Consider the following 143,847-nt stretch of genomic DNA (forward strand, 5'->3'; position numbering starts at 1 on the left):
TGAAAAACGAAGGAGTGTGAATCTCTAATAGACCTTTGCTTTGCTCCAGAAACTGCCTGGCAGTTCCTAACCTGTTACCACACCCATCCTCCGGACAAGCAAGCCAGCTTTTAGGGCTTCAGCCACAGTGCAGCCCTGCCTGCAGCAGAGAGAGGGCAGCCGAACCTGCAGCAAGAAGCTGCTGCCAGCAGCAGTAACAGCAACCACCTCAGCAGTATAAGCCACTGAACAGGCTTATCATAAGGGAGTATTTCATGCCAAAGAAGCTCAAAAGCCACAGCTCACAATATCTGCATGTTGATGTCAGACCTGTTTAATGCTTATCTATCTGTTGTCTTTGCCCACTTCCTTTTATTCCCACCCCCCCTTCCTTGCATTACCTCTTGTCCACTCAACAGCTTACCTAGTCTATTCAACATTTCTCTATTTGCTGAGGGTGTTTTTTAAAGAGATCCTGGTTGAAAGCAGCAGGGAGCAATAATGCAGGAAATAGTATGTAAAGCTTGAATGACGTTACATTTTACAGGTCTGGAAGAATAAGCCAAGGTTACAATTAAGTTCTTCACCATAGTAGCCAGTGCCTACCTCAGACTTCGAAAGTCATGCCCCTGTATTGCTTGCAGAGGCTGGAGCCCCACTTGTTATCTGTTAGACCTGCTAAGGCAAGAAGGGTGCAGGTAAGCACCACAACATTTTCAGGCCATCCCTTCAGAGGCAATGCCTGCAGTTCTGCTAGACTTCTGATGAATAAGCTTCACCTTAACTTTAGACTAATAGCCTTTAGAAAAAGGCTGTCTGATACCTGAATCTTCCTTATTTATAGGAACCCTAGAGGCATTTAACGTACGTACAAAGGTAAACCATCTTCTCTGCTCTAAAATGACTTTCAAACTGCAATAGGAAAGTCAACACTCAGACAGGGAATAGCCTGGAGTTATGACAGCTCACTAGAGTACAAAATACATTTCTGGCAAGCGAATGCCCTTCTTGCAAGCCTGGCATCAGTATACACCGGTACCTCAGTATTTAGTCACACCTTTGAATAACAAAGAAATTAGAAGAATTAAAAAAACAAACCCAGAAAAAAAAAAAAAAAACCAATAACAGAAAAAAAAACAATAACAAAAAGAACCAGTCACCTAAAACAAAACTAACCACATGGAAAGACTTTTCTCCCCCTTTTCAAAGAGCTTATTATTGTGCATAAGAATACAATGTAGTAATTACGCAGACTTGGCAGAGACAGCAGCCAGTGTTTGCATAGGAAAATAGCACTAAGTGTAAAGTCATGGTTCATCGTGTAGAGACACAATCCTTCACTCTTTTTTGATCCCTAAGAATGTCTGCTGTGGCCTTGCCGTGTTTAAGGGGTATGTTGTTTCTGTGTAGTGAACTGCTCTATTGAAATTTCATTTTATTATTAGAACAAACTGTCTGCTGGAGGTTTCAGCCCCCATTCCTGGCAGCAACAGCTGCTTTGCTGTCTGATTTGATGGCTTTCCTTAGTCTTACTGTAGCAGTATTCCCACCCCCTCCCCCAGCTTTTAATCATGATAAATCTCTTCTAAATGCAGACAAGTTTTTAATCTCACCCAGTGTCTCCTGGATCCTCTATCCAAGCTAGCCTTTGTGCCAGCTTCATCCTACCAGCTACGATGAGCAGCAGCTCAAAGCACTCCCTGGTGCTGTAGGTGGGCTCTGAGACATGCAGCGCCAGAGCTGAACTCAGTACTAGGAAGTGGCAGGCACAGGGAGTGCAGAGACATCTGATTTATTCTCCAATGTATTTTGCTAAGTCAGGCCTAGGAACAAGGATCAGAGCATCATTTGTACTGTGCCAGTGATAGTGATGATAAAGCGGATGTTCTGTTTTCTCCCATGGCTGTGAAGTCCATTTCTGAAGCGTTCTGCACTTGGCTCAAATCTGATTTATTTTTAAGGATTGTTACATAGAGCAGAATAGTTCCAGAAAAAGAAAAATACAAACCAAAATGCAGCAGAATATTAAGAAATATCTCCCTGAATATCCTTAAAAGCAACATTATGTTTGTGAGCTTTTCAGGCAACAACTGAAAAGCAGCATCCAATACCCCATATGTTACTGTGTCAAGACTTCTGTGTGGGACCAGAAGTGTTACCTGGAATTTCTGACCCTCCCTGCCCTAACCAACAAGCACAGGGAACAGGGGGAATCAGAACCAGCAGCGGCACCAGCAAGTGCCAAATCAGATACTTAGGACATCAGCATCATCTGCAAAAGGAGTTTCTTTCTATCCTTTGACAACTGTGTTTCAAAGAGAGGTTGAACAGATAAGGAGAGGTTCTGCCTCAGACTAATACCTGCATTTCCAGCCCTCCTCCCCACCAGAGGTAAATGCAATCCTGGACTGAAGCCTGAGGTGCAAATACACTACAGACACAGGCTGATCAGCTGAAATAGAGCAGCAAATCTCAGCTTTTCAAGCTGCACTGCCTAATTAATTTCTTATTAGATCTCATCAGACAGCCACCTGCAATTAGATTATTCCATTCCAAAATAAAGTACCTGTCAAGTTAAATAGATGATTTTCTAATAGGTGGCATCTCAGTTTATCTGCACTCTTCATTTTTACAGCCTACAGTGACCCATTCAGATCCAGCTTCTTTTGCAGTAACCCACTGAATGGTAAACTGGGGAGCAGCATTATGGCCTGTAGCCACTTATTACACAAGATGCCAGGTTTCAAAAGCCAGACTTAACCCCAGTGTTCTGTCAGCTTTGGTGGTTTGTGCTGGGTCTGTTTGGGTGTGAACCTGAGCGTACAAAAGAAAAGCTGTAATTTCCAGCCTCTGGAAAACAGTAAATGATGTGGACTGTACATTAAGGTACATAACAAATGTTTGGGGTTTGGTCAATAGGTAGTATTTTAAAAGCGAAGCGGTCAAATTGTTAATGTAGATGGAGGAAGAGGTGGGGTGCTATGAGAGGTGGGAGGGTTTGTAGATGGCTATTGGAAATGAACATTGCAAAAATGCTATTTCTCATCCAGATCACTTATTTTATAAACACCCGCTTTCACATACAAATGATTTTGCTAATCAGAGATGGTGATGGATAACTTGAAATTACAAATACTGGTATTTTACAAGGGTCTGTAGTGACAGGACAAGGGGGAATCAATGGCTTTAAACTGACAGAGAGGAGACTGAGATCAGACATTAGGAAGAAATTGTTCCCTATGAGGGTGCTGAGGCGCTGGCACAGGGTGCTCAGAGAAGCTGTGGCTGTCCCATCCCTGGCAGTGCTCAAGGCCAGATTGGACATAGGGGCTTGGAGCAACCTGCTCTAGTGGAAGGCGTCCCTGCCCGTGGCAGGGGTTGGAACTGGATGAGCTTTAAGGTCCCTTCAAACCCAAACCAGCCTGTGATCCTATGATAACTAAGCAGTGCTACCCAGCTAGAGCAGAGCAGCGTTCCCTGCCTGTGCCTGAACGCGCTGCGGAGCTCCCCGGGAGCAGAGCGGGCTCCTAGCGCACCGAAGGCAAAACCCGACTCGGAGGCGCACGGGGAGAGGGAGCCGGCGCCTTCGGAAGCCACCGCAGGCAGCAGCCGGGGCCGCACCGGGGCTGCCCCCCGGGAGCCGCCCGCCGCCGAGTCCGGTCTCGGCGGCTGCTCCCGCACCGCCGGCAGCCCGGGTGACGTGCGCGGTCCGTAATCCCGGCGAGGGGGTGTCGTTACCGGGAAGGGGGGCGGCGGGAGGAGGGGCTGCCGCCCATGAGGGCTGAAGCCGGGTGCGCGGCCGGCTGCGGGCGCCGCTGCGGCCATGGCCTGGCCCTGCATCAGCCGCGTGTGCTGCCTGGCCCGCTTCTGGAGCCAGCTGGACAAGTCCGACCTCTCCGTGCCGCTCACCATCCACAACTACTCGGACATCGAGGAGCAGGAGGACGGGCCCCACCACCAGCGCGGCGGAGCCCCTCCGCGGGGCAGCGCTCGCCCGCCCGCCCCGGCCCCGCGCCCGCGGGACCCCGCTGCCGCCACCGGGAAGCCGGGCGGGCGCAGGAAGAGCCGTGCGTCCGCCGGCGGAGAGCCCTTCGCAGCGGAGACCCAGTACCGGCGGGACTTCCGAGCGTGGCCGCTGCCGCGGCGGGGGGACGCCTTCCCCTGGGTCAGCGCCAGCAGCGGCGGGAGGAACGGGGCCGCCCCCCAGCCCGCCCCGGGCCGCGCCGTTTGCGCCCTGCCCGGCAGCGGCGGCCCCGAGCAGCTCCGGCCACGGTCGCAGGCGGACGGCGGACACACCACCTCCTACAGGTAAGCGGGGCCCGCTCCGCGCCCCGAACCAGGGATGCTCCTCCGCAGCGCAGAGAAGGGGGGCTGTGAGCAAGGGAACGGGGGAGGACAGGGACTGCCGCCTCAGCCTGTGCCGAAGCCGCGTTTGCTTTCGGAGGTGCGGTCCCGCAAAGCGTCGCCTGGTCCCCGGGTGCCTTTGCAGCAGAGGCGGCTCGGCTGTGCCGCCCTGCGCTCCCTCCCCCCTGCCGCGGATAAGGAGTAAAAACCGGGTAGGATCCATGATGCCATCCCCAGCCAGCAGCTCTGCACCTAACCGCTACTGGGAGACACGGGGCTGGGGATGGCTGGAGCTGCACAGGACACGGCTGCACTCAACAGTCGCACTCCCCGAACCTGCCAGGGCTATCATCTTCTTCCCTATAGAACTTGTGTAACACCACGTTCAAGGCAAGCCAAATGATTGCCTCAAAGATTAGTCAGATGCAGACACCAGGAATATATCCCCCCAGACATGCCATCTAATGGGTGATGGGAAAAACCATCACAAACCACCTTTCCCAAAGAGCATGTAAAATTATTACGTGACTTAAATTACCAATGCCTTCCTTTCTCAGTGATCAGGACAACTGATTACAAACACCTATTTTCTGGAACAAGTAGGCAGGTGGAATGCACATAAATCCAGACCTTGTTCTCACTGACATCCACCATGGGAGGAGAGGGGATTTCAGCCCCTACAAAGGCTGCTGTTGAATATGGTACCAGTTTCACATTGTTACCACACACTTCTTCACAATGATACTTGGCAGGCTTTAATATACCTATGAGATACACAGAGAGTAACTATTTTTACTCCAGTAGAATCCCAAGCATTTAGATACTTGTTATCTATTATGCACCTAGGAGACATTTCTCTTTGTAAGTGCAATTCATTACGTTATTTGTCACAGCACTGAAAAGATTACAGGCCAGCAGAGGAGAGTGCATTGCTTATCCCACTCCTCCTCACAGACAGCTGGCCCTGGTACTAGCACAGTTACCATATGGATTCTGCAGTGCTTGAATTTATGCACTGTTCCATCTTTTTCCACTTCTCACAGGACAGTCACAGGGTGATGATTAGTTTTGAGGAAAAGCATTTTCAAATTTCAAAGCAACACAAGAATTACTTTAGAGAAACCTCCCTAGAACAAGACCAGCAAGGGCCATCTTTCAGAAACACATCCATCTCCACGCTGTTGTTGAAGCCTCCTCTGGTTCTGCAGCCTGATCCCAAAGTAAGGGTGCATTAGCCTACATTAGAACTTTCCTACAGCCATTCTAATGCTCAAAGAGTCACTTCTCACACCTTTCTTCCATCTGACTTATCTGCTCTTACACAGGGCTCTCAACTACTTTCACGGAGGAGCAAGAAGTTTACAGATGACACAACAAAGTACTGGCTAGGGTAACATACTAACATGCAAATCAAACCAAACTTTACAACATGCAATACTTCAAGGTAGCTTCAGGAGGAGCAAGGCAGTGTGAGGATGGAGGCACAAGGGTGGGCAAAGTTCTCAGATAAAACTTTTAAGCTGTTTGGAGGCTATGCAGTACAACTAATACAGGTAGGAATACACAGGTCAAACCACTTTTATCTTATTCCAGTAATTCCCACTGTTTCTTTGAACGATCACTCAGTACAACATTGCAACTATAAGAAATCCCCAGACCACTGAGCACACAGGAGTCACAACAAGCAGCAGAAAAAAAGCCCACAATAGCTTCACAATCTGCAAAAGTCTATTTTGATTTAGATTTGTTGCCGCCTTCTGCAAGCTGAGCACTTAATCACATTTCCACTAATGTCACTATAGTTCAGTTCTCTTTTCCTCTTACCTTATTACTTCCAAAGGTATCGTTGCAGTCCACAGACATTAACCTTTCCTTAAGGGCTGTTGCTCTCCAGCTTCCTCTGTGGCACAGGCCTGTGGACTAGGCTGTCCCTTGGTAACCACACACAACTCCACTATCCTCTAGTAGCCGGGATCTGCCCCACCTCTTCCTGTAGGCTGCATCCACCCAGAGGCAAGGAGGCAATTGGGGAAGGAAAAAATACAGGTCACCTTTGGGAGAAGCAGATCAGGGGGTTCTGTTACAGTCGGCAGCTGGAGGGTGCTGAGCCCTGAGCAGAACACTGGTGAACCATGTAATGCCTCTAGAGTGTGCCCTGAGGAAGCAAAGATGTTCTTCATTTTGAAAGACAAATTCTGTATAAATGGTGGAAGAACAGCTTAGCTGCCTGACCTCCAAACTATTGTCCCATGTCCCCAGATCTATGGGGCAGCTTCTGCTTCCAGTCCCTGGATTTGGGCTGGAATTCTGCAGGGTTTGAGTGAAGTCAAACCCCAATTGGGCTACAGGAGGGGAGGTCAGGCACACAGGCTGAGGCAGATCTATATAAGCTGCACTCGAAAGGCTAGAATGGGATGTGCTCCAACTGTGAAAAGACCCTGGGGACTGCAGAGTTGAGGTGGATTATTGCTTACTGATGATGGAGGAGGTGGAAGGAAGTGCTGAGCACCCACTGCTGCACCTTCCCAAAGGTTTGTCCTTTGGGGTCATGGAAGTGCCTTCTCCCTTTCAGCAGTAAGTTGCAGGTGCTGTGTACTTCTGGCTTTGCATACAATTAGTCATAGCATTAGGTCTTGACTGCATTTACAGACATGCTGGAAACAGATGAGTGCTTCACTTACCTCCCTTCTGCAGTGGATGTGAGAAGCCAGTGCTTTTGGCAGGTATCTCCAGCTGGCTCTGTTCTCTGGATAGCATCATCTCACCTTGCTAGAAGGCAATGTGGATCCAGGCACAAACTCTCTGACAGGGCTGGTATTGCTGGGAGGAGAACCCTGTGCAAGGCTCAGCTGTACTTTAAGTCACTTCAGACTTCAGTTTCCCCTTCAGTAACATACCAGCTTTAGGAAAGCACTTCGGATGTGTTTTCACATCTACACAGAGCTGTGAGCAATTGTTTTGCTTCTTATTCCACCACCCATCACCTTTACTTGTATTTGCACTTGGGGAATGGGGGAATGGCTATTTCTGTACACATGCACAGCTCCAGCCCCAAGCAGAGCTTCATCTCTGCAGCTGGTGTTTCCACACCATAGGTATTTTGAGCAGGAGTGAGAGTCGTAACACCCGACTTGTTTGCAGGTGGGAGGCACAGCTGTAAAGCAGAACAAACTTGAGATCAGCAGGGTTTCCTGCACACCCAGGGGGAGCAGTTTTGTTCTGATGAAAAGGTTTGTAAAGCTGAGGTCATTATGGAGATGTAGCATTGATGATGATTTTGGGAACAGCAGGGTGAAAGATCCCTCAGCAAACTGAATTTCCACCTTCTTGTGTGAGTATTCAGCACGTGATGTCCATTGCACTTGTGCCCATGGAGCAGACATAGAATCATAGAATAGTTAGGGTTGGAAAGGACCTTAAGATCATCAAGTTCCAACCCCCCTGCCATGGGCAGGGACACCTCACACTAAACCACATCATCCAAGGCTCTGTCCAACCTGGCCTTGTAATTCCCTGTTAGAGATGGAGCATCCTCCACACCAAGGCTGATACCACAGAATGGAGGGCAAAACACTTTTCCCATAACTATGGATGCAATCACAAAGCATGTTACCTGGCTGTCCATACTATCCACCCCCCTTCAGACAATGTGCAGAAAGGCAACATGAACTGTGGTGACTGCTTCATGTTAAAAAGCACCTTATTTCAGCTGTGCAGAAGAAAACAGAGAAAATACCTGCACTTGTGTTCAGCAATGTGTGGGATCATTGCACAGGCCTGAGCTGGCAGGGTTAACAGTACTGTGTATGAGGAGCTCCATCCTTGATCCAGCAAGATATTTAAATGCATACTTATCCTTAATAATAGGAGTAAAGCTTTTATAATCAAGGCTTACAGTTATCTTTACATTTTTAAGTATCTTGCTGCTTGGGGAAATTAATATTGAAGCCCCTGATTTTTATACTATTTAAGAAGTAAGCTTGCTTGGTGCAGGCATTGGGATGGATCCAAAGGGACCCACTGTGCACTCCATAGCCTGGCTGGGGGAAGGGAGGGCTTGAAGGGGGACAGAGCCATGGGAGGAGAGAGGGGAGAGGGATGGAAATAGTGGCTCAAGAGAGGATGTCTGATACGCAAAGTACACTGCAGAACTGAAATGGGAAAGATTCAAAGCTGCTGCATAAAGGTTGGAAAAATTCCTTCTGCTCAAAGTACACCCAAACTTACGTTAGAGAAAAACTGGGAAGAATGGGAAGTGGGCTAATGACAAAAGACAAGCTCCTAAGACCTGCCCACAACCCCTCATTCACACAGCTGCCTGTCCTATCACACCACTGTAAGTACTCCTTCTTCAGGGATCTCTGTGAGGAGAGCAAGACCCTAAAAGTCACCCTAGGACAACATTTTGAGGCTTACAGATTTTTCCTGGCCTTTCAGTCCTATCTTTTGGTGTTGTTTCCTTCCTGTGAGTTATGAGCAGCTCAAAGTACTGCATTACCTTGATGCTGGCAAGAACTGAGACAAGAAGCAGCTAAGTGTCTTCTGCTTTCCTCCGCTCTAATTCCTGTGTGCTGGTCTCTCTACCCTTATAAGTTTTTCCTACCATCAGCTTTTCCTTTCCCCCATTTCTGTCCTTGTGCTGTGCTCTTTGACCAGACAGGAGAATGGGCACAACCTACTCTTGTGTCCAAGACCTGGAAGGGGCTCCAGCACGTGTCAGATCTACCTCAGAGGAAAAGCAGTTCAATGGGTCCATTATCCAGGAGGGCTCACGCCAGAGGAGATCAGTCATCTCTGTTTTGCCCAGCCCTTCCCTGCAGCTCAGAGTCCTGGATTAACCCAGGGAAAATGGTGACTGCAAGAAAGAAATGCTGCTGTTGTGGGTCTAAGTCATGGCTGTATCTGCCCTCACACTTCCCTTTCTATAGGTGGAGGCAGAACCTTTCCTCTGTTGTTTGTAGGTGCCTTGAAAATAGTCTTGGCTATCCTGGCTGAGAGGGGAACGATTTGACTTCCAGCCAAAATGAGGGTCCTGTGATCCAAAAGGGCTGCATTTGGGGGCCTGCCAAATCAGCAAATGATCTGTACAAAGCAGCCAGACAAAGCTGGCTGCAGAGACAGGCAGCACAGTCATTCATGGAAAGCTGGGTACGCTCTCCATTGCAGCGGAATGCAGCAAGGAGATCAGCCAGCACAAGGATGAATGGTTAGGAATCAATGGCACCAGCATACTTGAGGCTATCCGGCTTTATGTGGAGCAGCAGGTTCCAGTTCCTGGAAACTGCTGGGATGTAATTGATGGCTTTGTGCCATTTTGCTGGTATTTGGCCCAGTAGCTGTGTGTTCTACCTCTGGCTGCACAGCACTGCAAAGCTCAGATTGTAACTCTGCATTCACATGTGGCTGGGATTCCCTGCTGAAAGGTTGCCTTCTTGGGGCACTGCTTGGCCTAAACTGCCTTTCTGCAAAGGTGCTTCCTTATCCTCAGGTGCTAAAGCAGCAGGAAAGTCATCACCAGCACCCCAAGAGCTGCACAGGCTAACAGCAAGATGCAGAGAAGGCAGGAAGTGAAGGCTCAGAATAGCAAGAGCAAACTACTCAGAGACAAGATCTGCAGTGCACATAGACAGGCCTGACAGGGGCCTGGGTTTGCTTTCTGACAGCAGGAAGCTCTTCTAAACAGCAATATTTGTTACTAACTGAGTGGATTTAAGAACTCACTTCCACCTTCACTCAAGCTGACAAACTGCTGTCAGACCCAGCTGCGGGCTCCTGCCCATTTCCTTGTGCCTGCACACGAACTCATCCATCCTGATAGGAGGCCAGTGCCAGCAGCTTACTCAGTCAAGAAACAGTTACTTAACTGTTTGGAATTAATTTTGCTAGCATTCTGGTTTCTCATTGGCTTAAATACAGCCCAGAGTTGTACCCTGTGCCTAGAAATCAACCAAGAAAAGGGGCAGCACTTTAAGGCTGAATTATGTTTAGAAATCAAGCATAAACCAGGCAGTAGGTATTTTGGTAATATACTAAAAGGATTCATAGAATTGATTCAAAGAATCATAGACTGAGACCAAGCTACACATTCTCAAGTAATACTTCACATCTAAACACTTTAAATAAGATTTTAAAAAGAAGAACTTGCAGCTACTATCAAAATAGTAAATAGCATGCTTGGGAAAGTCATAATCTTAGTATTATAGAATGGTTTGGGTTGGAAGGCACCATAAAGCTCATCCAGTTCCAACCTGCTGCCACAGGCAGGGACACCTTCCACTAGACCAGGTTGCTCCAACCTGTCCTTGTGCACTGTCAGGGAATGCGGCAGCCACAGCTTCCTTGGGCAACCTGTGCCAGGGCATCACCACCCTCACAGGGAAGATTTTCTTCCTAGTATCTTATCTAAATCTACCCTTTTTAGCTTAAAGCCATTCCCTCTTGTCCTGTCACTACATATCCTTATCAAAAGTCCCTCTCCAGATTTCTTATCGGCCCCTTTAGGTATTGGAAGGCTGTTACAAGGTCTCCCCGGCGTCTTCTGTTCTCCAGGCTGAACAACATGAAAATCAGAAAGGCTATGATCAAAGCTAAGCTTGGCACATTAAAACACTGCCTATTTCCCTAGCCTGGACATGGCTCAGGACTCAGTCTTGCTCCCTGATCCTGTGTATAAGCAGCTAGTAAAGGCTAGCTACTTTGCAGCTACTTGCAGCTACTCCGAGCAGACGTACCTTGTGAATATGTTGTGTTTTATTGGTTCTTGTCTTAATCTCATTTCAGGCAAGAGTATCGCCCATGGACTGGAGCAAAACCATCCAAGCCTATAAAGACAAAGCAAGGCTTCATTATGCCAGAAGACCACTTTGTTAAAGAGACCAGCTACAAGGCAGACTTCAAGGTAATTGACATTTGTTAAAATCCCACAGTTGATATGAGTAAAGCCCAAAGTGCACATTAGGAACTCCTCATTTTTTACCAGTGTGGTGCATGTAGAATAAAACCATGCCTTCATTGACCACTCTTTCGTCACAGCCCCTTAGGTAATGTGGCCATCCTTTCCTTGGGATTTTCCTGTGAGTTTCTCCAACTCTCTATATACCAGCTTATTTTCTTGGTGAAATACATCTAAGCACTACTAAAAATCTTACAAGGAAACGTTTCTTTGTACTCAATATTTTCTTTGGCAGGGCTCCCCACACTCCCCACCCCCATGAAGGAGAAAAATGTGCCCCAGCAAGGCTCTTGTTTAGCTGCTTATTGCAGCAGATCACCAAAGAGAATGGCACTTCACAACCAACCCTAAAAGCCATTCACTGGCAACACTGAGAGGCTGGTAAAGCAGAAAGAGGCTGGGGCTGAATTCCCTGGCCACAGCCTGCCATGGTGTTAGAGGTAATAGCAGCTGCTCCAGGGCCACATGTAAAAAAGTAAATCTTAGAATTGGAAAAGAGGAGGAGGAAGTGTTTAATCAGCAGACAGTCAAGAGTCCCCTCCACAGAGGATTGCTGGCACACTGCTGTGACATGGCACACAAGGTACAGGATGGGTAAGCTGCACTAAAAGCGGGACAGTAACCTCAGGCAAAACGGAATCTGCAAACCTCACCAAAACTACTTCCTTCTCTGAATAGTCTGGGCTGATTACTGAGGTGCAGCAATGAGAACAGAGGTTATTTAACCCTTAACCTTTATATTTTGACCCTGAAAGGGTCTTCCTATTTGGCAGACAGGATACAAAGGAGTGGGTCTAGATGAACCCCTCAGAGTCACTATCCCAGTTCTCAAGGAAGGGAAATCCCAGACACAAACACATGCCACTGAGGACACTGCACTCCAGACTGTCCAAACAGAGGTCCCATCTCCTGGAGCCCCAGGGCACCACCACAGCCTCTCCTGCAGACAGTATGGGAAAGGTGTAGTGTGGACTAAAGACAGTGCCGAGGAGCCATCAGTTCAAAGAGAAGTTGGACTCTCCCTGGTTCACACCTGGCCATTTAGACTTTCCCTCTTGCCTGAAGGCCATGGTTTTGCTCCCATGGGGGAATCAGGGTTATGTTGTGTTCCTACGGCCTGCTTTGCTACTGAGCTCTGCACAGACTGTTTGCGACACTCCTCCTGTTTCTTAGTGTGTCAGATGCATCCCCAGAGGAACGGAAAAATCAGAACAATGAAACAACCATCAGATCGATAGCTTTCCCTGTACTCTCTTTGCCTGTGGTCTTGCTCTGTTTTCTCTGCTTGGATGGTGCCATCAGAACGCTCAGCACTCAGCAAAGCTTTCCATCCTTTCATGTTTTACAACAAGATCCACCCAGAATCCTGGGCTGGAATCACAACTACGGCCAGTCCTGTTTCAAATCCTTTAAGCATTAGGAAAGACACAAGCATCCAGGTGTCGCTCATGCCTCAGAACAACCACAACAGCCACATATTGCATGAAATTCTGACTCCACAGACATCAGAAAGAGCAACCTCTGTTATCTCTACCTTTTCTCCAGGCCTGAGGAGTTAACATCTTTATCAAAGCCCTTGCAGTTGCACAGCCTGGCTCGGCTAGTAACTGCTTTTTCTCCTTCAGGTACTCCAGGTCTATCTGGCAGATGCTGGCTCAAGGCCTGCCCAGCCATGGTTGTCCCCCATCAAACCACATGCCTCAAGGTGCAAGTGCTGGGTTACAACAAAGCCCCATGCCTTGTACACTGAGGCCAGTCCCACTGAGTGTACAAAGGCTGCAGAAAGGCTCAGTGCACTCAGTGTACCACGGAAAAGCTGAGCGAGGTGGGGTTGTTCAGCCTGGAGAAGAGAAGACTCTGGGGAGACCTCATTCCAGCCTTTCAGTACTTAAAAGAAGTCTGTAAGAAAGATGAGGAGAGACTTTTTAGCACGGCCTGTTGCGACAGGACAAGCGGTGATGGTTTTAAACTAAAAGAGGGGGGATTCAGGCTGGATGTGAGGAAGAAACACTTCTACAATGAGGGTGGTAAAATCCTGGCACAGGTTGCCCAGAGAGGTGGTGGATGCACCATCCCTGGAGACATTGAAGTCTGGGCTGGATCTGGTTCTGGGCAACCTGATCTAGTTGAATATGTCCCTGCTCATTGCAGGGGATTGGAATTGGATGCGCTTTGAAGGTCCCTTCCAACCCAAACTCCTCTATGATTCTATGATTGATGCCCAGACAAGAGCTAGTTCTTGCATGTTACAGAGGAGAGCAGATTGTCACAACACCCCAGACCCCTCAGACTCTCTAGGCAGTTCAGTAGCACCCTGTGTTGCACTAACGTTTCTCTCCTCACTCACCCCACTAGATCCCAGAGGTGAAGACCAGGTTCTCCCCCAACCCTTCTGCTGTTTTCCAGGCGCCGTCACGGATCCTCAACGTGTGAACTTGGACCCTCCTCACACCCAGGCAGCTCAGACACGGAGTTAGATGTATCTATGCAATTTTCATGAGGAGCGTTAAGATCAAAGAGCCGGTGTTATCAACAGCAGCCCCAGTGATTAATGACATGCACACAAACTTTCTGTTAACACAACAAACCACAAAGCGCTTGGTTCAGAGCTGGCAAACCATGCTGTGAGGAGTGACCTAGTTTTACACAGGAGCAGGTTCATTACTCTGCCAGCTGGCCTCACATTAGGAGATTGACTTCAGCCAGCAAAGGCAGCAAGTATAGCAGGCAACATCCCTGTGCTCAAATACACAGGGTGGGAGGGGAAAAGTCACACATGGGATGGATAATTAAAACCAAAAAGTGTTTCATTTAGCAGCATCCTCTAAGTAAACAGGTGAAAGACAGGGAGCATCTGACTGACTGTGGAGCTTCTTGAGGGGTTTTGGAAACAGGACCTGAAATGGCTGCACCAGAACACATAGCACCAAAAGGGCTGGTGTGAACTTCCAGGGTTGTTTCAGAAGCTGGAGGAAGCCAGCATCATTGAACTCCAAAATGCATCTGGCATATGCAGTGTCTTGGGGCTTCAAGGCTGGAAAGCTGGATGTTTCCAGGACTGGTGGGCTCATGCAGGAGCAAGAGGAGACCGAACTTCTGGAGACAGCCCTGAGAGCAATGCACCAGCCTGGTTTGGAGAGGATTACATGGACAGACACAGTAAGGCACCTGCCAGGCTCCAGAGGAGCTGAGATACGTATGTAATTTGTATAGCTGTTAGGGGGAGTGTAAATACTGTATATGGATTTTACTTAAACCAATTTGTGATCCTTTAATGAAAAGGACACGCTTATACTTTTAATAAATGTTAAGTCTTTGCATATGCAAGGTGGGAAATATTGCCTTGAAATTCCTAAATTATTGCCTGTGTATTGGTAATTCTAATGCTAGGAACAACCAGAAGTGAATGTTACTTAGAAACTCTTCTTAACAAAGAATGTCAGACATCCTTGATTTTGAAGATAGGCCATTTTAAGTGTCATTGTTCTAAAGGTGATTTTTTTTAGACTGGTCTGCATTTAACTTTTACTGAGGTCCATGTGTTTTTAAGAAACCATTTTTTAGCCTTTGTTCATCAGGACTGTGGTGGGTTTACAGTTTGTGTCTCAATGACTTGTGCAACCGGAATAGTCTACTGCGCATTTCATGGTTTTCCTCATTTATTTTGGGGGAAAAAAATTGAGAAACTTATAGCTCATCTCTCTATATATAGTTTGCAACACACAAATGTATTGACTAGAATCAAAGGAAACTATCCTCAGACTTGAACAGTGATCAGATATTCATTCATCTGTAGTGAATATTAACAAAATCATCATTATAGAATCACAGAATGGTTTGGGTTGGAAGGGACCCTAAAGCTCATCCAGTTCCAACCTCCTACCATGGGCAGGGACACCTTCCAATAACCCAGGTTGCTCCAAGCCCCGTCCAACCTGGCCTTGGGATGGAACTTCCCACACTCATCCCCAAACCCAGAGGAACCTACAGTAATACCAGTGCTTGCCAAAATAATTTTTCAGGAGACTCATTTTTTCAGGAAATCCACTGGAAACGTTCAAACTGTACAAAGGTTTTGCATGTTAGATGTTTCTAAGAATTCAATCTGCTTGTTTAGTCTCTTTATAACATTTGTTACAGCTTTGTTCAAACAGTTTAAGTTTGTTTCAATTCTGGACTTTAGTAACAGCAAAAAGAAAAGAGGATAAATTGTCTATTCAGTCTTACTTCTTAATTCATTGTATTTCTTAAAAGAAAAAGAAATCAATGCAGTTGTAAACAAATTGGTAATACAATAAGCTTGTATTTTATCAAAATGACTGGATTTAATTTAATAAAATAAAATGTATTTTGGCTATTGGTTCTTTCCCCAAACATTTTTTTTGTTGTAAAATATAACCCTTGGGTATTGAACCTTGCAGATTCCAGCATTTCTCTTACCTAGCAGCATGCACAGGACAGCAGGGAACACGAGACACCAATTAAGGTGTGAGGAGATGCCTGACTGCAGTCACAGCCATCAGCAATCAATTCCTTATTCCTCAAGCTTATCTGCAGGCACAGACTTCCCAGGAAGAAAGCTCCCAAGGCACATTTCAAGCTGTGGTCCAACTGCTGATTTGAAAGCACAAGTGTCTTCCAAAGGAAAGCTGTTGCTCTGCAGAATTCATAATCACTTGTGGGATTTTCCCCAAACATTTTCAAAGGGAAAGCAAACTCTTAAGCAAGCAGTCCATCAACATGAAGGGGAAAAGAGGATGAACCAATGAGACCAATTTCCTGCATTCACTACTGAACACACAGGGGCTACATCTGCTCTGATGCAGGTGCCATGCTCTCAAGATCCCCTTTCAGCGGTGCCCACAGTGTGCCCTGTCAACACAAAGGGACAAGCAACTTGCATTTCGTAGAATCCCAGACTGGTTTGGGCTGGAAGAGACCTTAAAGCTCATCCAGTTCCAACCCCCTGCCACAGGCAGGGACACCTTCCACTAGAGCAGGTTGCTCCAAGCCCCTGTGTCCAACCTGGCCTTGAACACTGCCAGGGATGGGGCAGCCACAGCTTCTCTGGGCACCCTGTGCCAGCGCCTCAGCACCCTCACAGGGAAGAATTTCACCTTGGTTTCACTCTGCCATCTCACACAGATCATGGGGAAATGGTTCTGACTTTGAACCTTAAGAGAGACCATAGCTTTAGAATTGTTCTCAGGAACATTTTAGTGAGCAAAAGGTACTGAAGGTACAACAAGCTTCCCTAGACAGTGTGATACCAGCTCTTTCAACTATGCCTCAGAATACTTCCAGGACAAAGCCAAAGGCTCACAAACTATTGACTGGCTCTAACTACAGGAGGGATGAATAGAGGGAAGATCAATCAGGTACTTACCATTACAAGGGACAGGGTGATGCAACGGCTGCTGCTGTCTGCAACACAGCTGACTTTGCACCTGCCCCAGCCAAACTGAAAGGTATCACACCAAGTTCCTCTGAAGGGGGCAAATATACACAGGTTTTGCAGGCTCCAGGGAGTCAGAACACCAGGACTGCTTTCAATGCTGCTCTCTCACTAGCATTTCCTCCCAGTTGCTCTGGGTTCACATCCAACTCCATCAAGGCTTTCCAACTGTGAATCACACTACAAACAAGGGTGTTACTTGACACAGAAAGAAACGTCACTTAGAGGGAAGGTATTACACTGGAAACATTATAATTTACTATCTTTAGGGGCACACTGAACCTGCTTGTTTCGTTCCAACTTGCTGACACAGGCTTGTTGGGATGCTGACAGTGAGTTTTGTGCCTCCTGCATGCACTATGCCCAAGAGCTGTGAACACCTGCATTTCCACATGCTGTTTTGTCTATGATGGTAACTGGTAGACGATGTCCCTGTTTTTATCGTGACCCACAAGCCTTATTTTCTACCCCTGCTCTGCTGAAGGAGAGCAAGAGCAGCAGGGTGGATGTTCAGCAGCCAGCCAATGTCAACCCACCATGCTTTTCAATGTTCCACACCAACCAATTACTCACTGCTGTGGGGGAGTTAAGCTTGTTGAGCTCTGTGCTTCCCTTCCCCCAGCCTCCAAACCCAAGAGCTTTTTATAGGAACTAGAAAAGGGAAAAAACTACCTTTTCCTTCAGCTCGATTCCACAACTGCTCATTTTAATCCACAACTAGGACATTCGGAATATATACAGCACACAAAATCTGTGGATTTGGAGAAACTTGAGTGACAGCTGACAGTCAAGACAACCTTAGCACAGCTAATAAAAGAATTTATTGTAAACATATGTATCTTACACAATTATACAGTATAATACAGATAACATGAAGGATTTAAACACTCAGCATTACAAACAGGGGCAATATTTGTAAAGAGATCTTTAACTTGCATCAAGACTCTTTAGAAAGCCAGAGAAATATGCCATAACATCTCAACACACTGGACCATCTGTAGCGTTCCACACATACACCTGAGCGGGTGCATGAAATTCCACAACCGCTAAACTCACCTCCAAGCAATTCCCACAGGAACTTCAAGGACAAATTTTTCTCCCACCTCTTTCAAAATTCAAAGAACTTGTGGCAAACATTTCCTATATCTGAAGGACTACACAAGTGTGTTATTTTCTAGCTGCTTTTAACAGTTTATTTTTCTTCAGCAAACTTTATATGTTATTAATATAGCATCCCCTAGGAGAATAACCTGTGGTTGTTCGGAAATGTAGCAACAGATCTGCACTGCCAGAACCCCATTAGGAACAAGGGGTATTTACTTGCCTGCTTCAGGGCCAGGTTCAGGACTCACTCTGCAACTCCATTCCTCACAGTAAAGCAGGACACAGGCAAAGGAAGCCATGATTTGCAAACAGATGCTGCAAGACAAGCTCCTGCATCCTCAAGAGCTGCTCTGGGCATGTCAAAATCCACAGGAGACAGGGGCTGGAAATGCATGTGTCATTGCACAGGATCTTAGCATGACTGAGTCTGCCCAAAGGGCTGTTCCCACACAACCTGCAGGCTGCCATAGCGATAGTGACAGGTATCTTGAAAATGCCCTTCTCTCTTGTCAAAGCTGTGTACAGGAATGCCCAACAGCACTATGGAGTTCACTACAGCCTACAAGCAAAGTGTGGGGCCTGCAGCTCCACAGCTACCTGGATTCCTTCTGACTCTCAACACTGAGCTCAACTATAGTCACCACTGCTCCACTCCTTCACACTGACCTCAGCTGAAAAACCAGTGTCAGGGCTAAGCTGGGTACTTTACTTGTGCAGGCAATCGTGCACTCAGCTCACCCAAATAAGCCAGGATTAACTTCTGAATCCAGCGCGTATGAAGTGCCCTATGTAGGCAGCATTTAAGTCCTTCTCTGAATGCTGTTTGGATTTCATCCACTGGTCCCATTTCCTAGATTCACAGGTCAGGTTCTGCCACTCACATATTCACGTGAACTGTAACTCCCTGTTAATTCTAATGAACCAACAGAGGTCTTCCTGCAGACCCTAGTTTTACTTAACGGTGGTGAAGACAGACAGTATCTCATCTGAGGTACATGGTACCTTCTTCAGTTTAAGAACTGCATCAAATCTATGCTAGTGTCCTTGGAAGCCTGAAACCACTCTCTTCCACAGTTCCTGCACACTGGAAGTTGCCATCTGTACTGCATGTTACCATCACCTGTCTTCTAGCCCCAAAAAAAGCACCAAAAGATAGCATTTCAAAGACTTCTGTTCCTATCCCAGATGAGGAAAGATACCTGTAGTTTAATGTTTATAAAACGCTTTGTATTGTCAAAGCACGGCACCAACAAGTGTGAGGCCTCAGTACACCCCTTTGAGGTAGGTATCCTGCTCCCCATGCTCAGAGATGGGGAAACTGAGGCACAGAGTGATTATATCAAAGGCCATGCAACAGATCAGAGACCCAGCTGCGATCAGCGCATTGGAGGTCCTGGCTGCTTGATCCATGCTCCACCACATGACAGCACTGCCTCACAAAACAAACACCCTGAAAGCATGACACTTCAACAGTTATCCCACCAACTTCACAATGGCTTATTCACACTACTAGCAAGCACCCATGGGGCAGGACAAACAGGTGGTGGATGTGGGGCACTCAGGATGTTGTCAGCGAAGCCTTTTTCAGTGAAGTGTTCATAGCCAGGCCGCAGACACGTCTCCTACATCAGAGATGTTCCTGAGACAGTTAAGTGCCGAGGTTAGTAGCAGAACTTCTTCCTGCAGTCAAGACATCAGAGGAGATCCCTACAAGCAGCAAATCTCTGATCTTTCGGTCCTATCAGGCCTCTCTGTGTTGAGCAGAACTTCAGCCAAAGTGCTGCTGCTCCCCTAGCACTTCACAATCCAAGCTGATCATCAATCAATGCTGTCCAGACATTATGACCTTACAACACGGCTTGTCACCTGTCCCCCAGCATACTCCAAACCTTCAAGCAGCCTGGGGAGGCACTCGCTGGGTAAACAAATGGTTTCAGCCAGTCAAAACCTACAAATACTGTCCCCACTCCTCTCCTTTCCTATGCAGGACAAGTGGTCAGTCAAGTCTTACCAAGCCTGACCATGGTTTGTTCATGGTGACTGAGCATGTGCCAGTCTACCCTTCTGAGGTGACTAAGAAAGGTGGCACCTGGCACCTCTTCTAGACAGGCAAGGAATTCGGTGATTCACTTGGCTGAAAAAGCTGACAATAAGCCTACCCAGCTTACTGATGTGTGCTTAGTCACATACATCATACGCTGGAGCAGGACTGCCAGAATTCGTTGCAGCCATCAGCCTCCTGCTCACCCACACCTAAACCTACCTGACCAACTCACCCACCTACTCAAGTAACTACCTTTAAAAGCTGTCTTTGACTTCTCTCATATTCAGAGTGCCAAAGCAACTGTTCTGCCCACTGTATGGGAAGAACAACTCCTATGCAGACTGCATCAAAAAGCGTAATTTCTTTCCTAAGAAAAAATGTTCAATCTCATCAAAACAGCTATCTCAGAGTGACCAGGCCTGTGGAGTCTCTCACAGCTAACAACTCGATGCAAACTGACGATGTTTGTTCAGCCACTGAACATACACTTACCAAGTAAACACTAACATTTAACAACTTGATTTGGAACAGAGCATCATTTTGTTGCATTAAGGTGCATCTTTAATTGGAGGTAACAATCTAGTAGCCCAATGTTATAAACGTATATAAGTGTCCTACAGAAATACTGGATTTGTCAAACCAACTTCAGTCATAAATCCACCTTTCCTGTAGCTTCTTCTTTGCTCCATTTCATTGTTCCTCATTTAGTATCTTCATATGTTTGTTTGTGAGGAAGTCAAGAAAGGGAATATTACAGATGGCTTTGTGAATATTCATCACTGTGATCTCTCTTGGAGTCCTGCAGGGAATGCATCAGAGATGGTATTACAATACATAAAAAGACACGTGTCCAGAAAATAGAAAGTTAAGAAAACTACTAGGGAAAAATAAATTAAAGAAAGAAGACCCATTAAAATAACCCAAACCAAACCCAAAGATCAAGTGTCGCAGCAACAAGCGTTAAAATGTCACAGCACAAAAAAGCCACTCAAATGACTGAGGGGAACATCTTGGGCACCAGCACAGGAAAATTCCGTGCTTAAGTATTAATCATTGAACTTCCGTAGCACAGACTGTGTATATTTTCCTCTATATAACATACATACATACATACGTTTAATATATATATTATAAATATTTATATGTTGCATGAGTAAATATTTAATCTAAGCATTTTCTTATAGTGTTACTTCTTTTTTCTCCCAATTCCAAGCTATCTCAAATCATGCTGCTGAACAGAAGTCAAAACGTGGCCTAATCATTACCATAAAAATCAGTCAGTATCTGAGCTAGAAGAGAAAATAAAGCAGATTTTAGGTTGTTTTAAGTTCTGGTGGGCCATGGGTAACTTGTCTACATGGTAACACGAGATGGACAGGAGTGAGAAGGTCCTTCCAGCGTGACTCTGGTCATCCTTTGAGCATGGCAACAGCAGAGACTCCTGCCTCAGTTTTTAATGTTGTTTTTGTTTCCATTCTTTGCCACTATGGAGCTAGGAGATAATAAATGCCCTCACAAGGCTTGGATCTTCTCACAGAACATAGTTCATAAATTCCCTCCAACAGGTGGTCTGATCACGCAAAATCTGACTAAATTTCTCAAGCAACTCAGCCCTTTGCTCTTCTATGATTCTATAAGTGGCCCAAGAGGAAACAAGGTGCTGTACCTGTTGTGAGGTGCTGTCTGGTATGCCACAGCAAGCGCTTGCCGTAGGATATCACTCATAAGCTGTTCAGTGGCCTGTGACAAAAGACAACATTAGGAGACAGCATTATGAAAAGAGGAAAGGAACAAGCTTGAGCATCAGTGCAAGAGCATCTGAAATTCTGGGTCACCTCAATCCTGTATTCCACCAGCAGGGGAAGTTCCGGATGCCCAAGTGAGTTTTATTAGCACAGTAATAGGAACTGAGTATATTTTACAAAAAAAAAAATAGACCTATAGATGCACAGAGCTGACTGGAACTGCCCAGTCTGGTTTCTCTCCAAACCTGCAGAGCAGTATGTGCACAGCAGGGTGGATCTGATGTTCCAGAGCCTGCGCTTCGAAGAGCAATTTAGGGCCCATCTCCTCACAGACCAGAGCTGGTTTTGTACATGGCAAATTCCAGATATTCTCCTGGGAGCTGGTATATCCTTGTTAGCACATACTACTCCCTGTGGTCACCAGCTTATGTCAAGACACTTTCACAAACACCTCCCAGCCTGGACAAGCAGCAGATGGCAGCCGTATGCCCTACACACTTGGCTTAATCAAGGTTCACTCAAAAGCTAATTAAGGCTTTGGCTTTCTGTGCCTGTATCAAGACTACAGCAGAGGTTTCTGGGACTTTCTGTCAGGAAAGCTGGCATAACTTTGCAGTTGTAATGGTGCAATCTGATGGTAACAATCTGTCTACAAATGGATGTATTCGCGTTCAACTATGGTAAGTAACAGAGAGCCCAGCAGATGTGTGTATGTGAGTATGTGTGCAACCTGGAATCAACTAGCTTTTGTAAAACCCATCTTCTGATAAGCAGCAGCCTGTATAAACAACCCCAGAAATTGTTTTTGGCTTCAAATACAGCCAAGCACTGCTAAAACCAATCTGTGTTAGTCCCCAGCTCCATGCTGTTCGAAGCTTTGGTAAGAAACCATCTCTGTTTTTCCAAAAGTGATTAAGAGAGAAAAGTGGTTTCTCAAATAAGGCAGAACTGCTGCTGTCTGCAGGAGTTCATCAATCTCCTGGCACAGACAACCCAAGCAAAAAGGAAGTGAACAGTATTCAGGAAAAAAATAGCTAAACTTATATAAAATAATCAAGCCTTACAGAACTCTGGCAGATTCCCCACCCCCCTTACCTCCCAGTTTGGAAAGATAGGACAAAGGAAGGGGGACTTTCAAAGTTACAGAATGAGCCAGTATCTTACTGGTAGGGAGAATCTGCAAATCACTATTCTGTGTCCAAGCCAACAAATCAGGTAGAAAGCTGGAAACACACACAGAAGCATACAGCTCTCTTTGGCCAGCTACACATCTTCTGATACATGCATAAACAGAAATATCAGACTCTGCATCTCCTGATTTGATAAATGTATATTAGTAAGTACAGTCTCTATTTTTTTTCTCCTACTTTGCTGGGTTAACACACTTACAGAAATGTTCTTATTGTTATCTCTTACCTTTAAAATCATATCTTCTATTACTGATGCATAAACATTCTTTTGTACCTCAGCAGGCTGAAAAGAAATCCCTATCTATAAAATGGGAGAAAGGAAAAAAAGACAGTATATCAAATATCACAAAACTTGTGTTGTACTGGGTTTAGATTAGATGAGAATGTTACTAGATTAGATGAGAATGAGATTAACAAAAAAAGTCTATTATAAATGGTAGTTAAATAAGCAAGCCAACAGTTCAGGACTTTCAAGCAGTGTAAACTCAGGCTTCATCTTTATAAGAGGCTGCAGAAATGCCTTTAAAACACAGAAGAAACAAAAGCAGGTTTTAACTTTTGTTTCAGAAAGTCCACACGAAAAACAGGCTGCACTGTACACCTCTGAATTGAGAATGGAAACTCTATACTGCACATATATTCAACCCATCTGTTCATCATCTTCCCTGCACCCATGGCAACTGAAACCACTTTTAGTAGTACTCCTGGCACTAAAGTTCCACATTGAAAGAGTGCTTCATCCCCTAGTCTCACTCTCATAATGCGTGTGCCCTTGTCACCTATGGTTCTAATAGACCAGATACAAAGCAGAACCAATATGTTGTCCCTTAATGTCAGCATTTCAGGTGGAGGGGGAGATCACTTCTTTACCTCAGAACTGCTGCATGCAAACTCCTTCTGCTTCTCCTGTCTCCTTCCCACAAGCTGAGTCAGTCTCCTCCCAGTCCTTCCTGCTGCTGTGACAGAAGACCCCCCTCTCCCTTTCTTTTACTCTAATTTGAACAGGGGGAAGAAATCCAAGCAGCAGAGAAGTTTGCTGTCATCTAAGCTTTACAGTGAGCCCTTTTTCAGAAGCTGCTATTAAACAGCACTGGTTCAAGCAACAAGTCCCAGTCTTTCACGTGGCAAGACAGAAGATTTTGGTGCCAGTGCTCCTCCCTCCCTCATTTCCCCTTGCTTCTAACCTTACAGGATGACTTTTCTGATACTAAGCCCTGTAATATGTGTACTCTAAAAAGACCTCCTGGCTGGCATGTTTCACTTCCTCCTCCCAGCAGCGGCCAGGTGAGTGTCATGAATCAGAAGGTCCAGTATTTCCAGGGCATTTACAAAGATTTCCATAAAGCATCCAGAGGCCCATATAGATGAAGGAAAGGCAACTACAAAAATGTAAGACTACAACTAGTTTAACAACAGTTCTAACTAGATTTATGATTCATTTCTTACCTTCTCTGCAGCATCCCTCACAAACTCTGATGCAGGCAAGGAGCCCAAGTAGAACTTCATCTCCTCTTGTTTCTCCTCCTGTTCTTTCTTAATGTTTATTTTTAAAGGCTCGCTGAAGTTGAGAACATCTACTTCCTCTTCATGTTCTGGTTCTCGTTTCAGAAACTGCTGTAGTTCCTCTAGCTTTCGGCACAGCTCCTCACCACTGCTGTAAGATGAAGGGCATTCTGAAATAGAAGCAATCAATTAAACACATGATAGGTGTTTATAAACAGATGCACGCTCAAAATATGGCAAGAAATTAACGTAATTGGAAGTTATTTTTGTAGTTCCTACCAAACATAGGGATAAGCAGAAATGCAAACAGTCATTGACTGACAGATTTGCAGTAGAATTAAGAAAGAGTAACCCTCTTCTCTGCATGCTCAACATGAGCCACTAAAACCTACAGTGGAAAACTATGCAATAAACAGATTCTTTTTTCCAAAGACAAACACAAATCTACTTGGGTAGATAAAAATACTAAAAGGGGGATGTAGGCTTCCTTTCCACCTTCAGCGACTGCACTGCATGGCCAGACTTTGCAAGAATAAGCAAATCCATACACTTCTGTGAAATACTTTAAATCATAGAATCACAGAATGGTTTGGGTTGGAAAGGACCTTAAGATCATTCAGTTCCAACCCCCTGCCATGGGCAGGGATGCCTCACCCTAGACCATGTCACCCAAATCCCCGTACAATCAGAACAGAAAAACATTCAGCTTTGGGAAAGGGATTATCTGAAGGTGAAACAAAGGAGCTTAACTGTGAAGAACAGATTAAACATGAATGTTTAATACATACTAAAATGGACCATGGAAATTCCTGAGCTACACCTAGAGAAATAATGTAGCAGCTGTAATAATAAAGTATGAAGCTTCACACAGGCCAGTTCTCCTCACTTTTGGAGGTAAATTAACCCCCACTGAGCTCCACACCACCGCTGCCAGTTTTGTTGGTTTTTTCTTTCCCTTTTCCTTTTTGCACCTGAACTTATTCACACTGTTTGCATGTTAAATCTTAACTGAGGCTATGCCTACTCAAGGACAGAAATGTCATTACTCCTATGCGTAGTTTGTGTGCCCACTTAGAAATTATTACACTGTGGGACAAGAATCATCTCTGCCAAGGTTTATCTACGCTTGGCCTCCAAGGGCCCCAAAGCTCAATAAAACCCAAAAGAGGCCGCAGAAAACATCAGGACTGATAAGAACAAGAGACAGCCTCACTTGTAGGTTTAGAATCATAGAATAGTTAGGGTTGGAAAGGACCTTAAGATCATCTACTTCGAACCCCCCTGCCATGGGGTTTGCCCTTATCATCTCCAACTTTTGTCATTGCAGAGTGAGCTAAGTTAAAAGCAAAGAAAGAAATCCCCAAATCCCCTTCTCTTGGAGAAGCAACACATATGAGCATGCAGAGCCTTGAGCCATTTAATAAACAGCATCTTTGGTAGCAAGGAGCTTTTTATGCCTCCATACTCACCTGGCTCACTGTCTATCTGTGTCAGCACATCTTCAATCGAGTCCTCGTCATTCTGCAAGGTCTCAGGGTCAGGTGGAGTGTAGCCATGGCATCGACACCAGTGCACCACGTGCTTTGTTTTCAGGGGGGTAATGTTGTGAAACCTGGGGTACTTCTCTACGATTTCTTGTAGGATCTTTTTCACTGTCATTGCTCGTTGCCACTGTGACAAAGCAAAGCAAAAGGTTATCACACTGGCTAAAATGCTTAAGGCTAGACTATTGCTTTAACAATAATCCAGGTTGCAAGAAAAACAAAAGCAACATGATTTTCTCAGAAGTCAGAAGGGCAGGCAAAAACAAATGTGGAAGATGGTCTATCTCTTGATATCAGGCAGCTGTAGGCAGGTCATTTAAACTCTGCCTTGTCATCCAAAGAAAACTTCAAGAAAGAGACACACACATTTACAGAGGCCCAGACACATCTTGCCTTGAAATGCCACATCTCCAAAGTAACACCTATGATGGTATACTGCAAAAAATCCACTAGAGCTAAACAGGCTTCTCAAAATTTTGGTTAAACTCTTTAATCATTTAAGTTGCCAACAGCAGAGAGTCTCATTAGTTTCAACATCTTCCCCTTAAAACTCCACAGCAAAATGACAAAATCAGGAAGAAATAGAGGGAAACATAGCAACCACAATATATAAAAAGTTCTAGATTAACTGAAATATTCATCTTGGGTGAACTGACAATCTATTTCAGCACCAGCAATACTTACGTCAGATCCCTCTTCCTGAAGGAAGCAGACACAATCCCATGATAAGATAGACAAAGTATGTTGGGTAAAAGTCCAATGACTGTAATACACCACAGAGGAGTGATGAGGATAAAGTGCTATTAGGACAGTTTGCAAACATTCAGATTTTTAAAATGCTTCAAAAACATTTCGCTTTGAATCAACTGAAAAATGACCTTCAGAGACCCTTCTGCTTGAGAAAGTCTCTGCACAATAAACTAGATCACTACCTACACACAAATCAGTGCACCCTGCAGTAAGAAATGCTTCCATTTAAGATGTGACAGACTGTTTCAGAAAACAAATCAGCCAAGAACAAGGAAGGTTCTATAATTCAGAAATCCTTCTTGTGTCCATAACGGCTGCTCATGAAACACAGGAGAAGATTACCTCAGCTGCCCTCCTCTTCCCAATATTCCAGCTGTAATACTGTTCCACTGAACCGGCACAAAAAGAGCTTGCATCTTCACCTAGAAAACACAAAGTCAAAACCAGTATTACATTTTGAGTAAGTGAAGGAAGTTGAATTCATCTTACATTTTAAGTAAGATGAATTCTGGGTTTAATGTTACTTAGTGGAGAGAAAGACAGCAATGCATTTCATGCTCACAGGATCAAGGACTGTAACTCTCTCAACTTTCACAAATGTTATGCTCTCTCTGAGCACAGCACAGATATGTGCAGCAGACTGTGGTTTTTGGATTAAAAATCAGCATCCCTATTGGTCACATGCACAAATATCTGCAGCTATAGGTTGTTTTGAGCCTCTTTTTCCCCAGAAAACCTGTTACTATGTAGACCTGTAAGTCTGTCCTACTCGTCAAAGAGAAAGAAAAAGCACATCCATTAAGGACAAACCAGGGAAAAAGACAACCTTCCTGCAGCCATTAAGTGAGGAAATAAAATCTATTGCTACCAAAACCAGATGAAAGTTAATAACTGCTAGCAACATACTTGGCTTTACTGGAAGAATCTAATTTTAAGCATCTTTAGAACAACCCCTGGAGTAAGCTCTCTAGGAGAATGGCTGCATTTCATTTCAACTCTCAACAATTTTTGAGGCTACAGAGTATGCAAGGCTTTCTGTTGATACACTGAAAACAGAAAACAAAGCCTGTTCATTTACTGCTTACTTTTTTCAGCAATTAATGGAACCTTCTTCACTATTGCTGTTAAAAGCTGCTGGACGTTCTCCAAATATTCTATGCTGCAAGGGATAAAAAGAATCACAATGAAGAATATCATTGGAAGCAATGAATCAGATGCAAAAGGCTTCAAAATCACTGCATGGTAGAAAGTCCCTAGCCCCAAGGCACTATAGCAATAGCAGTGTGAGAATAAACTGTTATGCCCTGATCCAGAAAGAATTTCAAACAGCTCTTCCCCTTGCCAAACTCTCCACATCTGAAGCTGCATCTTGGAAGAAACCCTACATCATCTCACAAGCTGCAACACTACTTTGAGGGATAAGACATACCTATTGGTGCAGGCTGTTCTTGTAGGAAAATGGGATACTGCCGTTTGGGTAAATTTTAATTAGCCAGACATACTGTATTCAACTGGCAAGAGCTGCATTTTCCATTAGTTATTTCATAACTAAGACAATCTCCAGTATGTAGTGACTTCAGATTTATTCCTGTCTCCTACACACACTCTCCATTAGGGTAATGTCTGCAAGGATATGTCAGGATAACAAAACTTTTCAAAACATGGAGACAGGAAAGTCAGCCACTGGAGGAATGAAGAGCAGAAGAAACAGCCTACACATTATAAGAGATATGCAGAGAAAAAGTTGCAAACCGAGTTCTGGTGAAAACACACTAACTAGTACTTGCAAGCGCATCACAAACAAGGCACCAGATTTCACAGCATCCAGTGAAGAAATACTCCATTTAATTCCAATTCTACTCCATTTAATTCCAATTCTGAACCAAGGCAGCCCTCATACTAAGTAATCACAGAAGTAAGAACACTAGAGAGGCAAGCAGAGAGACGATTCTACTTATTTCAGATGCCCCTTTTTTGACCTGCATTTCACTGGGCAGCTTGACCTCAGTAAGGACACACAGTGCCAATGGGAATTACACAAGCAATGGATGATAACAGACTGTAGCAAAACCAAAACAACGGCAAATCTTCAATCTTACATGAGCCCTGCATGCAAGTCCATTGACAAAGAAAATACTACAACACTGTCTGCAACAAATGCCACCCAACAGGATTAGTACTGATACAGCAGCATATGGGACAGAAGATTTTATAACGTATTTCTAGGTCAAGCTTAACATTACTGCACATATCCCTGGAATCTCCTCCACTCCCCCTGGCTATTCAAACATCAGAAATCCTTATAGAGAAATGCACAATTACTTGATGACGTAATTCCCAAGTTCAGAGCTCTCTTCTGTTTTTACTGCTGCTTGGCCTTCTTGGGTTCCCACAGAACTGCAGTTTTGTCCTGTTGAATCAGGCTCCATCTTAACTTCAAAGAAACAGAACACATTTTAAGACAAAAAGTACCAGTCAGCTTGATAAACAGTGTCTCGTGAGACTCCAGTAAGACTAAGGGTCTTAGATAACATTACTTCATTTGCTGTTTGCACTACTAAGCATGAACAAATTTGACTTTCAGTTCTACTGAAAGAAAGCCACCAGAACATGTTCCCCCTCTCCAAATCTCAACATGCTCACATCTCATCCTGTTTAGAAAATCTGCACAATCAATTGCTGATGTTTTGTGTATGACTGCCTCATCGAAACTGCTGCCTCTTTGTAAGCAAAGAGATGACACAACACTAACAGTCTTTGCAAGAAGTGACATTTCAAAGTGAGAACTTTTTTGAAGACATCACTGATTTTGACATCAGAGAACCCTCCCACATCTAGGACAGAACTCTGGTAAGACAGGAGCAGGGAGAGAGACACGTTCCCAACCCAGAATGGTGAGGCAGTCTGGTCATCCTTCTAGGATGAGAGATGCATGATGGTTCTGCAAGAACTAACTTTGAGTCTCAGCTCTGGACTGTGCATTATTCTGGGAAGTACTGTATGTGCATCTTAACCCTGCGTGTGAGCATGCATACGTGCTGTCTGCATCTAGTGCTGCTGGAAAGCATTCCCCAGTACCATAGTACTATTCTGAGGACAGCAGTAACTGTGATTAAACACAGGCTGCTCTATGCACCTTTGCAAATATGGATTGGAACAATAAATGTTTAAGGTACTCTTTCTAGAACATCCTAATTTCTCCCCATATTTGCCTATGCTTTGGGATTTGTGCAGGGGGAAGTCACTGTTAATTTCCTAGGTCCCAGGTGCCATTTTTACTCAATTTAAACCCTTACTAGTAATGGAAATAAAAGAACTCACAGTCACATGGTCTACGTTCTTAGTCAGGCCACTTGCATAAAACAGCACCAGCTAATTTCTACCTCTTATCTTACTGAGAAATTCCTTGTTACCTTTAGTGATCGATGCTGTAGTGGGACTAGGGACAAGTGTACTTGCTGCTGTGACAGCTGAAACTTTGCTGGTGGTAAGTGACTGTATCACTGAAGAAGAAAAAGAAGGGGAAAAAAAAAAAAAGGACAACAAAGAAAAAAAGAAATATCAAATTTCAAAATTCCATACACTTTGACAAATAACCATGTTCAGAAGCAACACAGCGTTTTTGCAGCAGAAAGTTTAGGGATGAATGTCCTTGCTACATTTTCTTCTATCTCTAACTTTGGACCATGTATGCCAACAATGACCAAGAGCTACCCTGTGCCAAAGGGGAGTTTCAAGCACCATCTGTCATCCTCCTCTGCCCTTTACCTTTGTTCATAGGCATGAGTATTGTCTGAACACCTCCAGAAGCTGTGTTTACACCGAGATGTTTAAGCTGGCTGGGAACTGTCAGAACAGCCTGCTGTGGACTAGACTGATTTGAGTGGATTTTTAGCAACCCTGCAAGAAGAACGGAAGACAAAATGTTAAATAAAACACACCTTTGAGTTTATCTCGAGCTACTTCCCTCTCTGCCTGAACCAGGGTGGTAAGTAAGCTGCCACTGCCACCTTCTTAACATGCTACAGTTCAGTGAGCTGTCAGACAAGGTTTTACTGACACAAATGATTGCTAAAATACTGGGGGGGGGGGTTGGGGGTGTGTGCACAGTATTACATGCTGCACAGTACTCTGATTTTTTTGAAGCAAGTTTCCTAATGACCTGAGTAATCTTAAGCAAAACTTGGTGTAACACAAACCTTTCAACTGAAGCAGGCTCAGCACAGAGCGGAATACTCTTGTCAGAACAAGACTTTATGCTCAAGGGTCTGCTAAGCCAGTGAACTACAACACCGTGGCACTTACGGCCACTCTCACTGAGGTATTCATGTGCTGCATACACCTCTGCAATTCAGCTCAGCAGCATCCACTGTAGTCAGCAGAGCACGCTCAACCATGTTTTAAACAAGGGACAAGCCCAAGTCTGCACAGCAAGTCTGATGAAGGACACGCCTGAACTGAGCATCCTAAGTCTTTCTGTAACACGGATTCATAAGGATGGCTAACCAAGCTATGAAGCATATTAAAGTGGGGACTGAATTAAATGACTGATTTTAAGTCCAGGCTAGAGAACAAGCAGGACATTCAAATACTAACAACATTATCAATGGCAGTGCTCAGTGACTTTGGTGGGAATCAGCATGGCTATGAGCTGTACTGCACTGCCATAGGCGAGTAGTACTCATCGTCTGTCCACCAGCTCTCTCCTCCACAGCGATAACATCCCAAGCCACCACAGTCAACACTCTAATACAGTGATTTGGGCTTATGTCCACCTTTTCCTACTGGTAACTGCCTATTTTCACTGTTACTGTATTCAGTCTATTGCTAACTCTTCTTCAGATTGTGGAAATTTAGTAGGCTTCTATTTTAGAACATTGACAGCAGTAGACTTCTTAGTTTCACAATGGTAATTTTATACTCACAATTTGTTTTGCGATAAAGTTCCCAGTCTCTTCATCTTTTATTACTATTTTATTATTAGCTGTGTTTAAGAAATACAGCTGCCTTCCAAGTACTAGACGTGCCAGGTCTGCCAAAGATGTCTCTTGGGTTTGAAAGATGCATAGCACTAATCATTCAGACTTTCACCTCCAGGAAAGAAAGCTAACCCAGCATTCCCAATTCATTTGGGTGTGAACACACAGTTGTGTCAGGATAGGACAGCAAGGGACCCAAACAGCAGGCAAGCAAGAAGGGACCTTTTCCACATACCCTATTAGCCTGATGGGTGGGAGACATGGTTTGTTGCAAAACAAGGGAAAATATGAGATTCTTTTTGAAAAGCTGCCTTTAATAATAAAGCTTCAGAAATTTAACACAGTTTTGTTGTTGTTGTTGTTTGGGGTTTCTGGTTGTTTGATTTGTTGGGGTTTTTTTACATGGAAATAACATGTTTTACAAACACAGTGCTTCTTTCAGGATTGTTTAAGAAACAGTTTTTCATTACGAAGTCAGGTTACAAAACCCACCCCAAAATCTAGATAACATTTTTATATCTGCATGGGAGTTTTAATCCAAAAGATATGTAGAATGGTACATTTTCCACAGAAAAAAACCTTGCTGCTTTGTTTGCAAAGAGGAAAACATGCAACTCGAAACTCAAAACTAGAGTGATGAAAAAGGAAGCATTTGGAAAACTGGGTACACAGGAACCAAGAAGAGCCCATTTAAAAAAAACACTGTCAAATGAGGTCAGTGTCACTTATTTTCTCTGTATTTTTACCCTGTTTCCACTCAGTAAGAGGCCACTTTAAGTGAACAGCACATGTCAGCAGTTAGTCAAAAGTAAAATTTACCATTTTAACCTGTAATACTCAAACCTGCTGTATTTACTCTTCATGACACAAAAGACAGTGGAAGACAATAAAACTAAGTAACAAGAACTTCCCTCTACATAAAGGTAATCTATCTTTGTTAATATGAAACATTCAAGATCCGGTCCACCCCACTGTACTTACTGATTTTGACTTCAAAGCCTTCAGCTCCCCCTAATCAACACCCCTCTCCTTTCCAGGCCGAAGGAGAGCAGACGCAAAGCCTCAGAGCCAAATTCTGTTCACACACCTTTTCCAACTTCAGTGGAGTTTCACTTTTACAATAATCAAGTCTGCAGCATTACTGATACCCTGATAGTTTCAGTATTCAGTGGCACACTGTGCTCTTGAACAGGCAGAATGCATCTTCTAATGAGAACTTGGCAAGAAAACTACAATCCCTCTCCAATACCAATGAGCAACTTGAGCTGTTATTTGTAACAGACACAGTCAATGCACTAACGTGATAGGATGCCAAATTATTTAGACATCTCTCTGGCTAAGCCAAAAGTTACGCTAATAAGATATGGTTTTGAAAGCATGACTTGACTTTAACAAATTCACAAATGCTGTAAATGGAAGAATATAGAGTCATCTGCAAATGGCATCTGAAGAACTCGCACCTGGATTTTAACTTCCTATAGGAAGGACATGAAAAGCTTTTAATACCTGATACTGCAGCTTTTCCAGTTACAGGCGTTGGTGTAGTCATCAGAGAAGCAACACTTACAACAGTGGAAGTAGCAGTCTTATTCACTACTGATGAAGTAGACTGGCTCTGGCTTATACAGATTTGGTGCTGCTGTCCAGATGTCTTTGCTGCAGGAGTTCCAGAAGATAATGAACTGGAACCTGCATTATCTATTTGCTGTATAAAAGAGGCAATAAGCACAACAAAACAATACTTAGAAGTAGCAAGACTAAATGTTTATCTATCAATTGTTAAGAAGCAAGAGGTTCTCAAGCACATATCCAAAAGCCCACATACAATGAGAGCACATACAGAATGGAGGCTGTTTTGAGCAGAAACATCATGCTCAGGAACTACTACCACAACTGCTTTGACAGCATCTACATCATCATAACATCATAACATCAGCAAGCAGGTAGAACTCCAGATCATAAATTTGACCCAGAAATGTTTCATATTTCCCTGCTGCCTAGAAATCCAGAAGTATCAGTAGATAAACAGAAAAGAAGTTTGGGATAAGGAGGTTGGATGGAAAATTTTTCTCCCTGCAGCTTCACCAAGAGCTGCACGAACACTGCATTTAACACAAATTTTAGCATCATCTATACATGCTGTGCGTTTCAGCATTCAGTCCTCTGATGATAGCATGGCATCAACTCTCCTCTTGTTTAATCTTTGCCTCCCCACGGGCAAAAGCAACGAGGCTAGGGGAACCCTCAGAATGAACTATACACTCTACTTTTTGCTGCTTCCTCCCCATCCCGTCAACTTCAACCCCACACCAGGCAGATGACCTGCATCAATGCGCAAGAGCATTTGCTCTAGAGATGAAAACATTTTGCTTCCAAGCTCACTCTCTCCTAAAGTACCTCGTTCCAAGGCTGCACTCTTAAGACTCTCTTGGGGTGGTGAGGAGTGACATCCTTTGAACACAGTCAGCACTAAAGGATCAGGAACTCTGGCCACTGCCACTGAAATCTGCTGATAGCAGATGGGGCACTAAGCACTGTGGAGAGTCTGTGACCTGAGAGATCTACAGTCTAGTTACTGCTGGCTTTCACTGACTTGCTGGCTTCACGCGTTCCACATTCTTCTGCAAATTTCTGTGCCAGCAGCAGATGTGGTGTTTGAAAACTGTGTAGCCCCAAAAATTTGATCTCTATGGTTGCAAAAGCTGTTTCAGATAAAGCTTTCCCTCCCAACCTGAATTTTTACAACATTAAAAGCAAGAAAGTGCAAGTTTCAGTTTTGCTTCTCACCATGTTTCTTCACAGATTCTACTTTATGCCAAACAGCAAACAACCCAGTTGGAAACCAGTTGCATGCACTATGCCGGTACACAAATAAGAGCAGACCCACCAGCAATTCTGACTGACAAGAATACCAATCGGGGGTCGGGGGGGGAGCAGAATTCCTTTCCTGGGGAATATACTGGCTAGCGAGCAAACACTGTATTGCAGAATATTGGTTATGTTCTTTCTCACCTGGGCCACCCCGTTTGTGGGAAGGGCCACGGTAGGAGCAGCAGCTGTGGTGATGACACCTCCTGATACTCTCAACACAGTGGTGCCAGGTTTGGAGAGCTGGGATGAAGCAGGCACTGATTTTATAGACCCATCCGATATTTTCACCAGTGATGTCTGTCCACTGGCTGCAGCCTTTGGAAAAAGAATTCAGCATAAGGAAAAAGCTGTATTTGTTTGGAATTTTTAAAAATTCCTTAAAGCTCATCAACAACAAACAGGACAAATGCTTTTTACATTACTGAAAAATATCTTCAAAGGACTTTTCAAACAGGCAAAATGTAGTTAACAGCTGTAACAAATTTATCACCTCAGGAATCAACTTTTATCAAGCTGCTGACTTTGCAAAAATATGCCTATTGATCTTGAATTTTGGATAATCGATTACATGCACTCTTGGGGAGTCTGAATTTCATCGGGACCACTTGGTAGTTTTTAAAAGAAGGACGTTTGCTGGATACCAAACCCCAAAATTTTTTTAAGAGCTTCAGCAGGGGACCCATTTCTAAGACTCAAATATTTAAGCACATTTTTGTACATGACTGTGTTCACTTCTCTTAATTCCATTTCACTAAGAAATCCCAGAATACATTTACAAACTAGCAACCCAGCCTTAAACTTCACCCACTCCAAGAACAGGAATAAAGCTGAAAAGCTGCGGTCCAGTATCTATATATGTAAGTAGGCACTCATGGGCTTTCCTCATCATAGTACAGCCAGCATCGTAATTGCACAAAACCCAAACAAATACAAAAGGCAACACCCTCATAATGGGTGGCTGAGGTTCCTACCCACATCATTTGCACATTACCTGTGTAAATATAGCTGTTTTCTGTCCAGTTATCACTTTCAGGGCTTGTCCTTGTGTGGAAGATGCTCCAACTCCTACACTGCCCTGAACAACTGAAGCTGGAGTTAGCTGCTTCCCAGAACTCTGAGGAGAAGGTTGGCCGACCAGAAAGGTGCCCTACTCCACAAATAAGTTAAGGAGGTCAGCATTTGGAAACACAATTAAGAGTCAACAGGAATCTACGCGTGTCAATACAATATAAAACCCCGTAACTATAATGCAATAGTATTTCATCTTCTAAAACAAGGCACTGGTAATTACAAGTGGATGCTTCTGCAATAAGAGCTGGACACAGCCTTCTCTTATTGATACAGAAGAACACTTCCTGATGTGAGGGAAGGGTGAAAAAGCCACAATCAGTTTCCTGTATTGTCAGAGGCATCCACCGCAATTTAGCACTTTATGCTATTCAGGTTTACTCTTTGTGACAAATGTTGCTTAGCATGCAAGATCAGAGGCTGCTGCTGGGCTAGGCAAAAGGAAATAAGAGAGAAATTGAGACATTCTGTCACCCTTTCACTTCAAAATGTATTTAGTTCCCCCACAAAAACTATATACTCAGAGCTCAGCACGCAGAAATGACAGTGACACCTGGAGGTGTGCACTCCATAACCTACCACCTGAGACCTTGACACCCTTGCTTCAATTCACTATTCAGTTGTTACCCTTCAGAGGTTTCATTCACCGTCACATACGGATCCCTTCACAATCTTCTGTCTCCTTATTTCTTACTGTTGCTTTGCCATTTCACTCCAGTAACTCGTTTATTCTCCTCTTTTTCATGCTGTCCTCCAACTCTTACATCTTAACTGCGTAAGATAGCTCTGCCACATCACATCTCTTGTTTCAGTGAACTTTTCAGCCCTGCCACCAGGCACTCTCATTGCTTCTCCCTCCACTGCTTACCCTAGCCTTATTCAGTGCTGCTTTCTCAGCCTGCAAGGGACCATGAGGGTATGACCTGCAAGGCGAGGCGAGGGGCAGAGATGTGCTAATAGCAACAGCAAGTGGTAAAGCAGGTGACTGGCAGAAGGATAAGGTGAAAATGCTGTCAGAGAGGATCTAGATCCCATAGTCCAAGTATGCTTCACATACTACAAAACCAAAGGATATCCACCTAACACCACTGCAGCCTGAAACATCAATCTACTTCAACTGAGATGCTTATGCCACTGACCTGGGGTGTCTGCTTCAGGATGTAGGATGTATAGGTGAGGTGCTGTGACAAGTTACTGCTTGTGCTTTGGGTTCCTCCTCCTCCTCCACTATTTGTGGAAGAACCAGACTGGAGACCTGTAACCAGAAGAAGAGGCCTGACCCTTTGGTAACCAGACACCATCAGCTGCTAAAGCACCCCTGTATATACAAGTAATTGAAAACACTTTGCAAGACATTTGCTGCCATGTTTTGCCACTGAGTAACATTATGACCCAGTACAGTACCCAGTACTGTTCAGATGTACTGCTGTGCTTTCTTATAGCTCAGCGAACACCATGAATTAAAGGAGTTACGGGTGAAATAAGGACAACTGGTGGCTAAGCAAAGCTCATTTCAGGCAGTTTTGCACTTTCTCAAAAGAAAATGCTGTTTAACAGATGAATAGTCTTTTCATCAGTCTTTTGCAGGTTATGAATCTGCATCAAAAGCCCTAGAAACAAAAGTCCCACTGGCTTATTAATTTTACTGTCATTGGCTGTTCCAATACAATTTTGTTAACAGAATATGACATCAAGCAATAGTAACTTGCAGTGACACGTAGCTATTGCTCTACCACCAGAAGAAACAGCCTGAACACTGTCTTTTTTGCAGTCTCTCATTAGGAGTAAAAAAAATACTTATGTCTCTGCCATAAAAATCACAAGTATTTGCTCTTCCTTGACACCTGTGGGATTATTTCCTTGTCAAAGTTGGACTGCCCCAGCTGCCTCTCTGAATCTCAAGCAATGGGGCTCCCATCACAAGTTCTACAGCCCCAAAATACCTTCACCATGGGTATCTACTTCTTCAGTGACATCCGCTCTGTTGCTATGTTGCTAATATTTACAGCCTTATATGTTAAACTGAGTAACACCTCTTCCTTACTGCCAGTATCAGGACTGGGAGCAGAAAGTTTACACCAATCCATTTGCCATCCCAACCTCCAGCCTCAAAAGGAGTATTCTGCAGAAGGTGCACAACAAAACTTCATCTACAGAGTCCAAACCTGCATTATTCTTTCCCTATAGCAACAGCAAACTATAAACTAAGTATGACCCATCAGAACTATTTTAGCAATGTTACTCTTAAGGTTATTCCCCAGCAAGTTTGATTCACAAGGCCATTTACAAAACCTAAGTGTTTCTGCTGGTCTCAGCAGCTTGGGGCCAAACCTTTTATCAATATCCAGAACAAGTTCTTTCCCTCATTCCAGATACAGTATCTCATCCTTTTCAAAGTCAGCTTCTTATGTTTCTGGTTTCTCCAGGGAATCACTCCATTAGCTATTGATTGCTTTTTCAACTACATTCAAATCCATCTCAGTTCTAAATCACAAAGGAGGAGTTAAAGACAACCCTTCCCTGAATTTTGAGGAAAATTGCACTGTCTGCCTTCAGCACAGACATTGACAGCACTGCATGAAAAGCAATTTCATTGAAAACAGAAGACACTTGTGAGATCTCAGTCTTAAAAAGCACCACATACTGTGTAGCCGTGATCAAAGAAACCCCATCCTATTACTGACTTCCACAGTACCAGGATGCCTTATATCAAAAATGTCAAACATATTAATTATGCAGTGATTACATTATTTAACTCATTAGATTTCCCTGCAAGACTAACTAGCATTATTTGTGGCTCGCAAGATGGCTCCTTGGGGTATCAGAAGCAGTTTTCCTTTTCCAGAAGGATTCTTGCTGTTGGTGGTGAGGTACAGTTTGGTGCCTGGTGGTAAGTTTGCCAAGTTCGCCAGGTTAGTGGCTGGTAACTGCAGTGTAGCCATCACTAGAAAAGAAAGAATAAAAAGAAACATAACTACTGCTTGCAGAAAGTAGTATGCACTGAAATCTGCACAGCATGACAGTACTAGGAGTGACACGCAGCTAAACTTTGATAATCCATACTTAGCTGGCCTAACTGGAGATTAACTCCCCCAGTGATGCACAGACTCTATTTGGAATAGGCCTGAAAAGAGATTTCTCTGCATGTAGCACCACTTATGACTGCAGGCCAAAGCAGCACAGCCATGGGACCTACAGGCTTACTCCACAAGGTCACAACACCTTGAAAATGGTCCAGAGCCTAGCTAACATGCTCAGCTAAAGCTGTGTGCAGAAGCAAGCAGGATGATTCTGCCTTACTCCTGTAACTGTAAACACTCAGGAAGATGTGAAGATGCAACAAAGACAGTCTGGCTCTTGTTGCTTGGATTTATGTGGGGCCCTTTGAGCATCTAAGGGACACAACGCTGAGCAAAAGAGAGAGACATGGCTCCATGAAAGTCTATTAGCACATTCCCCAGCATATCTGTCTGATCTCCACTCAGAACACAGCATGTTTTATAGTACTTGCACTCCCTCTTCCCCCTTACAGATAATGAGTAGACATTTTCTTTACTGATCTCAGCCTGAATTTCCCTACAGACTTCTCTACTCACTTTGAACTTTTTCATATCACACATGGTTATTTTGCAGTTAAAGAAATCATTATAAAGCCTCAAAGTCTATCCATCACGAGCCATTAACAAGGTGGAAAATTACCTGAACCTTGAGAGGTACTTTTCTGAGCACCTGTGGAAGAAACTTGCGCTTTTGTGATAGTCTGCACAGGCTGAGCAACAATTGTCCCTCCACCTCCGCTTACAATGGCTTTGGCTACGCCTTGAGTCACAACCTGCTTCGGACCAACAGTCTTTGCTACCGAAGAGCTGGATTTTGCCACAAGTATCTGGCCACCACTTATAGCCACCGCTTGTTTCACTGTCGACTGTAAAGCAGAGCCAACTGGCACGCCAACAACCTGCAACAAATAGTACTGGATGATGTACTGCTGGCAAGAGCAACCATGTGAATTCTAGCTGGGACACTACCTCCATCTCTAGACATTTCAGGATAGTTCATATATGTCTAGTCATGTATAAAATCTCTTCATTCAGAAACAAAATTAAATTGGCAAGAGACTAATCCCAAGTAGAAAGATCAACTGTTAAACACAACCGGGATTTCAGAGCACCCACAAAAGATTAAGTACATTCAAATTACAGGGCACTTGCATTTTTCTCATATATAAGCAATGGCTTAATTCCAGCTGAAGATAAAGCTTGACTTGGCAGAGCACAGAGATCTAGAAACTGAGTCTCAACACATTTATGGGAACAGACTCCCTGGGAAAGCTGTGGCCTCAAAGCAGAGCCCACGAAGTGCTTCAATTTTATGGGTTGACAATAACTTCAGGGAAACATGAGTTTGCATACCTGCCTGAATAGGCAAATAAGGCAGTAAAAAGGACAATGAACTACTGCAAATGTAAATATATATTTACTTATGCAAACGTGAAAGCTCCATATATAGTTTCTTGTGTTTGCCATGTGATTTTACTCTATTTACAATGGAAACAGGCAAGAATGGAGGAAATTTCTGACTCATCATCTTGTCACTGCACGGTTACTGCTCCTTCTCAGAAGCTGTGTCACTCCTGTCACAGCAGCACTGCATTGGCACAGACTCCTACAGTAAAACACTTGAGTTGCCACTCAAGTAGGACTGCTTCCACCTGATACTAGTTCTGGCTCAGCCTTCACCCCACTCCCTATTTGTCCTGTCCTTTTTTGTTGTAGGCCTACAGTCCAAGGGAAGAATTTGCCTCCTCTTACAGAAAGACCTGGATGAATTTTAGCAAGAGCTACTGATAGCAGCCAACTTTGTGGGTCAACAAGCTCCAGTTCAAAACCACCCCAATCCCACTGTTGCAATGGGTCAGACAGAAGTGGGAGATGTTCCCTGTACACAATGCAATGCAACAGTGCCTGCTCACCCTGCTCCCTTCTGAAGAGCTACAGGTAAGTATGAGCCTCTCTGTGCACATGGGGAAACCAGCTAACTATGGTGGTGCTGCCTGGGTCCAAGACAAAAGCAACCATACAACCCCTGAAAAAACCATGAAGTGTTGCAATAAAACCACAAGACAGACAGCTTACACCAAGCAAAGATACCCAAGCACGTCATACCTTAGACTGCACTGTTCCCTCGCCCGTGCTCACAACTGGCTTCTGCGGTGACAACGCTAACATGTGGCTCCCTTTGACAGTGACATACTGCTGCACAGAGGACTGCGTGGTTGTCCCTGTCACTGGCAGTTGCGGTTGCTGGGGCAGCTCTCCCGGCTCCTGCTTTATTATCACCTATTAAATAGAAAGAAATAGTAAGGAAAGCAAACACCTTAAATCACTGGGGATCATTTCTGGAGCAATCTGTCCACAGGAAAGGGCATACGACAGTCAGCAAACTCAGATGTGGTTCTTACCACCAGACGGACTTTAACTCAGGTCCAAGATGAGAGCTACTTCCAACACACAAGTATGTGTGTGTGGTTTCTTTAGAAAGCATTCCAGATTTGAGACATGCTTATAGAAATTAGAGAATCAGAGATACTGCTAGTAATATTACAACTACTAGTCATACTAACAACAGATTTTGCTACACCTGACTTCTTCAGGCCCTGCACCTCGGCACAAAGCCACAACACTTTAAGATTTCAATTTCTTAAGCACCTTCCTGCTCAGAACACATTCTAAACCTCAGTATTTTCTTCTACCCTGCCAAATTACAAGCGATATTATAGCTACAGATATTGTGTATTATCATAGCTGACATTATTCTCTTGCATATATGTTTTAGGTTCCTCTGGGACAGGCCCTAAATCTAATCCTTACGAGCAGTGACTCCAGAAAGGCTAGGGTTTTTTTTTTGCTTTAGATTGCAGTAAGTACTGAAACTGGTAGGAACCATGTTTCCACCTTTTACTTGGATAACCTAATCTTGCCAGAGACAAGTTTAAATTCCAGATGGTAACATTTAAGGATACATATTCAGAAGTAGCATTTGAGATTCAGAAATCACAGTATCATTTTTTCAGAAGCTCCTGACAGATCTACTGCAGTTTACTTTTACTGTATCCCACTACCAACAACTTTTAAAATACTAGTCTCAATGCAATAATGATTCAAAGAAAAACAAGAAAAGATGAAAGAGGAGATGACAAAAAGAAAAGATCATAGGTTCAGTAGAGGCCCAGGGGAACAGCAAAACACACTGGTTCCAGTAACAGTTTTACATGCACTGGAAGTTAGATGATTTGTAGCACAAGTCCGCATGACATGGCACTACTGGGCTCCTTGTCCAGGCACAACAGCTAAGAGAAATACCTTTGTAAAAGCTCCAAGTCCTCCCGTGACCGATTTGGGGCTTTGCACCTTGGAATGACTCCCAATAGGACAAAGGGGTGGCATAGTGGCAAACAGAGAATCCTCCTGCTGCAAATAGGAGGACATGGTGCAATAATCAGAGAAATTTCCAATACAAGAAATAAACTAAGTGACTACTAACAAAGGGTAGCACAGACCACCTGGGCAGGCCAAACTTCCCTCAGTCAACACTGCAGTAAAAGGAGTGTAACTTACTTAATACAACCCACAAGGCAAATGTTACTTGGAAAGTTACACCTCCAACAACTTTTTCTTACCATATCCTACACAGGTTAAAGAACTCCTGTTACCTGACCAGCTTTTTACATGAAGCATTTCAGAGCTGTAAAGTTCAAGTAAGCTGAGGGAGGGATCTTACCAATGCATTTGAATACCTGATGGGAAGGTGTAGAGAAGATCAAGCCCGACAACACACAAATGAAGATGTCCCTGCTCACTGCAGGGGTTGGAACTAAATGACCTTTGGAGGTCCCTTCCAACCTAAACCACTCTATGATTCTATGACCTCCAGAGGCCCCTGCCAACCTCAACCATACTGTGATTCTATTCATAATGTCAAAGAGAGAAGATAATCTAAGAAGATGGGGAAAAAAATACGTTCAATTTAACTCTGCAAGCAAATATCTTTCAGATGAATTTTTGCTCTCCTGTAACTTGGAAGATGTGATGGCACACAGCCTACCAGTCATTTTAAAGTAGCTCTAGAAACATAGCCTGGAGTCATTAAGAAAAATGAAGAGAAAACTAGAACATAGCAAAGACATGAAAAGCAATGAGTTAAGCCCAACCTGTAACATCACACTGAATTATCATGCACCCTGTCCTCTTTAAAGAAACCATAAAATTACAGCTTTTCCACCAACCAGAAGACATAGATCAAAACACATTTCTGTTTACAGAGCTATGATTTTTACACATTTTAAAGAAAATATCTTCAGTTTTTAACATTGCCCTGGATATACAGGATTCAACTGTTACTAATGACATGTGCCTACTGTGACTCATTGAAAACCTTTCAGAAAGAGCCTTCCCAGATCAGTGACAAGTAAAGACTAATGAATGGTTTTCAACCTAGTTAAGTGAGCTCCATTTGAGCAGACAGGCGTTTAAAAGCTGAACAGCCAGCTGCACACCTGACACTTAAAATGCTACTCCAAACAAATTGCTCCAGACAGCAATCTTCAACACTTTTTCCCCAACAGACATGGGAAGCATTTCCGTTCCAAATGAAGAGTGATTTGCTCTCTGCAGGCTGACTGGCAAGCCTCCCCACTGCCCCCCCCAATCCTACATTAATGTTCTTGTGACTTAGAGACAGGAAATGGTCCTGTTTTCAGCAGCACACCCACCAGCTGCTTCCAGAAAGAGCCTCACTGATGCCAGTTTCCTGCCAGAAATATTCTTCCTAACACAAGATGTGGGAGATTTTGTTAGACAGTTCAGCTCCGTACCTTTTGAGCTTTGCCGATCAGAAGCATGAACTCTATCGCTGTTTGTTTACACACTTGGTTACTCCACTGTTTACACAAACATTTTTCTATATGCAGGCAGTTGTAAAACCACTCCATGAGCTATTTTCAAGCTGCTAGGAGCAGCTGCTGTATAAAAATAACAAGCAGAGTGAACCAGGCACCTCTGGTTTAATCACATACCTTCACTAGCAAAGTGAAGAAGATCAAAGTCAGCTATACAAGAGCTTTTTTGAAAGATAAAACATTTTGAGAGCTATGCCTTCTATGGATTTCCTTACAGAAATACGCCTTTAACAGAGGTGTAGGCAAGCCTAATTAGAGCTGCAGGAAGTGACACTATCATCTTGTATAACCACCATGTTCTCATATGGATCCATCTGTTAAACACAGTAAACCTTCATATGAAATGACATCCGAAAGAACTTGCCGGAAATACAGAAGTTATAATACTAAAAAGCCCTATTTAATAGGAAGCTGGATTTTAAATGGGAAGTACACACCTAATGAGAACATTACCTTGACAGCTGAGGTGACAAAACTGCTCCCATGGGTCTTTGATACAGGAGATCCAGTTCCATGAGAGACCTGACAAGCACTGGTCAGTTTGCTGGTTGGACTTCCTGTGTATTGGGAAATAAAGCAGATGTGGGATGAAGGCCCAGGAGTGGTGACACGAAACACACGAAACCTCTTCTAACAAGTAACATGGCATTTCATTTTGAGTCTGTATTCTCCATGAGGTGTGTCAGCGGGAATTGGCATGGGCACAAAACAAATCCACTATTGAATTTCCACCTACAGAATCCACGCCCGAGAGAAGACGGTCTCCACCCAGAGCTCTGTGTGCTGCAAGCAAATGGTCAGGTACCTTCCTGGCTGGCTGAAAATATTGGGTAGAGATACAAATATGTGATATTAGGACAGTAAATGAGCTGCCAGTCACAACTTCCTGCTGCAGATGTAACATCCTCCAATGCCCTGAAGCCCTGTGAACCTACACCAACCTCAGACACTGGTATGGGAGAAGCTCTTCCCAAGGGTGGAGTGGGAAGGGAAAAGAAGGCCAGGAAAAGGAGGGAGACAAAGTGAGGAGTAACAAGAGGAAGGGAGAGAATAAGCAGGGTAAAGGAAGAAACAGAAACAAGCACTCTCCTGACCCCTGACATGGATGGGGGTTCAGTGCTAAACTTACCCTGCATTATCACAGCGTGTATGCAACAGTGCTGCTCAGCAACAGTTTTCTTACTGCCGCAGGGTTGGATTGTTAAATTTCATTTGTTCAAGAGATGCCAAAGCCACGGATTACACACATGAAAACACAGTAATAGTCTCCCATACAGTTGTACTACAATCTGTACTTAAATTTAAAAGTAAATGAGCAGCCATTGAAATAATGCGCTTTGGGAAGGCTGGCCTTCAGAGAGCATAAATATCTCAACCTTCTTTTTCAAGATGGTCTACACTCTTATCAAAAATATCCTAGTGACTTTGTCTGTAGCACCACATTACACTCACTTCAGCCTGGCTGCTGCTGCCAAAAAGCCAGTTCCAAATTCCCTCTTGCACATAGGGTCTGGTGCTGAGGCTGCCTGGCAACAAAGCTCAATTTGGGGAGGGTATTCGTTTTCTGCTCTGCCACTGATCTGACCTGACTCACGCAGGATACAGGTGGTAGGAGTGCAGGGGAGGGAGAGGCAGCAGGCAGTTTCTGTACTTAAATCACATTCACGTGATGAGAAACTGCACCTTTAATGGTGTTAAGACCTGTATGTCCAAGCCATCTGGTGCATCTTCAGATCCTACCCCCCATGTACAAATCTTTACTAGGAGATCACAAAAGTCACCCGAACAATGATAAACTACATATGCATAGTAGACAGACAGGCTGGAGATAAAGAAGAAACAGAAAACAGAAAGGGCAGAAAACCCCCAACCAAACAACAACCACCACCACCATCCAAAAAACCCAAACCCCTATTGCTGAAACAGCCTCAGTGTTAACAAGAAAGCCCCAAAATATACTTAAAAAAATTCAGTTATGACTATGCTGCCCCTACCAATTCCATCTGTGATGAAGTTAAAATGAACGTTAACAACTGTATTCCCTCAGATAAAAGGAAGAACCATTATTAAGGAAGTTTCTGCCCTTTCCAACCACACCCAGCAAACAGTTTGTGTATTACATGGATGATACCCTTCACCACATGGCTCTGAGCATCCTTCCGAGATTCTGGCAGTCACACACATACACAAACAAGTGTGTTTTTAAATAGACAGTGGTTCTTGGCCACAAATCACAACTAATCAATCACTTCTGAATGACCTTTCCTCCAGCTCCAACACAAAGATTCCCAACTGACCTCTATACCCATCACCTGTCTTCTGCAGTTCAGTCCTCCTCTCTGACCCCAGGCTTACATCACCACTGAAGCACCAAGGGAGTCTAATTAGAAGAATACAAACCGGCTGGAATTGGGCCAGCTAGAAGTCAAGAGCAGCAACAAAACCCAGCATGGCTGCTCTCCTGGCACCCTGGGTCTACGCATATCCTACATATAGAGAGCCCCACACACTGGGACCTAAGACTGATCTGCCAGTCGCCGCAATCTCTCCATGCTTTTAGCTTACATCCATGATACAGTTCTCACCCAACCACCTGAGCACTGCTTCTGTCTAAATTTCTGTGCACCACAGTCTACATTACTTTCTCCCCTTTCCTTTTTGCCTGCAAAGAACAGGCTCTCTTTGAAGAGGCATCTGTGAGTTCAATTTGGCCTTACATTACGTGCTGTTTCCTAAAGGAGTTATGTTAGTCTGAGATACCCTTAACCATGCTATACAGGCCAGTTGTGCAAACCAATACCTCCCTCTTTCTTTGCAGAGTACTTTTGCATCTTCTCAAGCTCATATCCTGGTGTTACACTAACCATTTTAAAGAGAGAATAAACTTGAATGGGTAAGACTAAGCCACTACCTTCTGTGATCACACTACACACCTGTGCTTGTGGTTGCTGCTCCAACCATCTGTCCAGGCTTGTCCACAATAACATATGGGTTATTAATGACTGAGCTAGCAGAGCCTTGCTTCATGTGCACCGGAGTGGAGGTTGGAGTACGAGGTAGTGGAGATGGACTAGGGGTCGATATTGGAGAACCTTAAGAAAAAAAGTCCAATGCTTCCGTCTTGTAAATGTTGTAAGAACATAAAAATACAGCAGTAGTTGTACTTTGCACAACGGCTTAGAGAAGGAACATTTTGTGAGGATGCATTTCCCAGCCTGAGTGAGAAGGAGAAGGAAAGAGAAGACAGAAGGAAAAGAAAAGGTATGTAGAGCATTATGGCGCCCACCTACCCTGGACATTCTCTGCCTAACAGGACAGGCAGGGTTCAAAGGAACCTTGAGAAGCCAATGTCCTGAGGGACATTACTTAAATCATTTTCACTGCCAAGACCAGTCCATCCAAGGAGATGAAGAAAGAGAGCTGAGCTCCTTACTAGGTGCTCTCTTTCCCTTGCGGAGCCCATGGTACAGGCATTCAGAGCCAGGAACTGAGCAGATCATGTAAAAAGGTTGCGTGATGCAGCAGCCATCAGACCAGCATGGATGGCCTTGTCTCTTCACTGCTCTAACTACAGCAGAAGCCAGACTGTAAAACAGACTGTAAAATGTGCAACTTCTGGGTAACAGGACCAGGAGAGAAAAACTAAAGAAAAGAGCTGCATGAGGGTAAACAAGAAATGCAGAGAAAAGGACAGGCAAGGAAGTGATCAGAGAGAAGAGACAGCAGCAAGCACACTAAGCTTCAACTGACTGTTAGTCTGCTTTCTTGGCAGTGATGGACAATTAAAATGGAACATAAATGCTGAACAAATAAAATCCCCACATCTTCTAAACCGCTTTTGAAATCTGAAAGAGGTGACACTTTTTGATAGACAGCAGAGCCTTGGAAAAATATTGAGCAGGGAAAGATTTAAATAGCAAAGATCAACAGAGAACAGTCCAAGGATTTTAAGAAAGACAGAATGGCCCTTTGCTTTCTGGAAAGCCTTGGGAAAAGAAAAGAAGATCAAGAGCAGAGCTTATTAAGAAGGAAGAAAGTACTTGGCAGAGGTTCAAATGTAAATCAGCCTGAATACAGTTTGAAGATGTCAAGGAACAACACTGAAATTTGATTAAAAACCCAACAAACCAGACACACTTGAGGAAAATTATCTGGGAGCATATCATCAGAAATCACATATATTGATGGCTGGTGCTTTATCCTCTCTACCCTGAACACCAGAAAATGAACGAATGCAACAGGTCATTTTTCAGTTTCACAACATGTGACATAGTGAGCTGCACATTAAAATTTTCTGATGTAAAACATCATCCAGTGGATGGCATCATGCCCAGGCAGGGAAGTGACTGTAAGTCAAGTGAGTGAACAGCACCTTGACCCTGTCTGGTTCAGAAGCTATCAAAAGCGTATCACATTTCTCACTGTAGTCAGCTGATAATTTAATCCAACAGAGGGTGGACTTTTGGACGAAGAAGACCAAAGCTGTTCCATTTGAAGAGATATTGCAAGTACAAGAGGGACCATTTGAGTCTATAGGGTTGAATCTAATTAATTCGCCCAATAATCAGAAAACAATTTCTTCTTGTCTGAAAGCAGGAAGAAGAATAGCTTCTTCCCACATCCAAATACCCCACATGGAAGATGGGTCCTTGACTGGGCCTTCCTGTGGGTAGTAGTTCAGTTAAAGACTTTTAAAAGCATTCAAGAACAGGATGAGAACAGCTCTTATCCTGCTTTTGATCTGATGTGAAGAATTTCACACTTGTATTTCCGTCCTTGATCAATGAGAACTGTGTTTAGCTCCTTATTCTAGAGTTCCCTCCTTATTCTAGAGTTCCCTACTGCCTTGTTCAAAACTTGGCAGGAAATCAGGGGAAGGACTCAGAACAGGTCCAACTGGTTTGCTCTCGTTTTCCACTGGGATAAGCAAACTAACATTCACCTGATACAATCTTGCAACTCATGGTGATAGGCTGGAAGGATTTTCCTGGTGACTCTGCAGGGCTTGGGCTCTGACCTTGAGGCACTATTTTACAGCTAGCTGCAATGGGTTGAAAGGCTGAATTTCCATGAGAGCCAAAGGCAACTTTCTGTGTGGCTAACTTGGTGGGAGTCCGTTCTATTGAAGATGGCAGGGAATAAAACGTGGCATGTCTTTCAGTTTCAGCATTCCCGGGGAAGCCTGATTAAAACAGGGAAAAGAAGAGAAATAGTTCTTAGGCTGAGGCATCTAATTCCTTACCGTGCTTCTCTACGCAAACAAAACCCAGGTACAACAAACATGCTCTTGAAGGAAGGAAAAGAAATTGGTGGGCAGCACTGAATGGGAAAAAAGCGGGGTAGAGAGTTCCTCCCATGCTAGCCTGTTGGATTTGTCTCTGAGCAGAAGACGCTGTTCACAGCCTGTTCAGCTGTGGTTGGTGACCAGCCGCTTCTCACACATTTTCTTGGAACGACCTGTTGACCAAAAATGCTGGTAGTTTCATGCGTCCTCAGGGCTCCACAGGACTAAGGCTGGATCTCCTTCACAAAGAACCTCACAGCGTGTTTTTTGGAGTAAGGGCACAAGGAGACCTCCTACTGCCTTTTGACCTGGGTTAAAGAATCTACCTTATTTGATGTAGGAGGGCATCCATTAACCTGTAGTTGATGAGAGAAGCCACTGCCTGTCAGCGTTAACAAACAGGCAGGTTTATTTCCATCCTGTTGGCTGTAGCATTGCTTGCCTACAAGTGCTGTGTATCTTCCTGTATAAATAAAAAGCCTGTGCATTTAAAATTTTGTTGCATTTCTCCTTCTTTGACCACAAAAAACACTGCATTCACGCAGTGGACATTCCTCTTGCTGAGCCAGAACACTGCCAGTGGCATCACGGCACCTACCAGAAAGCGCACCATGCCAGACACCAGCTTAAAGCCAATCTTAGAACACAGGATAAATCAAGAAAGGCATCAGACCATGTTGCTAGCAACCGTATTTTGAAATATACAGCTACTTTTTCCAGCCAGTTTGTCACACGAAAATGTGCAAACCATAAAAGACACCCTTGTTCCTCAGCCTAGTTAAGCAAGGTCTGTCATTTAAGCCTTGACACTCTATATTTCAGAAAATGAAGCCAAATTCTAACAGATGCACAGTTTTTCCTACTTCACACAAACTAAAGATCAGAACAGTGTGCCCAAGGGCCGGCACAGCCTGTTTCACACAATCCCAATTATCTTAAGGCACCAGCTACTGCCCCACTGCAACAGGTGCTGCATGTCTTGATCTTATAGGGGCAGGTGAGAATGAGACCATGACTGGCCCAGATGCCATCCCTCATACAGGTATACACATCTCTTTCACTTTCTATTTTCAACACCAGAGTTTAGTAGTACCTTTTGTTCCTCCACAATCAATTCATGTTAGGCACCAACATATATGTCTGATCACAAAACTAGACCAATTCCTTAAATGAATACACAGGCTCAAAAATATTAAGAAACTTAAAAAAACCCTCTGAAAACAGTCTGCCAAGAATAAAGCTACAAGTGCTATTCAACAACTTTTTTTACCAACTGCATCTGCTGCATGAAGGTCCATCTTCACCATGTTTAGCAAAACAGCCTACTCAACAAACTCCATGTTAAAAACAAACAAAACCACTCCCCTCGATTCAATCAAACTCCAAATAAACCATAACTATTTCTGAATCACTTTTCAGAGTACACTGAGAAAATTATCATCTAGGGTGAGCAAGGAGCAGGTAGCACTGGCAACCTTTAAGGCACAAAGCAGTTAAGAAGAGGTATCCAGAACAGCTGAAGTTCCAAGAACTCGTATTTCACCAACACCCAATTGATTTACCTTTGTCCACTGAAGCATCTGGACTGGAGTCTCGCAACTGTTTAATTGGTGAAGAAGCTTTGACTGGTGCTGGGATGCTCAGCGGCAGCGGTAAAGATGTAGGAACATCAGAAAGGTCAGACTCTGAAGACTGGGAGAAGAGATACTCCTCACCAAGGGAATGCCTATGTAGCTCCACATCCACTACCTTCCACAAATAGGAGAAAGCACATTACTATTTGGTAGCTGGCTAAAGATAGAAAAAGTGAGAACAGCTATGTCTTTTTATTTTAAGTCTAGAAACTTCTCCCTCTCCTCCCAGAGGTTCAGCAGCACTTGAGCTAAGACAAAAATCTTGCAGCATTTAACCCTCACAGTAAAATAGCACATCCCTCAGTCCGTGGGGAAATCTGAACAGTGAACACTGGAAGGAATACAGAGCCCAGCTCCAAGCATCTCACTAAGGAAAGTGCTGCATACCCCCCTAGGGACAGGCACAAAACTGCAGCTTGCCTTTTTTGATAAGGCCTTGAGAAACACATGTTATCTACTCTTCAAAAGTGCTCTTTAATCACAGTAGACATCTCACATTAGTTCTCCACAGACTGAAAAGCTGAAGTAATGCAATTTCACCATAAAAATTTCCATTGACTACAGTACAACACAGGGAAAATAACACTAAAAATCCTTCAGGGATACAGCAGACTATGAGTTATTAATTACATATTTTAACTTTTAAGAGTTCATTTTGCATTATGATACTGAATCCTGACAGATGCAGAAACTTAAAAGTACTTAATATATTGCAAAATTTCAGCAGGATAGCTAAGTGATCCCTTTAACTTAAATTCTTTACGTATGAGATCTGCAGCACATCAGAATGCAAATCAAGACATTTAATACCTAAAGTTCCACAAAGAAATGACTATTTTAACTGTAGGACAAGTTAACTTCTTTATGAAAGAGCTAGAAATGGTCTCCCCTGAACTAGAATGGGGAAAAAATGACTGCTGTCATGAATACTGACAAGGTGTCACAATAATTTCATCTAACAAGACAGCAAAATATACATTCTAGAAATTGTGAAATCAGATGGGTCTGACTGTGCTTAGTCCCATTATCTTTTCCTTTTTAAACATCCTTAAGGAATCAAAATACAACATCCATTGCACAATTTGTTGACTCACCGTTTCTGCACCGAGCGTCTGCAGGCCTGTGTACGTCCTGTCCAACTGGATAAAACAATACAATGTATTTATATTAACCTGGGCAAAGCAATATATTAGCTAGAATTTACAATACTAGTTTCAACTACTTTCAAGTACGTAAGTTGAGAAGCAGTACATCCAATTTTTTGAGGCCACAGGGTCTGAAACCTGCATGCTCTGTTAAATACCCTCTGTTCTGCAAAAAAGCCAACTCAAAGCCCATGCTAAAGTAGAAAGGAACAAAAAAGCTGAAGGAAACAAGATTGCTGGGGAAATATTACTGCAGTCTAAGAGGAGTCTTAGGAGTATCCTTTTTTACTCCTGATGTCAATATAAGGAAACAATAATGAGAAAAAACTCAGCTTTAAACTGATCAGCACAAAGGCTATGCTTACACTGTAATTTTTGACTAATTAACTGGTCACACTGAGCATCAGCAGAAAATCCCAGAGGCATCTAACAAGATACCTCAAAGAGGCTGCCAGCCACAGAGGAGGGCTCAGCTCACTCCTATCACCTCATAGCAGCCACGGGATCAGTATGCAAACAGCAAAGATTTGCAAATTTGAGTTCTTGTGTGCCACAGGCTATCTCAGTTTTCCTCTGTAAGCTGGGTTTCCTCAGCTACACAGTGTCCATCACACTGTTACCAATTTCTTCCCAAGTTATATCTCTCCAAATATAATTTACCCATAATCTGCATGAAATGTCCCCAAGTGCCAGGGGAACATTTCCAACCTTTTCTACTGTCTGTGTTCAGGGCTGCAATGAGGTATCTGCATTAGCATGAAATTCATTCATGAAGTCAGGGTTTAAGTAAAACTAATCAGGCTGCTCAGAGGAACAGGAAACTAAACCAGCTCAGGATTTAATTCCACTAACACTAGGGACTACTAATTAAAAGGAAAACAACAGCAATGGCCTAGTTTTCCAGAACTGCTGCATACTGTAAATCCTATTGAGTGCTGCAGGACAGGTGAATGAGTTGAAAAAGAAGGCTCTCTTCAAAAGGAACAAAGAACTAATAGGAAATCTCAGCCTCTCTCTGTCCACTCCAACAACAGAGATAATCTTTAGGCAATACATGCAAGTGTTGAAAGAATAAAACAGATACGGCAATCACTCTACCAACAGAAGGATAGCCCTGCAGTACTCTGTCAAGTTAAAGCTAGTGAGAGGATAATAAAAATCCTACACTGTCGAGAAACAACAGGTAAATGCTTTGCTGCTCTCAGCAGAATCAGTTCCAGCTTCTGCAAAGCTAGGTTCCTTGGTTACTGCAGTGACTCAAATATAGCCAAGGTAAGAGGCTTCCCTGGATCTTGTTTGATTCTCCAGCTCTACTATTCATGCGCAAAAACAAGCAGGACATACAACAGAGAGACAGAAGCACATACACAAGCGGAGCCTCTTAGAGATTATGCAGGAGAGCTCATTTAATTGCCCTTCTCTCAAATATTTTGTTCAAATACCTTCAAATTGTGTATGATATCAATCCTTTTGTTCTGGCTATCCTTGAAGTGTATCTGGACTCTCACAGGAAATTCTCCCCAGCCTCTCCTGGTCAGGTGGAACGGAGGTTCTCTAAAACAAAATGGTGATTCACATTCTGGATGCAGAAGTGGTATAGCTTTTACCTACCTCCTTTTCAGAAAGCCAAAGACTGCTTTTCTAGAGGACAACTAAAGCTATCTTCAGGTCTGTTATTTACCACAGAGAATGCAACCACAGAAATGAGAATTTTATGGCTTTGGACAGCTGAAAACATACTTTTATTTTGCATAAAGGCAAGAAAATATATTTGCACAGGGAAGAAAATGATAAAGCACTGTTGGATGAGAGAACGCAGGAGACAAGCGTCTTTAAAACAGAGAAGACTGGGTAATGCCAAATGAAAAAAAAAAAGAATACTACTTGTTTAAAAAAACCCAGATCAGCTCTTAGGACACAGCTGCAAGCTGAGTTTTCGATGCAGCATTTTGCCATCACTTCCGGCTATTCCCTATCTAGTAGCAAGAAAGCACATGCTTCATATAAGGCTAAGAGAACATACAGGCAATAAGAAAATGCTAACTCAATCACTGTCATTCTCTATGCTGGAAAAGAAAGATGTTTTTATCTATAACATTTATTATTACTCTGTATTTCAGCCTGTTGCTACTGTAAACCCCAAATGTAGTTTTGCTACAGAACAAAACATAAGAGGTTTAAAGGCTATTTTTAGTCCAGAACATTTATATTCACTACAATGACTGGGACTATGCAACAGGAAAACAATTAACCAGACAGGATTAAAGCAGAAGACAAAAAACACTGACATCAGATACTAGAAATTGAGAAAGGCACAAAAAGACAGCAGTCAAGTGTAATTTAGTATGTTATACAAGAAATGCAAAGGATTTTGCTTTTGTCCTGCTCAGGGTTGCCTGCTCAGAAACATTACTGAGCAATACCTACACCTCTTATCTCAGAGAAGTCTTTCTGGAGCTGCCATTCAGTGGTTTAATTTTGCCAGAATGAAGTTACTATCCTGTACCTAGGCAGCCTCCCCACCTTCCTGCAGGAGGCAGCTGAACGTCCTGCAGAGAATAATTTCTTCAGGATGACATAAAGCAGTTCAAAGGCATCCCACTGTCTTGTGTAAAAGAGCAAGAATGAGTGACCGACAGGACATTTGCCTGCAGCAGTCAACAGAGAACTGAGCCCACTCGTCTCAGAGTCACAGCTTTGAATACAGGTTTGGGAGGGGACAAAGAAGCTGCTGTTTCTGCAGCACCAGCACTATTACACTGATAGGAAACTCCTTGAAGCATGAAGCCAATGCCACTGATCTAGCTACAATGGAGAAATATTTGGGAGACGGATACAACTTCTTGCCCAACCTCACATTTATCATGAAAACTATGGGCAAAACAGTGTTCTGAGACTCCTCTTACTTTACCACGCTAGAATGGACTGGAGGTAGAAAACATCTGTTCTAGCAACAGAAGCCTAACCTGCGCAAGGAACAGTGTAACACATACAGGAGATACACAAACTGGCATGAATAACATGAAATGCAACTAATGAATGCTTTTTCTAAGTACGAAATTAAAAAAACCAACCAAACAAACCCAATCCACTGCTTGGCACATTAGCTACATAAAATCTAATTTATTTTTTGGATGTTAAAGACAGACATGGAATACCGAAACAGGAAAAGAAGTTGCTAACTTTGTAAGAAACCTGGCATTGTAAGCCTGGCAAGCACAAAGACTGGAATAGTGACTGCAATTATTCCTTATTACCTCACTTCTACCAGGTCATTTGGCTTGTAACTGGGATGCAGAAAGAACCAAACTTTCTTGACAAAATGATTTATGCTGGGTTCTCTCCGAGAGCCTCGGACATACACCATCCATTTATGGGTCGACTGATCGTTTTCTTCTCTCTTGTCAGGGGGAATGTACCTGACAAAGAAATTAAAAAACAAACACAAGATAAAAATCCCAAATAGATGAATACCATGAAAAGTATTTGGGGAAAGATAGGCAAAAAAAATGGAGATGGTAAAACCCCTACGTAAACCATGCCCCCTGTGCAGTTCTGCTTGTTATTCCTTGACAATTCATCCAGAAACAGATAAAGGTCCCACAATATTCTGTATGCTTCTAACACATTTCCTCTATTTTAGTGCACAACTGCCATATGAAATTTAGCTCCTAATTAGCAAGACAACAAGTAGTAACATTTTACCCGTGTCATATCCCCTTCCCCATCTTATTCTAAGATACTAGGAAGTAAAAAGGCATCAAAACACATCACCAGCGACTCTGCTATCAGAAATATAAGAGTAAGAACTCTATCAATTTTTAAGAAACTCCACAGTCAGTACTTGGTTCTGGGGCCAGGCTTCAGGAGATTTTCAAGATGCAATTCTAACACCGTAAGTTTCATCAGGAAATGTTTGCTACTTTCTATGCAAGAGGAAAAGACTGACTTGAGCAGTATAAACAAAACCTATATGGATTAATTTCTTCAGGTTATGCTGGACTTTCACAATTCTCCTCATTCTGGTGGTCTGGTGTTAGGTATTTTTGTTGTTTAAAAAAGCACATTGTCCCTGACACACTGAATTACCCATGAGGACAACTTGTTTTTCAAATTTTCATGGAAAAACTTGAGATTTCTAACTGGTCAGAAAAGGCTGTAAGACTTATCTTCAGAGAAACAGATCTTCAAACCTCCATATATATTTATACACACACTATCTATCTATATATAAAGAAAACAACTACTAAAACACCAGTTCCTGCCACAAAAAACTTCATGCACACACTCCAGGAGGGCAGCCTTGGGCCCAGTGATGACTCAAGGGCAATACTTCATACATGACAACCTAGAAATTTGGACTCGTAATTTTAACCTCCTTCCCCATTCAATCCTTAAATAAAGGACCATTCCTCAGACTCTGGATACTAACTTGGAAACGTTGCCAACCACAATGGTTTTCTTCACATAAAGCCGTGAAGTTTCATCATTTGACAGTCCAGCATTTCGTTGTCCTGGTTTTTGAGAGCTTGAAACACCTGAACTGTCCTGAGGTTAGAGGAAGAAAAAACAGACAAACAAAAACCAAGCATTCTTCTTAAACATCACTTTGTCTGGCACTAGAAAAGTAAGGGGGTGGTGAAAGAAAAAGTAACCTGCACAGTTAAATGAGATCAACAAAGAGTCATCCCTAAAAATACTTAAATTGCTATCTAGGCACACTTAAGCAACTCAGGCACGCAACAATGATATACTACCTAGCCAAGCGTATGCTGCACGGCTTAGCTGAGCATACATCATGCGACATACCATGGATTTGAACCATGATTTCAGCTTGGGTTTTAAAAGCACTGACACTGCCTTACCTGAAAAAAGTCAAGCACTGCTAGAATGGCAGCTAGTGTGGCATCACATTGGTGGCCACTGATCAGAAACAAAGCTTCCTTAAACCCCTTAGTAGCTTCTGAAAATTTACATCTTTCTTATTCCCAGCCTCTGCTGCTTTGAGGGACTCCAGCATTGCTTTATAGTCAAGAATCAAGGCTGGGCTTGAGACAATAACTCAGCTCCAACTTAAGAGCGAGAGCAATCAGCCACAGCATGCCACTGACGTCTAGATAACCCTCTGCAATACTTGGCCATAACAAATCCAGCAAACCTTTAACACAAACTCAGCTATCAAGCAGTGGCCAAGACTCCCCGTAAAATTACGACATGACCATTCACAGTGCCAATGCAGGCTGCATTGTCATTTGCACAGGAATGAGAGGCTTTGCTATGACAGTCGGATAAAGCCACTGTCCAGAGAATAAGGGAATTTCATCCTTTCATTATCAACAGAGTCAGCACTGCAGCTTCCTGAAGTGTAATCCACTGAGCACTTGTCAGATGAGGGTCAGTGTGGGGAGCAGTGGATTCTCAAGGAATCACTGCACCTCCTCTGTTAAATCAGTGATGCCCCCAACTGGAGCAAGCAGCCACACGAGGCTGAGATAACTTCTGCTCCTCTTCACTCTCTTAGCCACCTCTGAGCCAAGGGCTGCATTAGTTGAGGATGTACCAACATGCTACACCCAAGCAATACAACTGCTCCATCAACGTTCCCAGTGCAGAAACAAGTTATATTGGTCTGGTGGTTTATGATACAGGTGGGTCCACATTACATATTGTTTATCTGCCTTCTGCTACAGATCGCAGGCAGGGTTTCAGCAAACTGCAGTTCCTTTTATGAAAAGTGTCATGATGTTCAGAACAGGTAGAATCACTGATCTTTTCGCCATGTATTATTGGAACTCATTCAGTTGCAGAATGCAGTCACAGGCAATGAGATATACCAATCCCTGGTTTGGGTTGGAGGCTGTACTCCTCTAGCAGACCTGACAGCTTAAAGGAACTGAAAGGAAACTGAAGAATTTAATCTCACCTGCAAAGGCACATTCCACCTGCAGCCAGTGAGACAGCCTCCTCAGTGCAGCTAACTGCAGCCAACAGGTAAAGAAAGCATTTCTGCAGCTGCACAGCATGCCATAAGGGGAACGGATCCAAGCCAGAAATAACCCAGAAAAAAGTATAGGGGCACAATGAAAGAAGATATTTTTAACCTGGGTCAGTCTGGTTCAGTTTAAGCAAACGGTGAAATTAGCACAACAGCAAGCAGCACCACCAAGAGAAAAACAACTCAAACTACACACCCAGGCTCTACCAGCTCATGCTCCCAAGAGCTAATCCACTGCTGTCTCTACGTTTTCACCACAGGCTGCTGAGGAGGACAAACCCCAAACTCCCGTGGTTCAACCACTCTAAGCAATGCAGTCCCCATGGGCATCCACAGCCAGGAAGAAGCATTACTTCTTAACAACACTACTGGGAATGACACATCTTGCTCTTCTCTCCCTTCCTGACATAACTTCCATCTGCACAGCAAACCCCTTTGCTCAAACTATGAAACACCTTCTTCTCCAGAGCCTACCAACAAAGACAGCAGCAGACAGCTGTGCTAACACAAACACTATCACTGCTGCCTAAATAGCCTCTCTGTTGGGCAAGACTGAGTTCAGGTATCCAAGTTGCATAGACTTCAGTTAGCCTTACAGCAAAGCCAGGCTGAGATACTGGGAGCAAGCGGTTGGAGAGGGTAAGAAACAGATCTTCAGCAGGGTAGGTGAAAACATGAAGAACTCCTGGTGCCAGCACTGAGTCCAGACAGAGCACACACCTCCAATAACTTGACCACCACTCGAGTTTTACTTTACCCGGCCAGTATTTCTGCTCTGTCTCTGGTCCAGGCTGTTTGTCAGCCGCTCATCTGCATCCAAGTTGCCATTGTCTTTGTCCAGGAGAAAGTCATTGTGCTGAGAGAGCGAGTCACTCTCGGAGTGGTTGGCAGATGGAGTGTCTGAGCCCTGGTTAGCAGGAGACGATGATCTAGAGGGTGATTCCAAGAATTTCTTGATTGAAGGGTGATTAAGAATTGGCGCATCGCATGACCTGGTCCCCTGCAACAAAGAGGTCAGGCAAATTCAGTCATTATTTACCAGCAGCTCAGATAAAAGCTGTGCAAGAAAAGTCAATGCATGAAGAAAGAGCAAATATTTAAACAGCTGCCCTAGGACAAAAACACATGCTGCAGAAGATAAAAGCTCAAGTGGATTCTACAAAAACACCACCGCTAATTTAATCTGTTTCTTTACACCTTTTGATCTCAGAAACCCACCTGGCTTTGGAAAGGAGAACTGCAGCCTACTCAAATACCTATTCAAAGTCCCTTTGAAAATAACATCTTCTTTCCTGTGCAGATACCCAAGGTCTTTTACTATACACAGAAACACCACAAATGCATCAAGCTCTTCAGTTTTGATACTCGCTGGCAGCCCTGTCAATGCCTATGAGGCAAGCTACAGATTAGCTCCCTGTCTGCTCCCAAAGCTTAACAGAGAATAAAGAATAATGTGCACAGGCATGCTTGCAAATTTTCCTCAAAATGGACATCTCAGAGCTAATCTTAGATTCTCCTAAACCTGCAAAAGGGAGGATAGGGTAGGGGAGTGTTTAAATTTCCTTGGGATTTTTTTTTTCCCATTATTGTGACAAAGCCCTCACCTCATCTTTTTTTTTTTTTTCCTCCTGCATTTGCCTTTAATCTCAGAAGTAGAAAGGAAAACACCAATCACTCAAAGCAAGTGTTCTTTGTCCACTTCTCTTCCCAGACACCTTGGTCTGATGATGAATCAAGTCAGCAGAAACATCTGTCGGCAGCAAAGTTCCAACAGACAGGCTCGCTCCAGCTTTCAAAGCCACAGACTCCCACTGGAGTTGCACTGACAGTTTTTCCTGCATGCAGTACCAGCTGAAAGAGGCTTTCTTCTTCCCTGCCCAAAGCACCCGGGTCAGCCAGGCTGGCACAACGATTCATGGAGACAGGGCACATCACAAAGAAAAACAAATGAAGAAATTGATTTGGGATATTTTTGTTTGTTCGCTTTTTTTCCTTCCCAGGGTTATCTTTAATCTGTGTAAACTCCCTGATCTAAAAATCTGCCAACATGATAGTGGGGGTGGCATGGGGACAGACACCAGCACCACTACTGGAGCAGCAGAACTGCTCTCGAGAGGTGGTAGCAGGAGTGGAGTTAAACATTGTCCCACTTAGACTTTGGAAGTTCATTGGAGAGCTCTCTTTACAATTGTCCATTAGGTACATGAGCAAAGCAATTGCCAACTGTCAATTACACACTTAAAGTCATATCCATACATCCAACAGCAGGGACACACACGCAACATAACAAAAAAGAACAACCCCCACAAAAAGCCCTAAACCACCAAGAACCTTTTTCTTTTTTTTACCTCTAGTCAAGGAAAATGACCAACCCCTTCTCTGCTAATTTGTGGGAAAACGTAATAAACTGTAATCATACAGAATCCTTAGCCTCAAAACCCAGCAGCACTGGGTTGAAGAACTATTTATGTTTATGAGAACAGGTTAGGTATTTGCAAACCGTCTTCCCAGAAGTTCTGAATTGGACCACAAAGACTCCCCGTTATCCACACATTAAAAATAGACAACAAAGAAAATTGAAACCAGTAACAACTTCAAAAGTGAGAACTGATTTAGCCTACATGCAAATTAGAGAAAATTAAAAATGCAATCAAAGATACAGCTACACTAACCATAAGCTCATAAAAACTGCAGGAAAACTAAACAAAGCAAGGATGCACCAGGAAGTTTTGTGAATACTTCAAAAGAATTACAGAAGTTGTTATTTCTGGCAGGTGTAAAAATCAGCAAGGACAAAAACAAACAGGCTGCATGGCAGAACAAGTAAAGAACAGGGATAGCACAGCTCCTCCTAATACAGGATGACATTGAAAAAAAACCACTTTCCAAGATCGCAACCTAGATGACATTCTTCAGTGGCCTACACAAAAATTAAGGAGGAAGAAAGATCTCCAAGCCTCCCAGTACTACCATAACCTTTTTCAACTCCAGTTGCTCAACTCAAGTTTGATGAGGGTAAAACAAGCTGGACCTTTTCGATCCTATGCCATTCCAAGTCTTCTGGAAATCACAACAGGAAAACCAGGAGTAGTAGTGCAAGCCACTGCTTGGAAGAGAAATTCCCACAGGACTAGAGTAAAACTCAGGTTTGCAGCACCCATCTTCAGCTTCCAAAAATCAGCTCAGGTCTTTACTGGAAATAAGATCAACTCCCTGAATTGAGAAGATAACTGAATACTGACCCTGGTAGTTAACTACATGTCAATGGGGAGTCTGCATGAGTTATGAACACCCTGTAATCATCAGGCCATTAGGGGCAGAGCACTCAGAACTGGGGTTTAACAAACAGGGTTTGAGTTTTTTTTTTTTAAAGCAGGGTATTTCAGAAACCAGAACCAAGGGCTGTTCAAGGACTTCTCAACTGCTCCTTGAAGACCTCTCTTTGCCAAATATCCAAGGCCCAGCTAGTGATGCACAGGTCTCCTTTTCCACTGCCACCCCATTTGCAGTTTGTATTCCACCACTTCAGAAATTAACATCTCAAAAACCACACATCAGCTGAATAGCCAGTGAACTACAACCACTCCTCTGCAAATACCCCCTCAAGTCTTATTATTTCCAAAGTAATTTTTACCTCTCCAGCTTTAAGGAGACCAGCAGACGCGTAATAGTTAGCCACAATACAGGCACGCAGCTTATCCATCATCCTCCTTGCTTCAATCAGGCGCTACAAAAAAGAAGAGGTAACAAATGGTAACAGATAATCGACGAAACAATGCCCTCCACCAAACACTGTTACACAAGGATCATATGGATTTTTAAGAACAAAACCTTTATACCTGATCTATAACTTCAATTTCATGTTCTTTACTCTTCATTTCGACGGCAAACTGTTCTTTTATAATTGTCTCAATCTTCTGCACAGCAACATCTCTAGCTGTACAAGGCCACACATGGAAACAAAGAAAAAGAAGTATTTAAATTCCTATTTTTGAGGCTATATTTGTTGAAAACATAAAGATCAAAAATTGTTTTGGAGCGAGAAGTGAAGGGATAATAACACACAAAAAAAGGGAAGGATCATTTTTCTGCAGAAGTTACTTGTCTTAACAAAAACCACATGTATCTTTAAAAGCTGGCTTATGTGGAAAGTTATTTTTTCCTTTTTAGAGCTGAGATGACAAATAACAGAAGATGGGAAGCATAGGACCAGTCTGTTTACTTCTGTCTCGGCAAAGCTGTAAACAGCAAAAGGAAAACTCAAGTGTGCTATGGCAAAGTGCAGTTACTGCTGCAGTTGCGCAGGAGTACGCTGGAACACCATGCACATTCTTCTGCTCTCTCTTGCCCGATTCACAACCAGGAAACCAACACCACATATTGCAGCAATAATAGGGCCAACTAATACTTTATATATTCAACACAGCCTGAATCTGGTGCAGCCTTCTTTGGAGTGCCTACAAGCCTCTTATTACCCACAACGGAAATTACATTATCGAAAGCTGGTGTACCTCTTACAAAATCCAGCATGGCAGTCAAAAATTGTTAGCCTTTCAGCAGGAGATTATTGACTTTGGTGGACAGCATGCAGTTTAGTACTTCAAACTGTGTGAATACCTTATGGCAAACCAGATGCTAAGAAGGAAACTGGCATCTTATTGTGTTTTTCCAGAACATGTATAAACATAAGAACAATTCTTTTTGCTCTACACCTACCGCAGACTTGAACATTGCCTTCCTTTAAGACACCTCCATTATATCAAGCGGGTTCAAACAACATCTGTTTTTATCAAGTTCTAACCAAAAACTTGGAAAAACAGTAATTGCACTTCTAAAAGAAAGCCTGGAAACGGTTCTCCAGACTGTGGCAGAAGTAGAGTGACCCCAATGCAAAGCAGATCAGAGTTAACAGCCTGGCTTCCTTTGAAAAAATGTCACGTTGTTTCTACATGGAACAGAAGGCAACAGCACCTAGACTCTGTTTTGAGCTTCAGAGGAAGCATTTGTTTTACTAAAGGGTACATATATGTTTGAAGAGGTTTCTAATATCTCAAAAGAAAGAATAAAGAAATCAAAAGCAAGTCAAAACTTTGCTGGTGCGTTCCAGCTAGCATACATAATTCTACTGACTAACCAGGTACCTACAACAACAGTAAAGCAACTGACGCTTCTATATGCAACAGAGGTCTCCTAAATATTTTTACTTGTTTCCAGATACCTGTATATAGATATTCTAGGGCCAGAAGTAGCTCAAGCCTACATTAAAACAGAATTGTGTCTGAATTTGTACGAGTAACGCAAAATTAAAACACAGAGGGATATAATTTTCCTCCAGTCATGAACACCTTGCCTAGGAAATTCACATGTAAGGCTATCCTTCAAATAACCCTAAACAGATTAAGAAAGGAGATGTACAGTTCAGACAAGGCCAACTACATCTCTTCCGAAGACTGATGCCATGCAACACCAGTATTATGACAATTAAAGCACTTTAGTGTTTGTGGTTATATTACTGAGGCTTTTAAGAACACTTTATTTTCATATTTTTCCCAGCTTAGCATCAACCACATGCCCTAATTAAGATCACGTTAGTGAAATTTGTATACTTAAGGAATTCGTGTATTGGAGACCATCCATAAGAGGAAGAAAGAAGCCAATTCAGAGGAATCACCTGAACAGAAAGCTTGCTCTGGGAAGGACAGTTTTCCAAGGCACTGAGACTTCGCCTGCTAATTATTAAGACCTTCTGAAAAGTTGCTTCACAAAAAGTGGATTAAAAACCTGTCCGCAGTCCCTGGGACACTCCACCAGCAAGGGTGGTAACTTCTGGCAGCCAGGCAGGGCAGGCAGCTGGGAGTGGTGACGCTCTTCTGCCACAGCCAGCTCCAGCAGAGCTCCATTGTTAAGGTCCCTAGACAATCCAGCAGACTGGATCTGGCCAGCAGCACATTCAACCCAGAGTTCAGCCTCCTCAGACTTGTCCAGCTGTACACCGCCCTCCAAAGCATCACCCACAAAGCCATCATCTGTCCCTCTCCAATCGGCAGCTCTGGCATCCTGCTCTGTTCCTGGATCATCTTCAGATCCCACAGCCAGCTTCAGTTTTCTCACCTCCCTGTTTGTCAGCTCTTCTCATCATGATCCTCTCACATAGCTATGTTATGCCAAAAATCACTACCCTACTCCCTGTCCCAAGGGCAAGAAGCTCTACTCTCATTTGCTCAGAGATGACTGCAACCTGTCCCAGGCACTCTGCCAACAGGCTGGCTCCCAAAGCAAGCAAATCAGAGCGTGCCAAATGCAAACCTACTCATCCAGCTACTCTCTCCACTACACTTCTTTAACCACCTTCCTTTCAGTCAGGTAGCTGCTGCTCTTCCTCCTCCTCCCTTGCAACTTTCAAAACCCCTTTCTTCTCCTGACTTACCCCCTTCTACACTGCTCCATTTCATTTTATCTGCCTATTCCTGCAAACATTTGCCATCCTTAGGAGACAGTCTCTCTACTGCAGGGTCATGGACACCCCTTTCGCCATGCTGTACTGCAATCCGTATCCCTCAAAATGTAAACTGCCAATCTTTCTGGAAGCAGATTTCAATTGCAAAACATACAAAACAAATGCACAGGATGGAGCACACCTCAGCATGGATACCTGCTGAGAAGATGCACTGACAAATACTTCAGCAAACAAGAACAAAAGTACAGGTGGGGCCCTGGAGAGCTCGTGCTCTGGCTGCTATCATGCACCAAAGACTGCATCCTCATGCCTTACTTACACCTCAACCAGCAAGTAGGAATGGCTCCGTGTATGACAATCGCATCTTCCTTTCGCCATACAGAGGCATCACCAGCTTCCTTGCTCAGTGTCTGCCCTTTGACCCCTTAGCTCCCACCCAATCCTTCCTTGACCTGTCCTTGACAGCATGGACGTCCGCAGCACTCCTAATCCAACCCGGAAGGCCCCTTCAGCTCAGAGAGCTCCTACCTGACTGTTCAGCTGCCTTGTGGCGCTTGCTGGGATGTGTGATGGTGATATCCTCATAGTCGGGGTCCTTCTCCACAATCACTCTCTTCATCCCAGACATGTTCTCTCCACTACTTCACTGAGAGGAAAAATAAAAGCATTAATTTCACCCACAGTGACCTTCTGGGCAGGCTTCAACCTCTCACCACAGGGAGACACCTCCTTCCCCTGGCACTACAGGTTAACCCCGTATCTCAGCACTGGTCCAGAAGCTTCAACTCCCTCACAAGAAATAGGAGCTCACCTTAGCCCCAGAGGCAAACTGCTGCCTGCTGCAGCAAAGGGCCCCTGAGCCCCACTGCCAGAGCGCTCTGCACTGGGACCCTACGGGTGAAGTGAGGAGAGCCGGGTTTACCTCAGCACAGGCACTGCCGAGCCCGGTTTACCTCAGCACCCAGCACCGCCGAGCCGGGTTTACCTCAACACCGGATTTACCTCAGCACCGGCACCGCCGAGCCGGGAGTCCACCCGCGCGGGGAGACGCGGGCTTCAGAGCCGGGCGGGCACGAGCGCCCCGGCACTACCCCTTCGCCAACGGGACACGTCGGTTCAACCGCGGAGCTGCGTGGGAAGGGGCAGCGCGTCCCGCAGCCCCCCTGAGGCGGGAGTCGTGGCCTCGCAGCGCGGGGTGAGGCGGAGGCCAGGGCGCTCCGGGTGCCCGGTACCAGGGGTCGCTGTGGGCGGGGCAGAGCCCTGCGCGGCCAGGCCCACGTGCCGCTCCCCTCCCCCCGCCCGCGCACACAAAGCCGCCGCGGCCGCGCGCTCCTCCCTCTCTCCCCCTCCCACCGCCGCCGCTCCTCACCCGCGAGCCGCCGCCCGGCCCCACCGCCGCCACCACCGCCGCCGCCGGTGCCTTCTGCACCGGCCGCTCCCGCCCCCCTGCCTGCGGCCGCTCAGCACCGGCCCCCGCCGCCGCGTCCCGCCGGCAGCGCCGTGGCCGCCATGAGCGCAGGGCCGTGCGCCGGGCTGCCCGTCACGGCTGGGGCGGGACCCGCGCAGGCGGACAGCGGCGAAGGGGCGGGGCGGGCCCGCAGACCGCCCCGGGGTGTGGGGTGGGGAACCCGAACCTGGCGGCGCGGGCCGGTGGTGCTCTCCTGAGGGGAGTCCGACTGAGAGGAGCGGGAGGGGGCCTCGGTGGAGGCTGCCCGCGTTGCTCCGCGACGGAGCCTTGCCGCTGAGGTAGCGAAGGGTCTGTGGGCGGCAGTTTGCCCTCAGCCCGAGGACAGTGGCCCTGTGGCATTTCCGTTTAGATACGTTGATATATTGGTCTAATACTGACTCGCTGGGTGAAACAATTTTGTTTGAATAAGTAATAAAAGTTGAGGAGGACATTTTAGTTCAGTGGAAGGATGGTGATTATCCATAAAAACCCACAAAATCCCCCTAAGAAATGATGTGTGGGCTGACTGAGGTGCTGGTACCAACAGCCTGCAAGTGTCACCTCAGGGCTGGGATGGTGGCTCCAGCCTGCTCCTGCCTTGAGCACACCAAGTCCATGCAAGGGAGGTTTTGCACTGATCCTACTTAAGATAGGCCTCTAGAAAAACCTTATAGCAGCTTCTTACTCACCGTATTTCACAGTGTCTCAAATCGGAGCTGTAATTGTCCAAATTGGCATATATATCCTGCAGTTTGTGTTTGGTTTTGGCCAGGCTGTAATATCTCTCTGAGCTGCGGCTAATGGCAAGTAGTGATTTGGTCTGTGGTAGTCCCATGGTTCACATAGTGAGCTGCTAATCAGTATAAATTAAAGTCCTGCTCTTACATGCATTTGCAAACTTACTATGAGGCCGCTAATTAGCAAGTGTATGATGAATGTTCAAGGCTTAGACCTTAAAGTCTTCTTTTCGTTTCAATTTCAGGACCAATACTACAACAGGTTTCTGACTTCTTACCAGGCAACAAACATGAACTATGGAAAATTGATGGAGGCTCTTCCTGTATTCATATTTGTATCATGCTCATCAGAAGAAGTATGTATACAATATAATTCAATTTTTTTCTTCCCTTTTCCTGTCTAATGCAAACAGGCTGTTCACTGTTAAAATATACTGCCAGTTGACTATGTTTAAAACTTAAAGTATTTTAAGGTGGGCTTCCAGCCCTCAAAACTATTTCCATTGCTTTGCAGTCTATGGACTCCCTTTCAGGCAATATTACTTCTTTCAAGAAAATGGACTTCTGTAAGCATTGAACTTGGTCATAACCTACTTGTGGCACTGCAGCAAGAGCCACTTGGTTGCTGTAAATGAGCCTGGCCACACTGTAGAACTGCAGCAGATGCTGTCGGCTTGCCAAGTTTTATTTCATGTTAGAAGGTATTTGAAAACCACCACATATCTCAGAAGTACAGCATACAGACTCTCATCTCTCTGGGGGTAGGTTTCAAACTGTTGACACTAGTGAAGCTACTTCAGTTTTCTGCATCTCAAAGCTGCAGAACAGGGAAGATGATGCGGTATCATTATGTCCATTTAAGTTATATTAACATGAAGAATGCCTGGTACCATTTCTATTAAGAGCTGCTCTTTCCTTGTACTCATTTCTCTGTCTCAGAGGGAAAAACACTATATTGAATATCAGGGTCTTCAGTTTTATTTTGGTATATCCAGAACACCCCATGGCTTAATACAGGGGGAGTAGACTTGTAATACAGATCACATTGCAGTGGGCTACAGGGCAAAGCTATGGAGGCTGTATTCAATAGTATCTAAAAGAAATGTTTGGGGAAGAAGGCAAGACTAGGATTATGTGAAGGGCAAATTCTGAGTCTGAGATCCAGAACCCACATTACAGGGAAGAGGAAGCCAGGAGAACAGCTAGAAAAATATGTGAAGGATGGATGTAATCTCTAAAAATGGGGTATTAAACCAAATACTTTCTTTCCATCAGTTCAACTGTGGTAGTATCACTCCATCACAGTCTGAACCCTTACTCTGCCATCAGCAACTGGGAACTCAAGATGGCCAAGTATCAAAATTTAGGGGAATAAATGTTCTATAGGATTCTTCCCAAACTGTATTGTTGCCAGTCACCTTCCTAGTTTTATGTTACCTTTTCCTGATTTCCCACACCAGTTTTGTCTTTCAAGTCCATTCACATCCTTTTCCCATCATAATACCCAGGCCTAGCCAGTATTTCACATCCCACTTCCCTGCTTTATCACTTTTCCCGTTTTCTTTCTCAGTTCACTCTTCTGCCTCACAGCCTCCAGCTTGCCTTTATTCGTATCAATAGCAAGTTCCATGCCGAGGACAGAAAGATGAGCATGGAGAACACCTTGACTGTGAGACAGAAGAATGGATAGATGCGGAGACTGCAATGGGGCAGAAACCAACAAGTTAAATGACCCAGAGGAAACAAAGAGTTTCTTCCTTGCACCACCAAGCCCCACTCTGGAACTCTTCATAACCTAAAAAAACCACAGTGAACTATTCAAAAGGCAAATGTTTATTAGGTACACTGAAACTTTAAAAAACTTTCAAAGATTTATGCAAGAAATATATTTAAATATAACAGGTGTTATTGCAGTTGTGCTACATTACAAAATCACTTTCCTACTGCCAGCACAATCTGAAGACCTTAATGTTATATGTGAGATAATGTTACACTGACTCTGGCACACAGTAAGTGGTCTGCACTTTTTTTGTTCAAATGTCCTTTGTGCTGCACCAGGTTGTTCTTGAAGACAGTATCAGCTCTTTGCAGAACTATGCCTTTTATTTCATTAAATAAAGGAACTGGCAAGGAATAACAAAATGCTGCTTTCCTCAGCAAAAAGGAAAATCAAAACATGATTTCAGGTGAAAATATCATAGGAGTAACAGTTCAGGAGGTAACCTCTCTTTCCATGTCCAAGTAGCTCCTATTAATCCAACTCCAAATTGCTACAGATGCACCATGAGGAGAATGACTCACAGGTCCAGCATTTACACAGATGAAATTGGTAAATAATACATTACATTCAAGTCTCTTGATTTCCTTATTGTTATGCTGCACCTTATTATTGCTTCATATTATGTATATTGAACAAGAGGTTCATGACTGACAAGTCAGAGTGTTCAGAAAGAGCGTAGAGGCTGCTGACTAAAACAAGAAACTGTACATGTTAAGGACAGGAAGTCAAAGACTAAACTCAAATCCTCTGCAACTGAGGAGCACTAAAAACAAAGAATAGGAAGAGACAAACACTGATTTCCCTAGATTAAATCTACCACAGCCTGTAATAATGGAAGCATTCCAGGCATATTCTAAACAAGAGGTTTAACTATTACAATTAACGAATGGTAAGATTTATTTCTCTTAGAAGGACATCAAGTGTCTGGACAGTAAGACTGATCCTAATAACAACAACAGATCGGGAGAAGTAATCCAAGCTCTTTTCCACAATAGATAAAAATAGAAGGTGAATTCAAGGCACAGGTCTTTTCAAAATTAACACACAGCATTTTCTTTGGAACTAATAATACAAAGTAAGCCATAATTACATTATCAACATGCTGTACAGAGGAGCATTTATGTGCATTACTTATAACAGCACTATCAGAAAAGGATTTCAGAATTATTCAAATGCACAGACAGGCACACATAAACATATGAGCATGGACTGGAACATTACAGTAGAAAAAAAGAAATGTCCCCGTAAATACAAGTTCTTAAGTAATGTTATCAGGGCTGTATACTTTGTGTGTAATGTTAGTTAGGAAAGACAGCCAGTGTGCAAAGAACATCCAAGTCACACGTCTGGTTTGAGGTTGGTAAGAGGCTGTTGACTGTTGTGGTAATGCTCACAGCACTGACACAGTCATAATGAACTGAGAGTCAGATGCATTTTTATTAATGCCACCTGAAATAATGCAACACTGAGGAAACTTGTGTGCTACGCATGTTAAAATAAAATCACTGCTTGGCCCCCAATCAGATAGCAAATTTCTGCTTAAAAATCTCATCTTACATTGTAGATGCCTTTTATGAGCGTATGTTGCTCAGATTTAACTATTTCATTTGTCCTTTCTTGTGTGCATGAAACTACATTCAGATGGAAATACTAATTTTGCCTCACAGTGCTAAGTCTTGTGAGTTTCTTAATGCTCTTGAATTGACTTTTGTCATCTTCAGTGGTAGAAAATAACAACAAACCAACTAATCCACATAGTTGGACAATTAGGAAAAATGAACCTCTGGCTTTCCTGAACATTGCCACTAGAAGACCATGAACATATATGCACCTTTATTGCTTCAACTTAGTTCAGTGTAGACAACACGAAATATTTTTACCACCTGAGTTTCAAATCGGAATTGCAAACTTCCGAGCATCCAGAACATCTTGGTTTCAGCAAGCCCAGCCACACGCACAAAGCCCAAACACACTGTGTCATCTCTCATCCCACCCCAAGGAGTTTCCCTCTTGCCTCTCTCTTCAGAGCTGAACTAAGTTTACAGCTCTGCCTACCCACTGAGAGCAACAGCTCCAGCTCACCACTGTGCCTTGGGCAGGAGGGAAACCTGAAGTCACAGGGAGTGGGACTGCTTCTTGTTTTGTCCTTGCAGCTCAAATAAAACAAAAGCAGGATAAATTGAGATAATCTACGGTAACATGGTGAGCTCAACTATTTTGAGGAAGAAGCTGGAGCAGTCAGCAGTGTCCTTGCTCTCAAGCACAGGTGACCACAGCTTCCTCTGAATCTCTGTCAAGGTGTCAAAGCACCTCCTCTTCCTACATCATCAACCTCTCTCAAAAATTTGCAGTGTTAAAAATACCATTAGAAAGCTTGACTATAGTAAGGGTCCATGTCAACAATCTGCATTAAAGATATCTCTGCTGCAGAGAGTAGAAACAAAAGCAATCTTTGACAAGAACTGCATTAGTGGCAACTAAAACAAAACAAATGCTGCAACTCTGGACCCTTGGTGCTAGAGTGGCAAGCACAGTGCCTAAACCTCAAAATGCATACCAGGCACATAGCATAAAATTGATCAACTGATGGTACAAGTGGAAGAGTTTCTACAAATTATGTCTACTGAAGCATTACCAAGAAGGGAGCCTACAGGGAAAACTAGATGATTACCAGGCAATGTTACACGCTCGATTGCTGTAAAACGAAGGAATGCATGGTATATCTAAAAGCAGGTGGCTATACACTGCATTGTAATACAGTCCTGAAGTTATCTATTCAGAACCTTCTAGAAGCCAGGCTGCAAGGAAGCAACAACTTTCTTTTCAATTAATATAATATTGCTAGGAACAGAAGGATGTAATTCATGAAGTGGACATCAAAATGGAGAAGAAAAACAGTTACTCATTTCTTTTTAAGAGTGAAATGCGTAAGAGGTAATTATCTGTTTAACGGAGTGAACTTTTAATGAAGGTGTGACTTTGGAGATACTTGAGCCCTCTTCCCATGTATAGTTAGACTGAAGTTACATCTTTGTGCAGGTATCTCTACTTCATAGATACCAAACCTATTACCATTTATGATGGAAATCTTTTGATTATACTAGATGGCATTAATAAGTTTCTCTCCTAGCCAAAACAAGAAAAAAAACCACCCCAAAACCCACAACCAGAAACCACACAACTTGCTGCTCAAGCCCATGAACTGTAAGCAGTTAGATATGCATAACAGTGAGAGTTTAAATATTTGAATTCATCTATACTCAAGTGAAATGCATTAGAGAACAGGTGGCTCAGGAATGCAACTTCCAAATTAACGCATCCATCTTAGAAAAATGGTACGTTTTCATTAAACCAAAGTTGAATTGTTCTTTTCTAGTGCTTCTAAAAAATAACTTTTCTAACACAGAAGGCTGTAAGTGCAAATTATTTACAGAGTTAACAAGCAAGGAAATCATTGCATGAATAACTGCCCCTTTAGCAATGCTCCACACATGTAACTGTTCAGCACTGAATACAGGTTCTCAAGAATTCTAAGCAAAGTTTTCTTCTACAACTACATTTCTGCATTTACTGGTTCATTAAACACTGTCATTTTCAAAATAATAGGCAACAGTACATAAATTGTTAAGAAAAGGCAACTAAACTATAAAATAAATCTTCAAACCCATGGAAATCAGTATCTTGCTATTTACAGAGTAGTGCAGTATTATAAACACAGATTAATTAAAAGATACCCATACATAAATGACATTGTTCTACACCTACAGAATAAAGAATGTTTCAAAACAGTTTAGCATCACAATCAGCATCACAAGTTTTAATACAAACAAGATGGGAATGAAAGGAGAGCATTTTTCAAATTGCATCTCTAATTAAGTGCTCCTATAATTTTTTACATGTTCATTTACAATGATGGCACAAGTTATATACAGTGTTAGTATACAGTATCAGCTACTGGGCAGTTACCATTGCTATCAACGGACCTTATTCACAGGTAGTGAAATTACCTTTTCAAAGTAACATTTGGTGAGCTGAAACACAGGAAACTTAGAAAAAGATTAATTATCAGATTCATTTGTCTTACATTCCCAAGTGACTTTCTTTTTAGGGCAATGTGAATGTACATGCTCAGGGACTGAATTCCTAATTACATCACGGATATGCAGAGATTTGTATTTTATCAGTATTCTTAACATATACAAAGCAACATTTGGTATTCATCCAGAAACTGAAGTTTGTGTCCTTTCCTGAGGTTACAAGTTAATGCATCACTAAGCGCAGTTCCCAGTGCTCTTTAAAAGTCACGACCATATGTTACTCAAAGTGATGACTCCCAGTTTGGCACAGCTTCACTGAGGGTCAGAATTTCCATCTCATGAAGAAATACTCTGAGCAAACAGATGAGGATAGTCCAGTGGAACAAACAACGTTCCAGAGATGGTGCTTGTTTTCACCCTCCTGAGCAAGCATGGAGATCAGAGCCCTGAGGCCAGGGCTGTCTCTGCAGGGGCCTTATGTTTTCCTTCTGCCCTGGCACTGACCAACTTCCCTACTGGCTGCTGTCCTCAGAATTCCTTTGAAAGGCAGTTCCTGAGGATTTTGGTGATTAACAGGAAACTGGTACACAGACAATCCTATTCATTTTCCAACTCTCAAATGCTATTTCAGTTTTTATGAACTTGTGCCTCAACTACACAACTGTGTACTGGAAATAAAGAGACCTAGTACAGAAACCTAGGGAGGACTTAAAAAGAACCAAAAACATTTACTTTAGAAAAGAAAGGGTGGGGGGGTGTGTGTATGTCAAAATACAGGCGCTTCTGAAGCTTCAAAATGACCTAAAACGTGTTATGTGGGAGTTTCCTCATATGGCTATGTGGACATGTCCACAGATATTTTTTTCTGGTGACAGGAGGGACCTTTCCAGAACTTATTTATCTGTGGCCAAGCAGCTTATACAGTAGTTTAACCTTGCTAGAGTAAGTGATTGTCTGAAGAAAGGCCTAGAAATACTTGGCAGGTACTCTGCCATCTCTGCAGATGAGATATCTGAAAGACCAATTTATAAGCTGTAGGATGCAACCCCATTCCCTACATCTATCATGAGGCAATTCATAATGTGATTCAAAAAAGCAGTAGAATCCAGAGGTCATGATCCTTAATTTCTTGAATAGTTTAGAGACACTTCGCAGTGAGCCAAGAGCAAACCCAGTAACTTTCAGACTTGAGCCATTACTATTCAGAAAGTTAAAAACTGGGATTCCAGACTTGCTGCACAGATGCGTGCCTACACGCCAGCAGTCACTAGTTTTCCATGTCAAGTAGCCTTGTACTTCTGATGAATGCTTAGCAACACTACACTAAGGTACATGATTGTTACTGCAGTGAGTTGCAATGGCTCACTAAACAACCAGTGTCTCCTTCAAAAAAACACATTCCTCAAAGATTCTGTCCCACATTGTTTGTTTTGTTTGGTTTTGTTTAAATTCCAAACCATGCATGACCTGACATAAAATCTACTTAGTTAAGGCAAGTAATCTGTTTGTAAGAATGCTGTGCATATGAACTATAATTATGTAAGCTTTTAAATTTTAAGGTAGCTATCTTAGATGATTCTTTGGAATTTACTTGCCCTTGTATTTTTCCAATTAGCAGAACCTGAAACACCTTGCAGATAACACTTCTTAGGACACAGGCACAAATGCTTGTGAAGGCACTTTCCCCAAAAAGCTTCCAAGATTTTAATTACTAAGCACACATAGGGCAAACTTTCTGAACACTAGTACAATGTATTGTTACTGCTCTTGCATCAGAGCCCACAGTAGATGTAACTGAACTCTGGTTACTGGATAGATTTTCAGACTTGTTTTGCAAGTTAAATTAACTCTTTTTCTAAAGGCACAGGATATAATTTTCATATGACACTTAGGCAGGGAAAGGACATTCTTCCACTCCAGGAATCTTTAAAAAGCCTGTCTTGCAGCAGACCACTGGTTTCATTCGTGCCATCTTCTTTTTTTCCAAGACAAAACTACAGTTTAAAGCCTTTTTCATTATATCTATGAATCGTCACACAGCCGTGATATGATACTGGCCTGGGCATGGCTGCTACTCCTGTGATAATGCCCGTTGCAGGGTCGTAACACAGAATAGTGTCTGTGGCTTCACCATTTTCTCGTCTTCCACCAAGGATATAGATTTTTCCATTACACACAGACATGCCACAGTTCTCCTGTTTCAAAATACACAAAGAAATACATGATTATTTAAACAGCAAGACCTCAATTCCTGCATGTCTATCCCAGTGCAGAAGGACTGCACTGTGACTACAGTTTGTAAACAGACTGGCCTATACTGTTCCCTCCTGGAAGGGGCAATGCAGAAAATCCTATTTTTCTGCAGTAACTGGGGAAATCAGCAGCACAATTCCTCAGAAAACACTATTTCAGGTCTAGGCCTTCACTACACATAGCTCAGACAAGGGATACAATGGAATACAGCTGAACTCTGCACTTACCAGTTAAATACCTGAGAAAAGGAAAGGAGAAGAGAACAAAGGTTTTCAGAAGAAGGACCACAGTAGGTAGTATTAATGCAAAAAATGGTAACAAGGAGAGGCACCTCACAGAAGTAACAGATAATGAAGAGGGATGCAAACAGGGGAGAGGAAAAGAGTTATGACTAAGAAAAGAGTGCATAAGAAAAAGACAGCCCTACGTCTTGCTTGAAGCAGAGATAGGATTTTATTTCTTCCCTAAAAGCAGGCATGAACAAATCTTCTGTTAAATACAGAACACAAACCAAAACAGAGGAATACAGGGAAGGCCAGCAAAAAGGCCTTTCTGTAAGGTGGACATCATAGAGCATGTGATGTTTTAAAAACATCCAGAAAATTAGCTATGCACACACTTCACTACCATGGGGACACAGCTTGAAATTCTACTCAGTGTTCCATGTGTGGAAGTGATACTGCTCTTGCTGCTGAAGTCAGACACTCTGTGCTATACAGTGGGGATCTTCTCACACTGTAAAAACAGCCTCAGTACTTTTTGCCTGAAAGGCTCTCATCAATTATATGGACATTACTATCCTCAGTCTAAACTAAAACATGCAGTAGAACTTGACAGAGATGGATTTTATACAATTAAAACGTCATCCATTACACTGTTAACACTGTTCTCCAACAGGAACGCCTCTCAAACAAGAAGCCTGGACTCGCTAACAGTGACAGCCAGCTGAATGCTACTGGTTTAGAAGCTTCCTCCTCTGCATGGGCTTCAATTACATAGATGAAGTATAGTAAGAATGGAATCAGATGCCATTTTAACAGGGTTAAACAAGTATACTCATTTCATGCCAAGATACTTATGTAAAAAAAGTACCTTTCAGATGTCTGCAGGCCTTTTAGTGTTAATTACCTGTCTGCTGAATGTATTCTGTACATGCATCCAGTAGTCCTCGATTGGATCATAGCAGTATATTGCTTTGGTAAGCCCACCAGCAACATAGATCAGATTGTTTAAAGACACAGCCGTGATACATCTTTTTGCAATCGGGATAGTTGCACGGAGCAACCAAGTATTAGTATCAGGATCGTAAGACTGAACCTGAAAGCAAATACATGCATTTCAGATTAGAAATCGAACTCAAAAACTAACCTGGCATGCCCACACAGTTATACAAGGAGAGCCAAAGCAGCAATACCTGGTGAGCATTATCTCCACAGGAAAATGAAGGTAATATAAATATAGGTCTATATATCAATAATGTCTACATATGCACTATGTTCAACATTATTTTCCTAACATTCAAGTTTAAGAATTCACAGAACTTGTGAAGCCAACAACAGTACCCACGAGGAAGACCACAGTAACATCATTCTACTGAGTTAAAGTTTTCTACTCTATTCTTTTTTGTATTACTGTAGTTCCATACTCCATTCAACAAAACAGTTATAACAGATCTCTCCCTGATCTGTTTTTAAACCAGCAATACTGTTTACCATGGATAAAAGAAGCAATCAAATACAATTAACTCACCTTGTCAGAACACGTGTTATCATCGGGACCACCCCCAATCACAAAGAGTTTGCCAACACAACTGGTGACAGCTGGAGAGCTCACAGCTTCTTTAAGGGGAGCCACCTCTGTCCATCGATTAGAAAATGAATCGTAACACTCCACACTGCTGAGGCGGTTTTGCCCATCATATCCTCCAACAACATACACCTAACGCGAAGTGGTGAAAACTATCATCATTTCATTTTTAGAGTAGTTATTACATTTAAAGATGAAATTTAATTACATTTAAAGCTGCAAGAACCATTAATGTTGCTAGGTTTGTGAAGGGACACTCTCCTCTTATTTTTAATTTATACACAGGAGGAGAAGGATGAAGGGTATTGTCTACAAATAAAAGGTAAAGACTCTCTGGAGAGTTCCATTCAGTCATGTGTGCAATGGCATTGCAAACACACATCCAAAGTATAGTACTTTTAATACTGAGACAGAAACTTCCTATTTGAATGCCATTTGTTAAAAAAGGCACTTCTCTGCATTTCTCTTTTTACGTATTAAATTCAGCAACAGCAAGAATCCATCTGAATTTACCTTGGCTTTTCTGAGTTTTGCCTTTTTCACACTTGCTTACAGAACTATTTCTTCCTTTCAGTCTGCAAACTTTTCCTTACTTTCCTGTTGCATCTCTCATATTCAAGAAGCAGGCATTATTATTATTTTTCTATCTTGAGGCTGCAAACCTCACCTTTAAAAACTCCAAGGGATACCAGAGGCTTCCCTAACCACAGATACCAAGGGATACCATGTCTTCCCTAACTTTCATTAACAGAATCCCAAGGGCAGTTGATCCCAACTAGTGGTTTTATGTCAAGGCAAAGTCATACTAAGTAGTGCTGAATACATACGTATGTTTGCTCCACTGTTTTGTTATATACAAACATCCCCACTATAAAACCATTATTAACATACTTACTTTACCAAGAAGAACAGCCATTTTATGACGCCATCTGCCTTTATTTAAGGAGGCAACTCTGATCCAAATGTTAAGTTGAGAGTTATAAATCCAAACATCCCGGCTATTGATTCTTCCACCTTGGAAAACAAAAAATATGCCAATTTCAGTAAATTCACTATTAAATGAGGCATTTTAACTATTAACATGCCTCTCTAGAGCAGGCAATGAAAACTTCATGTCTTTTTTAGGTAAAATAAAGATCTATCTACGTTCATACAAACTGACTGAAAAAAGTCAGTTTCAGTGGATTGCAAACATGAGAACATACAACAACTTATTTTACTTATGTGTGCCTCTCCCAGAAACATGCCAAGATCCCTTCAGATTATTTCTTGAGATAGGAATTGTTTAACTGTTTGTGTGCCTCATGGCACATCCATAACCCCAAGCTGTTCCTCTATTTGGTTCATGGGTACATCTTGGGTTAGTGGGAGGTGTCCCTGCCCACGGCAGGGGTACTGGAACTAGATGATCTTAAGGGTCCTTTCCAACCCTAACTATTCTATGATACTATGATCTCCATGGTTTTGTTCAAATGACACAGGTACTACACATCTGAGGAGACAATTTCTTCATTTGACACATGGAGCTTCGTGTCTAAACCTTCAGCTGAACCCTATAAATTTACCCTAGCTAAAAGATGGGATGAGAGATGTTTAAAAACTTACAGCGATTGCTCATTTCACCCTAAAAGGCTGATATAAATGGATCCCCAACTCAGGTGCCAAATGAATTTGTTTCCATTTTACATTCCCACCATGAGAAGAAGCTTAAACTGTTTTAATTTTGGAGTTTGGGAATCCATATAAGAGAAGCAAGTCAGCCGCAACGCACCAATGCTGTGCTGCTCCCAGACAACTGGTAGTTTAACCAGAATACAGCATGTTTTGTAGCAAAGAGAATGCTGCTGAGAAAAGACTGCTTGGGATTTGTTGCTTCAGATTTTTCCAACTGTTGCTGCAAACAGGCTGTTAGTATATTTTAAAGCAGTGCATTTCAGGAGCAGAAACGTGTCTCCTTAAATACAACTGATATCCTGGAATCAGCTGTAAAAACCTGCCAATTATTACCAAGCAAAACTCCCAGAAAACACTTCTGTCTATAGTGAGATTGGTTTGGGGCTGGTGTTCACGAGCTGCTGGAAGCTCACAGTACAAAGATCTGTAACACTAATTACAAAGAAAGAACAAAACAAAACCCATAGCACAGAAAAGACAAAGCATTAAATGTTTTTAGTATTATTCACCTGAAACAAGAATGTCATTCCGCAGGGCACACACTGCATACTCAGACTTGGTAAACTCTGGAAGTTTAGCCAGTGACTTCCACTCTCCTGTTACAGGATCGTAGCACTCAGTATATGGCAAATTAAACCCTCCAACTCGTTCACAGCCTCCAACAACAACTATCACCTCAGAATAACCGGTTGATCTAGAAAAGTGAACACAGAAAACCCAGATGTAGAGGATATTTAGTAGTACATGGAGGCCAAACACCATTGTCTTCAAACTGTGTGAAAACAGGAAAGTTTATTATTTAGCATTAACTTCCAGAGCAAAGAAAGAGTCATTTAGCAAAGAGAGGTTTTTACTGTTTCCAGCTGTCTCATTACACAGCAGGTTACCACACAGAAAGGTGCTGTAAGTGGTGTAATTGCATTGCACAACATCCTGTGTGAAAATCAAATAATTAAATACAGAAAACCCTTACTCTAGAAATACTTTTTCTTTGACTGTGTACCTGGAGATACCAGAAACAGAGTTCAAGTGAGGCCAGACAGTGAGGTGAGCAGTCACAATGAAACCAGTCCCCATGAACCCTTCCTGATCACATAATTCATAGGACTTTACATTGCTTTAATATTCAGTTTTAAAAGGTTTAGGTTCTTTACTGGCTAAAAAAAAAAAAGGCGTTTAATCACCAAAATAAGGGAAAAGAGACCTTAGAGCCAATGCACAGTTAAAAAGGTGAAAAAGTGCAGTGACAGAAGAAAACATTAAGAAAAGCTGAAATAAGAATTCAAGCCTAAAACAAAACCTAAAACTCTGTATGGAAGAATTAAGCATTAGTCTGCAATGTACACAAATAAGCCTTTAAATTATATTCCACACCCTCAGTCTCCTTCTTTTAATCGGGTGCTTCTGCATTATACATGCTCTGTATTAACCGCAATAACAGAACTCATTATGTTAATCCCCATTTGAACATAGAGAATCAATCATCTTTGACATGCAATCAAACTACGACCAGCTTTCATTCCTCCTCTCAAATTTACAATGTCTAGCAACCGTTTGTCAAAATCCTTTCTTTTTAGGGCATTTTCAGCAGAAAGGATTTTGCACTGATACAGTCATTTCAAGGACTGCTTGAAATTAATTAAGTAAAACTGAATGCAAGATTAATCTGATTTTTGGTAAACCTTTTTGTTGTGTTCTGCTTTAACTTCGATTCCAATGTATGATCTTATTCAAACTATTGCTAAGTACTGTGGTTCTCTCCTCACTCCCCTTTCCCCACAAAACCCCAAACCAACCCCAACTTATGATTGCACTTGTGATAAAAGTTGCACGATCCATCCTCAAATTTCCTAATGGGACCTTATGCACATATTAACTTACAAATCCCGATGATATTTCCCTGGTTTGAAACATCAGGAATAAAACCAGTTAGCCCTTCTGTATCTCCTGGTCACGACCATGATTTAAATATACCATATATATTTCTACTCAGAGTATTTTAAATACACAAAGGCTATGCTAAATGACAATGTAAGCTTACACAAACAAAGACAGGTAACTGAGGAAGCATACTCACGTACCTGAACTAGTCAGAAGAAACACTCTCTTCAGCTGCTCAGCTCTCAAGTCATGCTCCTTCCTGGTTTTTATGTATTTACTGTTACTGGTTTTTGCTTTTTTTGAGGAACAACTCTGAAAAGAATCTCTCAAAGGATAAGAGAGGGGAAGTTCCTGTGCCAGAAAGCATCACGCAGGAAAAGAATTTCCTTAAAAGCAAGGTACTTATCTCAATTTGCCTTAAAAGCAAACCCAGGTACATCAGTTAACTGTATGTATGGAGGAAGACTGTCTGTTTATTCCTTTCTAGATTAGAATCAAGGCCTCCATTGCTTACTGAAAAGCCTACCGTACCAGATTATCAACCTGCATTTTAACGCTAAATGAACCCAAAATCTTTGACTGGAGAGAGCTCTGTTCATTGCTATGATGGAGTTTTGCTCTTTAAAGAAAATATTTAGTACGGTACTTCAAATCCACAGAAACCCAAAACTTTTCCCAGCATTTTAGTACCTACCTAACTGTATCCTTTCTTCAGTTAAGAAACATTTCCTCTGTTAGGTTTCCTTGAAGGAGCCTTGCACTCTACAGGGTTTAAGGTTAATTCCAAAGCTTTGTTTGCAAATGGCAGAGGGTGCATAATAAAAGTCTTCCTTGCAGCCCTCAGAAGAAATGGTGTGAACAGAATAACAGAGATGAGCTAAAACAGGCACCAGACAGATTCCAGGAGACACCCTCCTCTCAGTAAGAGGTGCACAAAACAGAAAAGTGGGGGTGGAAGACAACCCACAGTGCCATATAATCCCATGCATTCCCATCAGCAGGTTTCCAAGGGGTCCTGAGTTATATGCAGACCTACAGATGAGGTGAGAACACCAGCCAGCACAGCATCAGCTGAACAGAAGTACTTCCAGTAGTTCAGACACATTACATTCAAAACCATTTTAAGTCTGGGAGACAAATTGCAGGAACTCTGGTAAATCACTACTATTTTTTAGTTCACTTTTGGGCAGCGAACGGGATGACAGATTATAAAGTGAAATAAACACTCATCTCCTTGGGGGGGAAAATAAGGGACTACATTAAAGCCAAGGGGCTACATTGTAACAAAAAAGGATGAATTAATGAATAAATGTAGTAACTTCCAATTAATTGAAGAGAACGCTCACATATTGTTACCAGACAGCTTAACAGAAACTGTGTGACTGAAGAACTCACAGGTACATGAAAATCTGAAGATAGTTCAAAGCACACAGTAGGAAAAGCTTGTTGTTTTGTACATGGAAATGTGTTATTGCTCACTGCTTGATCTCAGCTTGGAGATCTGCCATGCAACACAAGCAGCAGGGGACAAGACAGACTTAAAAGGCATATGAGAAACAACCTCAAGATGTCACTAAGTCGTTGTAAGTAAGTAAATGAAAACCTCTTTCAGACAGACATGCCTAGTGGGAAGAGAGCAAGCAGGCAACCGTTAGAATGCATTTTAAACATTGATTTACTTCAGGGAACTCTTCACCGGCTTCAGAAAGGAAAGACAAAATAAAAACCAACTGCAAATTGCATTCCACACTGTTCTTCTGAAGCAATTGGTTAGAACCCGCTTCACCTGGAGGTGCACACATACACAGGCTATCACAATGGAAACAGTAAAACCGCTGGTGTGGGAATTCCTGATCCTGCAGCCTAACTCCTTTTAGCAACTGTTTATATACAAAAAGAAATTGAGGGAGGCAAGCAAGAAGGAAAAGAGCTCAAGTGTCGACTCCTCCCCAACCCCCCCGCCCCCCCCGAAATACCTAGAAAAGGCGTGAGGAAAAGATGGGAGAAAGGGACCTGGTAACTGTTTCAAAACATGATCTCTTTTTGCTATAGGCAACAGGAACAACCAGGCAACAGAAACAAATGACGAAGAACTATTCCATGAATGTAATATAGAAAAGGGGAAAAAATTCCTGCTGGGAGGTCAGCCAGTTTTTCTCTTTGTAAATGACTTCTCTTGTTCCTGCCTACTTGAATCACAGTGCAGTTTAATAAGCTTGGCAGTAAAGCAAACAAACCCCACAAACTCTGAAACCAACTCCTCCCCTGCCCAGCTTCAGAAATCCCCTGCATTAGGCAAGGTACTTGATCTACAACCTAGAACACTATCCTGAGGCTGTTGAGATTCTCAAGTACACACACATCATGCACTTGGACAAAACTGTTAGGTCTGAGAGGATTTGCTTTCTTTATCACACTGACCAATAGGCATAGAACAAGCACACATGAGATGCCCACACAAGATACAGCCCCCCTCCCATTGCTTGTGAAACAAGGAGGTCTTTGGTCTGAACTCCCTCCCCAAGTCCCACACTCAGGGTATGAAATGTCTTCAAAACTACCAGCGTACCAGTTTCCAAACTGCCATGAACCACAAGTTTCCAAAGACCTTGCATGGCAGCGTACAGCTTACAGAACCTGGCAGCAGGGCTGCCAGGAGCTTGAGAACTTCTCTCACAGCAGGACCGAAGACTGAAAGCCACTAATAGGGCAAATGGTCACCAAGTAATTTTTTTCCTCCATAAGCAAGCCTTTAACACATGCCAAAAAAAATAAAGGTTCCGTGCACAGTGACTGTACAGCAACCACATATGACTAAGAGTAAAAAAGAGTAACTCCTAACACAATCTGTCTGTCCCCGTTCATTGCATCACCTTAATGTAACACATGACTTTATAACTACACCTCAAATCAGCTGGAGTTAACAATAAACCAGCTATCATATCAGCCTTCGTGGGGAGGTAAGGCTGGGGAAAGACATTTTCAGGAGAAGTGACTCGCCACCACCACTGCTCACAAATGCCACTAATCGACTCTTCCTCGTTTCTTCTCACAACCTCAGACACCCATTAGTGTAACACGTTATTAAGTCACAGCAATTCTGAATTATTAAAATGTCATAGAATAAGCATGAAACTCTGCAGGAACTGTTCTGTAATTCTGTAAAAATGCAAGATTTAGTTTCTTCAGCAAAGAACCTGTTGTTCTGCTGTCTGTTGTCTATTACAAATCCCTGTACTACCTCATCTGTAAGGTATTTGTGATGTACTAAGTGAATGCTCTGACTATATATCCCCATCCTTTATAGTATGCTGTACACTTCCATCACTTTGTTATAAAAAGAAGGTTGGGAAATGGGATGGTTTACCTGCTATAGCACAGCCAGTTCTTTTCAAGTCACTGCTGTTGTACAAAATAACTTCAGATCTCACCTAGTAAACATGAACCTTTAGAAAGTATTTTAAATGCAAGGCAATATGAGTTCACTTACCCAAACAGTCGTTTATTTCATGGCAATAATCTGTGCAAAAAGACTCACTTACGTACAGACGTGTAACCGCAGTGGCTCCAGAATGCAACATAAATCATTTGCAAGAGATTTTTGTTTTCTGGGCATGTGTCTATCAAGCATCTGTACAGCAAATTATGTCCTTCTGCTACAGAAATAAGGGGAGAGAGAGAAAATTCCTCACCTGCGTGGCCTAGTTCTGGGAGACATCATCTCATTTCCAAGGATATGGTATCGCCTGGCTTCATGCAGCAGCTGATAGCACTCTGGGGAGTTCTGAATCAGCTGGTCCACCTCCACCGTCTGAACAAAGTAGTTCGGGTGTAACAGCGGGAGCCTGACGTGCGTCAGAAGTTCATGTAACACTGGCCTTCGCAACTCGACTGCCCGGTACACCCAGCGCATGACAGCCTCAAACACCATCTCCTCCTTACTGATCACCAGTTCATCGCTGCAAATGTAATCGATAAGCTCATCCTTCCCCAGCTCGAGGAATTCTTCATGCTGGGACACATCCTCAAATGTCTGAAGAGCAAAGTTTCTGCACTTGGTGAACAGCGTCTTGAGCGAGTGTGCATCCGCGAAGCGCTGGATGCCCAGGCAATTGCAAGGATCCAGCTGTTCTTCCAGGAACTTGGCACAGGCGTCGCGCAGAACACTGATCTGAAAGAGACTTGATGTTTCAAAGAGATACTGCACATTCTCTGTAGTGATTTTCACCTTGCCCGTGTATACATACTGCAAAAAGCAATCCATAGCTTCAGCAAGAATGCCATTGATTTCCACCAGCATCTCCCTGCTCTCCCTGTGGTCGTTGCAGAACATAGCTCTGAAGTAACTGCTGCAGGCTGAGAGAACGGCTCGGTGGCAGGGAAACTCCCTTCCTTCCACGCAGATAATAACATCTGTGAACAACCGGCTGTCTCGGAATTCATTGAAGATCTGGAGAATGCTTTCAGCATGGGATGATCCCGAGGAGAAGTCAAAAAATTCAGGGCCTGACAACGACTTTGGGTCCATTTCAAACACTTTCCGCTTGGTGGCAGGGGAATCTCGTATCCCGCTATCCTCTCTATTCAGTCTGCGTCCCAATATTAGTACCATTGTTACATCAGTTGGCTATAGAGTCATTGAGAAATATTTGCAGAGCTTCTCCTTCACAGTGCTACGGTCTGAAAAATTAAAACACTTCAGTACTCAGCCTGGTACAGTCTTAATTTCATCATGAGAATTAGACAAAACACTCGTTTGGTCACTATGAACTGTGACTATTTTTGGCCTTTACTAGAGGTGACACACTATCACAGAGCAAATGACCTTGCACAGGACAATGTTCTGCTACACGTTAATCGCAAAGGATACCCGTAGAACACGTGTTGTGGATGGCGAGTTCTGACTGTCCCTGCACCACTTAATTAGTGCTCAAGATAAAAACCCAACTGTGATCTCGGCTCCGGCAGTCACCTGTCTGACGAAGCCGAAGATTTCCTGGATAAAGATCCAGAGGTTGAGGTTTTCTCTTTCCAAATGAGAAAATTCCAGCTGGAGCCTCTAAGTACAAGTGTAACAGCACTACTCCAAAAGGGGGAAAGGAAGAGGAGATCGAAATCTTCAAAGTAAAAGTTCAGTTATAACAAAAATCACTGCTTTCAATAAATATAAATATATTATGCAGTCTTACAATGTTAAGTGTTTGATAATATTCGGTTATCTCAATGAATAACCTTGTCCATAAGTTTTCACCTGTTCATCCCAGCATCTAAAAATGAGTTTCCCAATAGCCTAAAATTTAATTAAAACTTAATGTAAACTGCTAGCGCCCAAACCAGAATGAAAGAAGAATTGCATTTGTCTGTGTAAAACTACTGGAAATAAGAACCAAAGGCAACTTACTGAGGGAAAGTTTCTGTTTTCCACGGTACTACTAGCAAATAATTACTAGCGGAAGGTTTGCTCAAACACTTTACAGTTTCACATACAAGCGTACGACGTTCTCCCCTGCACGCAAAGACAGACTCACATTTATCAGAGCACTGACATTGCCAAAATCAAGTACTCAAATGTTAGCACATGCTGATATTGAAGTCCATAAGTGAAGGAAATGCAGCTAGCTGACCTGGCACAGAGTGCGTGTTAGAGGTGATGTGAGCCACCGATCTAGCAGCAATAGGGCTTTTGCCACTCCTGAGCTTTAAAATGAACGTCCACCTAAATACAGTGAGGCTGACACAGGTATCATTCCAGATGAATGTCATATTTATTTATGTGCCTTAGAAGCACATGCACGGAATTACTTCAAAGTTTATGGAAGTTTTTGTCATGCTTCTGCAAGGCTATATTCAGTTTCCCTCATTCCCCACTTACACAGTCAGTAAACATCAGCTCCTCTCAGCAATGCCATTTCCTGACGTGCTAGCATCTTTAGGGCTGCAATTACCCCATCCAAGTCTGCCTACATCATCGCTTAATATAGAACACAATGAGCAGGCTTTTTTTAAACAGGCTTTTTACATAGCAGCTTTAAAAGGCACCATCTTAACCAAGAGCAAGAGAACAATGTGTGTGCTGTACATTTACTCATTGAGAAAAGAGGGTTTAAAGCCATCATTTTCCATATAAATTTTTTTGAGCATATTTACAAGGTAGGTGCTTGGTACGGCTCATTTACCCTACAAAATACTTAATTGTCATTAAAACAGGATCAGTTGTCACTTGGATGCCTAGAAAACACTGCAGCAATAAGCCTATCTAATAACTGATTGCTTAAGAGAGATTTTAAAGAGGCAGAAATAGACAGTCTATCAGGAGCTGATACTTTATCCAGCACATTTCACAACCACTCTATCCTGGAATGACGCAAGCTAGATGAAAAACAAAACCAACGACAACCACCACCACCTCCTCCTCCTCACCAGCTTTAACACTCTAACCCTTACGGTGAACTTGATCTGCAATTAATTCCACACTGCTCGGCAGAAACGAAGCGCCAGCAGTAGAAGAGGGAAACAGAACCATGAAAATATAAACGCTAAAGGCTTGATTCCAGTGTCACAGATTTAAATCAGAAGAATGCCATTAAAACTAATGGAGCTTTTCCAAAGCAAAGTTAGTCTGAAATCAGAAACAAGACACTGGCATGTTGCATAAAAGGGCAAAACACAGCAACCAAGTGAAAAAAAAAGGCCTTCAAGATGAAATCTTTCTCATTATGTGAGATGCTAAGACTTGAGAAGACACTACATGATGCAATCACTAATAAACAGAAACAAAGGCTCTGGGTTAAGCCTGCTCACTAAAGGAAGCAATGTCTCTTTGTGCTTGGAACAGCAAAAAATTAGTGGTCAGCAAATGATTTTTTTTCAATGTCCCAAAGGATTAAAGAAATAGGGAACTAAAAAAATCCATGGAAAAAACAGATCAAGGGGATAAATACTGCAAATTCACAAAGCAGAGAATGGAAGGGAAAAAGAATCACACTCTACCACAGAAATTACTGCTTTTGAATATACTATGCTTTGGTTTCTATCTACAGTAAATTACTTCCGTAGGTTTGCTTGAGCAAAGTAATTTTGTAAGACTATCAGTAACACCACTGCATGTTTGGCTCTATCAGACATACATGAGATAGGGCCTTCTTGCAAACCCTGCTCTGGCAGCCACTGCCAGCTGCCTGCCCCATGGTTCAGCCTCAACTCTGGAAAGCCAGAGGGCAATCTGTGCCTGAAGCTGAGTGTTTAGCATGCAAAGGAGGGAACACACAGAGGAAGATGTACCTGCCTGCACCTTCTGTGTGTGCATATGAAGGTACTGACACATGTCAACAGGCTCTGCACTATAGAGCATCTATCATTTAGAGATTGTAACATTTGAGATCATCGCAGTAAATGAAATGAAGCAAATCAGAAACAGTCAGGTTTTTCCCCCAAAAAACTAATGAGAGTTATTATATCAAAACCCCCCAAAGTGCATTGGATCACTTGCCTGAGCAAGGATCAGCAAGGACAGACCTTAAGCAAATCAGAGAGTCTACCCATGCAAAAAAACAGCTGGAAAGAAAAAGCAAATCACACTTTCTATCAACAGGTTTTAACAATTATTTACAAATGCAGACATGGCTCCAATGTTACCTGCACATCTCAAAACTAATCTGTATTCATTCACCAGAAGATCAGGTTCCTCCATGTCCTTAATCTATACTGTTGTAGGCTGGTCTGCTCAAGATGTTCCTCAGAAATAACCTGACTAAGAGCCCAGTTCACAGGCCAGTAAATGAGATCTATAAAATACCTGCTCTATCACCTTCCATCAGTAAATCCTTCTATGCAATTTACGTTTATGTACTCTAAACTCCTCCTTCCTCCTCCTCCAACATCCTCATGTATCTTACCCCTCTCCTGTCATCCGCAGCTCTGGACACAGCTAGCAGCTTTCTGGTAAAGCTGTTTGCCTGTCACTTGCGTGCCACAGAACTCCTCTGGCCTGTTAGCAGAACTCTCGGAAAGTAGCACAGGAAACACACAACCAGGGTCAGGGCGAGACCCTTGGCTATCAGGTTGTGCAGGAGTCATCAGGTGCGCAGAGCTCTACTGCAAAGCTCACCCTCAGGGCGTAGTTTCACAAGCACATGTCAGGCTTGCATCCCCTGAGCGTGACCAGCAGCAGGTCGAGGGAGGGAATTCTCCTCCTCTACCCCACTCTGGTGAGGCCCCCCCCTGCTGCAGTCCTGTGTCCAGCTCTGGGGCAACAACACAAGAGGGATGTGGAGCTGCTGGAGTGAGTCCAGAGGAGGCCACGGAGATGCTGCAAGGGCTGGAGCAGCTCTGCTCTGGAGCCAGGCTGAGAGAGCTGGGCTGGTTCAGCCTGGAGAAGAGAAGGCTCCTGAAGGGGAGACCTTAGAGCAGCTCCAGTGCCTAAAGGGGCTACAAGAAACCTGGAGAGGGGCTTTAGACAAGGGCCTGTAGGGACAGAACAAGGGGAATGGGTTTAACCTGACAGACAGAAGATTGAGATGAGACATTAGGAAGAAGTTCTTCCCTGTGAGGGTGCTGAGGCGCTGGCACAGGGTGCCCAGAGAAGCTGTGGCTGCCCCATCCCTGGCACTGTTCAAGGCCAGGTTGGACACAGGGGCTTGGAGCAACCTGCTCTAGTGGAAGGGGTCCCTGCCCATGGCAGGGGGTTGGAACTGGATGGGCTTTAAAGACCCTTCTAACCGAAACCATTCCGTGATACCTGAGGCTGAGCTGGGCTTCTGCTGCTGCCAGTGAAGGTGGCTTCCACCCCGTGCCCGCTGCCTCGTCACGCCGGCACAGGCAGTTGCGTGGTGTGGCCTCACTGGTGACTGTCTGCAAAGGGAGAAAAGAAGGCGCTGGAACAGGCGGCTACCCCGGGAAGGGCAGAAGCCACTGGCACAGCCCAGCATCCTCACGGCACGGGGCTCACCGCTGGCATAGCCGAACCTGGCAGCGGGGCCTGCAGAGCAGGCACATCTATTAGCTGTACGATGCTCATAACAGCACCCCCAAGGTAACGCAGCTGAACTTACTAAATAAAGGGTATTTTCATTCTGCAGTGTGGGAACTGCAGCTCAGGTTTAGCCTATTCTAGTAATTCTGGTGTGATTTCAGATAACAACAGGGTCTGCAGATGTGCTTCATCTCAGATGCCTGGGTTACCGCAAGAGTCAGAGAAAACCAACTCCCAGTTGTATCTACTGCAACACACTGGCTGAACCACAACACGTGCTCTTGTTGTTTTCGTTTAAAGAGAGGGGAGGAGGAAAAAGTCCCATAACCTTTCCCTCTATGAGACACAAGCACAGCCTTTACTTGTCCTCCTCCTTCTGTTGCGATAGACAAAACAGATCATAAAGTTATTGGTTTTAAAGAGATGGTCCAGATTTACAATAGAAATTGAGGATTTGAGTGCCTTTAAAATGAAGTCCTTAAAAATACTAACTGGTAAACACAAAATCAAAGTGACCAAGGTGACTGACACAGTAAGGAGTTCACTGCATTGTAGAAGCTGTTTATTCTAAAGTTTGACACTACTTCAATTAGCACAAACAAACTCTGAATGCCAAAATTCAGCGGTAATCGAGTTAATGACACACACAAAAAGCCCTCAAAAGTTACCCAGCAAAAACAGGAACTGATTTGGAAGTGAGACTCATGATTATGATGTAAAACCACACAAAAGCAGGCAGCAAAAAGAACAGCTCTAAACTGCGCATAGGCCTGGAAGTGACTTCTCTGCAAGAGGAAAGGTCGTGCCCCCACCCGAGGGGAAAGCACACGAGCCCTGCGTGCTGTCCTTGTCCTGTGCGGAGGGAAATCACTGCCAGCTTTACACGCACTCGGGAAAGGCAGAACACAGACCTCATAGGCCAGGCTGGCCTCCCGACACCGCGGCACTGCCTAAAGGAATGGGTTTCTGGACACGTAGCGATTGGGAGCCTCCCCAAGGGTCCTATTCCTACAACTTTATCCCAAAGCATTCCCAACATGCTGCTGCCCTTTCTGCTATATAAAGGAACAACGCATCACCCAAACTAAATACAATCCCAAAGCACCTCCCAAGCCAAACCAGCGACCCCGACCAGCTCGGGGGGACCTGCTCGCCCTCTTGCCGCTCCGCGACTGGCGGGGCTGGAAGCGGCCGCACCGGCGGGTCGCGGCTCCCAGCTGGGGAAACACGGTGTAGGGAGCACGGCGAACACACCGACAGCACCGCGGGCACGGGCGAGGCCGGGCTGTACCCGGTGCTGCAGCGCGCCAGCCTCGCAGCCACGGCAGGCACGAACCCGGACGCTCCGCACGCACGGGACGGAAGCCGGACGCCGCAACAGGACGGGACCGGGATTCGAACCCGCCACAGCGCAACAACACCCCCCTCTTCCGAGCGCCCCCCGGCTCCGGTCGCAGGACGCACATGCGCAGTGCCGCCACCTCCCGACCCGACCTCGCCGCGCGCACGCGCGCCCTCCAGCTCACCTTCACCCCGAGCCGCCCTAGCGACAGCCGCCCCCCAACCCCCGCCCTGCCCAATCCCCGGGCGGTGCCAAGCCGCGGCCCCGCCTCCCCGCGCCGCCCCGACCAATCCGCGCCCGCAGGGCCCCCAACGCCGCCGTCCGGGGAGGTGGGGGGGGGGAACCGAAGGGGCGCGGGGTAACGCCGCGTTACGAAACCGCCGCGGGACGGGGGGGGGGCGCCGGTACCGGCACCCCCAGCCCCGCTCGGCCGGGACCGGCCGGACGCGCCGCGCTGCGCCCCGCTGCCCGCACGCGGTGGGGGGACGCACAACAATATCAGCCGTCGGTCCCGGGGCACCGGCGCTACAAACCGCCCTTCCCCGCCGCGGCAGCGGTCGCCCCGCGCTGCCCGGCAGGGACGCGCCGTCCCCACCGCGGCGGGTAACGGTCCCAGCCGGCCCCGCAACAGCCGCGCCTCGGCGGAGCCCCGCGCCCCTCCCCGCGGTGCTGCTGCCCCGGCCCCGCACTCACAGCCGGGAACGGGCCCCGCCGCGCTGCGCCCGCAGCGGCCTCCGCCCGGGGGTCGGGTCGGGTCGGTGGGAGAGGAGAGGGGTGCGGAGCTGTGCGATCCGGTGCGATACGCTCGGGCCTCTCCGCCGCGGCCGGTCGCGCTGCCAGCGCCGCTCAAAACAAAAGGGGCCGGTGGGGCATGTGACCGCCGAGCCACAGCACATGATGTCACGGCGGCTCCGCGCGGCGCTGGGAGCTGTAGTCCCGCCCGGGGCGGCCTGCAACCGGGCACTCACGGCGGGGACACCCGGCGCTCCCCACCGTGCGCTCGGCGAGGCTTAGGGGCCGTGCGCTGCGGTGGCAGCTATACCGGTAACCCCCTCCTTTGTGCGCCCAACCGAACCCCCCGCCAGAGCCGTGCCCCGCACTAAATAAAGCGCCGTGTCGCTGTGTGGCTGTTCAGTCTGTATGACCGGAACTAGCGAACTATTGCACACAAAAACACCATTCTCAAGAGCATCCTTGCCTACCTGCGCCACGGCTTCCCCTGATTCGTATCGAGCTCCCAACCAACAAACCTTTGCCAGCTCCTGTTCGGCAGCAGCACAAAGCGAGGCTCCCCCGTCCCTGCCAAGCACAGGCGGCCAAGGTTAGCTCCGGCCGGGGTGTGCAGGGTGCTGCTGTCGCGGCCGGAGGTCGCAGCGGTGGCAGGCGGTCAACCGCGCATGGAAAAGCAGGACCCTGCTGTCATCGCGGTGCAATCTGAAGAGCAGGTCTGAGCCTGTCCCGGAGCTCGGATTCACTTCATACCCAGAGCACTTGGACGCCGGCCCGCGCTCCGGCACAGGCTGATGGAACATGCCTGGAGTATGGAAATTGATTGCTGCTCTGCCCTTTAGCACCAGCAAACTCGCGAGTCCGTAACGCGGGGCAGCGCGGCGAGGGCAGGGACGTGCCTGCTTGAATTAACTTCATTACCGGGTGCTAATGAGGCCTTGTTCAATGTCGTGGAGCTGGCGTAGGCAGGTAACCGGCAGCGTTCTCCTTCCTAGAAGGATGACTCTCCCTCCTGCGCCTTACTGCTGAGGGAAAGGAGGAACCGCCAATTCCTTATTATCCACCACCTACTTTGCTCTCCTAACTGTTAGACATCAATCCCAGGCATGATATATCCTCACTTTCTAGATGCGCCACCACTGGAGACATTCCAGGCCAGGCTGGATGTGGTTCTGAGCAACCTGGTCTAGTTGAAGATGTCCCTGCTCATTGCAGCAGGTTGGACTGGATGAGCTTTGAAGGTCCCTTCCAACTCAAACTGTCCCATGATTCCATTAACCCACACAGTGTTCTGGCCTCAGGATATTCCTCCTTTTGCCTCCTTAGGCCCTCCCTGGGAAGCGTGGGCAGCCTTGTGCTCTGTGCAGTAGCTGATAGTGCTCCTTCACAGAAACTACTTGGTGTAGTAGTACATCAAGAATCACAGAATCAATGAGGTTGGAGAAGACCTTTAAGCTCATCCAGTCCAACGCATTCCCCAGCACTGCCAAGGCCACCACTAACCCATGTCACTGAGGGCCTCATCTACACGGCTTGTGAACACTTCCAGAGGTGCTCAGGACTGCGGGATTGATCCTTTCTGGAGCAAACCAGCCTCAGATTTTCATAGTCTAAACCAGCTCTGCTTTTCCCTGGGATCTGGTAAATTGCAGCTTCACAAAACAGTCAGCAATTAATAGGCAAAGTTTCTGGAAACAGGCTGGAAATGTCAATTGGTTTAGGAATGGAAATTATTTCCACAAAGATCTTAAACAATTGGAACCTTCAACCATTCTCCTACCAAGCGAAAACTCAAAACTAAACAGATTTAGTTAGCGGTGACACCATTCAGTCCATTTTTCATCCTCTGCCTGGGAAACCAAGAAGGACCCCAAACGACATGAACAGCAAAGGGAAAACCAGCAGCAGACCCTTCACCTCGTGTGGTGCAGCTGTGCTGTGATAACTCCATATAAAAATGATTAATAACCTGAAGTCTTGATTGTTACAAAGGCATTAAATCTGACCAGTAGATGGCCTAAGAAAAACGTCGTGCTTAAAACAGACCTCTTATCGGATACATCCTCTCGTCTGCCGTGGTCCTTTGAGCCTGTAACCCTTGGGGTCAATATGACTATAGACTTCACTTCAGAAAACATAAGGGATTCAAGGAATGAGTCCTGGGAAAGGAGAACGTGAGAAGAGGGGCAGGATACTTCTGAACTAGGCTTGAAGGAGCTACCTGAAGGGACCATGTTTACCCCAATAAAAACTGCACGTGGCAAAAATGCCTCCTGTGAAGAGGGCAAATGGAGCGTTTAAAAGGAAAACAGTCATTAGAAATGCTCATTGAGCAATCAATTGTTTCATAAGGTGCACATGTACGCGTGCAGTCACAGCCAGGCACTTCCAGTTTGGAAAGCCAACGTCACCGAGGATGTCTGAAATTAGAGATACTTGAGGAGCTACTACATCCTCCTGGTGTTCATTCCTGTGCTGGCAGGGGGATTGGCTGTTGGTTCTCAAGCTGCACCAGGCACTTCTCCCCAAATAAGCAGTTGTGCGCTGCCCAAGAAGCTGAAACCAATTATTAAAGATTACTCATTTCCATAAAGCTTCATTAATGCTTTTTTAACAATGTAAAGCACTTGTAAAGCATTTAGGCCAATGTTTTCTGCAGAGGTCAGTGGTTCTGGAGGGTTTGGAAGCATCTCCGGGGCACTGGAAAGGCTAAAACCTAAAATTAGCAGCCTGCGTGAAGACGTTGGCATGCACCCACCGGCGCCGGTGCGTGTGCTGCTGGTGGTGCTGGGTTTGAGCAGCACGTCGGGTGCTTCTCAGCAGCGGTGCAGTGTGCACCTGAACGGGGCACTGCGTCCCTCCAGAGACACACATCCACTGTTTTGGGAAGCTGTGTGCCAGTGTGCTCCGGGGAATTCTGCAGCGCTGTAACCCCTTACTGGGCTTTAATGAATCCCAAATGGGTTTCAAGTAGTTCACACACCCAGGAAACAAAGCAAGTCCGTGATTTGGTTCAGTAGCTATTACACCTACCCTAACGAGTGCAGGGAAGGGCTCAAAGCTGAAGGAAGAGCTGGAGGTGAGCTGCAGAACTGAGAGCAGGAAGCTGAAGGAGAATACGAAGGGAGAGGACGGCCTAAGCACCACGTCCCTTACCCTGGTGGCTGATCAGAGAGAGCAGCATTAAACAGTGAGCAGCATCAGAAATCCCAAATGGAGCACGGGGATTGTATCGCCGGATAAAAGAGGTAATTTAGACACGTGAGTTAAGACAAGGACGAGTGGAGGGTAAGGGCTGACAATGAATAAGCAACATAAGGAATGTCGTGAAAAGCTGTGCAAGGAATGGAGCAGAGATGAAACAAATCCTCAGCACAAGGAGGGAGAACAGCTTGTGAAGCTGCTTGGAAAAGTGTTAATGGACAGAAAGCTTCAAAAAGAAAGAGGTGTCGTTGAGTGACAACATAGAATCAGAGTCATAGAATGGTCCTGGTTGGAAGGGACCTTAAAGCTCATCCAGTTTCAACACCCTGCCATAAGCAGGGACACCTTCCACTAGAGCAGGTTGCTCCAAGCTCTGTCCTGATGCAAGCAGGCACAGAACGTAGTGATAGGAGCCATTCAGTAAGATTACGAAGAACAGTCAGTACTGAGCAAAAGGAGAGGTGAAATTTGTGAGGAAGAGCAGAAAAGTGAGTTGAGGAATTTTCTTTCTGAGTATGCCAGGAAAATGCTGATGTACAGTAAGTGAAAAGGAAGAGGTCTATGGAAATAGCATTAAAAAGGAGAGGCTAGATTTAGATGAGGATGGAAATAGAGCAAAGCCTCTTCATGTGATGAAAGACCTCTCAAAGGAATACTGAGAACACATCCGAACTTGCTAAAACCCGAACAGACTTTCACCATCATCCTGCCAAAAGCCCTGTGGGTCACCTTGACTTCAGCTGCTCTGCTGGGATAATCAGCAGGTACAAGCATTTAGGGTTGAGGCACTTTTCCAGGGCCGGTCCCTTTCAGCCTCTCCTCTTCCCATCACCTGTTTGAAATGGGAACCACACCAGGAAATGTCATCTGCAACACAGATTGCTGCGCTGGCGCTTGCATAGCAAAGGGACCTGGCAAACCAGTACTCTCTCTTCCATGCCCACTGCCTCCTGGCCGGACTGTGTAGATCCTCTTTCCTGTGGCCCACATGCTGCATGTCCTAACCCTTTGCTCAGGCCAGCAGCGGGTGCCTGTCTGCAGCAGTGAGGCAGCAGGATGAGTGCAGCCCCTGCTATGGGCAGTGACATGGGGCACCCTCTGTAGCCGATTACCACACTAATCCTGCATGCCCAGTTCCAGGCTGGGTGCTGTGCTATCTGCACGCTCCCTGCTCACTCCTGCTTCACTGGGGAGACCCTGGGTTAACAGCGTGCACTCCACTGATGCACAAAAGCCACCTGGCAAACACCAGTAACCTGTTTGCTAATTCAGCCCTGCAATCAGCATTGCAGATCCTCCTGTACACCGCGGTCCTCGCTTGGCTAGCCCATGTTCCTAGCCTGTGCAAATCCCGCTCATCCCAGTAGCCATTCACCACTGTTAGCTCCTCAAAACAAGGCCCATGCCAATAGTGCTCCTGTGCAGAAAGCATGTGTTCAGTTTTTCCACCCAGTATCTTCCATCTCCCAAGCCTGGGAGACAACTATGGGATTGTAATTGCAGAGCTGAGAGGAATGAACATTGCATCACTGCTGCTATAAACACTGAACTGTTTCTTTTTTCACAGCACTCACAGTATGGAGACACCATGAAAACAATGCCTAAACATTGGGACAGGGGACATAGAGACAGAGCCTGCTGGTGTTTGTCTGATTCTTCTGTCCCTGGCAGTGCTCAAGGCCAGGTTGGACACAGGGGCTTGGAGCACCCTGCTCTAGTGGAAGGTGTCCCTGCTCATGGCAAGGGATTGGAACTGGATGAGCTTTAAGGTCCCTTCCAACCCAAACCAGTCTCGGATTCTAGAATTCTCTTTGGGGAGAAATAAGAAATAAAGAACTAGAAGTTGTTTGAGCTCTTGGCCACAGAGGCGAAGCCTTGAAGGGAGCTGTTCTTGCGGAATGGCAGGCAGAGCACACATGCCATCAGCAACCGAGCAGAACAGCGAGGCACGTACCTGTAAAAACAGTTCCCTGAGCCTACATGGTGTTATCACCCTGTTCCCACGCAGCCCTGTAACCTCAAGCCCAACCACAGCCCCACCACTGCTTGCATTAAGTGTTCTCTCACAATAGTGTGCTTTCACACACCCCTACACCACAGGCCTTCCCTCAGTGCCTCGCTGCTGCAGGGCTCCAGCTCTGCCCTTCAGCCACACTTAAGAGCTCTCTCCTCAGTTTGCCAATGCAGGACCAATTAATAGGCAGGAGCATTCTACCTCTTCATCTCTGAGACCTTCAGGCATTTCACAAGCTAAATAAATCCTTTCTCCAAGCCATGGGACCGTCTCCCAGTGCAGCAGAGAACAAGGCAGGTTTCAGACAAACGTTGTTTTGGACCAGTATGTGCATGTCACACTCCCAGTTTTGGGAATCTCAAGACTTGCAAAGCTGCAATGACCTCCAGGCTTGCAGATCCATGCCATCAGCTATTTCTGGTGCAGTACATACCCCTATGGCAATAGGCTGAGGAATGGTTACCCAGAGAAGCTGTGGCTGCCCCATCCCTGGCAGTGCTCAAGGCCAGGTTGGACACAGGGGCTTGGAGCAACCTGCTCTAGTGGAAGGTGTCCCTGCCCATGGCAGGGGGTTGGAACTGGGTGAGCTTTAAGGTCCCTTCCAACACAAACCAGTCTGGGATTCCATGACTAGTATCCTTGCTATCCCTAGTAGTGACTGTGGGACAGCAAGCTTCCAGCTGCAGGAATGCCATCCTGCATGCCAAGGAGGTCTTCACACTGGTCTCCTGCCTTTGGGGTGATGCTTGGCCAAATCTCGAGATGACTTTTACCATTGTGATCTTGGCTACCCCTTCCCTTTGGTCATCAGCAAAGCTTCGTCAGGTAAAGTTAATCCAGGAGGAGTTCCATGGTTTCTTCCTCCTCTGCTGCTTGAACCAGATACGTTAAATGTCACAGCACCAGCACCCTAAGACACATGCAGCTGCTCCTCCACTACCATCACTGTGGTGCAAAGCAGTTTCTCTCCAAAGCAGGACCTGGCTTACAAAGGATGGAGAAATAATGGGATGCCATAAGGACAGTTGGCAAAAAAGCTTCCTGCTATCCAGAAATCACTGATGGCACTCAGCAGCCCAGCATTCCCAGCCTGAATGCTGCTGCCTTGTCCAAAAGTGGTCACTGCCTTGGGGAGGGAATTGGAGGCAGCTGCTGTGCCAATACAGCTGCTCTGGAGTGGCTCCCAAAACCCCATCCCAGGCCACCAACCCGGACACCCCGTCCGTTGTAAACAGCTTTTGAGCACCTGCTGTGAGGTCTAAAATGGGAATGTTTCTGGGCCTGAAATACCCCTGTGGAAAAGAGTTGCATGCTTCTCTAAGGAAAGGTCTCGGCTCCACTGAAATGCTAAACCAGACTAAAGCAACTTCAGATCCCTGGTGCCCGACAGAGATTTGTCATAGGAGTCCAGGAGAGAAAACGGTACTAAAGTAATCCCAGGAAAAGCACACTTAATGGAGGTTTGCAGGTTCCAGTGCAGTAGCTAAATCAACACTTCTCCAAGAAAGCAATGTGAAATCTGCAGCTTACTTTTTGATCCTCAGCCTTCCCTATAGTATCATAACCTGTATCATTAGACAGAAATGACTGTTAAACTAATACTGGTTAGCGTCTGATAACAAACACATAGCTTTGTCCTGCCATAGCTGGTTATTAGACTTCCCTGGCATCCATCAATATGGTACCAAACCTTGAACTAAAAATGGAAGGTGTATTATGTACACTATAATAGGCTTTCTTGGCTTTTTTCATTAACGTTTTTATGTATAGGAAACATTATTTTGTATTCTTAAAAGGGGAGGAGAACTGAAATGAGGAACAGGTTGTTACTGTAGGCAGGAAACAATAAAAAGGCAAATGCAGGTCTCATTTCTTTAGATTATTGCTATATTTATATTATTCCCATTTTTTCCCTTAAATATACCTAATACGCCCGTCTCTTTTTCTAACACATGAACATACTAACACGAGTACGACATTCTGAAGCTCTTCTATCTTTCTCCAAGGAAGATACGGAAATTACACCAGAATATTAAAATTCCCCCTTTCTCTTTTTCATAGGAAAATTGGTATCAATTGACAGAAGAAATAAAGTCTCATTTCCAAAGATCAAACTCTAACGTGAGAAGTGACGAACTCTGAAGTTACCTGCTTTCTCAAGTCTTAAGACGCCTTTGGTCCCCTCTTTCTCCAGTGTCACACTCCAACGTTCCACACATGGTCAGATGCACCTCTCGTTACACTGGGTAACCCTTAAGGCAGCCGTGCGGCTGGGCTCCACCTCCTGGCGCTGGTACCAGCCAGCACACGTATCTGTCACCCTTTCCAGGCTCAGAGCGTTGCGGCGTTCCCGAGCTCCTGGCCTGACCTGGTGCCGCTGTCCCAATGCCCCACATTCCAGACAGCTTCCCTGACTGATTGCGCAGCCCGGGACCCGACAGCTACCAAGGAGCTTTCACAGCACCTCCTGCCAGCGCCGAGCTCTGCCTCAGCCACGCTTTATCCTCTCGGGGTATGTCACTATTGAGGAGTGAGCCTTTCCCTGCACGCTGCTCTCCTCGGGAAACCACAGCACGGCAGGGCCAGGGCTGGCTCCACATACTCCGGATCCAGGCTGCCTGCTGGCAAGTGAAGCTAAAGCGGATGTGAGTGGGTCTTGGTGCATTCATCTGAGGAGCCTTTGGGCATCCCTGGGCACCCACCTGCAGTGCGGTCAGTGGGAGACCGCAGGGACACCAGCATGGATGCTCCCCAGGAGACTTGGGCAGAGCGGAGCCTGGGGGCATGGATCCTTACAGAGTGTGGTGCTGCTCAGCCTACATCACATGGCAAAAGGAGGGCTCACCTCCAAAATGGTAATAAGCTTTCCTGGCCACAGCTGCTAGGAACCTGCTGTCTCCATAGACAGAAAGCTATGGCTATGTTAGGCTAAGATTCCTCTGATCAGCTTAAAAACCCAACTAGCAAAGGCACAGGCTCCCAACAGCAGAACACCTACAGGTTTGGTACACAGGCAGTTAAAGCACACTCAGGTAATTTCCCTTCCTCATGAGGAAATACTGCAACTTTTTCAGCACTTCCTCATTGTCTGTTTTAAATCATTGCACTTCACACAATACCTTTATTTGCATGAGGCTATTAACAACTCACCGACACCGTTCCCAACTTTAGGTCATTCATGATTCAGTGATGTAAAATGCAACGACAGTTTTTACTACTGGAAAATGTACATTTTTGCAGCAGAATCTCTGCTCAGATTGATATCTTCACACCTGCTCAGCTACTTTGCTAACAATCTGTTCCATCTAAATCCTCCATGGGCTGCAGGTAGCTGGAAGCTGTGGATTTGGGCTCATTCACGTTCCTGGCTCACACTGTACAGAGTTAAGGTTAAAGACTCTTCCTATGTAACTTATGTCCAATGGGCTAAAAACCAGTTTCATGTAGGTTTAGATTTCTTGCAAAAGAGACAATGAAGACACCCTGCAGAAGCTCTGTATTTTAAACACCCTGTATTTTATATTTAACTGTATGTTAAAACTTGCTGAGACTTCAGCTGCTGTACGCATGAAGTGGAACCAGCTGAGCACTGTAATCCGTTTTCTCAAGCTACTGTTCAGGTTCATCAGACATCCGCCATTCTTCTCGCCATCAAACTAAGTTACGCATTTATTTATTGAAAACATACACATTTCTGCTGCATTTCTGCTGTATTTCTCATACACACACTGAAAACATACACCACAGCTTCTATCCGGTTTGCTTCTTTCCCCCAGACCGAGCAAGGCTGAGCTTTCAGTCAGCTGTCAGGGGGAGCTGACTGGTTCTGTGCTGTCAGAAAGGGATACACAAGCATTAATTGCATCCATTTGGGGTTTTCCAGTGAAAAACTCGTGTTCCAAGAGCAGCAGTATTTGCCAATGGCGTCCTTGTTTTTTGGATGATTAGACAAGCTGGTAAATGACCCCACATCAGCCAGCGGCAGGAACCATCTCGCACGGTGGTCCAAAGAAATGACTGATGCTGTGCATGCACCACACGCGTTAGGTCGCTCTTGTTAAGTGTTCTGCTCCCTTCCCCTGTTACAATAAAACCCCATTTGGCTTCAGCCTGTTTACACAGGGCTTCACTTGCACATTTTCTTTTGCTGTGTGTCCAATGAGGGTTTCTAGTCTGACAGACCTAGTCCTGAAGAGAAGGAAACAAAGGAACTGGGAAACTAGTCAGCAAGTGGTGTGGATACAGAGCACACGGATGATTGCATTGGCTTTTCCTCTTCTGGCCTTCCCAAGTGATAGGAGGAGCGTCTTTACAACCCGACAAGGAAATCCGTGTTGCAAACTAGCAAACGCCCATCACAAGGAACGTAAGGGGCACGCTGATCCTGGGGCCAGCATTTCTAAGCTTTGGGCAGTCCAAAAAGCAAAGCAAAATTCAGTCACAGCTCTGAGCGTCACTCGGAGTGTGAACTCATCCGTCAGGTATGTGCACACAACTGGCGGAGATCAACAAGCCTCAATGAAAACTACAAGTCAGCACTGCTTTACATTTAGTAAGATCTGAGATGAGATTTATTTCTCAGGGTTTGGTGTCACTCTGCCAGCATTTCACAGGGGTACTACCTGTATCCTATGAATAAACTCGAGAACTGAAGTTTCAGTCCAACCAGTGTCCCTACCCCCCACTAACATCAAGCATGCAGTAAAGCACAGAACTCCACCTAATTCACTTAGAAAGGGCAGTTTTCTCCATTTCCCAGCTCTTGCCAAGCAGAACAGCTCTCCTTCATTTCAGGAGCTACCGTGGTGGTTCATGTTTTATCAAACCTTGCAACAAGTGCCTGAACTATAGCACTGGTACCTCTTACCGAGGCTGTGTTTCTTACCTTGGCATGCTGGACACCAGAGCCTGCCTGCAGCAGAAGATGGAGGTGCACAAAGAATGCAAGATCAAAATATCACTGAGGACAACAGGCTCTACTTCTTCTAGCATGGGCCTGGTTTTTTGTGTCCACTTATGGAGATCAAAGGTATAATTTACTTAGAGGAAGAATTATTTGTGCATAAACAGCCATTAACTAATAATACAGAGAAGATGCTTTTAAATTCAAATGGGTGGCACAGCAGCCAGCGCTAGACAAGTGACCCAAGCAACTTGTTACTTACATAAACTGAAGCAGGAGGGAGTCTGATGCTGATGACAAAACCCCTTTGTGAGTAACATTGGCAAAATCTCTTGGAGAGCAATTCAGGTCTAAGTTACAAGAAAATGGGGCACTTCTCTCCAAGGAGAAACTTAACGTTAAGAGTCACGTTTCCTTTCCTGTTGGTGTACATCAGGGAAAGGAAATAACTGCTGCTATTTTGTTTCAAAAGCTGACCAGCTTGAGGGGGCAAAAGGGGAAGTGCCTGTCTGATCTCATGAAGTAAACTGTCAGGATGAAACTGTAGTAGTGTAAGATGCGGAGGGAGAAGGAAAGACTGTTCTGAATGGGGAACAGAGCTCATCAACTACCATGGCCTGCACCTACCACATTTCTTAAGGGTCTTACTTTCAGCCCCATCCCTAGGCTTCAGTCCTTCCAGTTTCATTTGGGTGCATCTCATCTTGGGCTGTAAGGTCTTAAAATACAGCGCTCAGGGATGTCTCAGCTTGTTCTGCCTGCAGCTTTGGGAGTGACCCTACTGCACCCCCAGACTGCAATTCAGCTTCTTCAAATAGAATAAACACTTACTTAAATAGTAGTCTTCCTCCACCACTCCCTCAAAAGCCTATGAGCAGGGGATCAAAGATTTCTCAAGCTCAACTGGCCCATTCACATGTCAGGCTTAAAGCTCACTGACCTCTACAGCCAATAACACACATGGGAGTAATAGGATTAGGATAACAACTGGACTTTGAATACTGAACCCAAATAATCTGTCATTTACAGTTTGGTCAGCTGGGGCCTCTCTTTTATATAAGGTGAAAGCACAGTCTGGAGTCACTCATCTGGATTGTTAGCATGCCTGCCTATCCCACTACCCCTATAAAACAATACACGGAAGCAGCAGTTATTCCAGAAATACCCCAGTGACTTGAAATACAAGTAAAAACAGTCTGGGAGCAGAAGTGGGGAAGACCATAAATGCAGCACTAGCAGGGTGATCATGGTGACTTGCTGACTTTGAACAACTGCAGCCACCCAGAGGGAGGGATGTGAGAAGACTCAAGGAGTAGGTTTTGAAATGGAAGGTGGTGCTGGTTCAGAAGAGGGAGCACAACTGGGATGAAACAAAGATGCCAATTTGTAGTTCACTGAAAATCTGATCCACAGATTCTGGATGTATTTTCAAAAACAAAAATCACATTTGTTTCCCCACAGCTAAAATAAGAATACGCTATTTTGAGCTAGTGAACATTATCCCAATGTACTGAACACACAGACAAAAATCCAGCAGCTTTCTAGGGTTGGCAAGATTTTCTTGAGTCTAAGCTGTCTTACTTTGCACGATGCTAGAAAACAGCTCATGGTTAGATGAGTCCACATGTTCAGCTGTCCCCATTTCTATTCCTATCTCTGCTTCCCCAACTCTGTCTCCATCTCTGCTTCCACAAAAAGGGACCACTCCTGAATTAAGCAGTGGCTGTGTGCCCCCCAGCAGAGTCCTCTGCATTGTAAGGCTTTTTCTGCAGCATTTATTGAGTTGCACAGTGGAAGTGACTGCAGTGTTGGGACTTCAGGTAGACCTAAGAAACTTCCCAAGACTCCCACTGTTGTGTCCTCCTCCTCTTGGAAGCTACCACCTTTAAACAGGCCATGAAAGAATGCTCCCTTCCATCACTACCTTGAAGTGTGCTGAGGTCTGAAGACGTAGCTGTCAACATGTTGCTGGATGACATCAGCTTTGCGAGTTACCTGCTTGCTCCTAGGTAGCTCTGGTGATGATTTTGGCAGCACTGAGGGTAGTATAAGGTGGAACAGCCAACAGCAGCTGCTTGGTCATGGATCACACATACCTGGTCACAAAATGGACATGGTCTGGAATGAGAGGAAGAAGACAGCAAGGATGCACCCTGTGGGAGATCTGCAGTGACAGGACACTCACGGGAGAGTTTCCTTCCAGGTCAGAAATACAAAGTCATTGCCACCTGCAAGTTCAGCAACTTACTTCAGTAAGTTTCCAGATCCCAGTGTGATGCTAGGCTAACTCCGCATCTTCTTTCTCAGTCTGGAAACCCTCCTTCCTTGAGGCAGCTACACGCTCCCACATTTCATTGCTGGTCCCTCTCGGACTCACTCGGTTCATAAGGACTCTGTTAGCTAAAGTACCAGGACGGTGGGAAGCAAAACAAGTGACAGAACTGTCAGAAATAGGTTTCTATGTCTCTGCCTGTGTTTTAAGAATACCTCAGGTCCTTGCTCTTGCTCCAGTGTTGGTGGGTGTCCCAGGTGTGATTTCTTCTGGCCCTCCTTTTAATCACGGCCCTATTTGCATGACTTTTCCAAGGGATTGCCTGAATCTTTCACTCTCTGAGATGAGAACCAGGACCCCTGGCCAGCCTGGGCATGGTCAAGCTTTACGGTACTGAAATGCTGCAGTGATGAAATGTTGGTTCCAGGAACAGGCAGTTGAAATTGGCCTGGTGTTTGCTACAGATCAACATTTAAGCGGGGACATGATCAACGGATGCAGCGGTAACGAGGTCAGGGCAGGATGCAAAGAAGTTTCTGAACTCAGCTCACCAAACGTCAGTATAACAAAGACACACATGTACCAGCAGTAGTCTGTGATGTTACACAGCTATGTAAACTTACTGTGTCACGGAAGTGGTGTATGTACATTATATAGCCCGTAATTCCAGACAGTTATCTCAAGCTGGTACAGAATCGACATTAGATCGATGCAGTATGTATATGCTGAAGAGGTGAACAGGTCATGAAGAGACAAGCCTTCAGCTCTTCCTAGAATCATAGAATAGTTAGGGTTGGAAAGAACCTTAAGATCATCAAGTTCCAACCCCCCTGCCATGGGCACGGACACCTCACACTAAACCATGTCACCCAAGGTCTCATCCAACCTGACCTTGAACACTGCCACGGATGGAGCATTCACAACCTCCCTGGGCAACCCATTCCAGTGCCTCACCACCCTTACAGTAAAGAACTTCCTCCTTACATCCCATCTAAACTTCCCCTGTTTAAGTTTTAACCTGTTACCCCTTGTCTTATCACTACAGTCCCTAATTAATAGTCCCTTCCCAGCATCCTTATAAGCCCCCTTCAGATACTTCCTCTACACACAAAGAATTTCTGGTTCTAGGGAAGGCTTATAAAATCCAATCAATATGAGTACAAGTAGATTGAGTGGTTCATTTCTGTAATGAAAACAGTAGGAGAGCAGCCACAACAAGTTTCTAAAGGCCAAAAAGAAGAACATATTTGGAAGCTGCTCCCATGAAGTAACAAGCTGGATTCACCCCAGAGTTGAATAACATTGCTGCTGCAGTCTTGGGTGATTCAGCAGCTCAGACAAGCAGCTCCCTGATATTGGGTTTGTTCCCTTATACTTGCAAAGACCCAACATTCACCTCAGCGCTGGCCTGGTGCTTGCCTGGATAATGAAACTAACTACTACATTTGGGGATTCAACCCTGAGCAAGGCATTCTGTAAATACTAAGAAGCCCGATAAAAACAGACCAACGAAAGAAGAAAGGAGGAGAGGTGCTTGGCAGGAAAAGGGTTAAAACCACATCATATGGGTTGGCAATGACACAGAAGGAGACAGACTGCAGATAGTGATCACTGCTACTACCAGTCAACACTTGCTTGAGCTACTGAGGTCCTTTCTACAGTGCAGTTAATGGGTAGCAGGCTGACAATACCACAGCTACCAACCGACCTAGTTACTGCAGGGCTTCTGTTCCCAGCACTCACAGCCAGTATAATCTTACTTCAGCTTTTGCAGCTATTAATGCTTTGTTTAAAGCTGCAGTAACTGGAATCAAGTGATGGCTGCTGAATCTCAGCTTTCACTTAAACAGACAAAGCAAATATGAAGCTTCTCACCATAAGAGAAAAGCCTGATAAGATGAATTCCCCAAGGTCAAAAGTCATAACAATACAAACAAAGAGAACCTGACCCAAGATAATGTTAAAATATTGTGATTTTAAAAGCACACCTGATATTTTTGAGGGGGTTCCTTCATCTTCTGATGGCATTCCTGGAGGAGCACTTGGTGGAAAGGTGGGACTGGCTTTCAAAAAGGAAGCATTCATTAGCAAAAGTGAGCACGAAAGGCAGCAGGAACACGTTCACATCAGCTGGGAAAGGAAGAAGCCAAAGCGCTGAACAGACTACACAAATTGAGGAAAAACCCATTACAAGGAGGTGGCAGAAAGCGGGAGGAGGAATTTTTGCTTTCCTTCCCCTTGATCATCCTATCCTATACAAAACCCCTCTAAATCTGGCTCTCTCTGAATGCTGCTTTCACCTCCCTCCTCTAAGGCAAGTTTCCCATAACACTGTGAGTTCAGCTATGCAAGCTGGAGACAAAAGCAAACCAAACACACAATAAACCTGTGAGGACTGGCCAAATGAGGATTCCAAGAAGTAACACAAAGGCAAGGTTGGTTAGCACTCAAGCTACCCAGGTTAGAGGTTAGCCCTGCGTTCCTCTCAAGGGGAGAGAGGGAGTGTGCTTCTCTAACTCCACAGCATGAGAGTTTCCTAAGCAAGCCAGGGGATCTACTCTGTTACTTTCGATAGGCTGTGTGGGTTATTATCTCAGTCAGCTTGGGTCAGCTTCTCATCTAGATGAGGTCCAAGTAGGTCCTTGGTTCAGTTCCAGGTGACAGCAAAGCCTTCGGCCCTGTGCTCTGTGTGCTCCTGTCCTGCTGGAGGGTCCACCCCTGCATCATCCCCACCGTTCCCTAAGCTCTCTCCTTTAGCTTCCACTATTAGCCAGAGTTGATGGCATGGATCCATGCAGGACATCACTGTACCTAGCAGCGTGGCCTGAAGACCATCAGCTGCAAGAACTTTGATGCCGCTCCATGGCCTTCAGAGTGTTATACCAATGTTGCCTTAAAGAAAAGCCATCCAGTGTTTGTCAGCTAGCATGTTACGAGGGACAGAAACAGCCACTTGGAGGGCTTTCTGAATATGTGAGCATAGTGTTAAAACCCAAACCCAAACCCCGAACCAGCTCAATGATGAATCATCACATACCTGGAAAAAGACATTTAAATTAATATCCCCTTTTCCCTAGCAGCCCAGTCTGCCTCCATAGCCGTATGGTGCACCCATCACTACAACCAGCAGATCCGGATAACAGCCAGGGAACTGGCTTGACGGAGGGAAGCAGGCCTTCCCTGTCACTTGTAATCATCTCACATCCAGAGGCATCTTAAGTCCTTTCTAAACACATTGATACTGCCTGAAATTCACTGAAAAAACCCAGCCTTTGTTTGTGTTAACAGGATGAGAAAGTGCAAGGCTTCCTGTTATGTGTGTGTGACAGCTATAGATAAGCAGAGACCTCTGGACAGGAAATCCGCCCAACTTCTGCAGTGTGACTCGTCTGAAGCTTAGGAGCTCTTTATAGATTGAAGCACCAACAGAATGAGACAGTGCTGGCCAGAGAATGGGGGACACGCTGGAGAAGAGCTCTGAGGAGCCCGAGATCTCTTTGGACAATGAGTGTTCGACGAAAATGGGGGCCCTGGTGGAAGTCTCGAGTGGTGAAAAGGTCAAGTTTGACGACACGGGTCTCTCGCTGGTGCTCCAGAATGGCCTGGAGAACCTTCGGCTTGAAAATTCCCTTACCGATGTCATCCTGTGCGTGGACAGCAGGGAATTCTCCTGTCACCGAGTGGTCCTGGCGGCAGCAAGCAATTATTTCAGGTAAGGCATGTAAGAAATAAACCCAACAACCTGATCAGGGGTTTACTTTACTTCTGAGGCTGGAACTGTAGATCTCCAAGGAGCGCAAACTGGGTGCTAAACTCTACAAACCTGGAATTCCTGACACCTTTCAGCTCTTTAAAAGTTGGAGGCTTAAATAAGGCAGGTGCCAAGTTGTGGATTTGCCAGAGTTCTGATACCAGCACTCAGCACGTCCGCTGGAGGCATGCAAAGAAACAGAGAATGGCTGGCAGACAAGTGGGTGAGAAAATAGTCTTGTAACCAGGTATCTGCAGCCCCTGGTATTGTCCATTTGGGGTTCAGGCAAAGAGATTCATTCAGATCACACAATGTTTTAATTGAGATAGGAGCAGGTTTGTGAAACCTGATAAACCCATTGCCATTCTGTGGTAAAAATATGGATTGCATAAGATTGTTGAGGAGGAAAGAGAAGGAATTTTCCATCTTTCCTAGCGTTACCAAAAAGCAATTGCAATGGGAAATACCTCCTTGAAGGCAGTTTTACCATTTAACTCTCTCCGTCTCGTCTTCTTATGTTTTTAATTCAGTATTATTAGATCCGTCTGAGAGCACTGGCCAGCAAGAACAAATTTGAGACAGGCAGAGGAACTCGGTATCATTTTCAGCACAGATCTTCCATTATCATTTAGGCAATTCCATTTGCATGGCTGTGATGTTTTCTAACTGCTAAAGTGGTCAGATGACTGAAGAGCTACAGAGGAAACACGAGAAAAAAGAACCTGTGACCACCTGTGACATGAACAGAAAGCTGATTTCAATGGAGTCTAGTAAGCTTTGCTGGTAGTGCCTGCAAGAAAAGCTCTGCTTTTATCATCTCATAATAATCTCTGTGAACATACAGAGATAGGTATTACTTCTAAAGCTAGACTAGATATACTACACATGTGAGAATGTGCATCTAAAAGCAGAGATGCCCAAATACTTCTCATCAGCATTGTTGTGCAGGAAGGAGAGCAGATGCAAATTACGATCAGAATTGCCATAATGATACTTTGACAAAAGAAAGAAACAAATTCCTTTTCTGCTGAGGTGCTGCGGTCAGAAGGGACTTCAGCAGTTTAAGACAGGCAGGACAGCTTTCTGATAACTGCTATTGGCCATTTTTTCACTGAGCCCTGAGCTACATCCTTTAAAGGGAGGGGGATACCTGGGTGGAGGGAATCTCATCCCAAGGCAGTTGCACATGTACTAGGGTCTGCCTACCTGTTCTGTGCGTTGAGATTTATTATATCGCGCTGTCTGCCTGCCTGTTAGTGCCTCTTGTCACGACTCTTTGGGTTAGTTTCCATCACGTTTGGCAGAGGGTGAAAATCCCAAACTCTTCAAAATCAAATCTTCAAACCTTTAAAAGCTCGATGGAAATCTGCAGCGAAGCAGAGGAGAGATGCTAAGACTGAGTCCCTGTGGTGCTCAGATGGGTAAGGAGCACCATGTCCTGGGCAGCCAACACATACACATGCAGCGCCCAGAACCAGCCAAAGCAGAGCTCAGTGTCCTGAGAGGGACAGCAAAATGTGTGTGAAAGGAATAACGAGAGAGAATGGAGGGCTCAGGAAGGGGAAGCTGAGGTTACTGTGAAGAGGGAAAGAAGGACACAAGTCTGCAGGGAACTGAGCTGCTCTAGTTCTGCTACTCACAAAGTGGCTTGTTTCATCTCGCTGTAATTCACTAGAAGCTGCATGGGCCCAAAGAAAGAAGAAATTCTTAAATCACACTGTTCCTGTGAGTACTTCCCATGTCGTTACAGGGCTTCCAACACCCATACACTGGAGCAATGCAGAGGAACCCTGTGAGTCATGGGCTTCATTGCTCTGCAACAGCATGTTACACAACCCCCTTCCTGGGTGCTGGATGCCATAATGCAAGCAGCTGATTTAAACACAGTTAAACAAAGTTACCACCTTCTAGTGATAGATATCACAGACTGGTTTAGGTTGGAAGGGACCTTAAAGCTCATCCAGTTCCAACCCCTGCCATGGGCAGGGACACCTTCCACTAGAGCAGGCTGCTCCAAGCCTTGCCCAACCTGGCCTTTGAGCACTGCCAGGGATGGGGCAGCCACAGCTTCTCTGGGCACCCTGTGCCAGTGCCTCACCCCTCTCACAGTAAGAACTTCTTCCTTATATCCAATCTAAACTTCCCCTGTTTAAGTTTGAACCCATCACCCCTTGTCCTATCACTACAGTCCCTGATGAAGAGTCCCTCTCCAGCACCCTTGTAGGTCCCCTTCAGATACTGGAAGCTGCTCTGAGGTCTCCACACACCCAGCTTTCTCAGCCTGTCTTCATACAGGAGGTGCTCCAGCCCTCTTATCATCCTCATGGCCTGGACTTGCTCCAACAGTTCCATGTCCTTCCTTCAGCACTGCTTGAGAGTAGATAGACGAGTACTTCTGACACACCCTTCATCTCCAGACATAAAAGCAGTTACCTGGATGAAGGTAACAACGCAGACAGATACAAGCTGATCAAGGTGAAGTTCTTTACTCCCACACTGCCAGTGGGAGAATGGGGCTGGGAGAGGTTGAAGCCGTATTTCCCAGAGCATCCTCAAACTACATGGTTGGTTGAAGTCAGGTTCATAATTCCAAGCACAGGAACTCCAGTGTGGCTGAGTGCTCAAAAAGTGCTTTACAAACTGCAACCCCTCACTTATTTTACTGAGATTTCTCTCTGTTTTTTCTAAACTTATTCACTTTCAGGTATCTAAATTTGGCCCTAGTCCTTCACTTCAGATCTGCATCTCTTAAGAGTAAATGTTGGTTCAAAGGTTTAGTTTAGAATTACACAGGGACAGGAAGCAGGGAAACAGACAACAGAATTAGTAGCCCCATCTGACGGATTTTGAGTCCCAGAGAAAATAATCACACACCTCTCTGCGTAACTCCAGAAATGGTGAGAAGCAGCATTTTAATCCCTAGGAGAGAAGTTCAGCCTGATCAGTCCTGAGTGATGTCAGGGTGTTCCCCGCCATCGGCACACAGGGTAGGAATAAGGTGCGCTCCATCTGAGCAGAAGGAAGGCCACTATAGGAGTCAGCTCTCCTGGACAGGACTGGCCCTACTCAGCCCTGCCACCTTGTAGAGAGGAGTGCTGCTGGGAGAGCACAGTGCTTTAGATGTGTGATTTCTGCAGGTTGCAGCCCTGTCACAGAAATCCAGATCCTGTGAGATGAGGAGTGGATGGCAGCTCTAACACAGGTTCACAGATTAGGAAAGAGATAAGTGAAAGCACTTTGACAAGACCCCTGTGCAAAGCCTCCACCAGAACCCCAAGGCTGGTTTTTGAGCAGCCTTGCGATGGTGAAACACTGGATATCTCTAACTGATCTCCACCAAACTGATCTCTCACCAAAAAAGTGGTATCTCTGGCTTGGTGGGTCGGAAGGGAGAGCTCTCACCTCCCCGACAGGGGTGGTTAAATACATGACTGGGGTCACCAGTTCAAGAGATAAAAGGAACAAGAGCAGACAACACCTGCATCCTACAACAGCCTATTCCTCATTCAGATGAAGCATTTGGCACCTATCAATCCTATGCAATTGAAAGGGCCTTTCTGTACAAACCTTCCTCTCTGTGGGTTGAAACCCCATTCCCAATGGGAAGTGAAACAAAAACCTTCCATCGGCTGAGATGTGTGAAGGGAAAATAAGAATTCCAGCTGAACATCTTTTCTGGCAAGGAACTTCTCTGCCCAAGTTTCCTGCTCAAAAGTTATGTCTCTGTATCCAACAGATATACAGATATGTATATCAGTTCTCTACACTGAGATAACTAATACTGCCTCTCTCTTGCTGTGAAGTCTCTGCTGAGGCAAGGAAGAGGTAGCTCTCAGAGCAATGAGCAGCTGGTATCTTCCATCCATTTGCCATTCACCATGCCTAACTGCTTAGCAATCAAAACTGTTTACAGCTCGGTTCCAGGAAGATGTGTCAATCAGACAGCTTCATTCTGGCACCGCTTTTACAAGAAACGCATGGCCTAAGACTTTGGACCTCCAGCCACTTCCCAGGTTGCACTGTCCTGTCAACATTGTACATGACTAATAAAGAAGGGTTTGGTATGCAGGATAAAGAGCGCTTCTAATTACACTTTAGATCTGCACGTGTTTTCCACCAATGCAGTTACAAGTGGACTCAACGTGATCCTAATCTGTTAGGCCAGATTCCAAATGATGTGAAATCTCACTCTCTGCAGTGAACAAGATGGGAGCAATCAAATTCCTAAATAAGAACAAAAGCATTAAAAGAAATACTTAAAGCCATGCACTGGAAATGCAGATGAAGATGTGTGTGTTCACCTCGCAGCTATCACAATGTAAAGTGCATTTAAATGGCTTTTAGAAACATTTCTGATTTCTATCCCACACGAAATATCTGGCTACTGCCAAACTGGCAACTGCCTTGCAAATACAATATTACCCACCAAAGAAGAGGTGGTATAAACATTTATGAAATCACTGCATTCTGGCTAACAGTGGTTCCAGTTAATGACTGTTCAAGTACTTTTCTAGCCAAGAGGTACCAACTCTACAAGCCGAGCAGACGCTCCCAAACTTCAGCAGAGGAAAAGTCAAACTCTAAATTAGAGGAAAATCCATAAGCCATTCTCTCCTGGCCCATCCCTGGTATTAATGGGGTCAAAGATACGCTGGGATGCTTAGGGGTGAGGCTATCACGCATGTGGATCTGGTTCAGCCCTCAGGGTCAGCCTAAGCAGCGTTCTGCAGCTTAGAAACACAGGGGGATTGACCTTGCTAAGGGTTATGAAGTACATGTGCTAAAGTGTTAAGGTATGGAGAATGCCAGCAGCTTGAAGGTTTGGGGTTAATGAGCTAGGCCTAGAAACAGAAAGAGTAAGAGTGTAAGAGGCCAGCAGGTTAGACAGCACAACTGCTCTGCAATACAGAGCACCACTCAGGAATGATTCCAGTTGCCTGTTGCTGCCATGGAGCTCCAGGTCTACTGTAGGGCTCAGCTCTGGGGTATCCATCATGTGTGTGTGTCTTATCAAACTCGTGAGTAAAGAGGTACAACAGCAACAAAAGGATTTGCTTTGTTACTTTGCTACAGGACTAATTGCATAAAATATGAAGCAATCAGAGTATTCTGTGTTGAAATCTATATAACCAAATGTTTTCAGAATGCCTCATCCTGGCTGGGATATGTAAAAAATAAACGTTTTTATTTCCAGAGCCATGTTCTGCAATGATTTAAGAGAGAAATATGAAGAAAAGATCATACTTAAAGGAGTTGATGCAGAAACCATGAATATACTCTTGGACTACACCTACACCAGCAAGATGCTCATCACAAAGCAAAATGTACAGAAAGTCCTGGAAGCTGCCAGCCTCTTTCAGGTACAGATAACTCAAATGCATGGATTCAGTCTTGTTGCTCTGGCAACACCATGTCTTACCTTGGCTCACACACTGCAAACTGCTCTGATTTCATGGGTTCTGCAAGCATTTTGCCTCATACTTACTTACATTGTGGTACTAAGGGTTGTGATGCTGGGACAGTGCTCCATAAGGTTCAGATCAGCCTGCAAAGGCTGGTCACCCTCCAGGCCAAAAGAGTTAGTGCACTGTGGCTGGCATGGCTGGCCAGAGCAGGAAGATGATTTGGTCTCTCCCTCTATCACCTTGAGATGGAGGCTCACCAGCCAAAGTTAGCATCCTCCTTTGTAGGGCTTTTGATGTAAAGAGTTTTAGACATGACCTGGGACTTTGTAGGAAGTCAGACTTAAGCAGTGTTACTCAGCCTTTGGTCCACGAGGTATTCACGTGCCCTGTAAATCACCTGTGAGGTCTACCAAATTACAGCCCCTGGTACCAAGCTGCAAATTGCTAACAGACTGCAACCAGCACAACCTGCCAGGTGTCAATGTATGTATGTGTGTCCAGTCTTTTCATTACAGAGGGCAAGAAACACCTCACTCCATAATCATCGCGGTTTAATGAGAACTTCAGATTCTTGAACCTCACACACGAGGCTTTGCTCTGAAATGAACCTGTGGCTTTTGGGGTAATGGGAGCTGGTACTTGCTGTGGGGAGAGAAGGGAAAGTTATCACAAAGTGCTCCCCAAGGTAACTCAGAAAAGGTGGTGTTGCTTTCATGTCGCCTGGGGCCAGTGTGCAGTAGCTGACTGACATCTTCAAGTAGAACAATAACTGTTAGCACTCAAAGGTTACTTCTGATTCATTTTCAGGACATTTTTGTTTTCTTCTGAACCTTTTTTCCTTAGGATCATTCCTCATGGTTTGGTTTTGTTTTCTGAAGCCATCAAAGTATAAACTTACATTTTGTCATTCATCTTCCCGATTTTCCATTGAAATTAAGATTAAATTTGATTCCCAAGGCTGGTGCTTAAAGAAAACTATCAAACACTGTTACAGTAATGATAAATTTATAAGGGTGCCATGAGCAAGAAGAGTAAGCTACAAAAACCCAGGAATCCAGGAATGTTCAACTAAAAGCAGCCATCCCAAGTCTTACAGCAACCGTCTTGGATACTATCGAGATTTATAAGGCCTTAAAGCCTCACATTATACACGGGTGAGATATTTGGCTGAAAACGTGTTTTGTGTAAAAGAAGACTTAGTACCTTCTAGTGTTTTGCCAGCTTGTCTCTACCATTTATGCTGAAGAACGAACAGAAACAGCTGAAAGTGTCAAATGTTTCATTTCAATGTATCAACAGCTGGAAAGATTAATTCTGCAATTTACTGTAACTTTTTCTGTTCGGGAAATTTGTTCCTTTACAATTAATGACATGGGAGAAAACCACATTCCAAATAGAACTGTTCTATCTGACTAGCAGCAATTTTTGGCAGTGCCTCTTTTCAGTCTCTCAGGCTTGACAAAGTGCCACAAAAGAAGTAACTTGCCCAGTTCTAGATATTCCAATATAGATACTCCACTTTAGGAACTGTTTTTGAAAAGGTTTTATATAATTATGCCTTTTCTTAGCCCCTTGCAATGAGTTTTGACCAAATGCACCCAAAACTGACAGTAGGCAGAAGTAGAAGGCTATTGAGAGAGAGCAGAAGTCCCTGGCACCGTGTGCTTCGTGCACAGAGGTCGTCGTCTCCTGAGGAGGCAGGTTTGGAACAGGGAGCTGCTGAACAGCTAAGCCTCACCCTGAAGTGACCCAGACACATACTTTTCCACCTAGAGCACTGTTGCAACATGAGTTCAAGTCACCTCCTCTGTCTGGGCTGGCGGCTGCTCAGCCACCACGCTCGCAAGGCTGGTGCCCACCTCGGATCCAGCCCCTCTGCCACCTCCCAGGTGCTTCCCATCAGTGTGTTTTCCTGAACCAGGCACTATAAGGAAAATACCTTGCCAGTTACCTGAAAACCATCCTATAGCCACTCAGCAGAAGACGGCCAGAGTGGCTGTAGCAGGACAGTGCTTAGTTCCATTGCAGCCATGAGCAGTGCCAGCCATGCCAGCCAAGAAGACGTGATTTGCTCATGAAGGGCTTCTGGGCAGCTCCAGGTCAGGGATGGGTTCAGAGGCTTAGAAAGCTGTCAGCTCCTAAAAAGGCACCCTGCAAGAGCTGCTGTGCCCCTTTGCCCAGCTGTCTGTCTGCTGTGGGGTGCCCTTGGAATGCACCGTTCCCTTCCCTTTCTTATAGGGCTATAGCTGGAGGCAGGGTTGTTGGCACTGCTTACACTGGACAGTTGAATCAACACTGGACAAGCAAAGACTTAAACTGGTTTGGTTGATGGGTCTTAAAGGTCTTTCCCAACCTAGTTGATTGTATGATTCTATGAATAAATCTTATAATTCAGCGACATGGCTAAGCAGAGGCCAAGTAAGCACAGGGGATGTCTCTAGCAAGTGTGAATCTGGGTTCAAATAGGTGCTAGGAGAAGGACCCAGTTAATAGAGAAACTGTTCCCAGGGAACACGGCTTTTAAAATGCCTGAAATGGCCCTGGGACGCGCACTTGCAGAAGGGAAGGAACAAAATGTAGAGCTCTGCAAGGAATAATCAGAGCAGATGACGCAGAGGCTCAGGGGTATCAGGGTGCTCTCCTGAGTCACCTGCTCTCATGGGACCGACTGAAACATGCCCAGCAAGGCTGGGGGAGTTTTGGGGGGAGTTTTGTCTCTAAATGAAGGGAGCGCTGGGGTGACAGCACAGCACGGGGATGGGGAGCAGCAGCCGGGGAAAGTCCTGCTTTGACACGCTCCCGGGTGGTCCAACCTCTCTGGTTAGGCCCTCGGTGGGGATCGCTTCTCACACCCACACCTCGCAGTTCCGCATTCATCTGGCCACAAACACAGCTCCGCAGCGTGGTCAGTGGGGCCTGCCTGGCCGTTAGGTCGGTGTGCACTGCATGGGAGAAACCCTCTGCTCTCACCTCGTGAGTATCGCTCTTAGCAAGCCATGTGTAAATAACGAGAGCACTCTGCAGTGCCGGTGTCGTAGGAGGGGGAGCACGTTGGTTTGGGGTCTATTCCTGGACCTGTGGATGACTCGAGTGACCTGGGCAAATCCCCGATTTGCATCTCGTTACTGCCAACTTTTAAAGGGCTCTGAGGGCTACCCTGTATTGGAAGAGTGCTTCCAGATCCTTGGGAAACAAGCTGTTAGGTTCAAAGTGTTAGCCTTGTGCTAGCTCAGAGGACAGCCACTGTGAATGGGGCAGGCACTGAGCTCTGCTGCGGTGCCGCAGCGTGCCACTGACTTATTTATATCACAACAGCAGCAACATGTTGTGACACCTTCTCATACCCTTGATCACCAGGCAGTTGCATTTCTCTAAACCCTTGACCACATCTAAATGTAAAACAGGAACCAGGTAGTCTGTGTGCAGAGTCTGCGATCACTGAGCTCTGGTAAACAGTCTGAATGTGTCAACGTGACACTGACCGGTCTGGAAAGTTCTACCCTAATTACTGAAACAAATCTATGTAGGATAGCATTCAAAATTGTTTCGCTTCCTCCTTGCCCCTAAATCAATGTTGTGCAACTTTCCCCAGTGGGGCAGAATGAGTTAAAATGGTTTGTTTGCTGACGCTGGATGGAAAAAAGGACTCAAATAAACATGGACGGAAAGGCACAGGTTCAGTTCTGACCCATCTGTCTCTGTGTTGCTGTTTGCACTGCTCAGTGGCAAAATGAACATGAAATACTTACACACACACAGGGGACAGAAAACCAAGGATGAAGCACTTGTATTTTATCAGTTCTACCCCAAACTGGTTCCCAGTTCCTGAATAATCACCAGCAACCCAGCTCACATCGTAGTTCATGGCAAATGCCCCCAGACATCTGTGGTCCAGGATCTGCACAGTTGGGATCCTCAGGTGCAGCTATTCTGCCAAGGAAATTAATGAGAGTGGTTGCAATGACCTGTTGAACACTGCAAACATGGGAAGTTCTTTGATTAAGCAGACTCTATGTGTAAAATGCACATCTGTGTTTGTTTCAACCAATGGTGATGACAAGGAACACAAAGGTCACTAAAACCTTCAAAGGCCTACCCCCAACAAACACTTGCTGGACAACTGCAAAACCAGATACCCTGATACAAGCTGACATGCCAGATGAAGCAGGGAAAGCACATCTTACGTCTGGAGACCTTATCTGTGCTTTGTAACTCCATGGTTGTTAGTGCTTTGAGATCTCATGGAGGGAAGTGGAATAGCAGAAAACCCTTTACTTCTGTGAAATAAAGTAAAATTCATGAATGTCACAGGTCATCTGTCCTGCAAGAGACAGGAAAATGAATACGGGTGCAGAGGGAGAATAAAACACTGGGGAGAAGACATTTTAACTTCAGATTCTGGGTGATACCTGTCCTCATATGACCGATTTCATGTGCTTCAGTGCAGATGGCTGGTTGGGACCCAGCTCTCCTGTGACACGGTCATACCAGTAACCACTCTGTGCTTGTACATGCTTTTTCTGCCCACAGTTCCTTCGCATGGTAGATGCTTGTGCCAGTTTTCTCACGGAAGCCCTCCAGCCAGAGAACTGTGTAGGCATCCTGAGGCTGGCTGATGCGCACTCCCTGCACAGCCTGAAGCAGCAAGTGCAGGGCTACATCATCCAGAACTTCACCCAGGTCCTGAACTACGAGGAGTTCCTGGAGCTGCCAGCAGACATCCTCTGCAGCACACTGAAGAGTGATGACCTCTATGTCACAGAAGAGGCACAAGTGTTTGAAACCGTAATGAACTGGGTTCGCTACAAGGAGTCCGAAAGGTTTCCCCTCCTGCCCTGTGTGCTGGAGAATGTCCGCCTGCCCCTCTTGGACCCCTGGTATTTTGTAGAGACTGTTGAAGCTGATCAACTCATCAGACAGTGTCCAGATGTCTTTCCTTTGCTCCAGGAAGCAAGAATGTACCATCTGTCAGGCAATGAGGTGGGTAAAAAAGGAAGGTAGGTGCTGCTCTTTCTAAATGTCTCATGCTTCTGATCAAAAATCCCATCGGAAGGAGCAGTACCATGAGGCAGAAAGAGGTATTCACTGCTACAGTACAGCTGAAGTTTCACTAAGTGGTGCTACTGAGAAGTCCAGGTGGGCCTCACCAGTTATCTTGCTGGTTTAGAGAGTTTAGAAGCTTTTGGAAGGTTGTTTTAAAGTGTACAGCTTTATGAACATACGAAGTTGAGCTTTCGTATGCACAGTGAAAGATGCCAGGTGACTATCCCAGTAAAAAGACAAACAGCATTACTCCTGACACCTCACCCTCTTAGCTATTATTTCAAGCCTAAGAGAGGAAGAATAAGTTTCCCACTAAACTGTACCACAATCTGTAATGACTCTTTCAATCTGAATATGTAACATCTCCATCTGTTACGCGGGGGGGGAAGAGAGAACCTCTCTTGAAGAAGACAGTCTCTTCCCAGAGGAGAGGTCTGCCTTTCTTCCCCATTTGCAGAGGTCCCTGCACCCAAAGAGAGAGGTTCACCCTGACATCCAGTCAAGTTTTGTCCTGCCTGCTCAAGGAGGGCTGTGGTGGGTCTCCACTTCTTCAAATGCCCATCCTCTTTGGACAGTTGGGTATCAGTGACATATCCTGGCCCAAAATATGGGGTAGAGGGGAGAGCCACCAGTGGTCAGATTTCACAACAGGAGCAAAGGTATGTGAGCATGTGAGGAAACCTACGTGCCTCCTCAGTCAGAGAGCCAGAGGAAGGCAGGAGGTCTCAGGAGCATGGGGTGCATCCGTCACTAACACTGGATGTGTCACTGGCAGGGGGCAGAGACGGAGGGCTCTTTGTGCCAGTGACTGCATAAGACAGTACATGATGTACTGACCTGGCCCAGTCTGGTGGGAACTTCTTGAGGAAGCCTTGCCCCACTCAGCAGCACCATCAGGTCCACGTGGGGTAGATAAAGGGAGTGTTGCTCAGGGCTGAACACTCATGACACTCACCTTCAAAGGGGCTGACGCCTTGCAATGGTGACAGATGGGTTAAAAACAGAACTCTGAAACCTGGCAACTTCCGGGACAAAGGTTTTGGGTTTTTTATTGCCTAAGAATTTGCTAAACACAGGGAAAATGCAAGATTAATGTCTGTGTACATAATATTTGTTAATACAGATATATTATGCCCATTTATAGAAACATGTTAAAAGTAGAAAGAGGAGTAAAACTCTAAGCAAGCTGCTACTGTTGCAGCGTTTAACCTGCGGGTCCACAGACTGCTTCTCTGGGGCAAGCCAAAGGCAACTGCAATTTCTGCAGAGAAGCGCAAACCTCTCCCACTAGACTTTGGCGGTCTGAAAATAGGCAATTCTCAGTGGTACAGCATAAGCAGAGGAACAACTTGATGTGCTCCCCATGCCTTTTACATCGCATTTCTTCCAGTATGGGGTGTGGGGGAAGATAAAGAAGGTCATTCCTTCTGTCCTTCAGCATAGAGCCAGCATACCTTGGGACACTAATGCACTCATTTCTACTTGCTTGCAAGTATTTCCTCTAAGCAGAACACAAGTTTCCAAGCACCCCCTGCATTCTTTGCTCCTGGTGCACGTCTACCCAGGAACTGACTTATTCCTGTGTCCCTGAAACAAAGACCTGATAAATAAACTAAGCCAACAGGCAGTAAGTTAGACCATGTTTCAGAGCCTAGCTCTTAGCAAATCTTCTAATTTGGGCTTAAAAATAAGGTTTATAAGCAAAGAAACAAATAAAAAAACCCCAAACCACAGCTGAGAACTGTCACTGCTTTGACACTTTAACATATCCCTGCAGGACAAATAATGAGAGGGCTTATTTTCTGCTAGTGCTCACTGCAGTCTTGCCCTCTCCAAACCTGTCAGGCCATACACAAATCTTGGGGCCCTCCTACCTTGCCCTTACTCTGTCAGCCCAAATAAACCCTGTCCTTTTCACCTGCCTTACATGCACACAGCCTTGTCACTACTGCTCACCTTCATAGCTATGGTGCCACCCTGGGAACTCCCAAGAGGATCTGAAAGGGTCCTAGTGGGTAGGAACAGGCAACCGAGTCCAGTGTTGGAGAAATCCTGCTGAAAGAAGGATACAGCAACCTCTACTGAATGCTGCTAGGATGCTTTCCAGGCTTTGAACTTAGAACACATTTGATAATTGGCTGAGGTGATGTAAGCCAGTCGTGATTCGCAAAGGAGGTAATCAGAAGAAAGATCACCAGACCTTTCCGTAATTACAGGTGTAAGTGCTCTGTGTACTCACCCTGTCTCACTTGCATTTAGATTATTACAGAAAGAACCAAGCCCAGGATGCACGAGTTCCAGTCTGAGGTGTTCATGATCATAGGGGGCTGTACGAAAGATGAGAAGTTTGTAGCAGAAGTGACTTGCCTGGATCCTTTGAGGCGAAGCCGCCTGGAAGTAGCAAAATTACCAACCACAGAGCAGGAGACGGAGAATGAGACTAAGAAATGGGTGGAGTTTGCATGCATTACGCTAAAAAATGAAGTCTACATTTCGGGTAAGGAACAAGGCCTTGGGAATGGAAAAGGGGAGCAAAGGGTTCTCACAATTGCTTCCAGCTTTTATTGAGATCATGCTCAAAGCAGCTTTAGGAGAAGTAAGCACTAGAGGTGTTCCCAATGCTTTGGCTTTGAACAGGCTCCAGAGAAGCACTGGATGTGCCTGAACACTGCCTAACCTTGGTCTCAGCACAGGATTCCTTTTCAAAACATATTAATCTATATGCATGGCTACCTGTGTGCGACACCCTAAAGCACTCAGTGACCCTGAGCTTACCAAACATAAAATGAAGAATAATTGCTCCAGCATCTTCATGTAACAAGTCCATTCGCAGCTCCACATGGATAAGCAAAAGACTGCCAGAATCTGACTCATTCTTTAAGAATCAGTCGAGAACCTGCAGGGAACTGTCACTGCTGTTTGGCTGCTACCTAAAAACTGCACTTTAAGGAGCACTTCAAAAGCCATCAGGCAGGACTCTGGAAGTGCCCACTTGTTAATGGCAATATCAGCTGTCAAAGCCGGATGAAACCCAACCCAATGGTCCAGACACACAGCATGGGTCTCAACATCCTGTTTGCGGGATTTCCCACAGAACTGCAGTTGAGTTCTATGTAGGGGTTTGGTCCTGCAGCTACAGTTTTTACTTTGACAATCAAAAAGGTTAAATTCAAGATTGACAGTCGGTTTGACAGCTGGTTTTGATGGCCTATCAAAAGCAAGTTTGATGAGCTCCTTCCAGAGGAGAAGTGACAACAAGCTTTCAATCCCTGTCACATCGCAGACAGTGATAGAGAGCAGTGCCTCCTTGGGCAGGATACTTTCCCCGCAAAATCATCCACCAGATTCTGTGCTGACTTAAAACAAGACAGTAGAAAGGAGGAAGGAGGGCCAAGCGTGAATACTCTGCTAAAGTATGAATAGTGGTCCATTGCCTTTATTCATATATCTTCTGTTGCATTCTTTCTTTTGGGAATCCAAATATTTTTATTACCTCATTCCAATCTAAAGTTTATTAAATCTTTACCCTGGGATAAGAATTAGATTATTCCTTCCTTAGTTACAAATAAAAGAGGTTTTTCCTTTCAGCCCACCACAGGGAGTTTCCTTTTACTCTGGCAGCAGACCCTCTATTAAAAGTTAGCTGTAGAGGGGAATTTAAGTCAAACATCCCAAGTAGGGATCATCCCTCACACATTCACACCCTTGAGTTGAGAGGTCTCTTTTCCATTTGCCTTTAATCTCTTACCCATTCCTCCTTTTCAAAGTCACAGGCTTTTTGCTGGAGTTGAGATGTCTCTTTTCCATTTGCCTTTAATCTCTTACCCCTTCCTCCTTTTCAGGGTCACAGGCTTTTTGCTTCATTTACTTTCTGACATCTTTTCCAGTGTCTCTTCTCTGCTTTTCTTTTATGGTCTATCCAGGCTGCCTTCGGGCCAGGCTAACACCTTCCCTTCTATGGTGAGTCTAAGCTCTTGCCCAGCTCCTCTTCCTTCTCTGCTTAATTTCGTATCTTTGATTCCATCTCCCCATTCCCTCTTAGCCTTTCTCCTAATGTCCTTTTCACTCTTCCCACCTAAATAAAAGTCTGAGGGGACTGAAGTCATTAGTAGTTTCTTTCCAGACAAACCAATTAGTGGCTCAATCCCCATTAAACATCTGCCTCCTTCTGCATGTCCATCTACTCGTTTTCTTTCTTGTGGCAACTGTGACCTGCTTCTTTCCTAACTGACTTGTATCTTTCCTGCATTGATCTCCCCTCCCATGTGCTCACTCCCTCAGTGTCTTGGTAGAGTTTGGCATCTTCCCTGCTCTTTTTAGCATCTGAGAAATAGGAAAATCCTTTGCACAAGATTATGACTACTTTTAGATCACGATTTCCCCCACCAGTTTAAATGCTTTGAAAAGCTGTGTTTGCAGTGTAACTGAAAATGACATGAATCATCACTCACCGTTCTGTTATTTTTCCTAATTTCATTGCATTTCTCCCTCAAATTAGAAAGAACTGTGGCCTAGGGATGTAACAGAAACAATACAAGCCTCCAGTTCTCACAAAAATCTCTCCCTGCCGCCTGATGTGCCTGGTCCAGCTCAGGCTCCTACCAGGGTTTCAGCCTGCGCAGGAAAGAACAAGCTCATGTGAAAGAGAAATTTCAAGGGAGAGTAAGGGGAACACCTGCAGCCTCTCAGCCCCATTGTAACCATGAATGCTGCATTCAGGCCCCTCAGCCACTTCAGCTATTTGAGTGCAAATAAAAAGCAATACATACATGTGAAAAATACCGAGACAAAAGCATTAGAAACTACTCTTTCTAGCATGCTAATTCTCTCCTATTCAATCTGCTGTTTGGCCCAGAGATGAGCTCCATCAGTTCGCAGTGATCTGGCTGCAGTACAGAATACAAATGAAGGCAGACACTTCCTCAATGGAATATGAATTCTCTTTTCAGTATATTCACCAGTGAAGCAAATGTTTAATCGCGTTGCAGATGATGGAATAAACTACTCAGTCTGTAAATGTGGTTTCAGGCTTAAGTAGATCCATTCATATTGCATTTACACCAAAAATGATATGCAAACCAAAGTCTTGTTTAAAACACTGCTCTCTGCATCAGTAAAGATTCACTTGCAAGTCAGCTCTAGAGTAAGTCTGCAGGGTCCACTTCTGATCTTCAGTCTATAAATATGAATCACATCGAAGTCAGTAGAGAAAAGAGAACAGCAGGAAAGATACAAGATTTAGAGCCCAGCCATACGGTCCCAAGGTTGAATAGTAAAACTAACATGATGTGCAGGACTACTGTTGATCGGAGTTCAGAGTCAAGTCTTTTGTTTTACCATGTAAACCACTAGCTGCTAGATCCAGCTGACTGGATCTACCCTGCGCAAACTGGCACTTCCCAAGTGCAGGCCTGTCCTCATGGGATTTGGCACAATCACCTGCAGTATCCTCCACTATCTTGTTTAAATCATGTTTATTTGTCACTTGGCAGCATTCTGCAAAGCCCTGTTGGTGCACCAAAATCACCTGCAGATGCCTGTGCTGTGTGTGGTTGGTCATTCACTTGGTATTAAAATGAAAGTGGTTGTGGTCTGGTAAAGTGAGGCACAGTGATTTATCTTTACTGAATATTTGGTTGTATAAATTGGTCAGTTTCCTTCACTATTCAATAAACTAAACACAGAATTTATCTTCTGGGCAGGCCCAGAAGGGGCCATTTGTGTAGGGAATGAAGAAGCTAACAATAACTACCAATGATGTATTTTCTATTGTGAGAGACCATTTTAGCATGTAAACATATGGGGACTTCGAGTGGATACAAGCTATGCTATCATATTTACATGTGTTATGTACACTGTAGGTGGCAAAGAAACAAAACACGATGTCTGGAAATACAACGCCTCCATCAACAAGTGGATACAAATTGAGTATCTCAATATTGGGCGATGGAGGCATAAAATGGCTGTGTTGGGTGGCAAGGTCTACGTCATTGGCGGGTTCGATGGCATGCAGAGAATCAACAGCATGGAAGCATATGATCCCTTTCATAACTGCTGGTCAGAGGTAAGGTGCTGCATCACATAACATTGCACTCATCTGGAACATTTTAATCAGAAAATGTCAGGGCTCTGAACCATACAAATGAACAAGACAGAATCAAGTACAACTCTTCTATGTGTTTCTGGTCTGTAAAACCACTTTTTACACACCACAAAACATTGCCTGGGAGACATCTAATGCCAAATTTTCCTTTTCTTAGTTGGCTTTTAAAGTTAGCAGTCCATAAATCAGTAAGTAAGAATATAGTATATATATGAACCAGAGCACAGGCTGAAAACTACTGCTCTGATACCATATCTATATACCTATATATCTATATAATGTATATATCAACCTGTGCATTATATACAGGTATAGGTTATACATTTGAATTGAAAGTACAGGTTTCAGGGTAAACAGGGTGGCAGAAGAAACATTTCCACTTCAGGCAATGAGAAGAGGGTATTAGGCAGCCAATAATCCATGAAAGTAATGAGATTAGGCATCATAATGGGAGATACAAGCCCTACTTTTTAGGGGATGCAAAGCAACGCAGAGGAATCTAACAATAACCAGATTGTTAATAATAAGATCAGAACCAGTAAGTTTCTTATGTTCTTTTTTTCAATGTTCATAAGTACATAAAAGAGATTTGGGGTGTTTCTGACATTTCCTAGCTTTTGAATTGTTGATAATGTAATTTTAGTAACAGCATTTGAACAGATCATATTTTTATTAAGGGTTTTACAGTCTTAAGAAAAAGCTAAAACATACTTATCCCTTATCCCTAGAAATGTCATCTTCTGAACCCTGCTGACCGCCTTAAAGGGATGGCTCACTTTAAATTCAGCAGGCTCCCCTCATGTAGGGGTCAGTCTGACTACTTCAGAAGGTTACTAACGATTTTTTATGGTGACACAGGCCGCTCCCCTCATGGTCAATGTAAGCTCCTTTGCAGCAGCGAGCTACAAGAAGAAACTCTATGTGATTGGGGGAGGACCCAATGGGAAGCTGGCGACGGACAAGACTCAGTGCTACGACCCTGTGACCAACACATGGAGCCTGAAAGCTGCCATGCCAGTAGAAGCCAAATGCATCAATGCCGCAAGTTTCCGGGACCACATTTATGTTGTGGGTAAGTGAAGCATTAACGGCCCTTCCCTCCAGACACAGGGGGGCTTGTTTCTGTGTGTTCGTTTTACCCAGACTCTATGAATCAAATGGTCATCTGGTTCTTCCCATTGAGCTTAGTGGGGGAAGGAAATCCTGCACATTCACAAACAGTAGTGAAGAGTCACCAAGTCAAACTCCCTGTTAGCGTGGTAGGTGTCTTGGGAAGCTGGAGCAAGCTCAGAGACAGCTTAAAGCCATCCAAAGGTGGGTTTGTAGTAGCAAGAGTATGACCTCATGGCTACATCATGTCATGTAAGGGGCATTACACAGCCCACTGCATGCAGGATTTATATAGGCATGTGAGTAGTAGGAGTAGGGCATGGGAGCAGAGCGAGTGAGTGACTGATACCCTGTCCTCTTCACTAGATCACACTTGGGGTTAGTTCAGTCATTTGCCAGAGTTGGAAGCAAAGATCAAGCAAGAACAAGAGTTTAATGGTGGTGATCTGAACTGCAGAGGGAGGATGAAGCCTGCACACATCTTCAGGTGGCACTGGAAGAACCGAAAGAAGGAAAGGGGAACATTTGTTTCCAAACATGAGCTCTGAAAAGTTTCCCCTCCCTCTCTCAGCCTTTGTGCAGGAGATTTATCACTTGCAGTATAATCAATCTTGTGCTGAGGGAGGGTTGGCATAAAGCCAAAGTATCATCAAATAATAAATGGTGTTCTGACAGGAGATTTACAACCTGCATGTGTGTGCATATATATATAGATGCATGCACCTTCTATGTGTGTAAATATCTTGTGCTTCTCCTCAGCACAGGCTTGACCTCACCCTTTGTGTACAGGATGACAGACAGAAAAAGAAGGCATGACTTATGGTCTAGCTGATACAACTCCTGATAAAAATTGACACAATACTCACGTTACATTCATTCAGCAGCTCTCAGACAGGAACATCCACCAGTAAACCTATTGTTTACCTATCTGAGGGACAAATCTAGTTCAATTGCATAGAAATCAGCCCCACCTGAAGTTTGAAAGATAAAAGAACATTTGGTTACTGCATCCAAAGCAATCATTTACCCAGACCGATGAATTACCAACTGCCAGGTGAATCACTGTAACTACCAATGTGTATGTTTTCAGTCTGCTCCAGCTGGGAAATAGAACTTAAGTCACCTTACAATGACTTGATCATCCTTCAAGTACTGGGCTAGTACTGCCAAACCCAGCAGCTTTTACTATAACTAAACAGGTAAATGCTTCCTTTGCTGGGAGGCAGGATCACAGGCATTGCCACATCTCATCATCAGGACCATGGCTTCAAGGTTTTCCCTACCCTATTCTATAGAGCTGCTATAGAAGACACATCGGTCCCTGCAAATCTCAGAATAAGAACCATTTGGCTGTTGGCACTCTTAGGAGGGAATGTATTTCCAACAGCCTTTCTTGAGTATTGAGGTATTGGCCATTTTTCAAGATAAAAAGACCCGGCAAAATGGGAAAAGGTGCACAAAAGGTTTCAAGAGTGACTGCAGATTTGGGAAACATGGAGATACTGAAGGTCATTCTCTGTTTTGCATACCCATAAGAAGAGTATTGCTTCAGCCTGACAAACTCCTAAATGAGGAAGGGGTATGAAAAGAGCCAGCCCAAGGACACTGGAGTTAGGGGAGTCAGTGTAAAAATCATGTACCCATTTCTACAGCTTATCACATCGAGGCCTTCATGGTCTAAGCTCTTTTAAACAAGGCTGTATTTTTCTAAAGCAGCAGGTATGAGAAAGGTCTGTGGCTGGGTGCACTGTGGTTCACGCTGCATGATCACAGCAGTTTTGTTTTGGCCTTAAATTCCACAGCCTTATGAACAATAAGTGGCCTTCTGAGGATCTGGCTTTCAAAAGAATACAGTATCCTGTGACCTTGGGTTTTTTTAGCTTTGGGGCATAAATAATTCTTACACATGTCAGGAATGGAGCCTTGCTGAAGTGGGTGCTTTAATTAAAACCTCTTACAGGAATGATATCCATATGAAGCATTTCCATATGAACCATTTCCATGTGAACCATCCATATCCACATGAACCATCCGTATCCGTATGATCCATTTCCTCCCCAGGTGGGGCAATGAAAGCGCTCTACTCCTACAGCCCCCAGGAGGACACATGGTGCCTGGTGACCCAGTTCACCCACGAGAGAGCCAGCTGTGGGATTTCTCCTTGCAACAACAAGCTGTTTATCACTGGCGGACGAGACGAAAAGAACGAAGTCATTGCGACAGTGCTGTGCTGGGACCCTGAAACTCAGAAGCTGACTGAAGAGTGTGTCCTGCCTCGGGGGGTGTCTCATCACGGAAGTGTTACCCTTAGGAAGTCTTACACCCACCGTAGGATTGTGCCCGGGGCAGTTTCTGTCTGACCGCAGGAGAACTGCAAAGGAACTCAATACTTTCATGCCCCTGTGGCACAGACTGCAACGGTGATGGTTTTATAGCTGCAGGTAGCATTGGCTGGAAATAGTGCCACTGCGGTCCTGTGGGGAGTATGTGTATATGTGCTCAGCCCTTGTGTTTCCTCTGTACAGTATATCCTTAAATTATCTCCATTCCTTCCCTCCACAGAAGAACAAAGGGACCAGCTGTAGTTTACTCCTGCCAACACAATACCTCCAATCTGGCAAAGAAATGTGATAAGTAGCTGGGAAATTTACTTCCCAGCTCTGTCCTGAAATGTGTTTGAACTGGCTCAGCCTGGTCCTGAAATTTGTTCAACTATTTATTGTGTTAAGTTGGATTTGCAGCACCTACTAGTGAAAAAGAGAAGATGCTTTTGGAATGGAAGATTTGTAACGTCAATGAAATGCAATGTAGTTTCCTCCAAAGCTGTGCTTTTTCCAGTGGTTGGCATGTTAGATTAAGTTAAAAATGGTTGGTTTGTTTGTTTGTTTGAAGATGCTTTGTTAGTTTTTCAGTTCTGCATGACCAAAACCATCCATCTCAGTTTGCAAACCTTGTTACAAATGAACGCCAATTTGGTTCCACTGAACATTCATTGTAGCTGTTTTCTAATAAAGCAGACCAAAACAGACCTGACAGTCTGGCAGAATTGGGCTGGTTCAGCCTGGAGAAGAGAAGGCTCCAGGGAAACCTTAGAGCAGCTCCCAGTGCCTAAAGGGGCTACAGGAAAGCTGAAGAGGGGCTTTGGATTGGGGCCTGTAGGGAGAGGACAAGGGGGAATGGGTTTAACCTGACAGAGAGGAGAGTTAGATTAAACATTAAGAAGAAGTTCTTCCCTGTGAGGGTGCTGAGGCGCTGGCACAGGGTGCCCAGAGAAGCTGTGGCTGCCCCATCCCTGGCAGTGCTCACGGCCAGGTTGGACGGGGCTTGGAGCACCCTGCTCTAGTGGAAGGTGTCCCTGCCCATGGCAGGGGGTTGGAACTGGATGAGCTTTAAGGTCCCTTCCAACCCAAACCATTCTACGGCTCTAAAACCTAGTTTCCCTCTAATTGTATTCTGGGGTTGTTTACTGTTCTGCCTACAAGGCTTTTTCCTCTCCCCTGTCGCTGAACACAAGTGCAGTCCGGTGTCCCTGGCTGCTCGCATCCGTGCCTCCATCCCCACTGGGTGGCAGTGCTCTCCCAGGATGTTTCTCACGGGGTTGGATTTCCTGGAATGCAAACGGACAGAACAGTGCTGGAGAGAAAAACAGTTCCAGGTACTGTTCCCAGCCTGATTCCTGGGACCATCACATGCTGTACCAGAAGGGGCAAATGTTCAACAGGCCAGGAGGGCACGAATCTTGAGTCCCAGCATGTGGGTCAGTTGTAGAGAAAGGAAAATAAACACTGAAGAGGTCACGCCCGGGACGCTCTGGGACACTCTTGGCTGAAGGTTGGGAACACATTCCCGCCCCTCCTCCCCTCCCCAGTTGCTGGAAAGAGCCAACTCACCATGAAATGAAGACAGAAAACACTGTGCAAAACAGATCTGTCCAAGCAGACAGCAGTGACTCCTTCCAGCCTCTCCCCCTCTCTGAAATGTCTCCTTCTGCCTTATACAGTATTAGAAATCATATTTCTCTCATGCTGGGCTGAGAAAACAACGTGGGCTCCTGAATTTCAGCACATTAATGCCAGAGGGCTCTGAGGCATGGCAGAGTCTGTCTGCTGCCATGCCACACGAGCAGGGCAGATGCAGCCCAGGGGTGGGTACATGCCCCCCAGCAGGTCCCCACCGTGTCCTTCCATCAGGAAGACTGCAAGAAATCCTCTGTTCTGCAATTTGCTCCACCCTTTGAAACTCACTTCTGTAATTCCAGCCAAGCCCACATTTTCTTACTGGAGTTTTCCCACAGTCCTTCCTTCTCAACTGTTTGTAAAGGGCCCCCTTCCTTCTTCATGTTCCCACTGTTCTGCAGGGTGCAGCACTCCTCCTGCTTCCATGCCACCCCACTGAACATGAAGAGGACATGAAGAGATGCCCTCTAACAGGAATATTCTATTTCAAAAGGTTTCTGTGAAGAACAGCACCTTTGAGCTGGGCAGCAGCACTCAGTTGGGACAGAAGGTGGATTTGAGGAGTTGCATTCGAGGAGCTGCATTTCTGTATCTTCACCACTAATAGTGGCTGCTGAAGCTAACCAGTTCCTCCTACTGGGCATCATCCTAAAAACCAGTAGCCCTCAGGAGTTGGTTGCTGATTCTCTCCCCATGATGTCAGCCACAAAACTTGTACTTTTTCTCTGCAGAAAAACAAGCCACTGAGTTGGACAAAACGCTGTCTAAACAAACGTCCAAATACAAATCCTTAACTCTATCCTTGTCTCTCCTGTGATGCTTCCCTAGCCACACCTGCAGACCCTGGGCAAGCACATGCCAGACCATCCCTCACTGAAAAACATGAGACAGCAGAACCAGAGCTTGGCTCTTTTTCCTCTCCTAAAACATGAGTCTCAAAAGTTCTGATGTTTTAATAGCAGCTGCTGAAAGAGTTGGTTTTGTTCCCCTCCCTGCTCTCTGTACCTTTCAGATTCATGTTGTGATCTGAAGGGCTAGAAGCACATTGAAAACCAAAAACATTCCGTGTCAGCGGTTTTACGAAGACACCAAAAATCATGATGCTTTGTGAAAAAATGGCAGGAATGAGGGCCCTGCTGTGCCCTCAGTTAACAGCAGTGAGGTGAGGTAGGGGTGGAGATAGAAATCAAGGTTCAAGGAAACTTGCAGTTTCCTTTTCCTGTCAGGGGCTCTCTCATCTGTCATTCATACCCACCTCCCACAGGGAATGGCCACAATCACAGCGTCTGTCCAAAGGACGGACGGCATCTTGGTGTACAAAACCAGCGACTAGCGAAACAAAGAGCAGAGAACTCCCTGTGGGAGCTGCATGACCCGTCCCAGGGGCAGGTGGTGCTGCTTCTCAGTGCTGGGACATAGCCCCAGGGTTCACAGGATCAGAATCACAGACCAGCTTGGGCTGGAAGGGACCTTAAAGCCCATCCAGTTCCAACCCCTGCCACAGGCAGGGACACCTTCCACTAGAGCAGGTTGCTCCAAGCCCCTGTGTCCAACCTGCCCTTGAACACTGCCAGGGATGGGGCAGCCACAGCTTCTCTGGGCACCCTGGGCCAGCGCCTCAGCACCCTCACAGGGAAGAATTTCTTCCTAATGTCTCATCTCAATCTCCTCTCTGTCAGTTCAAAGCCATTCTCTGGGCTACCTCCAGTGCAACCAGGCAAGTGCCATTTTCCTTCTGACCTATATTAAACCTCCCTCAGAAAATGCCACAGCCAATTGATGGAGCAGAAGTAGACTCTCCATTAATATTAAATTACTAAAACTGCAGGAGGTTAATTAGTTTAACCAAATAATTACTCAAATAGTTGCAAATGGACTAAGTCCCAAATCCAAAGCCACATGCTTGTTTATCTGTCTGGAGAGCCGCCGTATCTTGTGATCCTGAAACTGATCTTATGTGAGGCACAGACCTCACTGCAGATCTATTTCTCCAGGGCTATATGGCACAGCCCCAGCCCCTGGAATGCAGGTCTGACTCCCTTCAGCCTGCAGGTTACAGACAGCAGTCAACTGCCCTGTAAATCCAACTGAGAGAGGGAAGAGAGCAGTGGTGAGCAAAATGACAATGTTGGCACAAGAAAAGAGGGGGAAAACTGACCAGGAATATATTTAGGCTCTAAGTTAGAATACCTTTAGTGATTCATGCTATTGCAATTCATTAAAGGATTACTACCCCCAGCTGCCAAATCACATGTTAAAGTCAACTGCTCTCCATTTCACTCTAAATTAAAATGCTACAGGCACACTGACATCCAAGAAGTTCACTTATGTGACCTGGGAGAGATCGATTGCTGGGCTCCGGTAAATAGTCTCAGTTTGAATTTCCAGAGCTTTGGTGCAGACAGACATCCTTACACGACTGCTGATGACTACAGCCATGAGGTTCTGGCAAATAAAGAAGCCTGAGAAGCTGTAAGACAAAGTCAAGACATTTATGAACAGAATTATAGCAACCTGGTACTCGTGACGTCCTGAGGATTCTTTTGGTCCTATTTAGATACACTGGCGAAATCCGCAAGGCAAATGATTCCGGTGTATGGTGTGTTTCTTCTAGGCATGCTGTAACATACTGCTTTTGTACCAAACAATGCAGTAATACTCCATGGAAAGAAGTTGTCCACAAGCAGTCACTCAAGAAAAACTTACCATCTGATGTTAAACCCCCTTAAAGTGGGTTAATAAAATACCAACTCGCAATGCAGATGACCTTTTTAGAACTACATTTTAGTTTAATCATTTCAGCTGAACCAGTATCTTTTTAAGGCAAACACCCATTTTTCAAACACCACAGTTTCAAGGACATGAATAAGATTATTTTATTCATCTTTCTTAGAAGGTAATTTCCACAAAGCAGTGTTTTGTTTGCCTGGTCCTTATGATACCACTGTAGACTGATTTCATACATACATAAACTTGCCACAATCACCAATTCACGGCCTCTTTCAGCATCCTTCTTTATGTCACTAAACTTCTAGTTACCTCTAAACATATTCAGGGGATGTGTTTGTAAGAGTTATAGGATTGGCAATGTAATCCCAGCTGAGTCTGTCCTGGAGATTAACTTCATAACTGAGGGATGTTAGCAGGAAGATCATGTACTATTAACCTGCCGCTATTCAAAGTCACTGATGGCTGTATACAGAACTGCGCCTTACTTTACACTATTTACACAGCTATCTTTACTACTTAGCATGAAAATTTACAATATAGGTAACTTCAGCTAACAAAGCTTGAAAGAACCTGCATGGACAAAACAACCTGGAAGTTATCGGCATCTTTGTCAATGGGCATTGGCATACAGATTTGGGCCAGGATATGAGCAGCCTGGTGAGCTGCAGGTACCTCTTTCAGTCTTGGTCATACCACATGCTAAAGGGGTTTATCAGAAAGCACCCAATCCAGTATACAGACATTCTCCCCATCCTTCTCAGTGTCATGGAAGAGCCCTGTCATGAAATCTTCACACAAACAGACCTTGTGTGGCATATGTCAATGGTACATTCATCTTAGAGAAAAATAAAAGCAGCCAGTAAAAAGCAACTTCTAGGTCCTATTTGTTTTATTGAAGAGGACCGAGAAGCACAGAACCATAGTTAAACAAATATGCAATGTTAAAGTTTACTTACAACAGCTTTACCTTACAGATGCTCTTACTTTATAAGTGTACCTTAGCAGCAAAGCCTCCAAGATGTCCCTCCTCATTTCCACCTCTGAACTGGAATTTGTTACCCCCTCAGTTGTGCTGACACAGCTGTTTGCAGAACATCCTCTAAAACAGATCCCTGGGATAATCTTGGTCAAAACAAAACCAGCACCACTTGTCTTGGGAGGGGTATTTTTAACCTGCAACCCCACAAGCAGTTGTATCAGCAAACTGAAGAGAGCAGACACTGCAATGTAAGGAGAGCAACAAGCAGTTAGGGAATGAGGAGAGGAGGAGGTCAGCAGAAACCTCTCAAACAGGCTTCACTGCCAAGGAAACATCTTATGCAACCAAACACCGCTCTCCTCCTGACTTGCATTCTTCATATGAGTGTGAAATATCCCAAATCCATGTTCAGCACTTTCTGTATATTGCTTTAAGCAAACAGAAGGTGGAGAGAGTCTGCACACAAGGAAATATTGCACAGGGTGAAATCAAGGATCATTTTCTCATGCCCTTTTTTTTTTTTTTAAGGCCAATGCATTTTTTGTATAAAAGTAACATTCTAAAAATACTCTTTATAGAAATACAAACTTTTCTCAAGTCCAAGGAATGGCACTGCAGTTTACATTTCCCACACTGATGTCTATGTCTAATGAAATTCTGGCTTCTTTAAAGATCAGACATAGGTTTCACTCATCTTCTGTAGATAGGTGGCTGATCTGGAAAACCTAAAAGGCTCTTAACAAAATATCATCTTTCTTGCCCCTCAGTACATCAACAGGCTCTGCCACCTCTCCTCCTGACCTTCCATGGGGTTTGGTGGCAGGCACCCAACATGAGCTCTGATATGGAATTGCAGCTTTAACTTGGGATCAGGCTGCCGGAGATGTGAGCCAGAACTGGGAGATGCCTCGGTGGGGACTCAGAAGCAGCGTTTATGCTTAGTCCCTCATCTTGGGTCATGCCTTTGGGTACACCTCTGCCCAGCTGGGCTCAGCCTTGGCCTGCCTGCATCAGCGCGGGCCCAGCAGGGAGGCAGCCAGGGCTCTGGGATGACCCAGGATGCCCGCAGCCACCCGCCTGCAGCCTGCAGGGAGGCACTGCCACCTACTGCTTCAAGCTTGTCCTCCCTCACTGAGCAGCACATCTATCCCTGTTACTCCCCCACACCATCATCTGCTGGGCTGTCCAGCAGATACCGATCAAAGGTGACTTCCCATCAGACTGAGATTTTATAAGAAGTCAGTGTTTTGCCGGTTGTCAGTCAGAATCCATAAGGCAGCTATTATGCCAGCACACTGCACAAGAAGCACAGTGTTTTGCAGAGTGCAGTAGTTTCCAGGGGCACCTCGGGGTACATGTTTTGAAGAACAGGACATTGGCTACCAACCTTGCAAGTGCAAGTGAAAGAAATAGCTGTTCTGTTCATAGCACACTTGGTTAAGGAGTCTCTCTGCTGTAGGTGATGCTCTCAATAGACCTGTGGTTACCCCCTTTGCTTTGCATCCCTTTGCTTTGCGCCACCTATTTTCCAGAAGGGCATCTGACACAGGTGGGTGAAAATGGGCCTTGATTCAGTATCTCCTCCAAAAGATACTGCCTTCCCACATCAGAACAAAGCTTAGAACTTTGTCTAGGGTAGCATTCGCTTTATTCTCAGCTGTGATGGAATGAGAGATCTGGGGGTCTTCTGGCACCAAGGAGGCAGAGTGATCACCCCACGTCTTCTCCGACGTTAACTGATCACCTCTTCTTCAGATCACTTCTTCAGAAGCTGAGTTCCATCAGGCTTGCATGCTAACAAGGTGAAGACAGCTCCTTCTCCTGTGGCTGTGCTCTGTGTTGGCTCAGAATGGTGATGGAGTAGGTAACACCAGGCGAAGATGCTCTCTTCTGATAATGGATTTGAGAGATGCCGAGATCTCTCTGTATCGAAGTCCATACAGAAAAGGGAACAAAACTTTAGGCAGAATCGTCAGGACATTGCACACTGTCAGGGAAACCCAGACTCCTACCCTCAGTTTGACAACAACATTAACACACAAGAATGACTCTACAAATAGGGCCATGAGTGGGAAGAAGTAAAAAAGTAAGACAGTGTTGTGCATTAAGAACGTTACACTGGCTCTGGAGCAGATGCTCTCCCATATACCTGATTGTTTGGTTTTAAAATACAGAGTAACGTAGCAGCAAAATATCAGAGCCAGGCAGAGAAAGATAACCATGGCAGAAAGCCAGAAACAGAGTTTCACAGCATCAGTCCCATGTGGAGTTAATATTAATATTACTGGAACCAAGCACATTTCCAGGGCACAGGGCACAAAGCTGTGAGTACTCGATAGCACCAAGAAGGAAATCCCAGGGAAAGCCCCAGCACACACCCATAGTAATACAATAACTTTTTTAGTTCGTGAAGGAGGCAAGATAGCAATGTAGCGCAAGGGAAACAGGACAGCTATGTATGTGTCCAAGACTATTGCAGCAGCTGTGAACAGTCCTCCACAGTAAGCTACTGCCAGCAAAAACAATAAGAGGACACAAGCTTCCTTGGGGAGAGGTACATGTGCTGCATTGAGAGCAGATGACACGGTGTAGAACAACAGGTAGATCAGATCAAAAAGCAGAGCGTTTCCCAGCAGCATGTACCTTGTTTCCCGGCGGATGCTAAACCTAGAGAAGATCACAGACAAGATGGTAGGAATGATGAGGACACCTGCCATGAGGCAGACAACTGGAGGGATTAAAAACATCATCATGTTTGTGCCTGATAGGTAGAGAGACCATTCGTCCAGCAAATAGTACAAAGAAGCATCATCCGAATTTGAGGAAGTGTTGAACTCTGTCTCCCGGTGGCAGTATGCAGTTGCATTCACTCTCTTTACTAAAGCAGCACCAGAGAAGTTCATTTCCTTAGGATTTTTGGATGATTGACTTGGAGAAAGCAGTATCTTCTGCACTGAGTCCTTAGAGAGGCAAATGAGGATGCAAAAAGCCCATGGAAGCAAAGTGATTTCTGTAGCAAATTCTACCAGCTCTTCTCAAGGACAGAAAGTTGAAACTTGTAAGTAAATTCTGTGGTGGCAAAAGATGTTTTTGCCTAAAGTGGAGATTTTATTTCATTTCTGCAAAATCCAATGTTTAGAAAAGAGAATGGATCTTTGTGTGGTTTAAAGAAGTCTAAATCCCTCAGCTAGCTCTTGGATCAGAAAAGGCAGCGTAGAGGTTGGTCATTTTCAGCATTTTGAGTTTGTTCCCATCACATTGTCACAGCAATGAGGCAGATGAGGTATTAGCTTGGCTAAACAAATATCCAGTGATACAGAACAACATTCCATGTGTACTGATGTAGGGGAGTCATAAATGCGAATGGGTGATGTATTGTACCAATTTGTATGCAACAACATAACTGATTTGAAGTGATCAATAAAAATGGCTCTCAGTCACATTGTAAAATTGTATCACAATGGCTCTAGTGAATAAAATTACCTTATTTATAGATGTCATTTTTGCTTCGGTGAATCAAATCATGTTATTTATAGATGACAAGCCTTCCTGTGCCTTTTTAAATGCATGAGATACACATACTGAATTGTCATCTATTGCAGACAGACAGTCAATCTGTGAATTGTCTGGGATGAGTGCCATACACTGTAATGTACCAGCATACCCTATAGCAGACTTGGCATTTCCAACATCTATTTGGAGACCAATTCTTGGACTACTGGCCAGCATGCTGCTGCACTGCAGTGCTTTTACTATCAGATCTCAATGTCAGAGCTGGGGGTGCAATGAGAGAATTGTGAAGGATCCAGACTGTAGAGAAGGAACTTTTGGAGTTCTTCCAGGCACTTAAATAAATAAGCGTCCAAGTTCAGACAATCTTTTTGGCAGTCCTGATAAGCCTTCCAGGACCTCTCACATTCACCGGCATGGTCAACTTTAACTGATGTTTCAAGTATGATTTTCCTTCCCTTCTCAGGCAATACGGATTTTACTACTGATGCTACGAGAGCACAGGGAATGCAACTCCTTAATGAACATGGCAGCATTGTATTCCTGATTTCCCCAGCACTACCAGTATATACCAATGCAGTGTGCTTCCTTCCCAGGGAGCCAGTGCAAAGTCTCACCCCACAGAAAGTCGTGCTGTGCCATGGACATGCTGTCTCAAGGCATGCCAAGTAACAAAGCAGACAGCTTATGAAACTCAGCATCAGTCACCAAATCTCATGCACATTTCATCTCCTTACAGGCTGGCATTTGGCACTCATGGAACAGTGTGTTAAGACAGTTTGACAGGCTGCACCATCTGGAACAAAGGGATAGAAGGAAAAACCCATGATAATTTTAAGCACAGCATTCCATTGGTATGGTGCCTGCCTAGGCAAAAGAGACGCGATTATTTTTGCTCGCTCAATACTGCATCCACTGAAAAGTATGTGAACAATATTGATGCAATCACACATTTGGCTCAGGATCATGCCCTGCATCTATCAATGAGTCCCAACACAGTTAATACCTTAAGTAAACACCAGCACTCAAATACCCAAACTGTTGAATTATACCATTATTGTAAAATGGAAGGGAAGCCTTGAAAACTCGTGTGTGCAAATCACTTCCAACCAGAACTACAGACCTCTGTTAACGGTGGAAGTGTTTGCTGCCTCCCAGCTCATGGCATTCCAAGGATGTCCTATCAATAGGCAGATTCTTTCCTTTCCACATAAAATCACAGCTGTATTTTCCACCAGCTGGTTAGGATTAAATGCGAACAAACAAAACCACGTGACCACGTGATGGTCAAGTTCGAGATCCTTGGGACAGTGAGAAGAGCATGCAGCAAGCTCACTGCCCTGGACTTCAAGAGAGCAGACTTTGGCCTCTTCAGGAGCCTGCTTAGTAAGGTTCCATGGGATACAGCCCTAGAGGGCAGGGGGGCCCAAGACTCTTGGTTGTTATTCAAGGCTCACCTGCTCCAAGCTCAGGAGTGTTGCATCCCAACTAGAAGGAAGTGCAGCAGGAGGGCCAGGAGACATCCTTGGATGGATAAGGAGCTGCTCAGGAAAATTCAAAGGAAAAAAGAGGCTTATAGAAGGTGGAAGCAGGGACAGGCGGCCTGAGAAGAATACAGGGATGCTGTCCGGGAAGCTAGGGACCAGGTGAGGAAGGCTAAGGCCCAGTTAGAATTGAACTTGGCTAGGGATGTTAAGGATAATAGGAAGGGATTCTATAGGTATGTAGCGAGTAAAAGACAGACTAGGGACAACATAGGCCCCCTTCGGAAGATATCGGGAGAACTGGCTACCCAGGGTTTGGAGAAGGCTGAGGTTCTGAATGGCTTCTTTGCCTCGGTCTTCACTGGCAAAGTCTCTGACCGCACCACCCAAGTCTTGGAAGGCGAACACAGGGACTGTGAGAATGAAGACCCCAGGCCCACTGTAGGAGAGGATCTGGTTCGAGACCATCTTAAAAACCTAAACGTACACAAGTCCATGGGACCTGACGAAATCCATCCGCGGGTCCTGAAGGAGCTGGCGAATGAAGTTGCTAAGCCCCTGGCCATCATATTTGAAAAATCATGGCAGTCAGGTGAAGTTCCCAATGACTGGAAAAAGGGAAATATAACCCCCATTGTCAAGAAGGGGAAAATGGATGACCCGGGAATTACAGACCAGTCAGTCTCACCTCTGTGCCTGGCAAACTCTTGGAGCAGATTCTCCTGGAGGAAATGCTAAGGCACATGAAACACAAGGAGGTGGTTGGTGACAGCCAGCATGGCTTCACTAAGGGGAAATCCTGCCTAACCAATTTGGTGGCCTTCTATGATGGGGCTACGAAACTGATGGACAGGGGCAGAGCAGTTGACGTCATCTACCTGGACTTGTGCAGAGCCTTCGACGCTGTCCCACGACATCCTTGTCTCTAAATTGGAGAGACATCAATTTGATGGGTGGACCACTCAGTGGATAAAGAACTGCCTGGATGGCCGCACGCAAAGAGTTGTGGTCAATGGCTCCATGTCCGGCTGGAGACCAGTAACGAGTGGTGTCCCTCAGGGATCGGTGTTGGGACCGGTCTTGTTCAACATCTTTGTCAGTGACATGGACACATTGAGTGTGCCCTCAGCGAGTTTGCCGATGACACCAAGCTGTGTGGTTCGGTTGATACGCCGGAGGGAAGGGATGCCATCCAGAGGGACCTCGACATGCTTGTGAGGTGGGCTGATGCCAACCTGATGAAGTTTAACCATGCCAAGTGCAAGGTCCTACACCTGGGTCGGAGCAATCCCAGGCACGGCTACAGGTTGGGCAGAGAAGAGATTCAGAGCAGCCCTGTGGAGAAGGACTTGGGGGTGTTGGTCGATGAGAAAATGAATATGAGCCGGCTTCAGTGTGCGCTCGCAGCCCAGAAAGCCAACCGTATCCTGGGCTGCATCAAAAGGAGCGTGACCAGCAGGTCGAAGGAAGTGATCCTGCCCCTCTGCTCTGCTCTCGTGAGACCTCACTTGGAGCATTGTGTGCAGTTCTGGTGTCCTCAACATCAAAAGGACATGGAACTGTTGGAACAAGTCCAGAGGAGGGCCACGAGGATGATCAGGGGCTGGAGCACCTCCCGTATGAAGATAGGCTGAGAAAGCTGGGGCTGTTCAGCCTGGAGAAGAGAAGGCTGCGTGGAGACCTCATAGCAGCCTTCCAGTATCTGAAGGGGGGCTATAAGGATGTGGGGAGGGACTCTTCATCAGGGACTGTAGTGATAGGACAAGGGGTAATGGGTTAAAACTTAAACAGGGGAAGTTTAGCTTGGATATAAGGAAGAAATTCTTTACTGAGAGGGTGGTGAGGCACTGGAATGGGTTGCCCAGGGAGGTTGTGAATGCTCCATCCTTGGCGGTGTTCAAGGCCAGGTTGGATGAGGCCTTGGGTGACATGGTTTAGTGTGGGGTGTCTCTGCCCATGGCAGGGGGGTTGGAACTAGATGATCTTAAGGTCCTTTCCAACCCTAACTATTCTATGATAGTATGATTCTATAAAACAGTTCATTGTCATCTCAACTGCACACTTTTGGCTGATAGAAAAATAAATGCAAATACTATATACAATGACCTGCTGGCATGTATAGGAGTGTCTAATGCAGCCAAGTATTTCACAGACAGATGTTAGACGGCACTATAGTCCTGCAGATCTATATATCTCAAGGGCCTGTTGTTTATATGTAGTTGTTCAATTAACAAATAGTTCTTTTTTTTTTTTACTTTAACTATTTTTTTCCTGATTCCTAAAAACAGTATCCTTATAGCAGAGCTATGCCTTCTTCACGGGTAAAAGAACTGGTTATTGTAAGCTAGAAGTCCCAGCTACATATCGGAGGGTGACAAACATTGACATACTCACTGCTGAAAGGTGCAAAACAAAGTGGTAACTCCAACAACCTTCAACTGAACCACCTCTTACAAATCCAGTTCTACGCCCATGTAAGTGTAAATGTGAATAATATAAGGTAAGCAATGGGAAAGGTAAGCAAAGGTACAAACTTCCTACTTGTTCTGCAGTAGCTGAGAGTAGCAGGTTCACTCTCCACCCATGACACCTTCATGACAAATGCAAAGTAGCTCATGACTCTCTTGTTCAATTCGCATGCAGAGCCACCAGAGAGCCTATGAGACATCACAGATTCACAGCCGTGCTTATTCTGTGCTCAACTATTCATCTGCCACAGCCTGCGGATGGCAGAGTAACCCCTATGGCATGAGCTAGTTCAGCTTTAATTGTGTACTATAAGTGTCTTAGGAATGCAGGCAGGCTTTGGTTTTACACAAATGGAAAACAGCAAATAACTGGAAGACAGATTCAACCCCATCAGACCTGGGCAAGTCCAGACAAACACACTCATCTCAGATTTCCACAAGGGCTTATAACTGTTCAGTATAGTTCTGCTATACTTAAAAGTTGTGAAGGTTGGTGTCTTGGCACACTGATATACACCCAGAACAGGTCGCTTCTGGAGAATATCTGATTGCTGTCTCTTCATTTTCATAAGCTTAGGAGGCTTTTCCACATCTGGACCATTTGCAAGGGGCTGGTAGCTCTGAAGACCACTCCTGAGGACTACAAACTTAGTTCCTTGCCTATGTGTTCCATGTTTTGTGGTGCCAACCTCAATGACTCCCCTGCAATTTCCTGTAGTCCTGGCCCTAATGCTCTGTTATTGATTATTTTAAATGGTCTCTGCTACATTTATGTTAGGTGGATGCACTTTTTACATATCTTGCTGCATCAGACCTACAGTATTAGCAGACCCTCTTCTAGTTCGATACAGTCTATATTGATTTTCAATCTGAATCACACACTGTTAACTACTTTACTCCTTCTGCTTCAATCCACATCCCACTGAAAACTTAGATATCTGTTGAGTCTGAGAGATGGAAGAAAGCAATCATTCAGCCATATGGAACACATCCAGCAGTGACTGTACTACATTATATTCAGTTACGGACTATAAACAGGTATTGTCAAATTGAGCAGAAAAGGTCAGAAATATGACTGTCTTACAGCAGTTGGTATGAACTTCACTTTGTACACAGATAAGGAAGCTTCCTAAATCACAAGGAGTTAGGTGTAATCGATTCAACAGGGAAGCACTATAGAGGAAAGGGAAGCCAACCAGAATAATGCTACGATTTTCCCAGTCCTTCATCCTTAGAGCCTATGTTAGGAGGGGATATGCAGAGGAAGTGTGTGACTAAATTGCATGCTCACGTTCACCTCTGTGGTTCCCTGGTGCCATCACATCGCTGTCTCTTCATCAGCGTGGAGACTTTGACATGGCTGCCTATTCCAGCACCACTCACAGGTCCCACCCTATGAAATGATTCTCTGCTATGGATCTGCCCCAGAGACTGATCTGCCTGGCCAGGAGCCCAGGGAGAGCACTGCAGAAAGGCTGCCTCAGAGTTCACTACCAGCTCCCTGAACAGAAGTGTTCTGGATGAGACCGTTGGGTCCAACAAATCAACGTCTTCATTGGCGTGCTGTTTCATGGGGGTATTTCCAGCCATGTTTAGTTAACAGAGCCATGATCTCAGGAGCCTTCATGTGCTATTGCAGTTTCTTCAACTTCCTTCCATGAATGCCCCCCTTCTGGACTTACTTAGGTCCAGATGGCATGTCATTTGCTGGTAAAGTTCTTCCAGCTGTGAACAGCCAAGTGCTCATGAGCAGGCCAGCTCTTCCCAGCAGGGCAGGGAGAACCAGTCCTAATGACCTGTCTGTATCCATATTCTCACTCTGGGGAAAATGAGCTGCTGTCAGTATAAAGACCAAGTCATTAGAACAGCTTAACTGTTCTGATGCTCTGGTTGAGCTTTCCCTCTCTCTTCTCCTTTAAATAGAAAGTCAATTAAAACACAACTTCTTCTCTAAACCTTTAAGATCCGCTCAAAACTCTTCTGCAAACTCCTTCAGGGTCAGGACCCGCAGGGGCCAGGTACAGCTTGACTGTGCTAGTCCTACCAATCCCAGCCTCCATGTCTCAGCTATCTCCACTTGGCTCCAGAACTAGAATTGTTCAGCGCTTTGGTTGTTATTTGCTATAGATAAGATACATACACATTGCTCTTGTAATTGTACAAAGTTCACAAATCAGGCATAGCAACTGAAGTTAAGGAAGTCAAGAAATGGGTTTGAAAACTAAACTCAGATTGCAATGACTTTAAAGGTCAAATGCAACCTGAAATGAAAGAAAACAGGGATTAAAAAGTGCTGGTTTGAGGACATTCTGGTGAGGCTCCCAAACAAAAGAGAGGATATTGAGAAAGCAACTGGGAGGGCTTCGCATTAAAACCCTGAATCACTTCTTCAAATTCCAAATAGCATCAGGCTGCAGTGATCACAAAGCCAAGGACAAATTTAGTACCAAATTGGCCTTGCAGGTGCAATACTGAGAATTCAGCTGGATGTCAGAAGAATTTTGGAATATTTGCCAAATGTTTCAATAACAGGTTAGAAAAGTAACACAACCTGAGAAAAAAAAAGTGCCTGTAAGTCCCATACACCACCCACTTTCCTGCAGGGCACTGCTCAGCCTTGATTGCTGTGATGTGCAGCTCTCAGAACTCACCCTCATTTCCTGAGCCTGGCCAGGAAGAGCAAACCAGGTTTTCCTCTTCTGCCACAGTGCCTCTTTCATGCTGAAAGGATCTACGTGATTCCTTCACTGACAGGTTTTCATGTGCCGCTCCCAGCTCGCAAGCTGCAGATGTGACAAGGGATTTATAGCAAACAGATGCTACTTTACATTTACAATCATTTACGGACAGATTCAAGGGAGAACCCATTCCAGGCTGTTTCTTAGATTTAGTGGTTTCTTCTGCTTACCTACATTTTATTGCAATGCATTTGTGAAAATGGAGGAGAAAGCCTACTAAATAAGGCCTATTTTTAAAATACTAGCCTTCCTTCCGAAAGCAGGTTAGCTTGTAAAGAGGAACCTTTCTGAAATTTCAAACACTATCCAACATCGGCATTAACAGGAGCGACCTGCAGAAATCTAAGGCCTTTAGATAATGAACAATAGTGTATCACTCTTATGTGAAGATTTAGCAGCTATCAGAAGAGATTAAATCCATATTTAATGTCACGCAGACCCATGAACGGAACTAGAAATACACATCTGAATTCGTGGCTCCTCGACTCCTTTTTACACTCAGGAAGAAACTTCCTTCTCCTGAGAGAATGCTTTTCAAATGGGGGAGCTACATGCATCAACCAATCTCCAAAGAGCATCCTTGCATCCCAGACCGTCTTTCTGGTTGTGGCTGGCACCAAAGATTGTATGTCTCTGTCCTGTCTCACCAGCAGTGATCTCTAACATCATCTAGGAAGAACAGGCAGGAAAATGCAGAAGTTATCTGGCTATGTCCCTGTCTTAACACGTTTTCTCTCATGTATAAAGCCAGGTAGTACAGGAGAGATTTAGCAGGGGATTTTCTTGAAGGATGATTTGATGAGAAGGGAGACAGCTGGCTGGAGAGTGTAAAGTGCAAGTTAAAATGAGATACCAAAACAGAGATGGAAGATAAAAGGGGTAGAGAAGACAGGTTAGCACATAGAGGCAGACAGGCAGGGGCTTTAATAGTGATGCAGCAGACAGGAAGACCCCATCCACAGCTGTACACTGTCACAGCAAAGACAATAGAGGAATCAAGATGGAAGGAAGCACGCTAGAGGCAGAGTAGAAACAGAAAAGGGAGGAAAAACACAGTGTGAAAGAAAATACATGTTATCTCTTCCTATTCATGCCTCTTGGTGACAGGCTGTGAATGAACGGATACAATCTGTACAGGCATGGACTAGCACAAGGCACAGCACCAATCAGGGGAGGAAGGAGCCTTACTGCCAAAGTTTCGGATGCTCCTTCCCAGTTCCCAGCGCTATCCCGAGGAACGGCAGTGGTCCCTGGGTGGCAGAGATGATAAAACAACATTGATTCTCTGAAATACCTCTGCCCACAGGGAGATGCTGACCTTATCTCACACTGATGAAGCAGGTGCCAGGCGCCGCCACCATATGGCGGAGAGATTAACTGCCAGCCTGTGCTGAATTAGTCACCATCTCTCATTAGCCAAGTGAGGGATATGCCGTGGGTTGCATACACAGTGCCATTCACAAGCTCTGCTGTCCCTTCCCAGCAGCTCCTTTGTTACTTAGCCAGCACAGGTGCTTAAA

The 143,847-nt window shown here is 44.7% G+C and overlaps 5 protein-coding genes across 19 annotated transcripts; 2 read left to right on the plus strand and 3 right to left on the minus strand.

Moving 5' to 3' along the window:
* Positions 1-3,802: 3,802 nt before the first annotated feature.
* On the plus strand, positions 3,803-13,708 carry MAP6D1 (MAP6 domain containing 1; the record flags this gene model as incomplete). Its single annotated transcript, XM_080623755.1, has 3 exons — positions 3,803-4,287; positions 11,104-11,221; positions 13,631-13,708. 3 exons carry the CDS (start codon positions 3,803-3,805, stop codon positions 13,706-13,708), a joined length of 681 nt encoding a protein of 226 aa, XP_080479881.1.
* A 3,826-nt stretch (positions 13,709-17,534) lies between these two features.
* On the minus strand, positions 17,535-65,445 carry YEATS2 (YEATS domain containing 2). Of its 10 annotated transcripts, none has more exons than XM_080622921.1 (31): positions 65,370-65,445; positions 64,529-64,646; positions 61,383-61,480; positions 61,178-61,270; positions 58,301-58,543; positions 55,981-56,096; positions 54,806-54,967; positions 52,991-53,102; positions 51,498-51,542; positions 50,332-50,518; positions 48,428-48,667; positions 46,419-46,577; positions 43,939-44,042; positions 41,891-41,995; positions 40,694-40,867; positions 39,228-39,486; positions 38,311-38,472; positions 36,668-36,783; positions 35,452-35,607; positions 34,602-34,775; positions 33,096-33,294; positions 30,379-30,510; positions 30,024-30,113; positions 28,933-29,044; positions 27,696-27,769; positions 26,953-27,032; positions 25,786-25,987; positions 24,260-24,486; positions 23,040-23,114; positions 21,545-21,618; positions 17,535-20,677 (listed from the first exon to the last, which is right to left on the minus strand). In XM_080622921.1, exons 2-31 carry the CDS (start codon positions 64,626-64,628, stop codon positions 20,569-20,571), a joined length of 4,179 nt encoding a protein of 1,392 aa, XP_080479047.1. In that variant the 5' UTR covers positions 64,629-64,646; positions 65,370-65,445; the 3' UTR covers positions 17,535-20,568. The 10 variants fall into 10 exon arrangements, with proteins under 10 accessions (XP_080479047.1, XP_080479045.1, XP_080479051.1 ...); XM_080622919.1 differs by having other exon boundaries at positions 41,891-41,998; XM_080622925.1 differs by lacking the exon at positions 48,428-48,667 and having other exon boundaries at positions 41,891-41,998.
* A 5,559-nt stretch (positions 65,446-71,004) lies between these two features.
* KLHL24 (kelch like family member 24) lies at positions 71,005-90,764 on the minus strand. 6 transcript variants are annotated; one of them, XM_080624128.1, is made up of 8 exons: positions 90,622-90,764; positions 88,353-88,465; positions 83,308-84,295; positions 78,244-78,428; positions 76,956-77,074; positions 76,004-76,192; positions 75,383-75,571; positions 71,005-74,196 (listed from the first exon to the last, which is right to left on the minus strand). In XM_080624128.1, the coding sequence occupies exons 3-8, from the start codon at positions 84,225-84,227 to the stop codon at positions 73,996-73,998; spliced, it is 1,803 nt and encodes a 600-aa protein (XP_080480254.1). In that variant the 5' UTR covers positions 84,228-84,295; positions 88,353-88,465; positions 90,622-90,764; the 3' UTR covers positions 71,005-73,995. The 6 variants fall into 6 exon arrangements, with proteins under 6 accessions (XP_080480254.1, XP_080480256.1, XP_080480255.1 ...); XM_080624130.1 differs by lacking the exon at positions 90,622-90,764 and adding an exon at positions 89,923-90,037; XM_080624129.1 differs by lacking the exon at positions 90,622-90,764 and adding an exon at positions 89,841-89,973.
* A 15,710-nt stretch (positions 90,765-106,474) lies between these two features.
* Positions 106,475-129,874, plus strand: KLHL6 (kelch like family member 6). The gene is made up of 7 exons (XM_080623720.1): positions 106,475-106,762; positions 111,996-112,161; positions 116,737-117,186; positions 119,509-119,746; positions 123,111-123,313; positions 124,211-124,424; positions 126,524-129,874. Exons 1-7 carry the CDS (start codon positions 106,503-106,505, stop codon positions 126,820-126,822), a joined length of 1,830 nt encoding a protein of 609 aa, XP_080479846.1. The 5' UTR covers positions 106,475-106,502; the 3' UTR covers positions 126,823-129,874.
* Positions 129,875-130,167: 293 nt separating this feature from the next.
* Positions 130,168-135,552, minus strand: GPR148 (G protein-coupled receptor 148). The gene has a single exon (XM_080623927.1). It carries the CDS (start codon positions 135,028-135,030, stop codon positions 133,972-133,974), a length of 1,059 nt encoding a protein of 352 aa, XP_080480053.1. The 5' UTR covers positions 135,031-135,552; the 3' UTR covers positions 130,168-133,971.
* Positions 135,553-143,847: the final 8,295 nt, after the last annotated feature.

This window comes from Psittacula echo (assembly GCF_963264785.1).
Source record: "Psittacula echo genome assembly, chromosome: 7".
NCBI lineage: Eukaryota > Metazoa > Chordata > Aves > Psittaciformes > Psittacidae > Psittacula > Psittacula echo.

Coding starts and splice junctions, on each gene's coding strand:
- YEATS2 (XM_080622919.1), bottom strand. CDS start 64,628: ATGTCTGGGATGAAGAGAGTGATTGTGGAGAAGGACCCCGACTATGAG. Junction 44,043..46,418: donor AGCAGCAACCACAAGCACAG/GTGTGTAGTGTG, acceptor CCCAATACACAG/GAAGTCCAACCAGCAAACTG. Junction 35,608..36,667: donor TCCTGAAGCAGACACCCCAG/GTCAGTGGCATA, acceptor TTTGTGGAGTAG/GGCACCTTTCTGGTCGGCCA.
- KLHL24 (XM_080624132.1), bottom strand. CDS start 84,227: ATGGTACTAATATTGGGACGCAGACTGAATAGAGAGGATAGCGGGATA. Junction 76,193..76,955: donor TGGCTGTTCTTCTTGGTAAA/GTAAGTATGTTA, acceptor ACTTCGCGTTAG/GTGTATGTTGTTGGAGGATA. Junction 75,572..76,003: donor ATAACACGTGTTCTGACAAG/GTGAGTTAATTG, acceptor ATTTGCTTTCAG/GTTCAGTCTTACGATCCTGA.
- KLHL6 (XM_080623720.1), top strand. CDS start 106,503: ATGGGGGACACGCTGGAGAAGAGCTCTGAGGAGCCCGAGATCTCTTTG. Junction 117,187..119,508: donor ACCATCTGTCAGGCAATGAG/GTGGGTAAAAAA, acceptor ACTTGCATTTAG/ATTATTACAGAAAGAACCAA. Junction 124,425..126,523: donor GGACCACATTTATGTTGTGG/GTAAGTGAAGCA, acceptor TTTCCTCCCCAG/GTGGGGCAATGAAAGCGCTC.
- GPR148 (XM_080623927.1), bottom strand. CDS start 135,030: ATGAACTTCTCTGGTGCTGCTTTAGTAAAGAGAGTGAATGCAACTGCA.